Source organism: Euwallacea similis, chromosome 29 (genome assembly GCF_039881205.1).
Source record: "Euwallacea similis isolate ESF13 chromosome 29, ESF131.1, whole genome shotgun sequence".
NCBI lineage: Eukaryota > Metazoa > Arthropoda > Insecta > Coleoptera > Curculionidae > Euwallacea > Euwallacea similis.
The window spans coordinates 767,524-893,101 of NC_089637.1; the positions used below are offsets into that span (position 1 = coordinate 767,524).

General features: G+C 33.1%; 4 protein-coding genes and 1 non-coding gene across 9 annotated transcripts; 3 read left to right on the forward strand and 2 right to left on the reverse strand.

Annotated features, from left to right (window-relative positions):
• Positions 1–11,771: 11,771 nt before the first annotated feature.
• On the reverse strand, positions 11,772–12,590 carry LOC136417598 (spore coat protein YeeK-like). The gene is made up of 2 exons (XM_066403358.1): positions 12,312–12,590; positions 11,772–12,254 (listed from the first exon to the last, which is right to left on the reverse strand). The coding sequence occupies exons 1-2, from the start codon at positions 12,321–12,323 to the stop codon at positions 11,772–11,774; spliced, it is 495 nt and encodes a 164-aa protein (XP_066259455.1). The 5' UTR covers positions 12,324–12,590.
• A 1,264-nt stretch (positions 12,591–13,854) lies between these two features.
• LOC136417628 (probable G-protein coupled receptor frpr-1) lies at positions 13,855–18,543 on the forward strand. The gene is made up of 7 exons (XM_066403402.1): positions 13,855–14,251; positions 14,436–14,558; positions 14,998–15,165; positions 15,214–15,397; positions 17,600–17,759; positions 17,821–18,111; positions 18,167–18,543. Exons 1-7 carry the CDS (start codon positions 14,173–14,175, stop codon positions 18,503–18,505), a joined length of 1,344 nt encoding a protein of 447 aa, XP_066259499.1. The 5' UTR covers positions 13,855–14,172; the 3' UTR covers positions 18,506–18,543.
• Positions 16,954–17,027, forward strand: TRNAN-GUU (transfer RNA asparagine (anticodon GUU)). Its single transcript has one exon. It is a non-coding gene; the product is annotated as a tRNA-Asn (tRNA).
• A 2,319-nt stretch (positions 18,544–20,862) lies between the features above and the next one.
• Positions 20,863–79,582, forward strand: s-cup (stanley-cup). Of its 2 annotated transcripts, none has more exons than XM_066403450.1 (5): positions 20,863–21,028; positions 59,274–59,405; positions 69,996–70,127; positions 72,766–72,916; positions 79,168–79,582. In XM_066403450.1, the coding sequence occupies exons 3-5, from the start codon at positions 70,009–70,011 to the stop codon at positions 79,357–79,359; spliced, it is 462 nt and encodes a 153-aa protein (XP_066259547.1). In that variant the 5' UTR covers positions 20,863–21,028; positions 59,274–59,405; positions 69,996–70,008; the 3' UTR covers positions 79,360–79,582. The 2 variants fall into 2 exon arrangements, with proteins under 2 accessions (XP_066259547.1, XP_066259546.1); XM_066403449.1 differs by lacking the exon at positions 20,863–21,028 and adding an exon at positions 54,352–54,484.
• On the reverse strand, positions 27,367–119,142 carry fdl (fused lobes). Of its 4 annotated transcripts, none has more exons than XM_066403429.1 (10): positions 118,718–119,142; positions 50,635–50,789; positions 46,755–46,912; positions 45,854–46,190; positions 44,658–44,802; positions 43,298–43,544; positions 42,867–42,990; positions 39,808–40,066; positions 36,547–36,778; positions 27,367–28,569 (listed from the first exon to the last, which is right to left on the reverse strand). In XM_066403429.1, exons 2-10 carry the CDS (start codon positions 50,775–50,777, stop codon positions 28,322–28,324), a joined length of 1,893 nt encoding a protein of 630 aa, XP_066259526.1. In that variant the 5' UTR covers positions 50,778–50,789; positions 118,718–119,142; the 3' UTR covers positions 27,367–28,321. The 4 variants fall into 4 exon arrangements, with proteins under 4 accessions (XP_066259526.1, XP_066259529.1, XP_066259525.1 ...); XM_066403432.1 differs by lacking the exon at positions 118,718–119,142 and adding an exon at positions 104,044–104,052; XM_066403428.1 differs by lacking the exon at positions 118,718–119,142 and adding an exon at positions 92,075–92,222.
• Positions 119,143–125,578: the final 6,436 nt, after the last annotated feature.

The following is a 125,578-nucleotide window of genomic DNA, read 5'->3' on the forward strand; positions in this document are numbered from 1 at the left end:
ACCGGCTAAATCTCAAATATTGTTAATCGAAAAATATAAAAAGAATCACAGGTAGTAAATCGATCATGGGTAATTACTTAAAAATATTTTCTAGTTGGTATAATGGTAATAAATGACCTTAATTAAAATTCAATAAAAATGATTGTAAGAGAAAATAATTAAAAAGAAAATTCTAAAAATAAATATATATATTTTTTGTTATTATTGAATAAAATACTCATTCTGGTGGGAAATTTCGGGAAATATTAGTTTTATCATTAAACAGGGTGTTTCATAATTAATGAGTATTCGAAGTCAGGTAAAATTTATATTTTTAGTAAATTTTAATTAACTTTACAAGAATTAATTTTATCATTCAAATAAACCGACCACTCAGAGACGTTAAGATTTGGAACATCGAAAGGCTCAGAATAAATAACTGAAACAGTAGCGAAAAAATGCGGACTTCAGAGTGCATAGGAAATGACGAGGTTTGGATAAGATCTGACACCAGATCATATCTTCTGGATTCAAGATGGAATCAGAAAATGGGATATTCAAGTCCACTAACGAAAAAAATACGCGTTGGTAAACGCTTAACTGCGGTCTAATATTTCTAAATTTATGGAATCATTCATATTTCCTTAACTGTCTGACAAACTCCAGTATATCGATGGAAATATTCATGAAATTAACTGTCATGTATCTCCAAGACATTATCTTGATTTTTGCTTTCGGTGAGCTGTTCGTATCCCATAAATATGAATGTATGGTTTAGTCTGTTAAGGCTTTAGGTAGACAGTAGATAATAAATAATAAATTAACGCTACTTTTATATTTTTGCGCAAACATTTTACTTCCTAACACTTTGCTGATTTGCTTGATTTGCTTTGCTTCTAGATAAACTTACAAGGAGGGTTAAGTTGTTCCACTCAGGGACATGGTAGATACTTCGCAGATGTGTAAAGGAGTATACAGGGTGTTTGATAACTCGATTCATTCCTTTAAGGGAATGATAGAGCATGAGGTAAGGCCTAAATTTAACCCAACTTACCTTAGTACCAAAGTCGATAATAACAAAGATACTGGGTGTCAAAGTTGAAAAAATAAATTATATTTTCTTTAATATCTTGCAATTTATTTCAGTTAATTTTATAAAATTAGGATTAATAATTAATCATTCTTTTTAAGGGCTATAATATTAACAGGCATAAAGAAATTCAATAAATGTTGTAAATTATTTTTACATCATTAGCTTTAGGTGCGTTTTTCTCGGAAACCGTTGCTTTTAGTGAGTTTAATAAAGTATATCCTTTTTTTTCCTTATTCCAAAAAAAAACCTAAATACACAATTTTACAAAATTAAATGGAGGAAATCGCAAGATACTAAAGAAAAAATTATTTATTTTTTCAACTTTCACAACCTGTATCTTTGTTATTATCGACTTTGGTACTAAGGTAAGTTGGGTTGAATTTAGTGCTTATCTCATGCTCTATCACTCCCTTAAAAGAATGTATTGAGTTACCAAACGCCCTGTATATGTATATTCCTGTAATATTAGTCGCTAACTCTCAAAGAATAAGGAGAAAAACGCATTTGAAATCTCGACGGTGACTCATATACCATGTAAATTCGATACTTTTGAAGTAGTGAGCGTAGTCCAGTGATAAATATCAATGGTTGTGAATAGTGCAGATATGAAATTGAACCTCGTGCTAGTTGTTTTTTTAAATTAATGTAATGATTTTTTTTCATTTTTGGGCAGGCCAAACGAATCCTGTAACTTACAATGAATTATTTTATGATAACTTATCGATTTGTATACTGAAGGTGATTCCACCAAAATGTACATCAATCTGTCAACCTCTAGACGTGCACTTCCATCAACAATTGAAAAATGTTATAAAAAAGCTACAAAATTGCTCTTATTTATTAGAAAATAACCGTGAAATAACATGACATGAAGATGCAATAAAAATCCTCTCCCTTCTTCACCATCAAATATCAACGCCTGGGTTCTCCAACATGATACAATATGCTTGGTTTGCTTCAAAGCTCTGTGAAGAAAGACAGATATTTTCTAATGTTAAAGAAATATGTTTTCCAATTGAAGAATTAAAAATTCCATGTATATTTATAAATTATTCGTTTATATGTTCTAGTAGGTGTTGAGTTATTTTATGTTTTGTATGTTTTTATGATAATTATCATCCTAAAGTTTGTAACATTTAAGAGTTGAACATTATTCTTATGTTTTTTTGTTGTTTAATAAAAATAAAATGTTTAATAAATTCCACAAAAAATGTAAAAGTTGAAATGTATAAAAATCGTATCATTTCATTTTTTAAATTTGAAATAGTTATAAATAATTTTTCTCCTTATTCTTTGCAAGTGAGCCGTTAATATTCAAGATATGTACTATGTACGTATATATTGCTTTACACATCTGCAAAGATTGGGCCGTATCCCTGAGTGGAACACCTTAGCATCTTCCTGTTAGTCGTAATAGACTAACTTGAGGAGAAATTCTTAATTTTATAGCCTAAAAGAATTCCTCCGTAGCCTACACAGTAACCACCATGGTCCCAATTTACGAAACAAAATTAATCACACTACATAATATAAAATATAAAATTACCTTATAGTGCAAAACCCGAAGATAATATATTTCAAATGTAGTTTACCTGTTTCAGTGCATTATTCTAAACAGGTGTGTCCCATTACGCAATTGTATTAGTCGTTGGAGTTTTTGCAGAGCGTCGAAGACCCTGATGGCCACAGCATTTCAGCAACATGTATGGATTTTTAATCGCCAGCAAAGTTTATTATTAGAAAATTTATGAATATTTAAATCGCTTAAAGATGGAAGATAAGGCAGATCTGACGTAAGACTACTTTGAGTAGTTGTTGCCAGATAGTATCCAAATAGGAAATTATGTCAAGCCATTATCCATTCAACCTTCTTGTGTTCGTTTTGCAGCAGAGAATTATCGCTTGGATATCACGATCTGGGTGTGGCCCCTAGACACTTAAATAACATCAAGATTATAGATAGCGAAAGTCAGGTGAACAATTAAAAATCCCACGATGCACACACAGAACATGATTTAATGCTTGCGAAGTTCTGCATATGCTGAAAAGTTGTTTGGCCGCTTAACTGTTGCCCGTTTGCACGTATTTCCGAGACAATAGATTTATCTGTATTGTGTAATTGGGGTTATGTTTCAATTTTCAGACATTTCAGACGTGATTAAATGATTGTTGGCTAACTAGTGACCCATAAAGGTACATTAAGTCGCTTCTTGATGCCTCCCAATTGGGGTTTTTCAAAAGATAGTTAACTCGTTACGAACTTCAAGTACCTTGGAAGGAAATTTTTTTTCTGTTCGCGCAATACCATAAAAACCCGTCTATGCTAGCTAGGAACCCCTCTATTTAACAAATCTGGGACGACGCCGTTATGGCATTCGATATTGTGCAAAAATATGCATGTATCATACCGAAATTTCGACATTTCTCGAAACCCACAGACGCGACTTTAAAGGGAAGTCGTCTTTTGCGGAATCGATCCTAATAGGGACTTTTTTCTCAACATTGCTCAAAACATTGCCAAACTGACTGAATTTAATCATTTCGGGGTCTGATCTAGTTCTGCGCCAACATAAAATGCCTAATGGATCTGCTGAGTTATGTAAAGACACACGGCAAAGATGCATAAAAATTCTTGGTAGGTTACAACAGTGCCGTTTCTGGTACAAACATGATGACATTATCATTTTCTTAAGTAGTTGTCTACAGTGTTCTCGGCATTATCCCTGACCTGGTAAAGATAGCGTGTATTTTCCTCCGCTTTCGTTAAGCGAGAAGGCAACTTAGAAAATTAGCTGTGTAATCATGTCTATACAATTTTCTCTCGTAAGTGTATAAATTACAGTAAGAAAAAAAAATGTTTGCTCTAAACAGATCGTATGTAAGTTCCGTATGTTCCATATGTTTCTCCTTAAGGTCCAGCTGTTTAGCCCAGTTTTAAACCCAAATTAATGTTCTAATTAACGAACATACCGCTTCAAATTTGATATACAGGGTATTTGATAAACATACCGACAAACTTTCAGGGGACGTAGAGCTCACAAAAATAAATATTTAGATCGAATAAAGTTAGGTCCGAAATCGCTTCGTTTTCAAGATACAGAGTGTTTCATTCCTTTTTTTAAATATTTTTAAAATATTTCAGAAACGATTTGAGATACGGACATGAAACTAGAGACACGCTATGGCGGGATAAATAGGCATGTTTTGAAGTAGGCAGAATATTTCCATGTTCGCCAATGGCATCTGTGCGGCCATTCAATGGGATATTTTCAATTAAAAAAATGGTATGCTATTAACTTTTTTTAATATAAATATTTTTTTTAATATTCCATCTATTTCTAATAAAAAAAGGCCTCTTAGTGTTTTGTTGCTCAAGTAACTCTTTTTAAGATAAAAAATAATTTCTCATTCCTATGCCTACCAAAAAAACCAATATATGTTTCCATTTTTTCAATTCTTTAGGGAACATTAATTTAATTTTCTTTTAGTAGAAGTTAATAATCCTTTAATTTAGCAGGTTTGTTACGATACCAATTATTTTCGAAAATTCTAAAAAATATAACTAATTACTAAACAATATATCTAAATAATTACTATACAAATCATGAGAAATTGTCCCAATTTCTCAATCGCGAAATAAAATATTTACAAAATATAATTGATTTTGAAAAATTGATTGGACTTTAACACAAAACAAGTTCCTTCTTTAGGACAAAGTTAATAAATGGGAATTGAGGCAAAGGGTAAAAATTGGGTAAAATCTTAACAGGGTATAAATTGGGTACAAACTGAATAAAACCAGATACTCAAACCTATCTAATATCTTGGAAGCGAACTTTTGTATTCAGGTATTCAATTTTGCGATTGAATCAGTTTTATACACGTTCAGTTGTCTAAAAAAAAATTCAAATGCGCTATATTTTCAGATACAGTGAGTATGTCAACTTGATATTCGTTTATAGATAATATTTTTGAGTATCGAATTACAATGTATTTTAAGTTATTTTTATTATTTCGACCTTCTAAACACATGTTTAAAACATTTCCCTTATCCTCTAAGACATTTTGTATCTATAAATCCGTTTTTTTTTTAAGTTTATCTAATGAATATGGAAAATATATTGGAGTTCAAAGATTTGTACATGATTCAGGGAAAAGATATTTTTGGAGGATACTATTGACGTTTATGAGATATTTTTTGAATATTTAGGATTTTGTACGATTTTGATTTTTTATGAACTACAGAGTTATGTTTCTTGAGTGATTATTGGAAGTTTACCCAATTTCCCTATTTTGAGATTTTTGATGGTTTTTATGGATTTAAACGAAATTATTAGCTCTTGGAAATCTAGAAAGACTTGTTGAGGCAATGTCTTTGATTTTCGACTTACTTTTATTACACTTTTATTACAGAACTATTTACTTATTTATTTAATATTACATATTGCCCCCATTATTAGCATACATACAGGATATATTTGATTATCAGTTTCTTCTTCTATTTGTAGAATCCTGTTTTGCAACCTATGAATAGCTGTATGTCTTTTGACTTTATTAAACTGTATTTTCATAATTAACTGTGCAGTGCTTATTTGTATTTTAGCAGATTATTTCAATTTTACTTTCCACAAATTCGCATTCAACAGAATTAACCATCGGCCTACAGCCTTGAAAGTAGTTAATAACTTATGAAACTATACAAAAGTTAACAGTACAATATCGATATTGGAAGTGTCACTCTTTCAGTTTTTTGAGATTAAGAAAAAGATAAGAAGCAATGAAGTGGATATTTACTTACAAGAGTCTTAGCAACGTATTAATCATTCTCAAGGGCTCTCGATTATTTCTTTAAAAAAGAAGAATAAAGCTCTTCTCTTTCGTTTAACCTATTGTTGGTTGATAAAACAAGGATATGTCTGCACGTAAACAATGTGATGGTGTCATGTAATTTACACTTACATTTTGGACCTTGGTTATTAAAAAAAAATCAAATGCAATCACTATATGTTACTCCTACTCAGGCATTACTAAGAATCCTTTTATGAGTGCAACAGGATTCTTAAAACGTGTAAACAGTACATTTAGAACCTTGAGATAATTTGTTCAAATATATTATTATTACATTAGTATTGTGTATAAGAAACGCCAGTGACTAAGATTAGTGAAATCTTAATAACTGATTGAAACAAACTTGTGATTCGACTTTCATAACATCTGAGTAGGAATCGACCAGGAAAGGACCTGACCCATCGGATGCTATAATGAATAGTCTGGACCATTTGTTGGGTTTTAGCAGATAGTTTGTTCCTAAAGAAAAAAAATAAGAATATTATTTTTAGTAAGCGCAAAATCGACTGACGAGCTAATAATGAATATATTAAGTGCTTGAGACTTCATCTGGACCTGGTTCATAATGGACACATAATATACATTTTTTTTATCTCTCTAAAAGTATATTTGTTACGAGAAATCTTAGTAAACGTTTCTTCGTGTTATCGGTTTTGATAATTTAAAAATAACGTATTACTCCCTATTTTTCTCACCCTGCAGTTACAGTATTTTACGTCGGTTAGTTCAGATTATGGTTATGGTAAATAAATCACACATAACGATTCAACTGCTCTTATTAGAACTCCAAATGAAAGATGACATTAGAATAGCTAGGTGAAACTCTTGCTCTCTACTATTTGCTTGTGATGGTGGAGTTAAGCCCTCCAAAAATCGAAGTCCAATCAAATTTCGATCTCATTGAATGATGAGTGTATGAACAGTCGGATCATATTTTCGAACTAACTGATTCTCCATCCGATAGACAAGTAATACTCACGATCATCCACTGAAACTGAGGGGATGATGACCAATCTGGCATTTTCACAATATTTGCGTGATCGATCAGAGACATTTATCTAAAGTGAATATTAATTTGCAATGACCTCAAAAAACGCGTTGAAACAAATAGCCTTTGCACAACACCTCGACACGCGTAAAAATGATTCACATTTAAACATTGCTGTTTCCCATAAATTTAATCATCGCAACCAGTGCCTACATGCCAATTATTTACATACCGTAACGTAATGGCAGATAATGTATTCCATTTTTTTACTTCCTTTTAAATGTGTATTCTAAAAATCCAATTAACGGTAGGTAATAATTTATACGGTTGATCTTGATCTACATTGCGACTATAACAACATTCATTTTTTACTGGAATCTTTAAATTTAAATGTTATGTCGTAGTGAAGGGATTGTGAAATAAGTATAGGACAGCTCGAAGGATATAATGCTAGAGGGCTAATGATTAAATTTAATTATGAAATTAAATCTTCTATTTAAAAGTGTCAGATTAGCTTAAGGTAATGAATCATTTCTTATTTTATGGCCTCGTTGCATTTCAATATGTGGCGGATACATTAATTAATGAGAATGAATCAAAACTGGGGAAATTCTGTTTCAGCAAATTTAATAGGGTTTTGTATATTGCATTATAATGACGGTGAGTGGATTGGGTGGACCTATACTGCGACACGTACAGAGTGATCCGTTTTATTTTGCATCATCCTTAAATCCTTTCCTTTTACTTTGAGAATAAAATGCAAACTACAAAAGTTGTAAGGATTCATCCAAAGGGTTAAAGCATTTTATTTGGGTAGCTACAGGGTGTCCCATAAAAACGTGGCATACCAAAGTTTTCTTTCTTTAAACGCGATACTCTGTATATTATTTCACAGTTTTCTCGGTCTTTTTGAGTTGATTTCAACGGTATATAAGTTCAATGGATTTGGTTTACTATTTATCTCAAAAAATTCGTTTTGATGTAAATCGTTACTGCTCGCCTCAAATCTCGCAAATGGTAATTTCTGTTTGTCTAATAATTTTAAATTTAAAAATTTAACGAAAAAATAACAAAAATAGCCATAAAGCTTTCCAAGAATATTGTAATTTATATCCCGACAGACGTGCACCCACATATTTAAAAATATACAGTGTCCACAAAGTAAGGACTAAGTTCCATTAAAATTCAGGGAATTTTCTTTCAGAAAAATTCCCGGACACGTATTTCATTGTTTCTAAGTGCGCATTTTTTGAGAAAAAAATTTGATTATACAGGGTGTTCCAAAATTGAAATACGACGCTCAAGTGGAAATTTTCAAATGAGAACTCCCGTTTTTTATTGCATTTATGGATTCTACGTAAAATTCCGAGTATTTTTTATTAACGTACCCTATGTTGATACCCACCTGTTTGCGAGAAAATGGCGGTTGAAAAAAATTATGATAAAGGATAACAAGATTGTATTAGAAACATTGTATTTAATAATAAGAAGCAATAATTATTTATTTAATTGCTAATAACACGATGATACACGAAAATGTATGTAATTAATTGCTCCTTATTATTAAATACAATGTTTCTAATACAATCTTGTTATCTTTTATCATAAATATATTTGTTTGAACTGCCCTTTTTTCGCAAACAGGTGAATATTGAGTATGTTAATGAAATAAAGTATGTTAATGAATAATACTCGGAATTTTACGTAGAATCCATAAATGCAATAAAAAACAGGGGTTCTCATTTAAAAATTTCCACTTGAGGGTCGTATTTCAATTTTGGAACACCCTGTATAATCAAATTTTGTTCTCAAAAAATGCGCACTTAGAAACAATAAAATACGTATCCGGGCATTTTTCTGAAAGAAAATTCTATGAATTTTAATAGAACTTATTCCTTACTTTATGGACACACTGTATACCAATTACTTAAAAAGTCAAAGTCTTTGCAGAGGAAAAAGAGAACTAAACATATTAATGAAGAAGAAGACGTAAATGTTTTATTTTATTATACAAGTTTGTGTCGCAATCATATCCATTATCTACTGATTTGTATTACCTTTAGGTTTATTTTTTAACATTTAGAGCGTTCAAACAAATCGATAAAACAGACTTACAAACATGTTATGCCAAAATTCAAGATACCCTAAATAGATATAAATATCATCCGTTTAAGTACAAGAAAGTTTAACATCGAACCGACAAGATAAGGTACGAAGAGCTGAATATTGCAGGAACATGTTAGAACTTTTGGATGACAACCATTTTATTTGAAAACATTCTCTGGACGGATGAATCAACGTTGGTATGAAATTGTAATGTTGCCAATTTTAAATCAATCTAAGCATTTTCGGTGATTTTATGCAGTTTGGAAAGGTTTATTAAAAGATAAAAGTGTTCTCAAATATCTAGAGAGATGAAATTTTGTAATGAAAACTGTTTTTTTTAATAGAGGGTTAGAAAAACTAACGCATAACGTTGGGTCGGTATGTCCATTCAGGGTTACCGACCGACTAAACCCCTCGATTATTTCATCTTGAACCGCAGAAGTATTACTGCGGGACGGGGGTGAAAAAAGACCATTCGATTTTCTTACTATTCTTATAATTTTTTTCTTCTTTGTCCTCGTTCTCCGTGTTTTGCATTATTCCTTCTAGCATTTTCATTATTGTTATTTAGCATTTTTTTATCATTAGTTAAAAATGTCGCTATAATGTTCTTTGTTAGTTGGGCGTTCTACAGGTTTTGCTCATATTTTGACAACTTCTGTACGTATTTTTAATTTAAAACCATTTTCTCAACGGCACAAAAATTCGCATCTTTTTTCTAATTTGAGTCACCGTGTATCTTTTACTGCTTTCATTATTCCCATGGAACTCACTTTATTTGGCACACCGTATAGGTAGTGCAGACCTTCATTACATTTTTGCTTCAATCTTCATCACAAAACGCCTAACACGAAATTTTTCTTTCTTGAAATCAAAATGTCACGAAATCATTACGCGAATCAACATCAAATTTCATAATAATCATTGAGACCAATATTCAAATCTAAATTTTGTTGAAACCTTCAATCGAATAGACTCCTAGGATCTACAATACATGTGCCATATGAAAGAATTCTTAACTTTATATTAAATGAATTTTATGGGATCTGTAATATTCAATTATTATTGTAATAAGGATAGTACCAGAAGTACCCAACCTAACATATACATATAGATAGCGATTTTTTCGTTAAAAATTTGCTTATATTACAAAGACCTAACCTTATGTTTAGGTATTTGTAATATATGCTTATGTCTAAAGTTTGAGGGTCCTACGTTGATTTGTGTTTCTTTTGGAGTCGTTTTTAGCGAATGCTTTTAGAGAATTTGTGACCATGGAAAAAATTGGTCATCCATACGTGATTTAGTACTTTCCTTTGAAAGGCCTTAGTGCGACTAACATCAAAGCGGAGTTAGATTCTACTCTGGAGGACTGTGGTCTGAAGTGACCACTCTAAAAATTGTGGTGAAAATCTACAAAACTGTACCGGAAGATCGTCAACTAAAATTGAACGAATTAGCAGACATGATAGATATTTCAAAAAGTACTATACAAATTTTTTTTGCAGCAATAAAGCCGAGTTTTGGGTTGATTCATAATCATGGATGAAACATTGGTCTATTGTTTCACACCTGATATGACACAGCGGTCAAAACAATGGGCTCAAAGGGGAGAATCGGCTCCAAGGAATGCGAAAATAGTTCTATCTGCAGGAAAGTTTTTTGGAATGCACGTAGAATAATTTTATTGACTCTCTCCCTAAAGGAAAAACAATAAACGAAGAATATTATACAAATTGATTTCAGCGTTTGAACGAAGAAATTAGGAAAAAGCGACAGCATTTTGGTGAAAAAGAAATGTTTGCTTCATCAAGACATCGCACCAGTCCACAATCCGTCATCGCGATGGCCAATATCAATCAACTTGGATTTGAATTTTTTTTCCGTCCACTGTATTCGCCAGATTTAGCCCCATTAGATTATTTTCTATTTCCAAACTCGAAAAAATGGCAAAAGAGATTTGCCAATAATGAAGAGTTGGAATCCGAGGTTGATGCCTATTTTGAGACATTCGAAGCTTCTTACTATAAACAGTGCATAAAAGCCATGGAACATCGCTGCGAAGTGTGTCAATCTCAAAGGAGACTATAGAAATAATGTAATATTTTTCAATTTTTTTCTTTAAGTGTTACGTAGGGTACTTCTCGGACTATCCTCGTAATTATGTGATTCAACCACATAATTGAATAGTTTGTTTGCATTTTTAATTAACATTAACCCTAATTATCCAAAAAAATACCATATGGGTAGCGTATCTGAGCTTTAAAGGTCATCTTGCAAATAAATTACACATGAAGAGTGCGTGCGTGCAGCTTCACGTTTCTTAGGCAATTACGAGTTATATATTTATACTCGGATATTTAATATTTGTACAGTACCTACCGCTGCAATATGAATGTGCTTGTATATCATATAGCTGTTTGATTATATAATTTTATGAACTCGATTTATTATATTTAGGAAGAGGATATGTACTTACCATTACATATATCAATAATTTCTCCTTTTCTCCAGTTTTTAGAAATATTGTACGTTCTGAGATTATTATACCTCGATTAAAGTAATCTGGTACGTGTTAATAAAATGCATAAGGGATTTTTAAATGATTAATTAAAATGCGGACATACTAATAAAATGTAGGACTAAACTGAACAAGAAAATCATCCGCCTTGATAAATTGACTTTTGAACACACATATTCACATTTTGTCCAAAGTATCTAAACATAACTGTATCTAACGAATTCTTCACCTAAAATTTAATAGTGATGGTAATGATTAAAATGTTCCTCAGCACCATGATGAATGTCACCATAATGAAAACCTCCAGCATAAGGAACGGAACCATAATATCCGACATGGCCATAAAGGCCCTCAGGAGTATAGTACCCAGCAGAATCATAATGGCCTCTATGGTGATGGCGATGGTCATAACCTCCGTGAGACCCACAATGATGCACATGATAGATTGTTGGAGGTTCCCCATGGTGCAAATACAATTCGTGCTCGTTATGGTAGTACGGATCACCATAATAATGGTGCTCGTGATCGTTATGATGCTTCTTCTTGTGATGTTTATATTTTCCTCCAGTTAAGAAGTGTCCTATTGGGTCCAGAACGCCTCTAGTAAAAAACCCTTGCAAGGCTCCATCAACTAGGGGTTCTACTAAGGTCTTGTATAGCTTGTTGGGTTTAAGGTTGTTGAAGGTGGCTGCTGAGGTGGTGATGATTAGTAGGATAATCTAGAATAGGATGCAGAACTTCTTGCATAAAACTAGTAAATAACTGAAAAAACTTACAAATATCTTCATGTTCACTTAATAATACAACTACAGGTCCTACTTCGACTTACTAGTCACAAAATCCAAAACCAACTAAGCCAAAAATCCATTCATACTAAAGATTTCCTTAACAATTTAATATGTATCCATTGTGCATGTACTAACCTATTAATTTTGTTTAATAAGTGAAATTTGTTAACGTTTCATCGCTTATATGTAAAAGTATATTTTCGTCTAATTATTGAAATAATCATCGTGTGTCTTTTATGTAAAAGAGACATAATACTTCAGGTAAGTTGTCACTTCCTTGAAGAAAATTATAAGGTTGGTGCGTCCACCCTAGCGAAGTTATGGCTTTTACCATGGTGCATATCGAATTGGTATGATGTTGCGGTAGAGTGATTTAGTTCCTAAAATGAAAGCCAGAGACTTATGGGTAGAAATCAGTACCAATCAGATTTATTGAGCACTTAATTTCATTTTTATTTTTGTATATTTTTTTAAATCCCTATTTCATCTCCACTGCTTTTTTGGAGGTCACTACGAAATCTTTATGAAAATCCCATGGAAGTGCCTCATATATGGTACGATACAAATTGTGACCTTGACACACTTTGAAACATAACTTTTTTTCAGATTAGAGAAGTGGGCTTCTGATAAGCGATCCCTCTATGGTATTCGTAGAAGACTGAAAACATATGGACATTTTTAAAATTTTCAAGAACTTTCACCCATAAAGGTTTTGCATAGGTTGTCTTTTTGATGTAAAAAATTCAAAGGATCAGTATCCATAGATTTAAACTGTCTAAAATTTATCTACAGCTTAAAATATGGATAATGCTTTTGGAACACTCTGTGCAATTTTTGAGTAAAAAATCGAAAAAAACAATTTCTTACCAACAAATAAGTTTTTTCATTGTTTACGTAATATTTAACTGAATTTGTATTACACTTTTTACTAAATTTATAGCTCTTTTTCTTAAAAATTCATTGATACATTTTGAATCGGAATGCACCGTTGAATGTACAATAATTTCGAAGGACCTTTAACTTGAAGGATCACTTGACTCATGTTTTGATTAAAAAAATGAACCATTTTACGCTACTGGTGACGTAAGCGATATTAAAAAAATAAATGTTAATGATAGTGCTTTTCGTCCTATTTAATGCTGCTTTGGAATTTTTAGAAAATAGTCATTTGTTCGCAAATTAATGGAAGGGGGGGGGGGGGGGGTAAATTTATAGCCGCACAGTAGATCGTTTCCAGATCTCGAATTAAACTGAAGCAAATCTCTGGAATGGAAGAGATTGGAGGGTTGAACCAACAGGACGATAGAAATCAAGATCAGTAAAGAGGAAACCCGGTTGTGATAAAGAAGAAACTAAGTTGATGGCTTTGCTAAGCCGAGGTGTCGCTCAAACACGCTCTCAGCATTATTGATTGGTATTTGATGGTGTTAGTTTTTAAATTATTTGAATTATATCTGCCTCTATCTGTATGACAAAACGCACCTACACGTCATAAAATACCACATTATCTCCCTTATTATCAGAAGAATAAACATATTTGACGATATTCTGACTTATTGGAACGATGTAATCCCCTTATGTTATTAAACCACAAACACGTACTAATACTTGTCATTGGCATATCTCTACACAAATAGTAATATACATCGGTGTGTCATTAGCATAAATGAACTAAAAGCCAATCAATTTGGGACGAGGTTTAATTAATCAAACAAATAACTTTGACAAACATTGTGCATTGATTTTTTGATACGTTTTATTGTCGCTAGAAACATCCACTTTTCGACTTGCATTGATGTCATGACACCCAAGTTTCATAGATTCCGCGTTTACCGTACATTTATGTAATATGAGCTTCTACTTCTTAACTTCGTCGATACCTTTTAATGGAGAAGCTGATATTTGCAGCCAAGAACCTACAACTGCCGGTAAGTCATCGAGTTAAGTTATTTTCAACTTACTCTGCATCAAAACCGCAGTGAAAGTTCCATTGGGCATTTTTTTCATTGTTTAGTTAAATTTAGTAAAAGCTCATTTAAGCTTTTATAAAATTTTTTATGTTATGTATTTATAATTATTTCTATTATTTAACATGTAATTGGGAATTTTTAGGGATTATTCTATATTCAGTGGTGACGCCTGTGCTCTGCTGTTGTGGGATTATCGGAAACACTATATCGTTATTGGTGCTAAAGCGCAAAGAGCTTAAAGGCTCTGTATATACTTATCTAGCGGGTAAGACAGTTTAAAAATCGTCCCTTAGAATAAGTCAGATTGTCAAAGTTTTGTCAAATTTAGCAGGGACCTAAAGTTCTGATTAACCTGGAAATAGGTGCTTCCGTTGATGTACTGCTCCGATTCCATATAAAATATCCTCCAAAGTTACAAGTACTTCAATAATTCGACTCTAAGACCCAGCTGAATGAAAGTCTTTACAGCTGAACCAAGACTGGTTCCTGAGTCGTCCCTTAAGAATAACATTGCTATCGCAAAGCTTTGCAAAGAAAATTAACTGGGCAACAATATTATTCTTATGAGATGGTTCAAGTACCAGTTCTGGTTCAGCTATATCGACTTTCATACAAATAGCCTTAAGGGGATTTTTTGTTTAATCCTCATCTATCATCGAACTAAATATTCAGTTTATTGCATTTCTGCTGTCTTATTAATTCAGTTTTGGCCTGTGTGGATTTGGGTACATCCATAGTACTCCTGCTTGGAGGCATCAGTCGGGGAATAATGTGGAAGTATGGATGGATCACCTACGACTCCTTAATTGGACTCCCTATCAGCGGTGTCTTAGCGACCCTTGGAGTATTTGCTATTGTTGGTCTTACCTCTGGTAAGTCAGTATATTTGCGAATTCATTTCCTAGTTTATGCTTTTATAGACAGAGTAATATACTTGTGGAATCCAATTCAGTGTACAAAACCAAAGTTCTGTAATTCCTGGGTGGCGAGAAGAGTTATGATTGCCAGTTTTATACTTGCTATACTCTCAAATCTGCCTTATTGCTTCATTTATGAGTGGCAAGATGACGGAAGTTTGACTACGACATCTTTTTTTGCATCCAGGTAAACGTTTCCCTGATTGATTATACTTTTTCTTTTATTAAAATACTTCGTTGCATTAAGGTATAATCTTTCTCCAAAAGTTCTCCTGAATTAATATGTAAACTAAATTCTGAATTTGTCGTAACAGGCATTCTAAGCTTAACGATGCACCTGGTAAAAGCTCAAGAAGCAACAGAATCACTGGACGCTAAAATTCGTAATATTCTTTTAATGAGATGTGTGAACAATCACATGAATTTCTAATGATTTTCCAAAGGATTTGGAGAGAAACGTCGCCAATAGTTAAAAACTGAAAATCTAGTTATTGATACATTCCAGTTAGGCATAGGTAGATATCTCGGGATCATATGGACGATAAAATGAGATACAGATTGATCGATTTAAGTTTTTGCTACTTTTTGACCCGTGTCTTTGAAGATGATGGAGGTTCATTAGTAAGATGGTAGTAGTAGTACACACACTCTTTTTTGAAACTACAAAACTTTTTAGTATTTTCCTACGTTTAAATTGTCCTTAGCGATAAAAAAATGCCCTTAGCAAGCAGAATTTGACAATAGTTGTTTCAATTCTTCAAAAATATGTGTTTTTTTAAGACTTTCTGTGCAATTTTCGCGTACTTCTTTCTCGTCGTACCATTTTTTGAAATTCACACATTGTTTCTCGAATATCAATTATGAGCTTTTTGGTGCTGCGGAAACTTCTTCCGCAGCATCGTTAATGCTGAAATTCATGACTTTGAACTTAATTCAGTACTTGTACTTTGTAGTATTTGTAAAGTAAAAGGTAAACGAAGGTAAATGAAGGTCGAATTTAGCTAAGCCGAGATTGAGCCCTTATTCAACTACTCGGTTGTAAAGTTTTAAGAGTTACGTTAAGCAAGTTTAAAATCATACAGCCCTTGAAACTTAAAAGGATATAATAAAACTTTTACAAAGTCAAATAATTTTTAAATCCACAGAAGCCTAAAAGGCTTTCTTTAGGAGTATTTACTATAGTGAGTCGACAAGCTTAAAGTGTCAACAGTATTAATGAAAGAAACTTTAAAGCTTGTATATATTTATTTACCATTTTAAACTGCGATAAAACTTAATTGACATCTAATACACTTAAAATTGTTCCTTGAACATATATTTGCGGTGACTTAGAGCACCTACATACATATGTGTTTATTACTAATGAACCGTGACACAGTAAATATTATATTACGCTTGATAGCATTTGCTGTACGGTAGGTAGTAATAGGCCTTATCATATGTTTACATGTGGGTGCAAAATGACTATATTATTCTTCTAGAGCCGTGGATAACATCGTATTTTATCCGAGTTGTCTTACAAAAGCTTCACACAGGAGCATTCGCCAAAGTATCACCATATTGATCCAAGAAATTTTATTTGAGACTACATTTATAAAATTAAAAATTAACTTATTTTGTGGATGGTGTTTTAATTGAATTATTTGTTAAATTAAATTTCAACTTATCATTAAATATATAATTAAGAATTTTGAAATGCCTACCTTCTATTGATGAAGAGTTCAGTTAACTTACTGACACATTGCCTCCGTGGCGCAATTGGCTAGCGCGTTCGGCTGTTAACCGAAAGGTTGGTGGTTCGAGCCCACCCGGGGGCGGGACTTTTTTTCTACTTTGCTTTTTTTTTATTTATTAAAGAGTCACACGGCTGTTAATAATTAAAGGTGCGCAATTAATAAAAATTCAACTACGTTATTTACATATTGCCGTTATCGTTGGGAACTTGGAAGTTCCTGAGAAAATACTAGAAAAGGCACTCTAGAATCAACTTGTATGTATTTATACTATTATACAATAAAGGAAATAAATGTTGCTTAGCAGTGAATCTTCTAGTAAATATGCATATTTCTGTGGGTGTTTTCAGCCTTAACGACGGGCGATTGTTAATAACCTTTTGTTGTATTTTTTAGGCACGTTAAATGTCAATAACAGTATGCTCAAACCAAAAAGCGGTTGAAATGCTTTATTGAAACCTATAATATTTAATATTTGTTTAATAATATTTAATACTAATACATAATACTTTTGACTGAACTAACCTGAACTAACCTGAAAGCCTTAGAATTCGACATTTTACGTAGTCTTCCTTATTTAAAATTTTAAAACTATTTGAATATTTGGTTTAAAAGTATTTCTAAATATAAAAAAAATATGCCTTTTGCAATTTTAGGTTGTATAGAGCATTTAACTGGTTCACCCTATTTGTATTTGCAATAATCCCAGCTATAATCTTACTAATGGGTAACGGTTTCCTCATACTGTCCCTACGAAAAGCTAGAAAAATTAACAATAAAACCATAGTCCGTCGCACAAATAGGCGCAAGAGACGAGTAAGTCTTCAAAAACGTAAAGTTTTTAAACTTCCGTAGCGTCTACTTTGCCAATTTGTAGGATTCGACAAGTCTAACCATTACTCTGGTAATGATAATCGTCGATTTTCTAATCACCAATATTCCTGAAAGCTTAGTGTCCAGAACTGCCGCTATTAACCTGCTGTTCCAGGGGGACCGTCACAAAGCCAATTCGGAAACTCTGGAGAAATGGCGACAAATTTGCACGATTTTAGCTGCAATTGATGTTAACACAAATTTCGTGTTTTACTACACATTTTGCCCGGCATTTTGCAAGGCTTTAAAAGGAATTTGTCGGTGTAAAAAGAGAAGGCAATCAAATAATTTACAAGCAAGTGATCCGTTTTTTTTAGAAAATTTAGTTGCTTTAGTATTGATAATTTTAGGTTAACGTGTTTGTGCTAAATGGAGCGAAACCGAACGAAATATCAAACATAGAAGAGCAGCACCAACTTAACAAGCAAATGCAGAAAGTGCTGGAGATTTCCAGGAAAAGCTTTGAATCAGCGTTTACGTTAAATTTAGGAGAGATCGATACTGAAAAGCCCAAAAATGAACGTTCATTGAACTATGATTACGAATTTTTAGCTGATCGACCATCGAAATATGATACTACTATTGAGAATGTATACACTCCACCTTTCAGCACTATAATCGAGGAATCATCTACAAGCAGTGTCAATTCGGATAGTGCTACCTACAACAAGAATATTCGAAGAAACTGAGTTATTTCTTTAATATCTATTATTTATTAATAAAAATTTGTTTGTTTTTAGTCTATTGAAATATAACTGGTTTGTGAGTGATCCAAGACTCACTTTCCCATTGGTATGGATAAGCACTGTTCCCACGTGTCTTCTGATTTGAGTTCGAAAAGCTTAACTTCACATTGATCATAATTTTTTGTTATGGCTAAAAACAATATGTAGTATTTAGATTAGTCTTACATTTTCTCTCGGCTTGAGGCGTTTTTCATATTGTCTTAAGTGTTAGTGCTTTAAATTTTCTTCCCGAATTCATATCAGTTTTGATTATTCCTCTTTTCAATGGTTTCATTTCTTGGAATACTTTTTCCTTTCCCCTGGATTATTTTTCGTTGTTAGTAGCACGTGAAAATATACCCTCCTACTATCAAATATTGATTAGAGTTTTAGACTTTGGTAATCCACATAAATCATGTTCTCATGTACTATCCCGATTAATTTTATATTTTCTCTTCGATTCGTGGTGTTTTCCGTAAGAATCAGTGTCTTAAATTTCTTTCAAATTGTACTATTTGTTTTGTTTACTCCTGTTTCCAATCTTAATGATTCATTTTTCTGTTAGTCCCTAACAGATTTTAAAAAAACTTTTCTTATATGAGTTGCAGAGTTTTTCTCCTCTAACGACTGTTCTTAATGAAATTACCTTTGATGTCACTTATAGTTTCAAGTTCTGGATTTTATTAACACAAGTAAGTCGTGTTTCCACGTATTCTCTGAGAGTTAATCCTCTAAAATTTTCCTTAGCTTTCTCGGGACAGAACCAAGAATCACTATCTCATTGGTACAGATACGCTGTCTTTTCATATATTTCTGGATTGTCCACTTTCACACCCAGCATCTGGCTGTAATTACAATTTTCTTAAACAGTCGGAAACGATATGTAGATTAGTCTTATATTGTCTCTTTTCTTCTCTAGTGTCAGATGTTATAAATTCCCTTGGAAGATTAATGTTTCTTATGATTAATGTTATGTCCAGTATTAATGTTTTTTTGTGTAGGTCATTTTGTTCATTATGCTAGCGTATCAGACCTCTGTAATACAATAATAATAACTGCTAATACAATGATATGAAAAAATGGGTTAACATATCGCTAGCTCCGCTTCGTTGTATTTCGCGCTAATACACCTATCGCAACAGAAGTTTCGACTCTCTCGAAGGGGATCCACGGCTCCCTCCTGCATTGGTACTGATAAGCCGTGTTCCCACGTGCATTCCAATCTTTTACTTTCAAAGAGCGAGTTTTTTCCTCCAAAGATTAATTTGTGTTTTGCGTTCTTCTGTTTCGAAATGTTTTTTTTTCTCAGCCATTGGCAAATATTCGAGTGCTTTTTTGATATCATAGGTGTTTCTTCGCTATCCCATTTCGCGTAAGATTTTCTAAACTTTTAATACAGATAGCTCCTGTTACCTGAACACTAAACCCCAAATTATAAGCTTTTCGGGTGTAATTCAAACCGATTTTTTCAACCATTGCCGCGATTTTTGCTTGTTAATATGTATGTATGTATAAGTCGTATTCCCACGTACTCGCAGATCATCCATCTGCAGACACTAAGAAACACTTAAATTATAATTAAAATCATAATAAACCCTAAAACTGAATATCTTGAATACCTCACCCAGAAGTACTAAAGAAGAGAGTGAAATTTTAACAATTGTTGAAATACTCTACATACTGTTTGCTTTATTCTACATTGTTATGTAGATTAAGTAGGGTGCCCAGTGGTACTCAAATGAGAACCCAATGTATTGTGAGTAATTTATTGCGAAATATCTGAAGGTATAATATCTTTAATATTACGAGATGGAGAGTAACTTGGTAACTACATACCTATTAAATTGACTTAGTCTACTTAGCTTAAGTCATTTCCATTCTTGATTTGGAAGGAATTCGTCCCTTTCCATTGCAACAGTAACAAGTTTACACAATACGACTATCGCTGCTGCTATTTTGCCGATGTGTTCTAATCTCTATTAAGATTCTCTGCCCGATTTGATTGTTTCTGCTTTTCCACAATCTTAAATTCTGTGACCTTATCTTAGAACGACAACACAATAAAACCACAACCATCAACATAGCTCTATTAATAAACACAAAACTCACCAACAGACCTTCCACACGAATCCCAATTTATTTCTGTCCTTAACACCATCCATTAGTCTTAAACACGTGTTTTGGAAAATGTCTCTCCATGGGTCCATATGCGCAAACACGTGTCCTAATGGGCAACAGGTGGTGGAATTGGGGCTTTATTATTTGGAAACTCAGCTGTGAAACTTTTCACGGAGTTTAGTTTTCCGCGAACTTCGCACGAGGCGATCGAACTCTGGAACAGGAGCGCCACGTGGTCGAAGGGGATTCGGAAAAGTTTTCTCGGAAAGTTTTCGTGATAGTTATTTTTTCTCGTAGAGTTTCAAGAAGTGATTTTCAGTGAGAATTTGAAAGATAAAGCCTGAATTGCTGATATTGTGATACCCGAAAGTAAGTTATGGGGAAAATTTTAGCTTTATGGATATATGTTTTGGTAAGGCTGCTGAGTTTAGAGATCTTTATTTTTTCTAAGTGAATAGTTTTCGAGGTTTTAGAACAATGAGGCATTTTTATTACTCATTCCTCCTTATTATTAATCTAGAGAGCTTTAATTGGCGTTCTAATTGGGTATCCAATTTTTTTCTAATTTTCAGGTGAACATAAATTTGCGCTCGATTTAAATTAATTTAAGCGGGACAAACAAGGAATAAATCAAACCCAATTTTAATATTCCTTTATTGACTCTGTGAGGTAATTAAGCTTGGTTTGTGTTCCCCACCGTAGGGCTACTTAAGAAAATCATGTTCTAGGAAGATTTATTGGATGTCGAGCAATTATCTGTACTGTTTGTACTTTTGAAAATTGAAGTCAGCCAAGTGATCCCTTTGTGTACCAACACAATCCAAACACAAACATTTTTTTTAATTTGAAATTTTTAGGGTTTACGCAGAAGTAGATACCATGAATATAATATACAGAGTGCTCCGGAATGATGGTCAAATTTTTTAACAGGGTATTCTACCAGCCATTTTTTGGGGGGATCTTCGTATGAACTTTTTCAATTTGGTCCTTTGCTGTCGAGATATTTGAATCTCAAAATGCCGAAAAATAATCGTTTTTTGTTTTTTTTTTTGTTAAAAACGGTTACGGAAACTTTAATTTCGGTATATATTATCCGCTAGTCGAACGTTGTTTTGTGGTGGTCTTTATTCTTTGACTCATGTTTCAGGAGGGCAGGAATTACCAACCCCTAACTATATTTCTTTCAGAACTTTTTCCTGCAATAAGCGAATTCAACAAAACTTTTTTTTAAATACTACACATAATTAATTTTAAAGCTTTTTTCATTCTTGCTATTTATTTATACAACCAACAGTTTGCGTGAAAAAAATAAAAATATTTTTTTTGCCCGATTATCTTTCCGTCATCGGTTACTGATAAACGCAATAAACGATCGCTCTGTTGATGTTTTTTGTTGTCAAAAAATCGCCAATAGGTTTATTATTATAAAATATTTGTTAACAATTGACTTTACCATACGAATATTAGCAAATAAATTGATAGAATATGTATACAGCAGGATTAGCTCTAGTTACCAGAATAGGCACTAAAATTGAGTATTCCTTTCTGAAGGTTAGCAATGTTTAAATATCGGTTGGACCTCTTAGACCTAGACTAAAGAAAGCTAAGAGAGGTGTAATCCGGAAGGTTTTGTTGACAACACTAACACTCTCGACATAACAATCGTTTACTGCGTCTATCAGTAATCGGTGACGAAAAGGTGCTTAATAGGGTAAGGAAAACTATTGTAACTTTTTTCACGCACAGTATTAGTTGTATGAAAAAATAAAAAGAGTGAAAAAAATTTTAATATTATGTGTATTATTGAAAACAAATTTTTGTTGAAATCGGCTATTGCAGGAAAAAGTGTTGAAATAAATAAAATTAGGGGTTGCTGAGTCCCACCCCCAGAAACATGAGTTAAAGAATAGATACTACCACAAAATAACATTCGACTAGCTTATAATGTGTACCAAAATTGAAATTTTTTAGTGTAACCGCATTTAAGAAAAAAGTTTATTTTCCGCCATTTTGAGGTTTGAACATCTCGATAGGAAGGACCTAAATGAAAAATTTTATGTGAAGATTCCCCCTTAAAAATTGCTGGTAGAATACCCTGTTAAAAGATTTGACGATCATTTCGGAACACCTTGTGTATATAAAAAATTATTTTTTTAAATTATATACTCGTATTTCTAAACCAAATATATTTTGTTTCTTAATTTATTCAATTCTCTATAAATGCGCTATTTTGTAGTTATTTATGCTAAATTCAATTTTCTATCTATCTGTAATAATCAGTTGCCAGACCGCACAGCACATTTGCTTGTACATTTCCGTTTTGTAATTTTCACTTCATATTCATTGTACCTATTACTACGTACACGCTAAAAATTTCAAAGTATTTCTCGCAGAAATTTAATTTTGTGTTCAACAAAAATTTTCGCCCGCAACTTTTCGTTCGATTTTTGCTCAGGCATGTTTGCATTCATAATACAATGGAGGTAACAGCAGTTACTTGTGCCACAACGGGAAAAAAATGCAAATTTACTGCCAGAGCGACATTCAGAATCAAGTCGAAGATGAGCCTCTGCAGTAAGCCATGGCGGTAAATTAGCTTTTTAGTCGAGTAAAACACGTTATTTTCTTGTCCGATTAGTACTGATCATGTACAATTTGATTTTCGCATTTTTTTATATGAATTTGGAATACTTTTCTTTAACTGCTTAGGCAGTAAAAACGTTTTTTACCGCTTATATATAATATAAAATTTGCAGAAATAAAGCAGTTACTTTAAAGTTTAGGGATAAAAAATGACATTTTTAGTCTGTTTCGTAAATTTTACCTCAAATATTGTAATTTGATGTGAAAGAAAGCGATTAATTGTTTGTTATCTATTTTCAGCATTTTACAAGGTGCGCATATTTGGCCTGCAGATCTAATTTAAGAACAAAAATACAAAAATATCTGTAAATGTTACAATTTTATTATTTTATTACTAAGTGCTGCAGGTGTAAAAGTGTATATGTATCAGCGGGAGCTCAATAAATTTTTACTCTCAATATATTTTTAAAGGGAAAGATTTTATTGTAAAATTAAATTAAATTATTTGAGACAAATAACCAATCTTTTTGTGAAAAAATCAGTCCTAATGTTCAATCAATTACTTGCCACACATAATGATTTATTGTTAACCGTAAAATTTTTATTATAATTTAAAATTATGAAATTCTGATATTTAACATGTCTTTTGGAATTTTTATTATCGTGCCAAGTCTGAAGGTCAAGGTTTCGTTCTATTTGGCACTCATCAGAAGGCTATTGGCAAGTAGTCTCGTGTAAGGCATCGTTAAGATCGGGACAAACAGTATCCTATTCTATGTAGGTACCTTATTCGAATTTAATTTCTTTTCACGATAACGTTTCAATGGCAGATCTTGCACGCTCTATTGCTACGACTTCCAAACGATTAGAGTTAGAGCGAGAGTTTTCAGATTCTCGTCTTACATTTTTAAGGTAATTTGAAAACGAACTGCTTGTTCTGGATCGCTGATACGTAGGCCAGTAGCGACAATTTCCCAATGGTATGTTGTACAACTTAAGCAAATTGCTTGTCGATTGGGAAACCGTATTAGAACTGAAAAATTTTAAAGTGTTCTATTCAACTGGAATAGTTTATGTCAATGGTTCCATTGTCTTGAAAGACCTATTTACATATTAGAAATAAAGGACTATTCTATTTGCTAGCCTCTTGGAAATAGAACATAAGATATAAGCCTTAAATTTTTATTGCTATTCACTGTCTGCGAAAAAGCATTTCAGTATATTCTGTCGGCGAATCAAATGTATTTCGTTACTCTTGAAATCCTTATTTTCCCACGGCTATCACTTCGAAACACATCATAAAACGGATTGTTAGGGCTACAAAATGAAGACTATGCGGTGCGTTAGAGAATCATAACATGTTGTGTTTCGACCAACCGTAAAGCAACGAATTTAATGACGTGCCACCTCTGAAAGTAAACACGAAATTTTATTGAATTTGCATGAAAAATATATACTCATTTGGGCAAAATATATCCCTAGTAATAACTAATTTAATCTTATGTGTCTCTAAAATAGCAGAAAAATGTTAATTTGGAAAAAAGTAGCGGTGGGTTATTAAGAAAGTAACAGGTGGCAACGTTAGTTCATTGGCTGTTAGTTTTCCGATATGATAACAGCGGGTTTGATTTTCAATAGAGTAATTCTTTTCATGTTTTTTCTTTTATTTCTTTTTTTTTTGGTTGTGGAAAAATAGTGTACACAACTTGATAGAAAGTCTTTCAAGACACTCGCGTGATTGGCGCCCTCGCCTGTAGCTCGAGTATTAAGAATGACTTTGTTCGCATTTGCTGAGAAAACGTTAAATACTTCAATGTCAACTTTTCAATGGTGAGATCTATTTAATTAGTGGACTACTTGACGTTGACTTAGGAAAAATTACTGATAAGATTTTGGTTCCTGTGGGTTCCTTCGTGACGGTGATTTGAGAATGTTAGGAACTACGCTATGTAGAAAAACTCAAAGAATTCGCAATTGCAATAGGTTACAGTAAAATAGATTAATACCAAAATAAAACTGATTTCTACTCGAATAATCCAAAGTTTTACATTGAAAGAGCTTACTGCCGACTCTGGTTTCTTTATCGTTCTCGATTTGCGGTAATATACCGTCGATAATGAATTTTGAATATCGCGCCTGGGTTACTGAACCGATAACAAGAGTTGGTTGTGTTTCCACGTACCTCTCGGATGTATAAGTTTAAGCGTTCGAGATTCTGATCGTTTCAGCTAAGACCCAAATTTCAAGTGTTTTAAGAAATATCCGAAATTCACTTATGCGTTGATATACAGACAAACTCTTTCTGATACTTAAATCGATTTCTCACAAAATTATACTTTTTTTATTGTACTTAAAGTTTGTTGTTGCTGGTAAATTTTACTTAGTTGCGAAATTTGTGCATTATGTTGATTAGTTGCCTTCAAGTGATGATGAGTATATTGCCTATTGAAAAATTACTGCAAAAGGTAAGATGTATATTGGCCAACATCGTCCAGCTGCAGTGGTAAAATGCTGAAGGTTTTAAATCCTTCAATAGAGAAACAAAGTGGCTTTTTTTACTAGTGGCTTTCTATTAGAAAGTGTTGAGCTATTGACGATTATGGTTATTATCATAATAAAACCACTCTCAATATCAAAAAACTTGCTAGACTCTTTACGAAATGGTGATTAAGATCTGCAGATATCTGAGGCTCCGAAGAGGTTTTAAGGTAAAAAAAAAAGGGAGGATAGATGGAGTTCATTTAAACTGCTGCTGTCTAATCTCGATGTTACTATTTATCCACAACTAGGGAAATATCTGAGAGTGAAACAAACAAAGTTATGAACATTTTTCTTTTCATTCTAGAAGAGGTGCAGATATTAAAGCTTACTGAAATAGAAGAAAAATGTCATCAAGGTTCTGCAAATTCAGTTTAAAATTTCAAAAGCAGGCTGAGATCAAGCAAAAGAACAGTAATTGATAAAAAATTGAGCCAGAAAATTATCTTATAAGTAGAAATGAAAATTGGTTGACATGAAGACATTTTTGCTAAGGTACTGTATTGGTACTAGGGTACCTGGGAGTAGAATACCTTGTTCAGATTATGAGTAGGTACTGGAAATGTTGTTTTAAAAATAATTAATTTATCGTTTTCAGTATGTCTGACATATATAAAATCTGAACTGCTCGGAAATTTCACTTTTTCTCGTATTAGAAAAGAGTTTTTTTTATCAATTGGTATGCCGTGGTTGAGTCTTAATGTTGATCTCCAAAATGGACTCACTATTTTTGTAAATTTTAAATGAATGGTAGAGTGAATATGAAGAATTTTTATTTGTTTTTGCTCTGCGGTTATTCCATTGATTGTAACTGATATTTACAGATAAATTGAGAATAAAATTGTGTAGACATTGCCATAAGGTAAAGCAGACAATTAAATAAATTTAGCAAAAATGAGATTTGGTGTTGAATTATTAGTCAAAGTATACAAAGTAAATTCATAAAAAAACTTACCTATTTTTGGGCAGCGTGACCGTAAATTCAGTATGTAGCTTTTGAAAAGTTCGTGAACTTTGGAGTATCTCATGCTACAAAAAAATAACTATCACTTTCTCACACGTTTTCGTTGCTAGATAAGCCATAATTCCCCCATAATATCCATTTTACATTTTTAGTCACTTAAAAAATTTATCTTGCAGATCACGTCTTCTTTCCCCGCATTACTAGCTCTAAAGAGCACGATTCATAGGTGTACACATCAAACATCCATTCCCAGAATAGCTTTTATGACTGCCATTTTGCCTTAGAAAACTCTAAGAATTATTACGTTCAAAGTCGTTAACTCTCGTCCTATTTCCGATATCTTAAGCCACCATAGCGTGTAAAGCTTAATTGGGTATTTAGGATCATGTATTAACTCGAATTGTGCTATAAAGTTGCTGACGCTAAGAAAGTATGAAGCAAGGAACAGTGTCGTTGGAATAAGGCTTTTAATACCTCAGTAAATTTGTCAGACAAAGAAGTGTTTGCCAATGCGATCAATCCAGGATGATAATATTGTTTGTGTTGTTGGTAATAACAACGCTCAATCCACGAGTCTACATAAGGGATTATAAAGATGTTGAGGCCTGAGAAAATGCAATAATTGGTATATTACAAAACTTTATTTATAAAAGTGACACAAAACAGTTTCAACTTAACAATTATAACTTGGTCGATTATTAAGGTCTGGTTTTTCAATGTCCAGTTAGGGAGCGACAGCTGTCAGTTAACAACCAACCTGCAGATCGTCGATTTTTCAATACGAAGTTAAACTTAACCAACAGGCGAAGAAAGAACGAACAGCTAAACAAAACACCTCTATAATTGAGACACTTTGGCTGTTGATCAGTGTTGACTGGAAGTTACTTCACGGGGAGTTTAGCGGGATATTGAAAAACGGGCACTAATAAACATTTCATTGTCTAAAGCTAATGTGAACTACAGTGGCATGTTCCTCACCAGGTTAATATTTACAATTCTCTAAAAATTAATTGCCTAAATATGTACAAAGTATAATTTCCTAGTTCACATACATATAACAATAACTTTATAACTGACGCTTAAATGGGCTTCAGACACTTTATGTTTGTAAATAGCAACACAAACAATGAAACTATTTAATTAAAGAACTTGATTTCTTAACGAAATTATAGTAAATATTTACAAGAAAGTAATATGTCAATCTTGGGTTTTAAGCTCAGTGATATATTTTGATATGTTGTACCCTAAAAACCATTCTACAGATGCCGAAAAATGAATAAATTAGCCTGTGTTAACTTTAAAAGAACAACAAATTATTAATAATACTCTTAATTCCTAACATCGCAGTCAATACAAAATGAAAATAAATAACAGACAGAATCCACAAAATTCAAATCATTTACGCTAAACCTCAAGGTCTCACCTCTTTGTCAATATGACACATACGATTCATTCTGTTAATTTCACAGCCTCACTTGGAAATCTGGATCTACTAATTTGAATACCCTGCAGAGAAGGCACGTTTGCTATACTCTACCAGTCACCAGTTTCCAAATATGTTTAAAAAACTAGAGGTTCTAAAGACACATTCCGGGATTTTGTGAGCACCACGTGGGCCACATGGCCTCAGGCTTCAAGCCTCTAGCGATTAGTCTTTCTCTGTGAGTGGTGAGTCTCGTGTAGACATCCTCCTGTATCATGTAAGTCGTGGTGTCCAGTTGCGGATCCGTCCAGAGCCGTTCTGCTAGAGCAGCTGCTCGAGGCCAGAGTCTGGAGTCCAGATTCCATTCGTCCACCTGTTCGGTCCAGAGGCAACCTTCACCACCTGAAGCAAAGCATTGATGTTTATATTAACTTTTAAAAGACGGCTGGAAGTATTTTGTTGAAGTAAGAACCAGAATAGCCCCAGTAATACCCGACCTGACCTTATGCTTGGATCTTCGCAATATAAGCTTATGTCTAGAGCTTGAGGGTGTACGTTGATTTATGTTTGTTTTGAAGCTGTTTTTAGTAAACGCTTTTTAAGATTTTGCGAACATGGGAAAAATTGGTCGTCGATACGTGATTCCATGTTTTCATTTGACCGGTCTTAGTCCACTCAACAACAAAGCGAAGTTAAACTTTACTCTGGGGGAATCTGGCCTTTCGTTAACAACTGTAAAATATTGAGTGGAGTTTCGTACGAGCTGCCAAGACGAACTCCGTAGTGATTGACCCAATGAAGTGACCACTCGAGAAGTTGTGGTGAAAATCCACAAAATTGTACTAGAAAACCTTCGGCTAAAATTGCGCGAGTTAGCAGACGTGAAAGACATTTAGTACTGTAAATTATATTAAGTACTGTAAAAAAAGTTGTGCAGCAATAAAACCGAGTTTTTTCGTCGATTCACAACCATGAATGAAACATGGGTCTATTATTTCACACCTGAGATGAAAGAGCAATCAAAACAATGGACTCTAAGGAGAGAATCGGTTTCATCTGCAGGAAAGGTGATGGCATCATTTTTTTGGGATGCACGTGGGATAATTTTTATTGACTAACCCCCTAAAGGAAAAACAACAAACCGAGAATGTTATAAAAATTTATTGCAGTGTTTGAGCGAAAAAATTAGGAAAAAGCGATCGTAGTTGGCGAAACAGAAAGTCTTGTTTCATCAAGGCAACACACAAGTCCACACTTCCGTTATCACAATGGCCAAAATCAATTAACTTGGTTTCGAACTTTTTTCTCGTCCACCCTATTCGCCAGATTTAGCCCTCTCAGATTATTTTCTATTTCCAAACTTGAAAAAGTAGCTCGGTGGAAAGAGATTTGCCAATAATGAAGAGATGAACTTCGAAATTGATGCCTATTTTGAAGCATTCCAAGTTTCTTACTATAAATAGGATACAAAGGCCATAGAATATAGCTGGAAAAAGTGTATCAATCTCAAAGGACATTGTGTTGAGAAATGATGTAATATTTTCCAATTTTTTTTATTTCAGTGTTAGATCGGGTACTTCTGGGACTATCCTCGTGTCAGCAGCAACTTAATTTCACTAACATTGAAAATGGTTTCCAACCTTCTTTTTAGAGCTTTTAGAGTTTATAAGATATTTAGATAAAACTTGAGGTGTGCAATACTTTTAAGGATGTACACGATATGAGATCTCAGTTGGAGCTGAAACCAATGGAGGGCCGGCCAAAACCCAACTACTGCTCTAGAGGTTGTCCCTGAATTTATTAACTTTAATTAAGATGTCACGTCACCATCTTTGAAAGTAGTACTTATCACAAATTATAACTAAATATTTTACTATAAACTGTAGATGTTGTAAAGAAAAAAATGATTGAAAATAATTTTATGATTTTAACACCCTGTACGTATTTCAGAAATGAACCATTTCCGGATCTATGCTTATAGGATTTTTTTTTCATATTTATGGACGCAGAATTCGCTGACCAATACTTTATAGCACCCTGTATGAGCCAATAGATTTTATTGCTCCCCGCTGCCCCGCACGTATCTTTCTGTGTCACGACAAACCTTTCGCAGTTATCAGTATCGACAAAATTTTATTTTAAAGCAACAAAATGAAAACCAAACGTAATCTAATATCAAAAATACTGTGTCAAAAACACTTTCATATTTACGTGTTCATTGAAATTAACGCTGCAATGCAATTGTAATTTATATAAACTATCGAAGTGCTTTAAAAAAACATTTAGAAAATTTCAAATTAAATGAGGGATAATTTATTTAATTGTAAACTGTAAATGTGGGAATGTTTAAAAAGGTATTTGGCACTGTCAACATTTTAAAATCCTTTACATTTGTTTTAATTTGCATTAATCAGAATGAAAGAAATATTTTTTCTCTAAATGGATTGCGACGTCATCGTCCTATTGCAAAGCATTTAGGTAAAATTTTTATCACAAGAAAAAATCCTTTTTTGACGATTTCCATGTTTTCAAAAAACCTCGCCTTGTTAGAGTCTTTTTGTATAATCTAGGAGGTATTTTCCATGTTTTCAAAAATTACGAATTTCCCTTTAATCCATTTCTGCGATCGGCTTATTTCCAGTGTTCTTGTTCAATTCATGCCTCACCGATTCATCGACCACCGAATTTACTCCATCGAAACAAAAACCTTCTTGAGTTCAATAAAATCAACAATTTTTAATTCAAACACCTTTACACCAATTGGACAGATCTTTTATGAATATTCATAATTCTCTTAAAGCTAAAGCTTTACCTAAAATGATTAACTACACATGTTTTTCAAATCATTTATCACGACACTATTTAATTTTTTATTCTTAACTGCATTATATGTTCTCAAAGATTGTCGGGTATGAAATTCACGTTATGAGTGCCCTGAGAGTCACTTGATAAAACAGTTATTATTGATTATCGCTAATAAATAGTAACAAAAAAAAGAAATTCCGAGGGGTTAACTGACTCCTGGTGTCTAATTTAATAAAACTCAATTAGTGTTGAATGCTTTTCCTTATGATGAAAATCAATTTTAATTAAGTCCAGTAATGTGATATTAAAGCCTAATGAAAGATGAAAAGATTAAACTCGAGAGCTGAAAGAAAATATCATATTTTTAGGCACTTAAGTATAATTCTATATAATTTTATTACGGAAATTTGATTTGAGGTATTAGACCGTCTTTACAAACTGGAAATGTGTGAATGTTTAAAAAGATGTTTAAAGTTTTCTAAATTTTAAAGCATTGTCTGGGTTTTTCTTAACTTAAATATTTGCTAAATATTGGGTTGTTCGTTAATTAACGTCGTTTTATTCTCATAGATGGCTTAATTCATACATACCGAGTAATAGTGATCTCGTTGCTTATATTATTATATGCCATTTTAAAGGTTATGTTTTAGACTTTTTTCGATTAAAAATTGAACGTGATTAGTAAACAAGAAGTTGTTTAAAATTTAAGTTGAAGATGGACAATCAAAGTGAGCATTATCGACACATTTTATTATTTTATTTTCGAAAGGGCAAAAATGCAGTACAAGCTCAGAAGAAATTGTGTGAAGTTTATGGTGAGAACTGCCTTACTGAACGCCAGTGCCAGCGTTGATTTTCTCGCTTTCGTTCCGGAAATTTTAATGTCCAAGATGAACCACACACTGGACGCCCAATCACCATTGATAACGATAAAATAAAGGCCTTAATCGAAGCTAATCGACGTATGACAACTCGAGAGATAGCAGAAAAGTTGAACATATCGAATTCAACCGTTTCTCTGCATTTAAAAAAGTTTGGGTACTTTAGCAAATTGGATGTTTGGGTTCCTCATGAATTGAAGGAAATTCACCTCACCAAACGCATTAACATATGCGATTCTTTGCTGAATCGTAACCAAAACGACCCACTTCTAAAAAGAATCATAACGGGTGATGAAAAATGGATTGTCTACGATAACGTAGTCCGAAAACGATCATGGACCAAACAAGATGAACCTGCACAATCCATGTCCAAAGCCAATATTCATCAAAAGAAAATTTTGCTATCTGTGTGGTGGGACTACAAGGGTATTCTTTATTTTGAACTGCTTCCGAAAAACCAAACTATTGATTCGAATGTTTACTGTCGTCAGCTATCGAAATTGAACGAAGAAATCAAAAGAAAACGTCCTGAACTCGCCAATCGCAAAGGGGTATTATTCCATCATGATAACGCTAGACCCCATACGTCTTTAATAACACGTCAAAAATTATTGGAACTAAATTGGGAAATGATACCTCATCCACCATATAGCCCTGACTTGGCGCCATCAGATTATTTTTTGTTTCGTTCTCTTCAAAATCATTTGAATGTTAAAAATTTCGATTCTGATTAAGCTGTTAAAAATGATTTAAATCAATTTTTTACTTTTAAAAATCAAGACTTTTTCGAACGCGGAATTTTCCAACTTGCCAAAAGATGGCAAAAGGTCATCCACCAAGATGGCCACTACATCATTGATTAATATTTATTATTAATATAAGTATATTCACGTTGAAAAAACATAAAAAATACGACATTAATTATCGAACAACCCAATATATGAAAGTGACAATTACTGCAATGAAACTGTCGCCATAATAGTGGTTTATGGTGACTTTTAACTTTTGGTGACTTAACTTTTATGGTGACAGTTTCATTGCAGTGATTGTCACTTTCATATTTTTAACAAATATTTGATATTTCATATTCATATTTACGCTTAGCAAAAGCATGATGGTTCGTGATTGAAAAAAAATCGAATGTAATGCAAAGTCGAGCAGAAATATCACAATTAAGGAACTAAAGAAACGTAAGAATTTATTATAAATAATAGCACAAGAAAGTGACAATCACTACAGTAAAAACCGCGAAAGATGCCTACTATCTGAAAATGTTTAAAAAATGTTACTGTTCTGAGCCATACATTGTTCAAAAAATAATTATTTCTGACTAAACCACGCGGAATTCGAAGAAAAAATAGAGACATTTCTTCTTCATAAAAATCTAATTCATTGAAAAATAATATTATTTGCTTTATAATTCAAAGGAGTAAAAAAAAATCGAAAATTTCTGTCAGGAGTAGTTAGAAAACTACCCATATTTATAATCGATTTTGATGAAACTTATGATAGTTCAAGACCCTCATGGCATGATTATTATCTAAAATTTTTATTCTATTATCTTAATCAGAGAAAAAGTTATTTCAATAAACATTCAAATGATAGAACTCGTTAGGAGGACCGTATCTCAGTAAGGATGCTCCGTCGGACCAATAGGAACTTTTTTACTATTTTTGGCTCTATATTCACCTCCTTAAATTTTGTACCAATTTTTCCAAACACCCTGTATAAGTAAGGTTTTTATCACAATCAAGAAACAAATTTTCTTTTGATGAGCTTTCTCTTTACAAGAATGCTCCGCTTTGTTAGTTTTTTTTTAATGTAATTTAGTCGGTTTTTAACCCTTCTAGTATAACGAATTTTACCTTATTTCATTCCTATGATCGGCTTATATGTAATGTTTTTGTTAAATTCATGGTTCTTCAATTCTTTTACCGCCGACTTTAGCCCAATAAAATGAAAACTAAGGACTTTTCAAAAGCAATATTAATTAATTCCAGTAACGAAATATTAAAGCTTAATGAAAAATGGAAAGATTAAACTCGACAACTGAAGAAATAAAATAATATTTTTAGGTGTTCAAGTATAATTCTGTTACAGATAATAATATAATAATTGACTATATTATATCGCGTCAATCAATGCCGAAAGCAATCTATAAGCTCAAACCTCAAACTACAATACCAGAAGGCATGCGGTCTACTCACCCTCTATTATGACGTTTTAAATGAATCCAATATCTCTTCTCTAATATTAATCGAGGGTAAATATACTATGACGTATTGGTCCTGTATCTACGTCGGTGGAATGAATTATTTATAATTTCCCTTATTTAAGGGTAGGTAACACTCATCAATAGTTAAATAGGGAATTTTCCAATTTCGGATTCAAAATTTATGGATGTAGTGGCGGATTGCTTTCGCAGTTGTAACTTTAGATGGAGTTGGCACATTTCTTTTTATTTACCTTTAATTAATATTTGCTAACTTATTATAACTTATACGCTATCATAAAAGATCAATCTTCTTTTTCACGTTAAAATAACTATTATTGTTGAGGTTCCTTCGATAAACGAAACCACGAAAACAACAATTTGGTTTACGAAAGTGGACTGTATTAATTTTCACTTATATAAATAATGATAAAGTATTGGTCTAAGTATGAAGTGGGAGTTTGCTTAGTTGGGAAGATTACGAACTACGTTTACGATCACATGTCTAGAGCGAGCACTAGTCAAAGGGAGCGAAATTACTGCGATCATCCCTTAAGTACTAAACCTGAGGAAATCCAACCAGGGGCGCGCCAATACCAGAAGCCCTTAAGGGCAATGGTCGCGCCTAAGGTCATGAATCACCGCCATCTGGCAAATACCTATACAAGTCGCTTTCATTGAAGTATTGCAGATCCGCCGAACTGCGGATCGCAGCAATGGTCCAATTTAGAAAGCTTCCTTTGACGAGTAGCGTATTTCCCAGCCATAAAGAGCCCTTCAATATGGCCTGATGGGTACGAAGGTCTGGCGCCCAGATGGAATCCTCCAAATAAGTATCGATACACATGGGCGTAACTTAAGGGATGAAGGTACAAATAAATTAACTAAACAAACTACACCAAGAAACAATAACCTAAAGTCCTTAACAATTATCAAACATCGGCTTGACATTACGTGGGGACATGTTTTTCACATCCATCCAGAGTTTCCGGGAAACTCTACATGGCATGAGAAGTCTATTAACCCACAAATACACGGGAGACTAAATACCTTCAATAATGATTATTCCTAAATCCATTCTCAGGGTATTTTCCCATTTACAGAGTTTTATTTACTTTTTTTTTAACGGATTTATATGGGATAAGGAAACAAGAGGTGTTAATGTTTGTTAATAAAAGGATTGGCCCTAGTTGCGCAAAAAATTGCTAAAAAAATGCCTAATGACGTCGCTTTGTATTTCTAATGATTGTTTGTATTTCAATGAAGTTCGCATGTTTAATTGATTTCAAATATCAGATGTTCTCAATGTTTGATACAAATTTATGCACGTTTAGAGATGTGTTGCCGGTGACGACAACTATGCGAAGCAGAGCGAAGTGTTAAGTACCAAAGCTTTATATTATAGTTTGTTACAAGCTAATGACCCAAAAACTGTGAAGTATTGTGTAATGGTTTATCCTCAACAGGGTTATCCATGTAAGATGGTTCACCACCGTATCTCAAAAACCGTAAGGTTTTAAAAAAAAGTTTAATATGAAAGTTATTTACTTGTTCATGAATTTTCATTTTTTTATATTTTTTAAGTTACAGAAAGATGCAGAAAACTACGGCCTGACAAAAATATATATATTTTTTTAATTGAATACCCTGTATTTTATTATGGATGCTAATTCTGCTTGTAACTATAAGTATTTTTGTTATTACATAGTATGAAAAATGTTTAGCAGTTTTTGAATTAATTCAATTTAAAGTAAAAATCGGAAAAAAATGAGCTTAAAAATGAAGAAATCTTACATGGTACTAATTAGATACAAATAATACTTTTAGCATTATTTGTATCTAATTAGGAAATGGATCAATCTAAAATGTAATAGGCTTTGGAGGTATCCAAGCAACCAAAAAATTAATGCAAATTTTCGTGTAGTTATTGGAAGATATTGAATGGCCTCCGAGAAATTCCGATTTGACACTGCTAAACTATTACTTTTAGAGACATCTGAAAGAACTGACTTATCAACAACAAATTAATAATGTCGAGGACTTAAAAATAGAATATGACAATCAATAATATTTATAAATCAAAGCGATGCAGTATTAAGGTCGACAAGGAAACTAGAGGAAATATATACCATTTGCACGCAAATAGAGGTAACATTAAAAAAAATAAAGTTTGAAGCACTTAAAATGTTGAAAGTTTGAATATTTTTTTCGCAGAACGACCTTCTTGTTTTTAACTCGATAAGTTTTCAAACGATGCAATTAATACTATGTGAATTTATTAAGAATTTGAAAAAAACTATTTTTTTCTTATATTTTTACTTTAAATTGAATTAACTCAAAGTCTGCTAAAAAATGTGCTAAAAATCTTTACGGTTTTTGAGATAAGGTAGTGGATTATCTTACGTGGACCACCCTGTACACTTTCCTGTTGGCTCAATTTTTTTGCGTATAAGGTGTCATAAACTAAGTGTTTATTCTTACCTAATATTTGCTTTTTGTTGAGTCGAAATTGCTGCCACGGTCTGTGATTGTATACGGTTTGCCAAGGCCTATAAGGATCACAGGCTGCTTCTCCAGTTTCTCTCCACCTTCCAAATCCACAGTCCAGGTACCAGGCATCCACATGGGAGATTAATACTTTGTAGCCATCGGATATGAGGTCAGGAGTGTCGGTCCATTGGCTGGCACCCCAACTCTGGACTGTTACTTGGCTCTAGAACAAAATATCTTTTATGAATTTTAACATATTAGGATAGTGGTTTGCAGAAAAATTTGCAAAGAATCGCAAATAATATCTTAAATCAGAAATTAACTTTTTAGGTCAAGTAATATGGGGCACATTTTGCATTTAACATAACAGCTGGAACTTAACACTATCTAGAGGTACGACAAGATATCTTTCAGTATTGGCAGTTGTCTTGGATTATTGGATTATACAGTGTGTCCGTTTCTGGGCTTCACTTTTGAGACAAACATAAAATATGTAAGTAAGTCTTTTACATTGGGGCAATGATATGCAATTTGAAGTTCAGAATATGCCGTTTCATAGTTTCTAAGGTTACTTAGGATAAATGTTCTTCCACCTACTTTTATGTTTCACTTTGATTTCTATAGAAAAGACTAAGGAATAGAAGGATGTACGAGATCTCAAAAGTAGCAGAATCTTTCCATCGGAAGGTGAGGGGCTCTTCAGAAGGTCAATGTGTTCTTCCCTTTGATTTTACATAGATGAACGTATTCTTTTAGCTTTTTCTTGATAAGAATCCAATATTAATCATGAAATAATGAAATGTTCAAGTTAACATGTTGAAGTATTATCTAAGACTGAAGAACGGTTATTTCATCATCATTAACCATTTCTATTTCAGCACTGACCATATTCGTAAGTACCTTGACGGTAATTACCCGATTCTAACTCACTTTGTATTCTCAGTTTTCTTTCTTCAATAGTTTTAATAATTTGGTTTATTTAAAAAAATATTCGTCAGTCCTTGAAAGTCTTTATGAGGATCCGAATCTGCGAATTCTGTGCCAATTCGTGACATACAAGGTGAATCTAAAAGGCCTGTACAAAATTGTACCACAGATTTCTGAGGCGAAAACGTAACGATTTAATCCAATTTATTTTAATACAAAAGTGGACGGTTTTCCAAATACAGGACGTCAAAGTGAAGATTAAAAAAAGGAAAAAAATTAATTACTTCGTTTGTAACGTTATTATTTGAACAAAATGTCGCATCCCGGGGGTTTTTAGGGGTGAGATATCAGAATCCGTTTATATTTTCGATGCACATTCTAGAGGGAGTTGTCTGCGCTAGGTGAATTCTTTTTAAAGGGCCATAACTTTTTTATTCCCCGATATAAAATTTATTTATGATTAAATTTGTATTTTTCTATATGTTACATGAAAAAAAAGTATGTTGGTACCAGTTCCTACGGGCATTCCTTCTCGAGATATTTTAAGTTTAAAGTTCGCTGCATGTCTTAAAAAATAACTTTAAAGTACATATTTATTCGCACAGTTGAAGCGAAAAAATTTAAAACATTCAATTAATTTTCAATTCTTATAATTATTTTAAGTTTTCCTGTTTTTATTTGGCTATTCCAATTTTTTATTATCTCTTTTGTTGTACTGTACGATAAATATGTACTTTAAAGTTATTTTCCAAGGCATGCAGCGAACTTTAAACTTGAAATATCTTAAGAAAGAATGAGTATGAGGATTAATACCAAGTTACCATTTTTTTATAAAACATATAGAAAAACATAAATTTAGTAATAAATACATTTTATATCGGGTGATAAAAATGTTATGGCCCTTTAAAGAGAATTCACCTAGCGCAGACAGCGCCCTCTAGAATGTGCATCGAAAATGTAAACGAATTCTGATATCTCACGCCTAAAAACCCCCGGGATGCGACATTTTGTTCAGGCTAGTTCAGGTTAGCATTACAAACTAAGTAATTAATTTTTCCCTTTTATTTTAAATCTTCACTTTGACGTTGTGTATTTTGAAAATCGTCCACTTTTGAATCAAGGTAATTGGGCTAAGTCGTCACGTTTTCGCCTCAGAAATTTGTGGTAGAATTTTGTACAGATCTTTTAGAGACACCCTTGTATATTCTTCATTCAAATCAGGTAAAGAGATGAAGCGATGTATATGGCAGGAACATGTGGCACATTTCCATGAATTAATGTGATGGAAACATCTACTTTCTTGGTAAATTATAACAAAGTGTTTGATACGTTTTTTCCATTCCACTCTCCGTTACCGTACATTTCGTTATTCATTCTTGACAACTTCTAGATTTTCTTTACCAATGTTTACTGGACCTGGCTACCTCTGATGATTGGATCTCATTTTCAGTTTCTTTTTCTCAATCCCACTCTAGGACAGTGTCCAGGTTAAATAACTCATTATTCTCTTTTTAAGTGACTCAATGCCTTGATCATGTTGTACATTTATAGTTTCTCACTCATCGTTCCATCTTCTTCTTCCGAACCTTCAACTTTCTCCTGGCAACTTTCATTATAAACGTTTCGAGAAAATGTATAGTTCTTCTTAGTTGAACTTTCTTGAAGAACTTTTCCGAAAGCGTCGCTGCACTATGGATCATTTCACACGGAATACAAACAGAACGGCGTAATCATATATTCAATTTCCTTGTGATTCCTCTCCCTGACGATCTACATCTAAATTCAACAAAATTAGCTTTTTATATTGCAAAACGGTGAGTCTAAATTTGTAAATTTGAATAAAACGTTGAAAATTTCCTGTTCGATTTAGGAACCTTTTTAAGATTCGCATTTACTGTTGATTCCACCTCATTTCTGCCCTACTGTTTGTGAATATTTGATAATATTAAAATATGCGATTTATTGTTGGGACCAAAATTGTATGAGGGAGAGATCTTGGTGTGTTACAACCTTAAATACCTCGGTTGCATAACACTTACGCATCTGCTAAATTTAAAATTTCCCAATTTGTTAGGAACAACATTTCTTAATTATAATCCTCGCTAACTGTCTAGGCCAGTGCCGTGGACTAATTTTAATTTATGGTCTTTAAATTAGGTTTCCAATTGTAAGTCTCTTTAAATGATATTTATAGTCCTAAGAATGCGGCTAATAGAAAGGTAAGTATACAAAGGAAACCCTTTCATTAAGCAGGCAAAAAGAGGTCATAAAACTGACAAAGCGTACATATTACAGTATATGTAAGAACTCTTCGAATCTACTTACCCTATCGAGATACTTAGTTATGTAGGGTCGTTTGCTAAGTTTGCTAGACCACACGATAACATGAGGCATTTTTTCTCCCCCATTAGCTTGTTGTAATCGAAGTAATGCCTTGGTAGTGAATTCTCCCCAGAGATCATGCAAATCTGTGTAGTTGTTAGGGGTGTTACCCTTTTGCAGGTGTTGGGCCCAACATTCCAGGTTCACTTCGTCTCCTCCTAGGTGGAAGATTTCCGTTTCGCCACTAAGTTCTATTAAATCCCTGGAAAAGGATGAAAGAAAGCGTTAGTGAAATATCAAAATTCGTGGATAAAGGCACGCTGTTTTGGTTGAATTCCGGAGATTTGTTATCTTTTAAGATCCTTTAATTTGCATGAAAAGAATCAGCTGGAGATGGCGTGCTGATAATGTGGAAGAATTAGAAAAAACTTGCATATCTGCAGTTATTTAGCTTAGCAAAAAGGAAAGATTGGATAAGACTTGAGAGACATTTTGGAATAACAATTAAGTAGGAGAAATTAAAAGTCTGACTGGAATGGAAACAATTTTATCTTTCGCCTTTCAATTCTCCTCTGGGGAATATTAATGCGAGACTGCATTTGATTTGGTTTTGAAGCGATAAATACAAACGATGTTAGTAGTTAAAGCGCAAATTTTAGGTTTCGACCTTTTTTCTCATACTTTTTTCCTCATATATTTGAAGCATTATATAAAAGCATTAGAATTTCGTCGCTGAAGTTGATTGTTCAGATAGGCATAACGTACACAGGGTGTTTTTAAAATAGCGACCAAGCCCTTCAGTATGCTGTTGGATCCAGATTCTAATCCTAACAAAATTGATTAATATAAGATCTGTTGGTTTTTAATATTTTTTTTACTCTGCTGCTATATAACGTTATTGCTAAGTTGATTTTATTAATGTATATATTTATAAAACCTAGGAATTTGAATAAATTTATTTATGCCCTATTATAACGTTAACATGCCATTTGATTATTTAGAACAATATAAGGGACTTACCCATTTATGGAAAATTGCACTGTCTGGAAAAAACGAGGTGGAATAAAGAAGCTGAATTTTCAATTTTAGACATCTAAATATTAAAAAAATAGTCGAACTAGCTTTTGTCACTTATTTATGTAGAGCTTACAGAAGGATATTCAACTAGGATAAAGAGCTTTAGCGTCACTTTAAATACACCCTGTAACTAGGTACGTGAGTAAATTTTATAAAAATCTTTGGAATGCTATTATAATTGAACAGCTTTTGTGTTTTGTTTTGGCAATTATTTAGATTTTGAGAGTTCTTCAAATTCAGTTTTATTGTCTTTTCAACATGTAAATTTTTTCGTTTCGTGCGTTATTTTTCCAGTTAAATCTTATTTCTTCGATTTTGATCACGTTAATTTTCTACTTTGCCTTTTTCTCTTTCTGGTGTTATTTCTTAATTTTAAGTAGACTTAGTTGTACTTATTTTTCATTTTTTGCTTTTCAGTTGTTGTCTCTTTTGGGTGTAATTTTGCATTCAAATGTACTCGTATATATTTTCTATTCATTAATTAATTTCCTTTTGAGGTGACACAACTTACTTATTCATGGAGAAAAGACTCAAGTCTCCTTTTCACCTGTGGTTTTTGTTCCATTTTAAGCAAACCAAAAGCCGTTTCTTCTTGATAATTGTATTGATCCATGTTTCAAACTGCATTTAAATTGCAATGTAATTATTTTATTCCACAAAAATGTGGAGTTTTGAGAACGACATATTGAATTCATAGCTCGCATCAATTTTGTCCTTATTCAGTTTAAACACATGTTCTGGATGCTTTTGAAACCAAATTAAAAGCATCGACGTGATACGCGATGTCAGCAGCTAACATAAAAATAAAATATTTATAAACTGTGACTCTTAACATGTAATCTATCAGTGTTATTAAAAAAAAATCTGAATTCAACAATGTCAAAATTCAAGATGGCGTCCATAAGAAAAACAAAGTTGAGGATGGTTGCCGATAGTCGAAACGTAGGATTTCAAATACAATATTGCCAAATTATAGAAAAGGAAAAGTTGCAATGATGAAGTGTTAATAATTTTGAATTACTACGTCAAATAAGCTGAGGAAAACATAAAAATATTTTTCTAAATTTCGCTTTTTTTCAAATACTTCTAAAAATCATCGGAATTTTTTAAATTTCGAAATCGCATATGTTTGAACTTCAAATTGCGCAACTTTGCTCCGATTTAACCAACCTTGCATCTTTCGTGATTAGGAAGAACCTCGTGGTTGAGTTCCAGAATTAGGCAATATATACTGGGCGATACGCGGCAAGGGCAATTTTCATGCCTCCCGTTTCTTTCAATCAATCATCAACCAACAAGAAACCATCCAAGGTGCAAGATGTATAATTTTCTAAAATAAACTTTTTGGTTTTATTTTGGGAAGCATGTGGATTAGTTTATACATGGAATAGCAGATTCGCGTTGTCACAAGTGATAGTTTCTCACATCGGCTTCATTATTATAGGACATTAGCAACTAAGAAACTAGTCTCATCGAAGCTATTGTGGACCCAGTAATGTTGGAATTAAAAATAATAATCATGAGGTAATGCATTTTGCATGTAACCCATTAATTTGCATATTTTTCAAAGGAGATATTACCAAGATGTCACTTAAAGTATGATTCATTACTCCAAGCGTTATTCGTCTTGTGTTGTCATTCACCTAAATGTGAAAAAACGTGAAGAAAATTGAATACTGGGAGATTGATAATACGGGAAATTTTAGACCATTAAATTAAGTACCTTCTTAAGCAATGTTACTTCTCGATTACAGTTCCTCAACTTTTCGATATTTTATCGTAAAGCCATTGCAACCTTTTGCTTTAAATCATGACTCCGTGAGTCATTAAAATGAAGAAAAACCTTTGTATCTGTAACATAATATGAAATATAATGATCTTTCCCCCAATTTGTTTACCTACCGACGCCGAGGACGATTGAAAATCTTCAGGAAACATCTCAAGATATTTTATCGCGCTAAAGTGGTGTTGAATATAATTCTTACTTGTATATTTTCTCCAAAACATCGTACACATGGGGATTTTCTGGATTGAGCTGACCACATGGCGGCTCTCCGCAATACAAACTCCATGGTCTTTCGTTTATGCATACAGCCAGCTCTCCCAGACCTGAAAAGAAAATACAAGAATTAGGTTATTTATTTTTAGGAAACAGGAAGGGTTTTGCTTAGTGCCTAAATGAGATATATGAAAAAAATTGGGCGAATACATAAAATATGAATATTTCGATTCCAGCTGAAATAGGTCATGCATTTTCGCTACACGTTTCAGAAAAGATGGAAGAGCTGTGCAAAACAAAATGAGGGGGAATATCCATTGCTGTCATTGCAATATTTATCAAATAAAATTGGCTGAAATGCAAACGATAATCTTTTGGACATAAAATATCTTTTTTTCGGTTAAAGTTATATTTTACCTTCTAGCGGCCCCCAAGTCCATCCGTTGCCCGCATGAGCAGGCACATCGACTTCTAAAAGAGTCCTAATTCCTCTAACTCTAGCAAATTCCACTAAAGCTTTGACCTCCTCCGGAGAGTAAGTTTCCTGAGTGCTATAAGAACCAGTCTTGGCTAATTGAGGTAAGTTTGGCAGTATTAAGGGAAAACTCTGCGAATCACTTATATGCCAGTGAAAGACGTTCAGTTTGCTTGATGCCATGCCCACCTGGAACAAAATGTACCTCTGATCCATTATTTCAACCAATCAATCTCCATTCGATAAGGCATATCAAATGTTCGAGCATAAATTAGGTCACACATTTATTTTCCAAACTAAAAGCGAGGAAGTTTACCTACCAAACGAGAAAATAGGTTTAATGGGTTTGTTCCACATCTGAGACAATCAATTCAAATTGTCTATTGTAATGAATGTGTTTTCACCAAATTAAGTCTAAAACTAATGTCTAAGACCCGGAATGTAAATTACATTGTTTGTTCCTTAATTGGGAAATAGTTTAATAAATTGGTAATACTTGAGGATAGAAGTTTTTCCCGTTGACTCGTTGAACTTTAGCTTGAATGAAATTAATCTGTTTACTTTTTCACACGTTTTCCTAATTTTTTTCTATTTTCTATTTTTCTTAAGAGTAAAATAATTCACATCATTTGTAGCGACTTTTAAACTCAAACTTTTTAAAAAGAAAAATTGCGATCCACGCTTAATAAACCTCAACTGGCTTCCCGGAGACACCAACAGACCAGTAGATGGGCCATTTGCATTCATTTAAATGGTTTGGGTGCAGTTGACTAAACATGCGGTATAAATTATAATTCCATGAATATTCTCCAGACACCGAGGCTCAAACACAATTTCGAAGTTTTTGGGAATAACGAAGTTGATCATCAATTCGGACCAGTTTAGTAAAATTGACCATCGCACTGAGCGAGCTTTTTATGAATGCGAATTTTTGGGAACAGCAAGAACTTTACATTGCAAGACAAAGAAACTTTTCGATGTTCCTTCGGTAATTTCCATTCTCGGGCGCCTGAACCCGAGCCTGGAAAGTTGTCACTCCTACGGGGATTGCAGAAAATACTCATTTTCTTATCAATAGAAGCATTAAAAACAACACCTTTATAGCATAATACTCGGATTTAATTGCGTGGTACAGTAATATGGTAGCGGTGTTGAATTAAATGTACAGGGTGTCTCAAATTCGATGGTTTTACGAATTTATTTGCTTTGTGCGTAAAAATGATGGGATTCTTCTCAACACTTCATTGTCGATTATTTTCGATTTATTGTGGAACCAAAACACTCTAAAATTTGTTGACTCACCAAGACTCGTTTCAAGCTCTCGATTGACATAAAATTCCTAGCAGTGTCTACCATAAGGCCCCTATAGGAAAAGGCTGGAGCATCTTGTATTGTAGCTCCTTTAAGTACTTTCAGTGTTCCTGTACTACCTTCATACTCATCCCACCTAGAAAAGACATGGAAGTTGGCAAATATGTATATTCTTACCAAAAATTGCATTATAATAAGTTAATTAAGTATTGTGAGCAATTTTACAGAATCATTATTTAGTTCGTTATAATGCAAAAATTTCGTACAGTGTGCGGCAAAAGTCGCATTACTCTCAAGATCTTGCGTGACATTGTGATAATTAGTTAACATCCTTTATATGTAGATGGTGATTTAGAGTTTGAGTAAAGAAGAGCGTAACGGAACTGAGAAAAAAGTTTATATGTACACGAATTCGTAATTGCTTAGTTTTTAAGTTACGAAGTATTAAAAGTTTCAAATATTTTGATATTTTTTTCCCACAGCTCTTACAGTTTTTGAGATAATTAAAAAAATTTGAATGGATGTGAACCCTTAGGGTTTACACAATCAGACGCCTCAATAAATTGTTGTGAATATTAACGTGATGCTATTCTTTCGCTCATACTGTATTTTACTCCTGCAATATTTTTTGAATCATTAATAAAAATTATGATGAATTATCAGTGATGACTTTATGAACTCTGAGGAAGGATTCATTTCGTTCATTCGATATTTTCAAAGTTTAACACTTTGCAGCTTGAAAACTAAGTATTTCTGCACCCATATGTTGATATGAACTGTTTTGTCATATCCAGAAAAATTACCAGGATAATCAGGATTTGGATTTAATTCTGGTTGTGATTATGCCCAGCATGAGAGATATACTTATGCTTTAAATATCTTAAAAAGGTTTATAAAGTGTCTTATGCCCAAAAATTTTCTTTTCAATTTTTTTTATAGCTTAAAACAATATTAAAATTTTGTGTTATTATTATTTTCTATGATATGAATTTATCTAAAGCCAAAATTTTAATGTTAACTGATGTTTCATTTGGGATGTTGTAAATGGAATATTGGTAAGTTTCTTTGGTTTTACGGCAACTAGCTTGATGTTAAAGTTAATAGATGATTGATAATTTGACCTTAAAAACATAATTTGGGCAATACAGGTTTTCTTAGATGTTCTTACAAATTAAAAAAAAAATTACCAAATCAATTGAGATAAAGTTTCCAATCCGTGTCTGGCACCAAAAAACGTCTTGGCAGTAACATTGGCTAACAGCTCAGTACCTCTAGATTTAAGCACAATATTATAACTTTCGTCAGTGTTCAGTTTCAAACGCACAATGTCACTGCGCACAACAGATACACGCACTACAAACTTATTGAGATCAGTCTTTTCTTTTAAGTAGTCCTTATCACGTACTAAACTAAAAACACTGTCGTTGAAAGATGCCACAGCTTCTAGAAGAAGGTCTTTTACTGGATCTGAGGCTATGGCTTCGAATTGAAGGTGTTGGGTGGTAAATGATAGAGTTTTACTACCTGAAAGTAAAGGAAAAAAAATAAAAATTGGGATAAAAATCTCACTATGTAGGGAAACTTTTTTTTTTAATTGGGAAGGAATTTCCGAAAGCAACAGAGCTTCGAAGTCGGTCAAATGGGAAAATAATTGTAATTTATCGCAGTGCCCTTAAACCGAAATGAAAATATCTCGAAAACAGTTAGAGGCACAAGTTTTTTTGCAAAACACCTTTTGAAGGGATCGAAGTCTCAGAGCTCGTAAAAGTATTGAAGTTATTGACGCTCATAAAAAATGTATGTTATAGCAAGTAGGAGCAATTTCAGAATTTAAAAAATGCGCTCTAGAATGAAAACTTTTGTATAAGACAAGTTTAGCCGAATCGCTTTATTTTTCTATCCTCTAGCACTCAAAAGTCATTTGCACCAACGTCTTTGGGACACGGTGTACAGTAGTATATCCTTGACTATCATAATTACGTACAATGCTTCACGTAATCATTATATTACTTTTAACACATGATATGAAGAGATGTAGACAAAATGCTTAGTTTCCCTTATGAACTTCTTTAGCAAAATTCGACTCACCCAGTGTTACAGGGCCAGTAGGCTGAGGCCATAGCTGGGTGGAACCACACAGCATGCTGCAAGTACTTAGGGACATGAGTTTTATATTTTCTGTCACATGATGACGTTCGCATCTCTGATTTACACATTGCCATGTCCACTGCGGTGACCTTGATTTCCTGAAACAAACTTTCCATGAATCTTCAGTATCGCAGATGTTTATGCCAGCAACACAGGCTCATACACGTATAAATCTCCCATCACATATCGACCCTTTATCAATCTCGTACAGATGTCCCGACTAATAAATTTGAATTAATCTATCTTAGATAGCGATCTGGTTTCCAAAGCTCAGTTATTATTCATTATTCAGTCGTGTTAAGGGCACGTTGCTATTGTAGCAAATGGATGGATGTCCGCAAAAGTTTTACCGGACATAATGCAAATTGCGGATAGAATTGTTAATAAACGGCTGTTAAGGCTGAATAGTCTATTATTGATAAGTTGGACGTTCAGGATAATTTGCAAATTGTGTTGTATACTCAAGTGATTAAAATATAAAATACATAAGGCGGGAAGTCCTGAAGAAGATGCACAAAAACTAGACCGATTGAATTTGAAATTACCGAATTTAATTCTGTATGAACTACGCGCAAATCTTCCTTGAAATGTAATTGACTTTTACAGTAATTTCCGTTCTTGCTAGGCCAAGATTGGGATTTCTAATAGCGATTTAGAAATGTCGCGAAAAACTTGAAGTTTTGGAGTGCTGCCACTCAGAAAGGTCACATAATTTCATTAGACCGAATCGTTAGAAGGCGAAAATGTCAGTACATTATGTTTTGATGGATAATATTATGTTAACAGGCAACTGTAGGGAATAAAATAAGTGTTATTATGAGAAATGCGAGAGAGATCGAGGTAGTAATTTTTGTAAAATATTATTAAATTTCTAGAGTTCACTCATTTATCAGTTCGCATGATTTGCTGAATGGATAAAGAAGGAAAATCCCGTTGAATTGCGAATTACATCAAACAAGCAGGCACGAGGTTTAGAGTTTTGTCGTAACTAAGAGACTGATCTGGGGCATGAATTTTAAAAATCCAAACGGCAAATAGCATTAAAATTCCCGAGTTATTGCCTTATGTCTGAAAGGACTTATTCCAGCACTTAATTTCGTTACACGCTGTAACCTTTTAACGCTGGATGGATGCGTTTTTGGCACTGAAATTTGTTGTTTTGCGGACAAAGATTGTAGGGCAGAATCTCTTGTGGGGTTAATGTGGTGGAGGAGCCACAGTGCTTGTTGGGGAATTTTTAGATCAGGAAGAAGGTTTACTCCAAAGTTCATTGTTCTAAATGTTAGAAACTCACCATAATTTTACAATTTATTTTCATATAGGGTAATCCAACGAAAATTTTATCCCCCCGCCACAATATTGAAAAATAAAGGATTTTTGAGAAAATTTCCGAAATACGTCAAAACTGTTTTTGAGGAGGACGAATTTTCACATAAAAATTAAACCTCCAAACTTCATCGTTATGCGCGTCACAGCAATCCTCTCAAAAATTTTAAATGGCACGAGGGTTCACATAACGTCTCAAATTCAAGGTTTTTCAAAGCTACATTCAATGGTATAATGCGATTTAAAATTTTTCGGTTAGTTTTTGAGAAAAAAAGCTATAAATTTCCTGAAAAATGTAATATAAACTCAGTTCAGCAGTATCTAGACAATGAAAACGCTTGTTTCTTTGATAGGAATTTTATTTCTTTTTGAGTTTGTGTTTACAGTCTGATAATTTTTATTTCTTTATTTATTCTTTTATTTTTTAAATACATTTTTATATATTGTATTTTAAAAAGCGCCATAAATTCTCATAATATTTAGAATTAAAAAACCAGCCAATGGTATTTATTATAAGTCTTTCAGACCGATCTAGGACACGAGTTATCTATTGATTACATGAAATAGTTATTTCCCTACACCCACATCTTTATATATCCGCATTTCTGGCTCTATGATGTGTAAACGAGTTCCTGAAAATTTCCTTGTGAAAAGCCCATGTTTCTACTTCGCCTACAAATGAGACATCTTAAGAATGCCCTAATTAACTCTCTTCATTTCACAGAACTTCAGTAGAATGAGTTTTAGTCGTCTTATTACGATTTCAAGTCGTTCAAAATAGATTTGAAAGCTATGATTAATTACACGCATTAGATAGCATTAATTATATGCATATAATCAATAATTGAATTTAAAATTGTATCAAAGAATAAGGTGATATTTCCCCAAATATATACATATCAATATTAGAACTACGTGGGGTATGTAAAGAAAATTTTTTTATTTATGGCCATAATGTAGGCGTAGAAATGCTGTTTTAGGATAAGATGGCCTTTATGGCCTTACGTGTTTAAACCGAATGCCAATATGCCATACGACAGAAATAGCAAATAAACTTCAAGAGGAGATATTTTGTGTTATCATGAGGGTTTCGTTTTAAATAAATTGGGGAGGTATATATTTGAAAATTTTTACATGTTGCTTAAAATGAGAAAATATAACATGGCAACGATAGTAATAGTAAGTGAATGTGGCATTTATGGATTTAGTGCTAAAATTGTGTGTTTTCCTAACATGGTGATAATATCACTGTTTCCAGTTTTTTACGCTCGATAATTATAACAAAGTTGTTCAAGGTAAGATATGATTTACCTATATGAAAGTGAGTTCAGTTTAATAATCTCTTAATAATGTCATAAAGACGTCATGAGAAAGGCTATCACCATACGACTCATAGAAAAATTATACAAATTACTTCGTATCAAAATTTCATTCTTCGTATGGGACCTTGAAAATGTTCTATTTGTTTTTAGAATTTCTAAATGTTTAAATATAGGCCAGATATTGTTTTAAATTTTGAAATAAAAAAAAACAATTATTATTGTTCTCCGATGAGTTTCCAAGAATTCCTATACATAAGATAATTATCTAGGTGTATTGCAGAACTTCTTCAGAACATAGGAAAACATTGAATATTTCTTGGGATTTTCAGAATTTCCAAAAACTGTTGCACATTTTAAATCCCCTTTTTGACTTCCAAAATTTCAAAATTTATCTATTTGTCTGAAATCGACTAAAATATCACGTCTTTGCCGCATTTTCTATAACCTTTTGAGAATTTTGTAAAAGTTTAACGACCTTCATTTCCAAATTTTCATTTTCATATAATTTTCAAATCAGATATTAATTAGGAAGAACTTTATGAGGGCTCCGGAATATGTGATAATTATAAAGGTCTTTCGCTATTAATCGAAACAAACATGTCATGTAAAAACTCATCTAATTTTCCCACAGTCTGAAAAAGTTTTCTATAAATCCTGATTTCATAAAACTGAAAGATTTATTTAAATTTTTTAAGGATTTTCTCAAATGCCCAATTTGTCCTAAATTACTCAGAATTTCTACTAAGAAATGTAAGATTTTTGTAAATTTTCTTTGAAACATTCGAAACTTCAGAACTTTGCCAGAATTTACCAGGATTCAGGACAATTTAGGAAACTTTTATAAGTTGGATTGAATTGACGAGACCTTCCTTGGATTTCATGCCGTTTAAAGAGTCCCTCCTCCACGAGCTTTTCATAATATAAAAAACTTACTAAAACTTGTTCAAAAATTTCAAAACGTAAACCGTGGTCTGCATGAGCCAGGATTGCTAGGAAGAATTGTAGGATTTTCAGAGACTTCTCAGAAAAATTTTCAACGATTAACTGCAAAAAATACATACTAAGGCATACATATTATAATTGACCAGTCATGGATAGAGCCTTAATAACTTAATGCTGGCGATTTTTTATCAACTTCAAACGGAAGTTTTTAAAACTTAAATGGTACTTACCTATTTGAACTGTAGACGTGCTTATAAGTAAGAACAAGGGTGTTGAGTGGCTTAGAGGATTGTTGCCAATATAAGTAGATGAAAAGAAACAGGCAAAGCAAAGTGGCGACCATCAAAGCACGACGTAACTCTCCCTGCTTCATACTTTCGTAGCCCTGGAATAAGAAGATTACCTTTTTCAGCATTTTTACCGTACACTAAATCAAATTTATCGTAAGCACAGCTTTGCCTTTTGCATAAAATAACCCATGAGTTAAATTTAACGGCTATATATTCTTTTTAGTAGATGATTTGAAGTTGAACTACGTGCTGTAAATAGTTTATTATTTATGGATATATTGACGCAATAATTGGCTATAAATACAATAATAGAACTTATCCTTCAAAACTTGTGAATTTTTTAAATTTGTTTAAGTAACTGGTCATAATGGCTGATTATCAAATTTATAATAATAAGCATCTATATTTTCCGATAAAAAATTTCCTAGGAATTGATATTTCAACTGCTGCTCTTAAGACGCATTCGACGTGTGAAATCACGATGTTTGCATATTTACACAAAAAGTGAAATTTATGACTATTCTCTTCTAAAACAAGTCTCAGAAAATATCCCCTAAACAACCCACGATCCATAGCCAAACAAAAACAACTTTAATGATATAGCTCCGTGTTTACACGTAACTGAATCCAAGCATTATAAATCTGTTTGCACTGATGGAATAACCGCACAAACCCTATTATTTCTAAGGGATGGGCCCTTTATTATTTTAGCAATTCCTGGTTTAGGGTGCTAATTAAATGTCCCTTGATGAGGTATATCGGGCAAGGCGTTAGATCGACTAGTGGTGAGAGTTCGTCGGGACTTATAGGGAAGTTTGTTAATTATTATCTGATAGAGTAAGATTAGTTTGATTGGAAATGAGAGAAATTGGGTCAAATTTCATAACTAACCTGGACGTTGAAGGGCTGAATAGAGGAGACATGAGAAATTCTAAGGTAACATCTCAAAGTCGAGTGTTTTGTAGAGATTATTTTCTGTTTGCTCACATATAACATTCTGGGGAGCACTGGAGGGCCCTAGAAGTCTGAATACTTCGAAAACTTTTACATAAAAGTAGTTTAGATGTAAAGTTACATCGAAGTGCAACCTTTAGGTACACAAACACAACTCATCACTTACTGTTAAATCATCGGTTACCTAAGACGAATCAATTATGGTACCTTTTAGGAATAGTTACAACATGGGAACGGGACCAAATAGATACCTGGCGAAGTAGAAGCTTTCAAATTAATGTGGTTTAACAATTTTACTGGATCAATACTGAAATACTCCCGGACTAAGACATTGATTGACGGTTTAAATTGGCCGGACTATAAATGTCAAGCTACGTAAATCCACTTGAAATCCATAGATAGCGCCGAGGACGCTGCTTACATCCTACCGCTACTATTAACCTGAACGGATATAAAGACGCATCATAATAAGGATGGAGATACTTACTGTGATGGCGTAGGGGCAAAATATGAGTTTTCACAATATAAAGACGTAATTCCATAGTCTTAATTGTTCTTGTTAATTCCGTTTGGTTCAGATTCCATTTGGTGCAATCCAGATCCAGGCTATAGTTACAATTTTAATTCATCAAGTCATTAAAGTAATTTTCTCAGTTGCAGCTGGCTGAATTGGAATACATACTATAGAGGACTTCAGTCGACAAAGGCAGGAACTGAGCATGAGCTGGCCAAGCAATAATAATCAGTCTGGTTTAGGTTAGTGTTTGATGCACATAGTAAATCAAAGCTTATTTACGCCAAGTACCTATAATTTTAGTTCATATATCATGAAGGTAATCATATAAGAGGATTAGGTTTACCCATAGTTAAAGCGATTTACCTGGCATTAATATTTAAATGAGGATAATAGGTTGTGATGACAATTAATTCTTCTCTAACTATTAATGTATGCTCTGTTAGAAGTTTGGTCTATCTAGCCAATACAATAATATTAATGTCTGATATTAGCACTGATTTCTATACATCTTCGCATATTTATTTATTTTATTCACATTTTCTTAAATTTTATTCACAATGAGTGCAATGTCTCTGTGGTGATGCGATACACAGTACGTTCTATAACCGTTTTCAAGTTTTAACAGTTTCAAGCTTAAAACAGGATGTATGTGAAAGTAGAAATATCTGCTTAACACATACGTTTAATCTTCCTATTATTTTTCTGTTATTCAGGACTTTACTTAATTTTGGGTTATTTTGGGCACAGCCCCTAGAATAATTGAATAAAAGAACTATTTTCTGGGAAAAATAGTTTAAATAAATAATAATATAATAAATAATATATATATATATATATATATATAAATAATAAATAAATAATTTAAAAAAATAAATGAATATAAAAATAGTTTAAATTCATTTTTAGGTTAGAATTAGCAGGAATAAAATGAAAAAATGTGGCGAATGAGCGAGGGTTTCATATATAAGTGTGATTTTTTCAGATTTTTCGAAAAACCAGTTTTCAAGTTAAAAATTATAATTGAGAAGATGGCGGTTTAAGGGTTTTTTTGATTAAGGAGGAGGGGGTAAGGGTATTTTGCACAACTGATTGGCATTAAAGGGTTGCAACTTATGTACTTTTTTGCCCATTCAGTTAGATTTTCAATTTAGATCAAAGGGCATTTTGACTATCTTAATGAGGGGTACCCTTTCAGCTTGTAATTTCATTTCTTATTGCATATTTGTCGTACCTGCTTCTGTGTAAGGGCAGCAAATCCCAAATTTAAACCTGGAAACATTTCTAACTTCTTGGCGTTTCGGTTAGTTTATTTTGCCATTAAAAAGAGGGAAGCTTTAAATATGTTGAAACCTTGATACATTTGGTGACTACTTTTCTTTACTGTAAACTGTTCAACCGACGTTAAACAGACATCCGGGGAAGTAAGCCCTGCGTTTCCTTTTCTTTTATGTCTTCCGAAACTGTCGCAAATAACAGTTTTTCGCTGTCCCACAAAACACAGAGTTACTTCCCGCGGCTCAGTAGCCATCACAAGCAAAAACCCATAAATTTATTAAATTTGAGTGACTTATTCATACACATACCACATATCTAACCGGACTTTCGGAGAAAACTTCACTTAAATAGGTCACCTGAGTCACAGGTTACCGTAGACTTATTCATGCATGTAGGGAAGTTTATTTTCTAAACTTAAAAGTCCGAAATTGGAGTCGGACAAGTTGCTGGACTAGAAAGAATAACTCTTTTATCGGATTTGCCAATGCTGTATTGGGAAATACATCAGGTCGGGAAAGATCTCTGCAAGTTGTATGTTTTTGTGTGGGGAAATTTATTTTGCCTTCTCCCCCCTCGGGGGTTGTAGTTTTAATATTTTTAAGTATTCCAGTTTATCTTTAATTTGTTTTTCATTTAGTTTCGATTCAATTTTGTAATCCTAGTTTAATCTCTTACATCTAATTATTAGTTCGTCACTCGATGACTTAGATATATTGCAAATAATAATTGTGAATATATTACTACATATAGACCGATTTATTACTAAAATGTATATCGTTGTTGCTTCTGTTGTTCCCTTTTTACTATCTTACCGTCAATCTATTTTTGACGTCATGCAATTAGCTATAGTTGTAGGTAGTGTAGTATTCCTGCGATGGGCGCCATGGTATTGATTATTTCTGGAAAAGTTGGTCACCAGTGTCAGTATAGCAAGAACAAAGCTAACAATCGGTTAAGTTTGCGGGTTTGATTGATAAAATCCCCGTAGAGTGATTTTATCTTTTCCAGATTTAGGATAACTTTCCTGTATACACGCTGGAAAAGGTTAGGGAAGTTTTACGGTTTAATTGTTTGTGGTTGCACCTTGCATCTGTTGATTTTTAGACAAGATATTGTAGTTGCACCTGAACATTTTGTGTTGAGCATTTTGTTTGTAGTTCTTTTAAAAGCTTAAAACAGCTTTTAAAATTAGCCAGATTTGGAATACAGAGAATGTATTAGTGTTTTATTCGATATCGAAGGATGAGGCTGTACATTGAGGAGTTTTACGTCCAGCTTTCTAGTACCCTTTACGAGGTCTGCTGCAAGTGCGGTTTTTTTAGTTTTACACTATGTGGGTAAACAGTTTACTCTCAAACATAATAATTTAAATATAATAATAAAAATAATAATTTATGTAATTATAAAAATGATTGTCTCAAGAACTTTTGTTATTTTCTTCTACAATGAATATTATTAGACGTAATAATAATTTTTGGCCGGAGGTTTCAATAATTTTAAAAGTTTCCTTAAATCTGAAAGTGGCAATTAATTCTTAACAAAACTCTATCCAAATTTGCCTATTTAACCGAAAATGTATCTTTATTAATAAAAAAAGAAACTCAAGCAACGAAGTAGATAGTGACCACCCTGTATGTATAGTATCACTTTAGATTTTGGAATTCTAAAACTCTAAACCCTTACATTTTCTAATTATACTGAGTATAATTTCCGAATTCAATATTTTTCGGTTTTACAGCTTTTTCAAAAATAATTTCATTTATAATTTTTGTCATTCTTGAATTTTCGATCTTGAAATTCCTCAATTCTACATCTGTCTATTTTTAAATATCTGTAAATATTCCCTTTATTTTCGATTTCACAATAGAATAATCAAGTTTTTGATTTCCCAATTTTCAAAATAATTTCTCACATCTATATTTTTAATTTTTTGGATCCTAATTCTTCTTCTTATGGATTTCAAATATATTGATCCCTCAGTTTTAGAATATCACATGGAAATGACATTTTTCAAGCAATTACTCTTGTAAATTCTAAGTTCGAAAACACTAATATAAAATACATGACAATTCGGGAATATTGTATGTTAAAATTCCAGAAATATGGATTATTCTCAAGATCCTTATCCATGAATCTCAAAAACAATTTTAAAAAACTTAGTACTATTTGGTGATTTCTTTAAATTCTTTTATGTTATCCACTCAACATAGATTATTATCAAATAATTCCTCTGCATCTCAGAAATTAGTTATTTGTTTTACAGGGTGAAAAAGTAGCAAATTTGCTGCCTTACATTACTTCAAAGCCTCGTCTTCGACGCTGTTATGAATATCGTTGTTGCAGTAAATTTGCTACTTTTTCATATTGTAAAACACATAATTTTTTCTCCGTTTGGTGGTGATGATTTTTTTTTCATTTGACAATTTCCGTTCCTTATATCTATTTGATTATTTCTTATAAATCTTTACTTTTATTTCTTAGGCAGTAAAAAACTTTTGCTGCCGTTCATTTATAAAATTTATAGTGATTGCAAATCTTTTAAACTTTTTAATGCCTATACTATAAAAGGGTTAGTTTATAGCCTAGGCATTAAAAATTGTACTTTGCCGCCTATTTTCCGTCATTAAAAAGTCATCATTCTTGTCAATCAATAAAATCACTATCAAACTTATTGATCGATTATATTATAGTATATAACTTGCTTTCTATCTATTTTGTTCAAACTGATTCAATAATTTAGTAATTTTAAAGCAGTTCGAGAATCAATAGTGATTTCTTCGCATTTCCTTATATTATTCAAATAAAATTGTATCAGAATATTTTCAAATTTGGTAACAATCTTTGGTCAATATTTAAGAAAACGTTTTCTATTTTAATGAATAAATTAACAGTTTTCTTCATCGACAAACCGGTAGCCAAATAGGTTTCATTTCCTAACTAATTACGAAATGAAAGCAACTACCTTCACTTTGCAACTGGATTAATAAATTACTGATTTCGCCTAGCAGCAATGGTTGCTGTAATTAAACAGATATAGGCATAGTTTGGGAAGATTGAAGAGGAAAACATACCCTTATGTGAGTACGTCTTGGGTCATGTACAGGTTGATGTATATACAGTGTGACCCACTTAAGAGCGGGACACCCCTGTAAAATTTTTATTTGTGGTTCGATTTTGATCATTTTTTTATATGTTGTAGGGCATCAAAAACTCTATTTTGTGACAAGTTCTTGTTACGCTCGCTTAAAATCTAAGGTCTACTTTGCCCCTTTCTTATGACGAAATTTTAAGAAAAGACATTAGGGAATTTTTTATTTTAAATTTAGCTTCAGTAATAACTTTAGAATTATTCAAAATGGCTGTATTTCAAATTTCGTTAAAAAATGTTTATCCATAAAAAAGTTGTAGAGCAATCCAATTTTAAATTTATTGAACCATCTGGATGTAATAATTTTTGGTCAAGTTGGCTGAGTACGGATCCAATAAACATAGTTAAGTCACTTGTTTTATCCTTGTCATTAAATACAATGCAATTGTCTTTTTGTAAATAAATAAACCAGTTCTTGGTGGTTTAGAAGAAAATTTAACTGTTTTTGATTGAAGAAAAAGTTCAGATATGAATAATCAATTAACTTTAAGGGAAAAAATTGAAATAGTGCGTCTTTCTGGTGACAATGACAGAAGTGTAAGGGAAGTGACTAGAATATTTAACACAAGATATCCTAATCGACGTCCGATTACTAAAAGTACAGTGAATCGAATAAATCGTACATTTAATGAAACTGGAGCCGTTGATAGATATTTGTTAAAAAACAACCGTCCTGGAAATAGAAATGAAGGTGATACAGAAATCGCAATTTTAAATTATTTTACTAATAACCCACATGCTACATTAAGAATAGCAAGTTTAGATTTAAATGTACCGAGGGAAAAGATTCGTCGATGCCTGAAAAAGAATAAAATTAAGCCATTTAAAGCAAAATTTCTGCATACTTTGGAGGAAGGAGACAAGAACAGAAGATTGGAATTTTGTTTGTGGGCGCAAGGGGAGTATCAAGATAACAACAATTTTCTAAAATGTATTCTATTTAGTGACGAAGCTACATTTACTACTAACGGGATAGTTTCTTCACAGAATTTTAGTAATCGGACGTCGATTAGGATATCTTGTGTTAAATATTCTAGTCACTTCCCTTACACTTCTGTCATTGTCACCAGAAAGACGCACTATTTCAATTTTTTCCCTTAAAGTTAATTGATTATTCATATCTGAACTTTTTCTTCAATCAAAAACAGTTAAATTTTCTTCTAAACCACCAAGAACTGGTTTATTTATTTACAAAAAGACAATTGCATTGTATTTAATGACAAGGATAAAACAAGTGACTTAACTATGTTTATTGGATCCGTACTCAGCCAACTTGACCAAAAATTATTACATCCAGATGGTTCAATAAATTTAAAATTGGATTGCTCTACAACTTTTTTATGGATAAACATTTTTTAACGAAATTTGAAATACAGCCATTTTGAATAATTCTAAAGTTATTACTGAAGCTAAATTTAAAATAAAAAATTCCCTAATGTCTTTTCTTAAAATTTCGTCATAAGAAAGGGGCAAAGTAGACCTTAGATTTTAAGCGAGCGTAACAAGAACTTGTCACAAAATAGAGTTTTTGATGCCCTACAACATATAAAAAAATGATCAAAATCGAACCACAAATAAAAATTTTACAGGGGTGTCCCGCTCTTAAGTGGGTCACACTGTATGTATGTAGGATCGCGTTTCTTGTAGATAGGTGCTACTTCAAACTTTTGTAGATAGGTGTTACTTTTAAGTTGGATACATGTTAGATACTAGGAATTAACTGTAAGATTGTCATACCCCTGGGGTACGACCCTGGTGGGCATTAGTTGGGGCATGAGAATTTCCCATGCTATGCCTTATCGGTATTGGAAATCCCCGGAATAAACCTGGTCAACATTGGAACTATCTGTAATATACTTTGTCGGCATTTGAATTGCCCTTGATAGATTCCGTTGGCCCTATAGTTGCAGTTCCAATTCCCAGCTTAAGACGTAACGGTTTGATGCGGCGGGTGGTGCAGATGGCACCCTAGCCAGGGCACGCCCATGGTTTATCACCATGGGTTTTAGTATTTACGATTTTGCAGGGCATGCACAAGCTCTCTTTTCTTCTGGGTTCGGTTGTCGTTGGTAACTCAGGAGTCGCGTCCGCGCTCGCTAAACTCACAAGTTACTTTATACTCTCTTTTGTTCACTTTACATTAATAAACGCATACTTATAGTCCTTTCCTATCTGTGATTTCATTATAAGATATAAACACCATCCTATATCTACAGTAGTATCAAACCCGATGCTACATATATACCATTTTTTACGCACATTTGTGTACCTGATGAAGTTAAGAAGTGAAAATACATGTCATCGAGTTCCCCAATATCTTCTTTTCATGTCTGCTGCAACGCTAGGTTCTTTTTACGAACCTGTCACTAACTTTTTCTACGTTCAAATTTACCCCATTTTCTTATAACTTCTTCATTGTACGGTAAAATTACAAAAAAATCATGTAGGAGGCTCATTAGGAAATTCGATTTTGTGCTACTAGGGCCATATGGCGCGAGCTCGCTTTGCTCGTCCGGCAGAATCCAACTCGTTACGTAAAACTGTACATATCCTAACTGGTTACATAAAAAGCTGTTAAGAAACTCTTCTGTTTATGGGACAGTTAGTTTGACGATTCTGACTAATAACGGTTGTTAGATGCACCAAGTGGAAAAGCTTTTCTTAACAGCAATCATTTTGTTTCAGATAAACAACCTTATCAAATCTGATGCTGATCAGCTGACAGGTTTTGACCTTTGCGCATTTTGACCTTAGAAAATATCACAGAATGAGATGCTAAATCACCCGCAGGACTGACACAACGGCTCTAGTAACAAGGTAGGATTGTTATGTTAAAGCAGATTATAGTAGTAACTTTGAAAAAAGAACATTAATCCGATTGTAGCCAATAAAATTAACACAAAAAAGAGTACAGTTTACTCAATTAATTTTTTCCTTCATTTTATTTGAGATAATATGTGCCACACACAAGGAAGAGTTGTTCGAGCGGTGGAATTGACCACTATTCTCAGTTAAAATTGACATTATTCTGAGAATAGTGTGCAATCCTATCTCTCTAACAACTTCTACTTCTGTTTGAGGCGACAGTCCCAATCAAAATAAAAGAAAAAACGAACAATCCATATCAAACGTATACAACATTTTTTCAATTCATTTTCACTCAAATAAGTTTTTCCCCCTTTTCCCCATTTGTACAGAGTTTTTCCAAACAGGTTTTTTCCAGTCTTCTACTGGGTTCCAAAAAGACCAATTTTATAAGTCAGATCGGGAGTTAACTTTAAACATGTTTAGCTACTTGATCTCCTGTTTTGCGTGGATTATTCCTGAATTTTATTTGAGAACCTGAAACCGGAGATGGAAATTTCTTTAAATTTACCCGCCAATGTCTCAATTTTCTTTTTTCCTCTTCATGTCATTTTGCCGCATTTTTTTAGCATTCCGCTCCATTTTTGTGCAACAAATTTCTTTTCCGCATTGCTCCCACACCACATTCATCAGGTTTGACCCCATTTTCTCTACTTTTTATCTAGAATAGAGTAGTTATAATATATAGTGAATAATAGAGTTCGTAATGAGTTCTTTTCAGATTCACTCATTGTGAGGGTTTCATTGTATCTAGCGGCAATTTCCTTATTATTTTTCCCAGTATTTTGGAAGTTCTGAGAATAAGTGTTCGGGAACTTTTCTTGAACCTACATACTTCTATTAGATTGACCAAATTATACTTGCCACAATAAGAATAGTAAATAACTAGACGGTTTTAATCACCGAGCAGACATCGGTATGATAGGTATAATAGGTTAAAAGATTTTTTTGCTCCGGTCACGCTATTTCGGTTATTGCGTCATATTTAGGGGATTAAAATTATCGGAAAAGTGAAATCAATATTGACACGTGGCCCTGTCGTCATAGCTTCGTCACAAAGGGACGGCCCACGTGGACGTCTGAACAGATAATATCTTTTAAAAAATTTACATTCGACTTAATTTACGTGTTTCTTAAATACCGAGGCCTGCTCTGTGTTGTAATTTGTGGTTTTAGATCAAAATAATGAACGTGATGGTTTTTGGTATAGATTAATGCTTCCAACTGCTACTAAGCCTCGCGCATGTTTCGAAAATACTATTAGGGATGATCCCAGTTTAAGTTAGGGAAGTACGTATATACGATCTCCGTTATGGGAGATTAAGCGCTATACATATAACAGTATTGGATATTAAGATCCAGTTTAAATTGCAATGCGTTTCTGAAGAGACAAGGCGACTTTGGAATTCCAACACCCGTCCTCATTAAGTGTCCGATGCCGATGGTGAATTTTAACTAAGAGTCAGTCCAAATGAATACAAATATTAATAATTTTAGAAATTTTAAATTGTGTGACAATTGAACGTTCAATTAAAGTGAGTTAAAAAAAATTATCAAATTCTTTCCCAAAAACAAATTCTTAAATTTAACTTATTACTCAAAGATAAAGAGGAATTAGAAAGAATATGTCATTATGGGTCTAGCATAATAACTGTAATATCTAAGACGTGGGTTTGATTTGAAGTGATAAATTGTGTGATAATTGAATATTCGACTAAGGGAGTTTGAGAAAATTACTGGATAAATCCTTTCCCAAGTGTTTATTTTGACAAACTGTCAAATTAGATTTGGGAAAGATTATGATCTCTTTCAGGTGTAAAAAGGAATAGTAATCGTGTTTTTTATAATTTGAGTAAAATATCAAATTAGTCAATTGATGATCTTTTAGCAATTAAAGAAGAATCAGAAAGGTCACATTAGCATTTTTAAAACCGATTTAACCATTAAGCTATAGCCAGCTCTATCCATTTCTGGTTCTTCATCGGTTGAAACAGCAGCTGTGCATGACATAGGACAGGTTATCGTCTCTTTAGCATATTACAGACATATACATATAAGTTATTAGTCATATTTTGAGTGTGCGTTTGATTTGAAGTGATTGTGCTTATTAAGGGCGTGAAATCAACGTTCTAAAATTCATTTTCAGATTTTGGAAGGTACGTCCTAAAATTGATGTCTATTGATCCGTTTCCCGAATTTAAACAAAAAGTTGGACACCTACTTCCTATTTCAAAGTCCTACAACCAATTACAATAGTTTCCAAAGTGTTATTCTGTTACTCAAGTTAATTAACACATTTAATGAACATTTCATGTAATACCCTTGCTTCATTATAAATATTGGAAACTGCTTTTGAGAACAATGTGCCAGTGTCCGAGATTATAATAGGAAAGATATTAGATACTCTTCGTACGACGACAGGAAATTTGTGTTCATCTTTTTTAGTTTTGTTATTTTTAAAATTTCTTCTGTCTCAAATTTTTTAACGATTTATTGCAGGTAATTTTTAAAATTTATCCCCCTAACCAATTTACTGGTTAGGTCCAAAATTGCCCTTTCGATTATTTCGATCTCCACAAACTCAGAAGAATTTGTAAAATATGCCGCTGCTTACGTTACTTGTCCAACCATGCATGGTGAACTTTTAGAAGATTTATCAAATATCTTCTGAGCTGTCAAAATAGGTATTTCTTTGTAACTTATTATATAATATTTTTTATTAAAATTTGAATTATTTTATTTATTTATTTATTTTTGTTGGATTAAGGTTAAAACTTACTTCCGTGTAATCTATTAAGTCATGTTGAAATTTCCAGGGTAAAAATGTTGAAAAACTGGACGTTTTGCAATTTAAAATGTTTCACAATTGGCTCCTTTTCTATAGGTTTGATAAAAATCTAAAGAAATTGCTGCCTAGTGTTTCTTTCTACCACTTGTCTGATCATTTTCAAGGGTTCATAAAGCGTATTCTAGGACGAGACGAATGCTGAGAAAGTTGCTAAGATTATTAATATCTTGACAGATTTTTTAAAATTTTGATTTCATTCTGTAGCTTTGATCAATCAAATACTTAGATCATACTAGTCTTTTTGTTCTTAAATTTTCACAGTCTATGAAATATTTTCTCAGCTCTCCAACGCTAGAAAAAGTCGCAGAGTAAATACAGTGGTTGAACATATTACATTTGTCGAATTTTGTCCATTTCTTTATTCTCCATAGGTTTAATTAGAAGTTGCATGAAAGCTGAGAAACTCGAAGTAACTAGGGCAGCTGGACAGTTACGATTTTTCAAATTTGGCTCCTTTCTCTAGGTTTGATAAAGATTTACAAGTCACTCTATCTAGTACTTCCCTGAGACTTTTTCCCTTTTTCTGAATTTTTTGCAGCTAATAAGAAACATTATCAGCTATTGAATACCAGAAAAGTCACTGAGGTAACTGACGTAGTTGAACATTAAATGTTGAAAATTCGGATTCTTTTTCTAAGGTTGATCAAGATTAAAACGTGTTGTTGTTCAATACTTGGTTGATAGACGTGAAATATTTTTCATGGTTTACAAAGCACTTTTTCAGCTCTCCAATACTGAAAATAGCGCTGAAGTGAATTAAAGTGTAATTGAAAAATTCATATTTTTCAGATTAGTAATTTTTCTAGGTTCAGACCAGGATGTAATGGTATTTAGTAAGTACTTATTTGATCATAAATTGTCTTCTCATCCCGAATTTTCTCTTATGCGGAAATTGTCAGGGTGCGTAAATCACTTTTTAAACTAGCAAATGCTAAAAAGAATAAAATAAACAGGTTTCTGTCTATTTATAAACCTACTTAAGTTTAATGTATACCTGAACTAACCCTTCATAATTGATTTGATTTTGAAAATAGATATTTAACGAAGTATCGTTTCTGAAATATCCTGATGGTGTGAGACTTTTCTTGATGAAAATTATATCTTTGTTTTAAAATGCTGACATCATTATCATCATATTTCTTCAGTGGAGAAATGAACTGCGATCAAAGTCTCGAGACTAAAGAATAGATTCTCTTCTGGGAACGACGTTAAAATGATCTGTTCAGTCACCTATGCCCTCTAAGTTGCCGATAAATATACAGGGTGATTCAAGAAGATTTGGCCTTGGAGCAATTTTTGTCCAAAAACATAATGTTATCTCGTTGATACCGAAAGACTTCCATGATTAGATGTGATTACGAATAAAATCAATTTTTAACAACATCGTGTGAAGGAAATGCAGTTAATAAATACTTAACAAAGGACAAAAAAGTGTTTATTTTCAATGAAATAAATTGTCTTCAATAAAAACTAGTGAAACATTGAAGTTTTTTGGTATGAATGAGATAACATTGTGTCTGAACACAAATTGCCCTAAGGCCAAAATGGCTCATTTCCGACTAGAAGTTTATATGCAAAAATTCGTTACCGCAATGTTCCCTATAACCTCCTCAAGTCTGACACCACCTTTTTGAATCACTTTGGATATCATTTGAACGTTACTTTCAGGGGACATTCTACTTCCTAAATTCAAGAATCTGGCCCCTGTTGAGAATAAAAAAGGATATATTTTCTGAGCTGTTGAAGACGTCCATATTTGAGTAGTATTTGAATTATTTAATTTTAAAAAAAGTTATAGAAAGAGAATAGAAATAGACGGCTTAAATATGAGGAACAACAGAGTTGAAAACTTTAATTTCAAAATTTTTAAATTTTGCAATATTTGCAAATTTAACCAACGTGCAAACAAATTTCTTCATGAATCGATCCAAAAATGTCGTGCTTTTGCATAGTATCAAACTGATTTCATGCGACTTAATTGCAAATTGTTAAACCAATATTATTTTCACTCGATGAGCGGAAAGAGACCTAATAAAAGAAGATCAAAATATGAGTATAACTAAGATTGTAAGTCATTGAAAAAGAGACAATAACAGAGTTGATTTGAATCGTGGCAAGTGAATACTGTGAACCTTTTTCAAAAATAAAAAAATCCCAAATAATTGTTGACTCTCTTAAGTATTTATAGAAAAACAAGGCAAATATTGCTGGGACAGTTTAAAATTCCAACTTGAATAAACAGGGGGGAAATCCAATAATCTGGCATGATCACGTAATGCCATAAGCGGGGAAAGCCACACTGGATGCGAAGTTTGCCAACCGCTCCCGGTCTGCACTGTCAGGCGATTTTTCTAAAGGCTAATTAAAACTTTGGACAAATAGCTGAAACACTCTGAATACTGAAGGGATAAAACAGGCGATTAGGCGGCTTTTTTGCAAATGAGAATGAAATATTACGCCTTTCAACTGTGTATTAAAAAAAGGGCAAAACGGAAAGTAAAGCGAACGTATTTTTACCAAAAGAAAATTATACTATAATGAATAGGAAAATTATACAATTAGGTGCATTCTGCACCTCAAATGATCCGTAGTAAAAATATCTATGAAATTTATAAGCGATTGTTTGACCCAAACACATGTTATTTGGTAATTAAAATGCCTTTTCAATGTTATATTTTTCTCGGCAAGTAACTGAAAAGAATACAGGGTGGGGCACCAGGAGCGCCTCGGAGGATTACGTCCTTATTAATTATTTTGATCGAAAATTGTTTTTAGTGTTTTTAGAGGTGTATGTAGGACCTTACAAGGTACATTTTAAGAATATTCCCATTTATACAGGGAATACAAAAAAAAAAGATACACTTCAAACATATGTTGTTTTTTAATGGAACACCCTCTATTTTATTACATATTTAGAATTAGAAGAAGAAAATCGTAGAAGTTTGTATAAGACACATTAGGTCTAAAACAAACATTTCTCAAGAAATTTTAGAAAATATAAAAATGCAGGGGTCAAGATAATATAATATAAGTAAACCAATACACTAGTATAGTGAAAAAGGGTAAAATACTACGATCTCCGAGAAAATTTATACAGAGTGAATTTTTCATGTGCAATAGAGCGTTTTCTCGAAGTGGTAATTTAAAAACTTTAACAAACTTATTTGATTCTAAGAAGAGTACATTTTCACATTTTATTTATTTTTTACAAGTCCTTTGTTGTTTTCTTTTAATTCTTTTAGTAAAAAGTTAAGTTACATATTTTTCATTTTGAACAATTTTGTTACAATATATAGGGTGTCTCAAAAATAATGGTTTAAATGAATATTGGGTACTAAAGGAAAAAAGATATCTCTAAAATCGTTAGATTTTTTTGCAGAATCTCTTTTGATGAAAAATAGTTTCAGAACTCGTAAACATAAGTTATCGGATGTGATAAAAAAGTAAGTTCTGGTTACTTCTGTGTTGATTGACGCTACTTATCAGTTAACTTGAAACAGATATTATAAATTTGTAGTTACTAAAAATCCCCTAGGAGCAATTTCAAGTAAGTAAATCAAAAACTGTATGAGACAGCGTGTGACTTCTGGAGTACCAAAGGGTTCCATACTTAGGCCTATTTGTTCCTGTTGTACCTGCATATATGTATATAGAGGATCGAAGGTAACAAGGCTGTTCTAGTCAGGAGACAGGATTTGCACCTCGTGAGTGACGATGGGCTGGAGAAAGCACGTGGAGCCACTAATAGCTGATTTATGGATGAAGGAGACCGAGGCCGAACTTTTCAAAATCCAAAATATTGACACGTGGTTATGTCGAATCATACAAAAACCAGGAACCAGACAAATTTATTTGATTCTAATTGGATCCTATACCGCATTGGCAAAACCATGTTGATTGCTTGGTGGCAAAGCTACACAAATAAAAATATTTTTTACATACGATCTTTAATGTCAGCTATTTAGAGACACCACTCCCGTGGCCCATCAGCCTTTATTTTTAACGATAAATGCAATAGCCGAAGGAAAGTGGAAACAATTTGAGAAGATTAAAACCTATGAAGACTTTATGCCTCGTTCTTGCTCTGTGCTCGCGTTTAATTAACCACCAAAGACCGGTTTCGAGTTTCGGCCTTATTAGATTTCATCAGGTCGGTTCATCTCGGCCTCGAATCAATTAAACGCAGGCAGAAATTGGAAATGCCAACGGCAAGTATGTTGGGCCTGTAGAAAAAAAACCTACCATTGCCATCTGCTGGTCCTGCGGCCCTGTGCACAATGTCCTGCTCCTTACGTTTGAAGATTCAGTCGAGTTGCAGTAAATAGGAGTCGGCAGATGGCGCTGATAAAACAATTTCCTGCACGTCTAACACACTTGCCTCTGCCGACTTCTGCCTGCGTTTACTTGACTTAAATCGAACTCAACTTACGACATCTAATAGGGCTGAAGCCGGCCCAAAAGGTGTTTCAGATAATTAATCACGGAGCTAGTATGAGGAGGCATAAAGTAATAATAGGCCTGAATCTTTAACATGTCAGATGTTTAGGGACCCTTATTGCGTGTCATTTTTTATTTTTGAAAATGAAAAGTAGAATAAATTTTACTTTTCATCTCAATCTATTATGCCTTTATGGTCCATTCTAACTTTATGTTCTGAGTTCAATTAATCCCTGAAGCACCTCGACAACTGGTTTCGAGTTTCGGTCCTATTAGATCTTTTCATCTCGGTCGGAGCCAATTAAACGCGAGCAAAAATCGTCAATGTAAATAGCAAGTGTGTTGAGCCTCTAGAAAAAAGGTTTATCAACGCCATCTGTCTCCTCTGTGCTTTACAATATCCTGCTCTTTACACTCGAAGGGTTAGTCGAGCTCCAGGAAAAAGGACACGGCAGATGGTGTGGGCAGGACACTTTCCTGCTCGCTCAACATACTTGACTGATTTCTGTCTGTGTTTACTCGACTCCAGACGAACTCAACGAACAAGATCTAATGGGACTGAAACTATCTAAATTTAAAGTATTTTGAAAAAAAAACATCGTAATAGGCTTAAATCACTTCAGAATTTTTGCGCTTATCTTTATTGCTCTTAGATATAGTCCGGCCCTGCGTATAAGGCTCAGCCATTTATACTCGAAAATTTAGTTGGTTACAATAGGTGTTGCATATAGTGTTTTACAAAATGGGCAAAGAAATTCTATTCTATTCTGTTCTTTGTTCAGCACAATTTCGCAGGGTAATAAAAAGAAAATTTACATTATTCAAGGAATAATTTTCACACTATTAATAATAACCATAGAAATAATTATTTAAATGCCTTAACTGCAAATTAAATTGGATTATGTTTGAAAACAGGTCCGTATTCAAAAAAATACTGGTAGTATTCAGACTTCAACAATTATTATTATGAAAAGTAACACGTTTCTCTTATAACTAATTAAAGCTAGCATAGAACATAAATATTGTATCAAATTCCAATAGATGCATTAGATGCACAGATATTTATGTTATTAATTAAATCGGTAAATGTTTGATTAGTATTAAAAAAAGTGTCCATTCCAAAACTGACAATGATTCCTTACAGCAGAGAAAATTTTGCCAATAAATCCATTTCAACTTTTTTAAATGAAAAAGTAGCGAAGCTAATTAAGCAAAAATAATTAAGTTCAGAGAATAAAATATTGCATAAAAAGATTAGGGACTGATTATAATAAAGGCGCTTCATAATTCATAATTTAAAGGTTGAAAACATAAAAATATACACTTCTATGTAAAGGGTCGAAAGTTCGAAAAGTTGCTTTCATTAATTAGCAATGCCCTAAAAACTTTTCGAGCAAGTCAGTTTGAACTAGTTACCTTTCCCGGATAATGGAAAATCAATTTTAGGATAAAACAAGAAGGAAATAATCTAAATCTAGATCCTTAAAATTTTGAAACTGACATTTGCTTACTTATATTAAGAATTTCGCTGATATCAAATCTTACCAAGAAGTTCTAAATTTAAATAATCAAATTAAAGCAGTACCTTCAACGTTAATAGCAGATCACAAAATTAAACCAAAAAAGATATGAAATTCTTAGGAGTAACAATCGACGAAATACTAAAATTTATTATTATATAGGGTGTTTCAGGTTTTAATATACAAACTTTAATCGTATATTTTACGTTCGAAAATAATCCTTGATTGCTAGATAAATTATATTTCAGAAACGGTTCGTTTAGGAAATACAGGGTGTTGAATTCTAATGTCAAACTGACAATAATCAGATTTGCACTCTCAACTCTTTAGAGCCAAAACAGTGCGTTCTATCAAAATGAGGTAAAAATAATTTAATTTAATATTAATTTGAATAGTATTTTTAAGTTTTATGAGATGAGCACAAATTAAAGATTTCACACAATAAGTTAGTCATATTTTACTCGAAAATGAAACGTCATAGGAAAAAAACTCAAAACACTTTTTTTTCAGAATTGAATGAGGAATCAAAAGTAAATTTTATTTTTCCAAAACGCAGTGGCGTACCATTTTTTCTTTAAAAATAGCCAGTGACGTGCCGCTACGCGCGCTACTGGTAAAACTAAAAAACCATTTTGAGTTGCAAAATATGCATCTTCCATAGCTAGGGCCACCCCTAAAATTTTATTGAAATAGCTCAAAGGATTATGCAAAACAATAGTGTTTTAGGATTATTTTAATTAAACTTCAACACCCCGTATTTCATAAACCAATCGTTTCTGGAATATAGTTTATCTGGCAAACTGGGGTTATTTTCAAACATAGAACACACGATTAAAGTTTGTGTATTGAAACCTGAAACACTCTGTAAACACGTTCGAAGTGTGAGAATAGGAGTCTCTAAGCGGAAAAAATATTTTCTATTGCTAACGTGTAGAGATAAAAGGATCGATGCAAAAACTGCACCAAAAATATAGAAGTCCATCTGCAGACCTCTGTTAGACCATGCACAGATGCTGAGAGCGAACATGACGGAAAAAATAAACAATAGACATAAACAACAGAACATATTGCACTGAGACTAATTACAAAGAAATAAGGCTCCCAACCGATTACTATGAAAAGACACACACATGACTGACTGAAAGACTGCAACAAATTCAGGCAGATGGAAAGACAATCATCACAACTGGACCATTCTAAACCCTCTTTGTCTTACAAGACAAACAGAACAATCCCGCTTCGTTTTCCCTGCAACCACTCTATTGGAGCATTTCCAAATGCATTTTTTTCTTTTCTTTGCATTTTATGAATGATTATTTATGTATAGATGTAAGTGTTTTTATCACAAGGGCAGAAAGACCCGAACAGTTTCTGGAAATGAGGATTGTGTATATAAGAATTTCGTTGGAACAGTCTAATAAAAACAAATTATGCTAGCGCCTCAATAAATATTTCATATTCCGTTTCAGCCTTTCGAATGTGTTCATCCTATGTGATTATTGTTCCACGTTTTATACGCCTAAGTACATTAACATTTAATCGATGTTAATATGGAATCGATGCTTGCGGTAGCAACAAAATAGAAATAGTGTGATGGGGATTAAATTGCCACTTAGGGTTATTGAAAGTTCGCCCACGATTTTTGATGAGTTCCTCTACATTACGTACAATCAATAGAACCTTTTTACATACTCGCACATTTCAGTGTATCAAACGGCCGTTTTTGTCGAATTTCAGGTGTAAGATCTACATGAAGAAGTTCGCAATATCATCCCGAAGCAATGAGGACAATTTAAATCAAACCCACATGAACCCCCCACCTGGGTCTCCCCCCGCCCCGGTGCATGGGGTAAACATTATTTTGGGAGGGTAAGTTTGACACCAGACTTGGAGCGTTGGTTCAATTAAGCTGGGTAGTGTTCTGACCTTTCCGAAACAAAATGTAATTTTCATCTATCCGTAACACCAGCAAAGCAGGCCTGGATACAATTATGCGCTATTATGCATATACGAAATTCACTTTGTGCTCTAAATTTGCTTTTGCAGCTCAACTGAAAGAAGGAATAGGTCAGAAGTTGGAAGTGGAGTTTATTTTGCATTCTTGCGATCCTTTCATTTTTTCAACGAATTTAAGTGGTTTCCTTACAGATGCAAAAATTAATACAGAGCAAATCGTAATTAGTAGACCAAACTTTAGAAGTGGATTCTGTATTTGAAAATAGAGTTATTTCGTTATTGAAACTACAGCCCGGAAATGCCTCGTTATGAAAATACAAGGTGTTAAAGATTCATTTAAAAAACTCAAATTTATTAATATCTCTAAAAATAATTGAAATATTTAGATGATATTTTGCACTTTTTAACAAACTATGACGATTTTTTTAATGTGTAATCAATCATTTTAGTTTTACCAGTGGCGTGCGTATGAGTACGTCTTAACAGAATTTTATCGAAAAAAATGGTACGCCGTAGGTTTTTTTCAACACAAAAATTATTTTTAGAGTTCCTATTTAATTTAAAAGAAAAACGCTCTCTTGATATTTTTTTGTCAAACGCACAGTTTTCGAGTGAAAAACTAAAAACTATAGTATACCTGCATTTTGCTAATTTATTTCACAAATATCACAGTAGGTTTATAGCAATTCTATGGCAACAGATTGTCAATTAAACTTCAACCTTCAACAACAAATAAACAACTTCAAAGAACAAATAATAAATTGAACACTAAAGTAAATGTTCAAAATGCTCACCTTCTATCTTAATACGCATTCAGCACCGTCGTGTTAATAACGCAGATAATTGTTGAACATTATAGTTCACACGAATCTGATTTGCTGCTGCTATCAATTCGTCCCTAGTATTGACTTCTTCACGATAGACTGATTGTTTCAAAAATCCTCATAAAAAGAAGTCCAGTGGATTCAAATCAGGATTTATTGCCGGCCACCTTACAGAACCAACACGGCCAATCCATTTATCATTAAAGTGATTATTTAACTAGTCGGTAACTACTCTGCCACTGTGAGGAGCTGCACCATCTTTTTGAAAAAACATCTGTCTTCTGATCTTTAATGGGAAATTTTCAAGTAAAACAAATAACCGATTTTCGAGAAAATTTCGATAAGTATTCGTATTAATACAGTTTTGTTGCAACTCGAGTATTGAACCGTTGTAGATTCTGCCCCAAATGTTTATTGAGAACCGTTGCTGGAATATTCTGTTTCTCGTTATGTTATTATTGTTTAATGAATAATAATGGTAATTTTGAAAAGTTGTAATTTCATCTTTAGTAAAAATGGGTTCGTCGATCCATAAAATTGGCGAAGTAAAAGTTGGATCGGTATCAGTCCTTTGAAGAAACCACTGACAAAAAACTAACTGTTTTTTATTATCTCCAGGATGAAGGATTGCACAGCTTTGTAATGGTAAGGATGTAATTGTTCCCTACGTAGAGTTTGCGTGACAAAACTTTGGGATAATCTTAATTGCAGGGCAATTTGACGAGTACTACAAGTAGGATTGTCTAAAATTGATTCGACTACGGAAACCTCGTCCTGGATTGCATTTTTTCTATATGTATGGTGCTCCAGCTCTTTGGGTCCATGGAAGACCAATTTCACAGCCTTTGGAAGGTTCTACTAAATACTTGACAGCTCGGAATTCTTCTTTCAGGAAATCTTCTCTGATATTCCCTTCTAGCTGCTTGGGTATTTCCATTGCAAAGTCCATACACGAAAACTATGTCTCTAGTTTCTCTTGGAGTAAAGTTAACCATACTTATAAATTTATTATTATCTATTTTATTATCTATTTATTATTATTACTATTCTATTATTTCTTAAATTAAATTCATAAAACACCAAACAGAAACTTTTAAAAAGCAACGTAGTTCGTAGTAACAAATATTAATTTAGAAAATTACCAATTATCTAATTTTTAATATTAACAGTTTGTTGCCACAGAGTTGGTATAACTTTACCATTATATTTGAAAAATAAATTAGCGAAATGCTGGTATACTATAGTTTTTATTTTTTTGCTCGAAAACTGTGCGTTTGACAAAAAACTATGAAGAGAGCGTTTTTTTTTTAATTAAAAGAGAACTCTAAAAATAAATTGTTGTGTTGAAAAAAACCAATGATGTACTATTTTTTTCGATAAAATTCTGCTTAGATGTACCCGTACGTACGCCACTGGTAAAACTAAAATGATTGGTTATACATTAAAAAAATCGTCATAGTCAACTGTTAAAAAGTGCAAAATGTCATTTAAATATCTCAATTATTTTTGGAGATACTATATTAATACATTTGAATTTTTTAAATGAATTTTTAACACCTTGAATTTTCATAGTGGGGCATTTCCAGACTATGGTTTCAATAACGAACAAACACTATTTTCGGATAAAGAATCAACTTCTGAAGTTTGGTCCACTAATTATGACTCACTCTGTATTTAGAATTATCGTTGATTTTTTCTGAAAGATGTTATTGGTTCCCAATTTTTAGGGCCATGCTGAGTGGAATCATTCTAGCAATATTCATCCTCTGCTACTGCTGTCATAAAACAAATAGGAAGGCCAGTCCGAGTCTGTCGTCCATGATTTGGAGAGATCCAGGACTGTCTTTGCAAATTTACACTGTAGAAGCCGCACAAAGTGTAAGTAAAAAAAATAAATTTTTATTTAAAGTGCACATTAGATTATTGAATTTTTTCTATACGACTTATAAATTTCCTTTTGGTACGTCCGAGCTTAAAGTATAATTTCTGATCGTTTTAACTTCTAGCTGCGGACGTAATAATTGAGATTTACGTCCTTGATACAAAAACAACTATTATCACACTGAAAATTGCGGCAATTATATACAGAGTGGTATATTGTGCATTATAGTGACCAAAAAATTAAAATTAACACAGCGAATCTAAATTGAACTGCTTTATATTCAATTTTGCCTTAAGGCGGCAATTTTCATGTTCACTGCGCGTATTAGCCCATGTTTAGTAATACATTTAAGGGAGTTATTGCGATTAATATAGGGCCGGAATCTAATAATTCATGACGATTCGAAGAATTACGATTCCAAATTCCCTTTGTAAACATATCGATTCAGTTTCATAATTCTTGGTTTATTGTGCTATGATTTATTCAGCGGGGGAATGTACTTTACTCCCTAGAGACTAATCGTAAATGGGTCAGGTCAAAGAAATCTGCATATTTCAGACTGGACTTTGGTGTTAAACTAGAGTTTTATAAAAAGTCTTTATTTACTTTCTTCTTGCCAACAAAAAACTTTTCTCTAGTACTGTTTTGTAAAATTGCTCTTGAGCTTCCCCAATCGGAAAACGAGGATATTCGCAATTTGCAGAGAGCAGGTATCTACACAAGATTCATGTACCTACATAAGGGCAATACTTTGAATAAGGATTTTACGAAAATTTCCCTTCTCAAAAAATAGATTTCTAAAGCTATGAGAAATACGCCTAATGTTAATAGAACTTCCCCAGAAATTTAGTCTAATCAAAGTTGTACGAAACGGGATAGATTTGAATCATTAAGGCTGCAAATCAGATAAAATGTTTACAAGAAAATCTATGAAAATCAGGTGCCAAAACGATTTATGGAAGGATGAAGAAGAATAGTTACACGGATGAATAAAAAATTTCTTATATATGAGATATCCTTTTCAAAGTCAAACGCCGATGCCTTGAACACATGGTAAGAGGGCCGAAAGGGAATGAAGAATACTAACCATAAAATTTAAGAGAATAGGAGGACCTTAAGTCCCTTTCCATTATGCATTTACGAGATATTGACGTTCTCAAAGAATCATCTTACCTTTATCTCAAATTATTAGATCTCAAAATTCATCGATATCACCGAACACTGCCAAGGTATTCGATGAGTTGCCTGAAATCATTCTTCCTGCGATGACCCTGCCCACAACTTTTGGGAGCAATAATTTCACGTAATGGAGCTATAATAGTATTCAAAATCATATCTTGAACCTGATAGTTACTTTCGTAAACCTCTCTATGAGGCATCTCGCGTTTTCACTAAATAAAATTGTCATTGTCGATTAACTCTTAAGGTTTCCATAGTTCGGCATCTCAAATAGTTGCGGAAACTACCAGCGTGACATATTTTCAATGGTCATTTTCCTTTGACCAATAGCTACACCTTTTTTGTTTTACATCATTGAATATTAACATACTGCAATACGAAAACGAAGCATTTTCGAACTCCTAACTAACTTAACTTTCCTGAGCTTTTGTCACTTTCACTCTGAGTCATTCTGTTTAGTTAGAGCCAGGATCTTGAATGTAGCAGGATATAGAGAGTTGGTTAAATGAAAAATCTTGTGCCACTTAAAGGTCAATAAATAGATGTGTTGGGACGCCTACGCGACCCTCCTCCACTGTGACCTTATAAAAACGGGCTCATGGCTCCCTCCTTTTTCTTCCTTATCACCTCATTTGCGCTCAAATGTGGGAGTACCCATTGCTATAGACCATACTCTTTTGCCACTTTCAATATGGCGTTGTAAAAGTCTTTTATTGAAATTTGTGTGTACGCTTGTTGGTATCTAGTGAAAACTAGGCTAACCTAATATTATTTGATCTCCATCCCCAAATATGATACGACCTGCCTAAGGCCCCATACGTAATGTAATTTGTATACCCAAAGATGGTAGCGCTTTCCTCTGCCGGGTGTTTACCTACCCCATTCAGAAATATGGGATACGATATTAATTTTGGAGTTATACAGGGCGTCCCAGAAACATTAGCACAAATAAGTATAAAATCTGTCCAACGGAAAAATGCAGTTTGTTTGTCAGGGCCGTACTCTAATTTAAGTCGTTAAAAATTAATTAAAGTTTTATTTATATTATGTATGTATATTATGTATAATTTGCAGTGCGATAATGCTCATAATACTAAGTTATTTACAAGTAAGGATACAATAGGCCTATAACAAAATTAAATAAGTGAATTTATTAATAATTTAAAAAAATAAGCGCCTTTACAAACTTTCATGTTCTGAACTGCTGCTATCATCATTGAGATTGATACCGAGTCGTTCTACTGTTGTTTCAATTATACTATCCAAGTCTCACATTTTTTCCTCTTTTTCTTACACATGCTGGACGCATCTCCGTTATTTTTCATTTGTTATTTGACTCACTGCTTCTTTTAAAACCTCTCTACCATCACTTATTTTAAATGTAACATTTTTTTATGTCGGAGTAAATAAGTTCAATGGGACTAAATTCGCAATGATATGGTGGAACAGTCATATTGCGACATTTTGCCATTTCATCAATAATATACTTAGTAAATTTTTTCTTATCTTATTTAACAGTAGATTATAATTCAACTTTTAACATCGCTTCTTCAAAAGCTATTTCTTGGGAGCGTAACCATTTTTGAATATCTGCTTTCTTCATTGCAGAGGAAGGAATTTTCTCAACTCATCTCGAGTGATATGGTGCATTATCCATCACAATCACAGAGTTCGAGGCAGCACATTTGAAAACTAGTTTTCGAATGATGGTTCATTCATTTCTTCATGGTAATCGCCAGTTTTCTTTGACTGAAACACCCAAAGGCTATCAGACACACAATCTTCTTCTCTACCAATGTGGCAAATAATGAGCCTTTGTCCTTTGCTTAATGGATTTTTTTAAACCAGTTGACAGTCCGCTTAGAAAGGCCTGTCTGGACGAACTAATCAACTCGTCCACCAACATTTTTGGGTGTATGTGTCCAACATTTACCCAAGTTTCATTCAAGTAATATATCTTCTTACTTCCACGTCTGTAACATCTAATTTGCTTGAAGAAGTCTCTGAGTCAAATAACTATTTTATCTTTGTCCATCAGCATACTATTTCTACCACGCTTTTTGAATTTAAAATTTAATGCCTTCAACAACAAATGGAGTGATGACCTTTTAAATGTTGGCAGATCATCATCATCATTGACTTCTTTCAGAACCTTATTGATGGTAGGGGGTTTCCTTACGGACGAAAAATTGGTGCACTTTTCTTCGTATTGCACTCCTATCAAAATCATAAACTGACTCAATAATGGGTGGTTTCTTCAGCTTTTTCCGTGGTTAATGGAAAATGTGAAATTTTTTCTATTCATTGCAAACTTCGCAAATACTACGCTTGCAAACCCCAGATGTTCCAGCCACTTGAAGCACCACTTCGTCTATAATCAGTTGAAGATGTTCACTCAGGCTGTTGGTATAAATATTCAATATGACATTCTTCATTTCCACAGTTAAATATGATCTTTTTGACCTCTTCTTCAATGGAGAATCAATTTGTATACTTGGAATTTTTGAGGGAGCTTCCTCATCTGCAGTATCGGTTGAGGACATCTTCGGATGGTCACTTTTTCTGAGACAGAGACAGTCAGTGCCAGAGACATTTTTGATCAATTCCGATCCTGCAAACAATTTGTAACCAAAGAAATACGCTACCGTGGGTCACATGATGTTTACATTTTCTGCATCTTTCCGCTGGATAGGGTATAATATGCTAGCGGATAAAAGAATAAAGGGATTTAACTATTATAAATATGCGTTATAATAAATAATAAATCTCATGATTTCTGTTTCAGAGACTTATCAATTACTTATATTACTGACCCAAAACGGTACATTTTTGAACTCCCAATTGGGCAACTTTGCCCCGATATAACCGACCTCGTAGATTTTATGGTTACAAAGATCCTCTTGGTTGAGTTCTGGAAACGGACACTCTGTATAAACGGATTTCTATAAACGGACCCCGGAGAATATTTCCAATAATAGTATCCTAAGTGACCACGAAAGCCTTCATCCTATACAGGGTGTCCCTGAACTAGTTAGTCACACTTCAGGAGGTGGTTCTACATATCATACAGTCCCGATTTAACACCTCTCGACTTTTACATTTGGGTACTGTAAAAACACTTCTGTGTAAAGATAATGTGGATACAGTTGAAGAACTTGGACAAAGAATACGTGCAGGTTGTGTCCATATATAATAGGTGAAAGGAGAGGAGAGATCGGTCGCGCATTTCGGACCATTTTTCGGAGGTGTAGGTTATGTTTGCACCAACAAGGAGGGCATTTTAAACAATATTTATAACTTACAGTGTTTTGTTTAAAATATTTTTCAATTTTTGCAAATACAGTTTTTCTCTGTGCAAATGGTTTTAAATAATTAACTTTTTAAAACACTGTTTTAAAAGTAACGTAAACTCAAGAAACGGTACCACGGTAGAAAGATACATAATTGTAGATGTTTTTCATTGAGTGTGAAATGGTACAAGATTGGGAATTTTTTGGAGCAATGGACAGTAGAAAATTTAACAAAAAGAAAGAAATAAAAAAGTTTTACGATCAGGCCTCTGAAAAGTGAGCAAAGTGTAAATAAGATGAACTCACAATGGTTGTTTAAAATAGGAAACTTAAGGGGCTTTTCAACGGTACCTTTGGAATTTCTGTAGCGGCACTGCAAAGAAAAATACGGGGGTATTTAGTTTACAAAACACGATAAGGTCTCAGAAATCAAAAAATTAAATTTCCTCAAAATGGCCTGAGTTTTCCAAAATTTTCTACCATATATTTTTGGTAGCATTTGATACATAGAACCACCTCTTGAAGTTTGACCAAGTAGTTCGAGACACCCTGTATAGTATACGAGTAGATGGGTTATAAATAAAGAGCGGTTGTAAGGTGAAGGAAAGCTTATCACCAACGAAATTAACAAAGAGCTGAATCTAAAGTGCATGGGACCAGACAATTTCTATATCCATACGTTACTTCAAAATAGGATCTCAAGAAGGGAACCTCTAGAATGACTCTGGATGATTTGTGGAATGATATGATTTATTTCGGAAATAAATAATTTGGTGATAAGTGAGTTGCCAAACCTCAAATTTAGGCTGCTCCGGTAATCATTTTTTAGCACAAAAATTCAGGTAACCTGTTTGGAAAACTTCGATGTGAAAGGCTCTAATTTAAAGTACAACTTGTCAGCCCTACTCGCCTCTATAATTTTCTAGTCCCCATGGAAATGAACAGCATGTAAATAGCAATCATTTCCAGGACCTAGGTCAGGAACTTTGCCAAGGTCCTACTTATTACCTCAAAACTATTGTTCGGAAATTTATCCCTGGCCTATAAGGTATCGATTTTATTTTGAGTTTCGTGTAGGCAACCTATTCTCAAGTGAATATCTCTTGTCACGTCCGCCAGATCCACACAAAAGGTTAAAATAAACTACATTTCAGAGTAGGGTTTTTTTTCGAGGTTGAGTTCTTTTGTTGCAGTATAATGGCCAACTTGAGGATTTTATATTTGAAACGTCCCACTGTTTACTGTTCCCGATTTGGGGTAAAGGAATTTCCGTGTATCACTTTTATTTTCCTGGAATTATATTGAGTCCAGAATTGGAATCTCCAATAATGGGATATCGGGTTTAGGTGGGCGAAGACATACAAGAATGGCATAAAATTGCCTGCTAACGTATAAGCTTCGATGTTTTTGGCCTCTGAGAGGATATAAATGTCTGCATAATGGTAATTATCCTAAAATGTTTTATTACTGCCTTGATAAATTGCGTTTTTCAAGTTTCTATAGAAGTAGAAGCAGACGTCGCGTCAGTTCTTTCATGAATTTCCAAGTTTGAGGAATGTTAACGAGCAAAAACACGCCTTAGAATTTTATGGAGCAAAACCTTTGATGGGGAAAATTAAGCCGAGTTGAATTTAAAACGGAGGAATATTATTTTGTTATAACAATTACTTTTCCTTCGAATGGCTTTGATAAACTATCTTAAAGGCAACATTCTTTTCAGCAATTTCTAAAACTTTTGCGTTTTCTGATTCGCCCTTGAAATGAGTGATTTTTTTCAGAGACTTGTAGAAATGGAGGATTACGAAAGAGAGATTCCTAGATGTCCCACTCCAGGCCCCCCACCACCCTACGACTCTGTCATCGTTTCAGATAAGAAGACCGAAGCAAACTCCTCGGAGTTACCCTCTTATGAGGCAGCTTTGCGTAGTTTACGTTCATCATCTCCTGTTCATTGGAGTCAATATGCGTGACTCTATCAGTCATTTTGTAAAGTAGTGTGTGCAGTAAATAGGGGTTGTTTTGTATTGCAAATATATAGGGTTAAATCATAATGATAATTAAGAATAATGCTTTATCGAGGAAGGTCTGTTAGAGAAGTGCGTTCAAGGACTGTTAAAACTTTAAATTTTCATTAGTAATTAATATTATGTAAACATGCATTTAATGTAAATATTTGTATGGTGTAGCGTTAAACAATACGTATTAAATGCTTTAAGTATTTACCTTTCGTGTTGTTATTTAAATTTACACCTTGATTTTAGGACGAGCGCAATACATGCATCAACACGAAGAGTGGTTAAGATGTCAAATATCCAGAGTGATTCATTAACGATGGGATTACCGAAAACTACACGTCAAATAGTGACGATTGAAGAAAATATGCTTTATCCGAAAGTTGATAGTTTCGGATTTATACAGGGTATTGAAAGTTCAAATTTTAATTCATTTTTTGCCATTATTCTCAAAATATCTAGGGTGGAGACTTCAAAATTTGTAAAGTTAAGTTTTTGAGATGACCAATAAGATAAGTTTTGCAATTTCCGCGTTGCAAATAGAGAGCGCCACGGTCAATTAAAGTTAATAACTTTTTACCCTGTATGTCTAACATGAAATTTCACTCAAAATCTGGAAAAGCAATCATTTTTCCATTAATTATGTATTCTTGTTTCATTTCGATACCTCAACCCATTTTCAAAAAAAATCTATTTAATTTTTTTTATTTCATAATACGAGAAAGTAAAAGCAAAACAAACTAAATGTATTTTCATTTCCTAGAATACTCAATTCGTCACCTAAAAAATGTAGCTTTAAAAATTTTCAAATGTCTAACTTAGATATTTTCAGAATAACGGCAAAAAGATTAATTAAAATTTTAACTTCCAATACCCTGTATAAATCCGAAATAATCAACATTCGAATAAGGCATATTTTCTCCAAATGTCACCATTTTACGTGTAGTATCTCCAGCTTTCAGTTGTCTCCTTGTTAATGAATCAACTTGTAATCACTTTTAAAGAGCTGTACTTTCGAAATATATTCAGTAAATTTTTCTTAAGTTGATGAAAAGTCCCCAATAACCTTAAAAAAATTCGAACCACTCAATGTCAGAAGACCGACCACAGAACTCGAACTTTGAACCCGAAGTAGAAATCCGAACTCGAATCCCGACCACAGAACTCGAACTTTGAACCCGAAGTAGAAATCCGAACTCGAATCCCGAACTCCGAGGTCGGAACCCGAAGTCGAAACTCGAACTTCGAACTCAAGGATAAACTGGTGAGTGAAGAACAATCCAAGATAAGTTTAAGACTATACTAGTACATAAAATATTATAATATTATATATGGAAAATATAAGTAAAACTAAAAAGTTTTTCCGTTCCTCCTTCTTACCTTTTACAATATTCATTCATCAGGACACTGACTGGCAATTTCAAGGGACATCGATCTCTGGACTCGTTTTCTGAATAGTAAAATGAACAAAGGTTGTCACTCCCATATTGGGAGTTTTTGTTGTAATTTGTTAAATCCACCGTAACAACTAGTTTAACTAAAAAATTCCCATTATAGTTCCTTTTTAGTGGAAACCCCATTTTTAAGAGTCGATTTAAAGTAGTCAAGAGTTACTCTTTTTGAAAATAACGAATATTGATTGGTTCAATTATATTTGGTCTAAATTCCTAAACGATTCTCTAAAATAAATTTAGAACTTTGATCACGACTTCATCCACTTTTATATACGGTAAATACTTCTTTGAAATTTAAATACTAGAGAATTCCTGAAAGATTTCATAATATCAAACATCAAATAATCAAACCCTAAACGACTCTTAAGCTCTATTTTTTTCAAAGTTTACTAGGATTAATTTAACATCAGCTTTAGGGGTTTTAATGCAACATTTTGTTGATTATTGATGTTGTTTTGAAATAAACTATTGGCAAAATTATCTAAAAGGTCGTTATTTATAAATATGGTTTGAGTGTTTCACAGCTGAATTTATATATGGGACTTTAACCCAAAGTTTCAGTTTTTATTTTTTGGGATCGAGTAGCCGGAAAGTTTGTAGTATGACTTTAATGGAATTTTTATTAAAAATTTCTGACACAACCCAATAGGCAATCTCAGCTGAAAAACTCCAGCTGAACCACCTTCATAAATAATGACATATTAAATCATTTGACTAAGACTCACTTAAAAAAGAACAACGACATGCATTAAAATCCTCATGATTAATATTTAAAAAACACCCTGTAGAGAGGGACGTTTTAATTTACGGAATAATTCTCCATTCAGGTGGTTAACGAAGGACAATCAATACCCTTAAAACCCTCCAGTTTCACTCTAATTCCGTCTATAAAACCGCATACTGGCATGAAAATATCGAAAAGTAGTATGTGAAAATGTTGCTATTCGTTCATAGTGAGTTATCCAGAAAATAGTTATACTATAGTATATTGAGGAGAATATTTTTTATTCTGATGATACAAGGATAGTCTCAGACGTATCCGGCCTAGCACTTAAAGAAAGGAAAATTGGAAAATATTACATTATTTCTCAACACAATGTCCTTTGAGATTGTTATACTTTTTTCAGTGATGTTCCATGGTTTCTATATCCTGTTTATACTAAAAAGCTCCAAATGTTTCAAAATAGGCGTCAACCTCGTACTACACCTCTTCATTATTGGTACACATCCAGCCATATTTTTTAGTTTGGAAATAGAAAATAATCTAAGGGGGCTAAATCTGGCGAATAGGGTGGACAAAGAAAAGTTCGAAACCAAGTTGACTAATTTTGGTCATCGTGATGACGGAAGTGTGGAGTAATGCGTTGTCTTGATGAATTGAGACTTTCTTTTTCGCCAAATGCAGTCGCTTTTGTTTCATTTTTTCGCTCAAACGCTGAAATATTTTTTTATAATATTCTCCATTTATTCTTCTTTCTTTACAAAGATAGTCAATAAAAATTATCCCACGTGCATCCCAAAAAAGTGACTCCATCACCTTTCTCTTCGTCTCAGGTGTGAAATGATGGATCCATGTTTCATGTATGTTTATAAATTAACGCAAAAACTCGGTTTTATAGCTGCGAAACTTTGTCCTTGAAACATACTCACACTACTGTTTTTGTTTAATTGTGAGTAATTGTAGCACCCATCTTGCGCATAGCTTCCTCACATCCAATTTTCGATCAAAACGCGATATACAGTACAGGTTTGTGAATTTTCACCACAATTTTTGGAGTGATCACATCATTGGATCGACCACTGCAGAGTTCGTTTTAGAAGCTTAAACTCTGCCACCCAATATTTTACAGTTGTTAACGAAGGACCAGATTCCCCCAGAATGGAATTTAACTTCGCTTTGATGCTGGATGGACTAAGACCTTTCAAATGAAAGTATTGAATCAGGTGTCGATTTTTTCCATGAGCACGAAATCTCTAAAAGCATTCATTAAAAGTAGCTCCAAAACAAACACAGATCCACGTAGCACCCTCAAGCTTTAGACATTTTGACTTTTTCAGGTTAGGTCTTTGTAATAAACTCAAATTTTTAACAAAAAAATTGCCATCTATATGTTAGGTCGGGCACTTCTGGGACTATCCTCGTATGTGAGCCTACGCAAACGCTCATTCCGAAATGAAGTGCGTCAACATGAGCGAAGGAATGTTGAATGCCATAGAACATGAGTTAGCTATAGTTGAAATGGGAGAACTGAATAATCAGCAGTTAGTACTGTCAGGGCAGATGAAGGGTGACCACAAAGACGGGCTTTAAAGGTGAGTTAAAAGACGCAAAACAAACATCTCACAGAGCTTCACAATTAACGATATAACTCAAGGAAAAGTAAATCAATAGTCTTGGGCAGGTAGGAACAGTAGTCGAACATTTCAGGAGTTTCAAAATGTTCTCTGGCATGTCACACGATAGCTTTGTTTACTGGAATTTGAATTCATGCAGTTATGAGGTTACGTCAAAGCATACAATTTGTTATTACGGATTCCGGCTTCATGATGCGCATTTCGACAAGACTGCAAATCCATAATTAAATACTGAAGGTTTTAAAAGGGTGACGATTTTGTTAAATAAAAATTTTTCTCTCCTGAATTTACTTCCTTAATTTCTAGTGAAATTTTAGAATTCATTTATAAACGTGATTACACACATCAAAGCAAAACATTTAAAATTTTCAGGAGTTTTGATAATTTTTGTTGAAAATTGAAAACGTTTTTATGTTCTGACAATTTCGGATTCCCCAAAATTCGAAGAATATCTGAGGATTTTTCAAAAGTTTTTACTGAAAATAAGTAATGGACGAAAGAAACGAAATATTTTCTATTTATATCGAAATTACTACCAGAAACTGGAAAAAAAGTAGATGGCTTGCAATTTGGTGTAGTACAGATTCTGATGTAGACTTATGATTATTGTAGAGGCATGAATTCATTAAACGACATTGAGAGTTCAATTTTTAAAGAAAAAGTGTCTCGCTTTAGATACAATTTTATTCTATATTAATACAATATGTGAATAAACTATGCGAGTTATTGTTAGTTCTTGAGGAGTAACTTCTTACCTATTGTTGCCGCTGGCTGAAGAATCGTGTTAAGTAGAGCTGAAACGAAACAATTACCTTTATTAGCAGGAATTAGACCGATAAATATGTTTATATACAGATTATGATAAAGTTAATAAACCTACACTATTGTGTTCTGCATTAACAAACGCATATACTTGGTTTTTGGTTTTGCAACTTTCTTGCCTCAATTAAGTGCTTCGGATAGTGGATATATGTATGTATATATTTTTTTATTTTAAAACTTACTATAAGCGCCAAAAAGTAGTATGTTACGTCATATAATAGTTCTCTAAATTTCCAAAAAGTCCATATTTTCATATATTTTTAAGTGACAAAGTGGGAACTTGATTCCAGGTACACACTGTATATGAAAAAATTTCAATACCATATTTAATATAGTATAGTGTTAGCCTTAAACTTCGCCTTTAATACAGAGCATTGCAAAAAGTAGAGTAATCTGTTAACAACTGCGGATTCTTAAAAAAAATAATACAACTTTTATAACACCATTTTCATAGTTTTCATTTTGGAGCTACTCATACGATATACGCAGCGTCAAAATTGTAAGTTTCTAAAAGTATTTTTTATAAATCTGTTAAAATTTTAAACATTCTTAATATCTGTCAAATTGCGTGTTTATAGCGAATTCGGGCATTCAAAAAGTGCGCACTTGGTGCGGAAATTTCGCCGTCAGGAAGTACCTTGGAGGTACCCTTGGAGGTACCTGCCTCAGCCTGACATTTTATATAAGACAAAGGAACAACTCGACCATTTTATTGCGCTCAGTGCGCACTTTTTTGAAGCCCAAATTCATTATTAGCTTCGTTTTAAAAAGTCAAGTTATCATATTTAAAAAATATGCAATTTTTTAAATTTAGATTTGTAAAATTTTAATACAATTTTAAATTCATGACAACTGTGACTTAAACTATGAGCGAATTTGGCAAGTGAATGAGGTTAGAATCTCAGTACCAGCCTAGTATTACTTAAAAATGAAAATTAAATAAATAGAAATTCAATTTATCGCAATTTACTAGAAATATACATATATTCAAATTATTAGGTCCAAAAATATATAAGAACATGACAATACCGGCTTGAGCAAGAGATTTTTTCTTTTCTTAGTCTGTCTGAAGTAACTAGCCGAATATTGTCCAGGACACAATGATGTTAACTGCTGTTATTTCCATTCTAATTTTGCAAAATTACCCCATAATTAGAGATAAATGGAAAATTAGGCAATAAAATTAACTTGGCTGGGATTGCCTATTGTAAAGAAAATTTGGCGAATCATGAACCAGCTCATTTGCTGTTTTCGATTTTGATCAGCTTATTTGTTAATTTCAAAGATGAACTTGTTGACTCAAAAAATTTTCATTTTTACGTTACAAGGCAGGCTTCCTAATAAATAGATACAGGTTAGTTACACAAAGTTTATCCCAATTAAAATATTTCAAGATGTAGATATGATACTCAAACATGTATGATAATATTAATAATTATAGAGCATTCAATATTACGTCCGTGTACACCACTTTTGAAATAGTATTGAAACCATTACAATTTCAGTGAATTAACATATGTAATAAAGTTTCGTTTATTATACATGCATCATAATCGATAATTATCGCACAGCCACATGCAAAAACAATATCAGAAACATCAGGTTTAGCATGCCTAAACACTTTGACAAATTCATGAGACTTCTTGATGAATAATAGCTTCAATAGTTGTAATATGTATTGATACACTTGTAGTAAAAAATATTCTATAACTTTGGATTGCCTATAATTCTGAAAATTGAAATTTTTTATAAAACATTCAAAAACCGTTTCGGCAGAATGGAGGAAGAACCAGTTTAACAGTGGTAGCAAGTTTCTACGTATATCTCTAAGGGGGGTAGCTACCCCAGTTCTCAAATTTTAAATTTCAACACTTAACATTGGGTACATCATTTTAAAAATCTTTGTAACCTGCATATAAAAAAATTCAACTTTTAAGAAATTACAGCATTTTTAATACAGAAATACCATTTTTTTAAAAATATCCACAAAAACAGTTCAAAATGTTCACTGTTTTTTCTGTAGTCAGAACTCAACTTCTCTCACTTTTTCAAATGTTTCAGGGGTAATGGATTGCCACACTTGGCTAATTCGAAACTGTAAATCTTTTGGCTTGCTTAGTTTTGTAAACGACTGATTTGATATGGCCTCAAATAAAATCAAGAGGTGTTAAATCCGGTGATCGTGATGGTCACTCTATTTCTTCCCTGCGATCAATCCATCTTCCTGGATAATCGATTTTGTTTGTAGAGCGTAATGCGGTGGAACACCGTCCAATTGAAGATGTAAAAGATTTTCATTTAATTGCAGGTCGTTATCAATGGAGTTGGTCTACCTACTCCTCTTACGAGTACATGTAGAAACTTGTAACTCCTACTAAATTGATTCCCCCTCCATTCAGCCGAAGCGGTTTTTCAACATTCTAAAAAATTTCAATCTTCGAAGTTATAAGCAATCTAAAGTTTTTTTACACACTGTATAGCGATTCATAGCATAATACATTTCGCTTGAATTGGATGGTGGGAATCTGTCCAAGTGAAACAAACTAAACAACATTCATTGGTTCCGAGATAGAATTTTTCCTCGTAAGATAACACGAGGTGACTTAGTAGCAAATTGATGATTACGGCTTTGTTGGGAAATTATGAGAAAATAATCAAGGGAGCCATTACCTTCCTGCGTAACCCAAGTTAAGTATAATTTAATCTGTACACCGATAACATTTTCATGTAATTAGATAACATAAAACGTGTTTCCCACAATACAAAAAAAAATGATAATAAACGCTGAAATTATTTATAGGAATTCCAGATCTTAGAGCGCACCAGATTTCCTAAAATAATGATGGATTGCAAAAGAACTTATAAACAACATGTGATATAATTAACTTGTTGATACAAAAAACCTAATTATATAGAAGCGCCGACTGTTGACCTTGGAATTTAACCAGTTAAGGAGACGTAATAGCATTAAAGTTAGTACAACCCAGTACTATGTACATTGTTTGAGTACCATAATACCATAAAAAGGTGTAACTACTTATTAGATAGGTAAGCAGTTTAGGTCAAACCGTTAGAATTTTTTGTTTAGGAAAAATTTAAGGTAAAATGTGGAAATTGAATAGAAGGTAAAGAGGTTTTATTGATGGAAGAGTATAGGAGGAGCGCAGTGAAAAGAATTGTTGAAGTAGTATTATTACCATGTGGACAAATGGAATAATCTGCTTCAACATCAATTTCTCTAATTTTCATAAAACATGCTTTTAGTGAAGAGGAGAGGCTTACAAATCTTGAAAAGAAATCAATACATTATCGAAGGTCCAATAGAATATTCATAATTTTATGGGAAATTCATCTTTTTTTGCAGTGAATTTGGGAGATATTTACGTTGGTGCAGTAATTTTATTATTGAGACAATATTAAACGCATTTATGTATTTTGCTCAATATAGTGACAGAGAGAACAATTTTATTACAACGTGTATCAAAAAATATAATAAGAAGGATATCACCAATTTCTCAGGTGAAAAATTGCGTCTCACCCTGTATATGAAGATGGTTCGTTTTCGAGCTTGAAAGATCGAAAGTTGATGAAAAACGTGTTTTTTTAGATAGCCTTGAAATATTTTGTAGCTGTTTAATTAAAGGTAGTACCCCAGCCAATCTATTGATTTTTTATATTTTTTTCAGTGAGTTTTTTTCATGTTTTTTGTCATTAAAACCTCATAGCATTACATCAAAACGCAATTTAAAATGCAAATAATGTTTTTTATTGTGGTAGTATTGCTTCGTTGCATCCAAAATCCCCAAAAATGAAAGCCTGACATTAAAACAACATAATATAAAGGGGAATTACGTATTTATTATGAGCACAGTTTGACAATCCACTCTATTCTGCATTGAGTCCCAAATTTGTACAAAATAGTTTTACCGATAAAAACCTCATAAGCATCATGGTGCCAATTGAAATCGAAAACGCTTACAAGTTCACTCCTTGAAACTATTATAGACGTGATAAAAAAATATCAAATCTCAACCTTTTTAGCAATTACATGTTGTTATGAATTGCAATTGTGATAATGGTGTATTTTACATCGAAGAATAATGCGGAGGGTGCGTTGAAACCACTCTGCAAATATTTTCCCCCACTTTTGAGAAGGTATCTTAGAGCTACTATCATTTCATCTGCATTTGGAAAACGTCGACCTTCTAATTGTTTTTTTATATAGGGGAAAAGTGCGAAGTCACAGATAGCAAGATCTGGGCTGTAAGGAGGATGTTCTGATAGCTGCAACCCAGAATTTTCCAAAAATGTTGTAGTTAGTTAAGCACTATGTGCCGGTGCATTGTCGTGATGGAGAAACCAAGTGTCGAATCGTGAATTTAGTCAAAAGTTTTTAAGGGACTGAACAACTTGAGGCAGGAAATGTTCGGTATACTATTTTGCAGTAACAATTTTTTGAGTATCTAATACAACACGATTAATTATTCCACGTTTTGCTACGAAAATAGCGATCATTTGTTTGCGAACAGATCTAGCTAGATTTATCATTATTAGAGTTTCCTCATCTTGAGGTTCCCATATTTTCGACTGGGACTTAGTTGGAGCATCAAAGTAATATAGCCACATTTCCTCACCAGTAACTATAGAATTAACACTGGGTAACTTCCCTGATTCACATTTCTTTAGCATGTTTCTGCACCATGTTACTCGATGTTGCATTTAATCGTTAGTTAGCAGATGAAGGAACAAACTTTTTTTAAACGAAGCCTTTTTCGAATATTATCGACAACAATCTAGTGTTACTTTTCAGTGTATAACACGTGATTAAATTGTTGCAATTCAGTACCTTTGTATATCAAAGTCATGTCTTATAGAGAGGTTTATCCTCGGACTTATCACTCCGACACGATAGAGGAGAGCGAGATAACCCATCAATGGAATAGTCACGAGGTCAACATTATGCAACATGGTATCTAAGAATTCCTACTAACCCAGTGATTAGTGTAATGCATTACACTTCGGTATTGAGAACTGTTCCGCATTATTTCAATGGTCACGAAGTATCAAATCGGGTCGTTGCTGATTTCGTGCTTGTTGGCGATCATCAGACGGTCGTAGATAAATAGTCTCACGTAATGATTTCAAGTTTTATATCAAATTTTTTTCCCAAAAGAGTTCGGGAAAAACAGTTCAGTTCAAACCAGCATGAATTTTAGCTCTTAGAGTAGCTTTTTTTGGTTTTTTCCTTTTCAACTAAAGCCTTATTCGACGCTATTTGTTTATGGCTGTCTGATGAGCGCTAATAAGCACCAAACTGGTAGCAGTCTGGATGGGAATTTTTTATATAATGTGGAACGTTCCTCAACATGGAAGTATAATTTTTTATGCTAACTATTAGGATTAGTGGAATTTCTTTGAAGTCGAAAGTTCTTTGATGCCTAGAAATTTTGGATTAGTGATATTCCCAGTTCTTCCTCTTGAAAATTATAGAACAATTCTGCATTTTGGAAACCTTAAATAATTTCTAGACTATCCGGAAATTTTAATAAATTCTGGGTAGTAAAGCATTCATAAAAAGTTTTTAGATTTCAAGGAATTGAATAAATTTTAGACAAAGATCATTAAAATCTACATATTCAAATATATTATAAATAGTTCTTCAATTCGTAAATTCTGAAAAAGCTCGGGAAGATTGATAAATAATCGTTCAAAAATTCAGTAAAATTCAAACCACGTACGGAAATTTTGGAAACAAATAGGCTGTAAAAAAATCCTAGCTCAGTGATGTATAGGTACTAAGAAAAACTTCAAAAAAGTATTTGAATATTTTTAAATAGTAGGAAGAATGTAGAGTTCTCCGATGTGAAGTCTGGGAAGTTAGATCAAAACTTTAAAAACTCTTCCAAATTTATGAAATTCTAGGAAGTATGTAGAAAGTTCTTCCAAGTCAACAAATTCATAACTTTCTAAGTATTTCGTAAAAAAAACAAATTTAATTTTTTTGAAACGAGCTAAGTTGTAAAATGTACACACAGACTAATCACACTTATTCTGCCACTTCTTTTTTTCTAGTAAAACAGAAAATTATTTTTTACTTAAAAAGGCCTTTGGGCAGCAAGAACGGATCCCGGAAAATGTAATAGTTTCCGTGTTCACTTCACTAACCAGCAAATTAACTCTGCATATACAGGAGTGGAAAAAAGTATGAAAACTTTAAAAAATTTTAGTTGATTTAACTATATTAATATCCATATGATTTTTAAGTGTATTACCTGTTATTTGTTATAAATGCGAGGAATTTCTGGTTAAAAATGTTTTAAATCTTCGTTTATAAGAATTATTTACTTGATTTTAAATATTTGCCTAAAAAAAATATAGAAACTATTTTTTATTAAAATACAGAATTTATATTTTCAATAATGTCGTTCAGTATAGTGCATCACAGTAAGCAACAATAGCCACAATATGCCAAGAATCCGTTGTTTTTTCTCTGACTTAAAACAGAAAATATTAGACTTATTTGAGAATGGAAAAAAGCAAATTGAGATCACGAGATTATTACAAATTAGTAAAGGAGCTGTTTCAAAAATTGTATTAAAGCATTGGAGCCGTGGTAGTATAGAAGTTGCTCGTAAAACAGGACGTCCCCGAAAAACTTGCGCGCGTCTCAACAACTTAATTAAAAAGACATCTTAAGCCGATCCTCGGAAAACATCAAAACAAATCAATGCAGAAACGAAATAATTTGATATCTAAATAACATCGAGGATAATAAGGAACCACTTGATTAACGCCGAATTAAATGGTAGAATTGTCGTTAAAAAACCTGTCTACCAAGAAAAATCGGAAGGCGCGGATGGAATTTGCTATTTATCGTGGACAAGTCGATAATGGAATACCATTCTATGGAGTGACAAAAGTAAATTTAAACTTTTTGATTCGGAGGCAAAATGTTGTGTGCATCAACCAATAAACAAACGATACTATTTTAAATATTAAATTCCAACTGTCAAACATGGAGGTGGCAATAACATGGTCTGGGATTGCTTTTCAAGGTCTAGAATTGGACCAATAGTTCAAGTAGATGGAAAAATGGATTGATTCCAGTATAAGGACATTTTGGAAAACACAATGCTTCCATTTGCTGAAGAATAAATGCCGTTGCACTGGAAGTTTGCAGGACAACGATCTGAAGCATACCTCGAAGTTGGTAAAGGAGTGGTTCTCCGAAAACAATGTTACTCTACTTGAATGGCCCTCCCAATCTCCAGATCTCAACTCTATAGAGCATCTCTGGGAGATTCTAGATGGGCGTATTCGCGCAGTAAAAATATTTAAAACAAAGAAGAATTGTTTACTACACTAAAAAATGAATGGATCCAAATTCCTCTAGACGCACTGCAATCATTAGTGGATTCGATGATCGGAAGGTGTCAAGCTGTTTTCAATTCACGTGGATATGTCACTAAATATTAATATTTCAATTGATATTGTTTGTTTTAGATTTAGAAAATTAAATTTCCATACTTTTTTCCAGACATTTATTTAAAATTTGTTAATAAATATTCCTAAACGAAGATTAAGAAGGATTTAGTGCAGTAATTCTTTAGTTTTACATCTCATTTACCTTTATGTCCTTTAAAAAAAAGTACTTATTAATTTGACAAACTTACCTAAAATTATTGAAAATTTTAATTGTTTTTTCCATATGTAAATCCTGGGTGTACCATTTTTTTTTCAGAAAGCTCAGTGTATCAGGAAATTTTGTGATTAAATTTTATTTGATTGTGATTGATTAGGGCAATCTGAAGTTCTGTAGCGATACAGAAGAAATTTAAATATTTTTCCACCAATGATTAAGTAGAGGTTTATGGGATTGTGAGACGGCGAAAGTCTTACCGCTTATCGTAACTGCAAAGCTCTAAGTACCGCTATAAATTTGTTGTTATGAGTTGTTCTTGTTTAGACGTGTGCTCAAATCTTTCAAAGTCTGAAAACTTAACAACATTTACACTATTCACACATTCAGCCGCATATCTCACATTACTAAATTTCCGGCAACTACTCCAAGAATCCATCTAGATGAAGATTAAAGGTCAGGACAAAATCGCTTTCTGCATGAACCCGACAGACACATGTACAATAAAGTACGTAGCAGTAAATTAAAGGACACAATTTAAACAATAGAAACGAACTGCACAATGTCCAGCGAAATTGAACATAATTGAAATGCATGAGTGGGTTCGCGGAGGATGTAGGTAGTTTATATTTAGTTCCGTGAAAATACAGTCTTGATAAACTTGAAATACTAATAAAAAAAGTGATTTTGCGTCTTATAGGTTGTTTGTTGATTGCCCATGACGTACACATGAGCTAAGATGGACTGTGGTTGGAAAACAGATGAAGCGGAATGAGTAGTGGATATTTACCACTGAAAAATTCAATTAAAATCGTTTATATGAATCAGGATATAACTGAGAAACTCAATTGTAGCATTTTCAATTGGAAAAACTAATGCAAAAATAATGTATCATATCCTCCTTTAATGAGTGGCAATAAAGTAGTAGGAGGTCCATTAGTTCTGCCCTACACTTAGCAATAGGAAGTATTATTAGATTACATGTAGCAGGTCCTGAAGGAAATACAAGAAATAATGTTAAAGGAGAGACATTCGTAGAGTAATTCGGTAATTCGGAAGGAAAGCGAAATATTCTCAATACAGGGTGTCCCGAATAAGAATGCACTCTACTGGAATCTTGTAAACCATAAGAAATAGGCAGATGGTTAAATTACCAAAAAGTTGCGCCTTTCCATGTTTTGCAAAGTCATGTCTTCAGATTCGAAAATTTCGGAATGGATCCGAAGTTATTTAAGAAAAACCGATTTTTCGCGATTCCCTTTATACAGTTTTCTGATTTTGTTTCAAAAAATATTTAAAAATAAATTTAATATTTTCATTTCCACTTTTTCTCCTCTACGAAATGGTGTTCGTAGATTTTCGATCTGACGTTTCGTTTCTTCGAAATCATCATCAACTTTGTTTTTGTAAATAGTGAACAAATTTTATTTTACGCTCAGTAAATTCTACTTTTTTCTGAATCCAACGATATGTCACACTTATGATTTATCAAATGGTTTAGTTCAAAAGTCTCACTCTCTCGAGTGACATCTTAGAGTCTTCTTTTTCGACAAGTTCCACATGGTATAATTTTGAAAAACACGTTTCAATTACTTTACTTAACTTCGCAGGAAGAAGTTATCAGAGAAATATTAACATTATATCCTAGAGAAAACGATTAGATTTCACGTGTGTTCCTTTAAATTTGCCGGTGTTTGTATGCCTAGAAGGTCAAAATAAGGAAAATAGACCGATTGTATTTCAATTCTAATTTTTTAGACAAGCGGAATACAATATATTGGCTTATTTTTCTTATTTTGACCTTCTAAACACATATTTAAAATGTTCCCTTCTCCTACCGAAACATCCTGTATATCAGGTTCTCGAACTGAGATTTCTCCACGGTTGTCATTACTGCTATTTTTTAGTAGCTCCTAGTAGCTCGTAAAAGGGTGTAGATTTTTTAAAACCGATTTCAAACAGATTTTTTTAATATTTAAATCAAAGTGCGTTAGTTACATTTTTAATAATTCTTTGCTAATTTTTCAATAACTATCAATAGCCTATCAAGGACTCAATTTCCTGGAAGTAAGCTTATAGAAACTTGTGTCAAATTGAATACTTTCAGAAAAACCCCTGATTTTTTATGTCAAAATCAAATTGAATTTATGATGTTTAAAATCGTTCGGTCATTTTTGAGTTAGTCAGTACATATCCAAAGGATGTACAAGTTTTGATTTTTAAAACCTTACAAAGACGTATAGGTTCAGGAGCTGGTGCATGACTTTTAGTAGGTACTTCCTATTTACTATTTCAAATTAATTCTCTAAATATGGTTCTGGACATATGTAAGTCAAGAAAGATATACCGGCATAAAAGAATCTATAAAATATACTGAGTGATTCAAGAAGGCGGCTTGCCCTTATAATTTTTTTGTTTTTAAACTTACAAAGTTGAAATTTAGAGAAAAGCTATATGAGAATAAACTTTTTCCCATTTATCTTATAAACCGTTTTTCGGTATTTAAATTGCTTATAGAAGAAAAAGTACTTAATAAAATGACAAATTAGTGTTTTTTCCCATAATTCTAATCTAAAATTGTACCTAATACGTATACCTCAGTGGGGTAGCTCCACATGAAAAACCCACAAATAAATATTTTTTTTCAAATTACATATTTTTAGACTAAAAATGACCTCCAGATTTCAAAAAAGAAAAAATTTATAGGGCCTTACATCTAAAAATCGAAACCTGAAGTCATTTCCGGTTAAACCGGAAGTGCTAGATAAACGTCATTAGTGATAATCAATCGGCTCTATTATCAGATAGCTTCTTTCCAAATTTCAACTTTCTAAATTTTAGAACAAAAAAGTTATAAAGATGGGCCACCTTCTTGAATCACCCGGTATATTACTTGAACTTACATGTTTTTCATTAAAAAAAAAACAAAATTTAGCGCGGAGCAAGGACAGTAACTTCAATATTATCATATTACCAAGTATTATGGACCGAGGTTAACAGAGTAAAAAAAACTTACCTATGAGCTAGCAAATAACTGACGTTTCTAACCTTTCTATTTATATTTCAATTTTCCTCAGACATCGAAACCCATGACAACCCACCATACTAATTTATGCGTTTTTCCTTGATAATAAATGCTGGTTGCAGATTTATTTTTCAGTATTAAATTATCGCCCTGTATAATAATCACATATCAAAAATTTGCCTATCTCTGCATATTACCATGATGCTACGTGATACCGGCCATCATATTCATAATTTATCATCCAGGTCAACAAACTTCAAGGATGCGTATCAGAATAATTAGTCATGACAGTACCGATAAAGAATGGAACTTGTGACTATTAAAGAATCACTAAGTAGCTTTATTAAACAGCGCAGATATACTATATCGAGCATTTAAATAGTTGTCGGTCATGGATTAGTTTTTGTTAGTTTTTCACATGTTGTAAATTAAAATGGTGTTAATTTGAGGGAGAAAAACGGCACTTTTTCATCAGAAATGGAAAGTAAAATTTATTCCGGTATTTTGATTATTGAAGGAGTAACAACGAAGTTTTAAATGCAGAAGGTTTTCATGAAGTAATGATGCATGATTGTGATGAAGTAAGAAAAGTAGGTGCTAAAAATTGCCTCTGTTAGTGATTTTTGAAATGAATGAATTTTTATGATAATATCTGAGAAATGGATTTGATTAGGAATAAATTTAACTGATGGTATGACTCCCAAATTTTAGATTTTATGGACTTTAATATTTTGGTTATAACTCTAAAATCCAGTTTTCTACACACTATATCCAGTATGCAAGGAACCAGTATAAGGACCTCGGATATCCGAGATGCAGATTTGGTTAAGTGGGAAAAGTTGTAAAGCAATTTTCTTAAACCAACAAACGGACATCCAGAAATACATGGTTACATATTGTGCAGTGTTTATTATGCATGCAATACACCTTTTTGTTATTTTTAAATAAGCGAACTTTTTTATGTCCCTTTTCTAACGTTAATATTCAAAATAGAAAAAATATCAAGAAACTTCATTACAGTAGCTTTAAATTCCCTTAAAAACTCCGTCACCCAAACCTGTTAAACGTTTTCTCTTCGAGAATTTTTCATCATTTTTTTTTTACATCGTCCTGATGAAACCTCTAATCGAACAGAAAATTTATTTTTTGCGAGAAATATTATAGTTTAAGGTTGGAATGTTTAGCGCTTACGCAGAAATAGATAAAATGAATATAAAGTAAGTAATAAAACATAAAATGGAAATTTGCAAGCAAAAAAAATTGCTTGCAAATTTCCATTTTGTAATTTTACTTCTTATTTCATATTCATTGTATCTACTGACGCATATTTAAATGAACTTGGGTGACGGTGTGTGGGAAGCAAGATATGTATATAATATCGTAGGAGATATTTATCACCTTTCATATTTTTTTGGCTCTCTACAGAATGAAGGCCCATCAGAAAGAAAATATGGAATTAATCTTTTCAGCAACAACATCACACAAAAAGAAGCAAAAAGAACAAATAACTATTTCACAAGATGTACCCTAATTTTAAGGGTTTTAGTGGCATATGAAATATAATTTGTTGAATAACTGTCGAATTTATATCAATTTTGAATTTCTCCATTTTTATCTAAAATTCCTCATTGAAGTTCAAAAACAAAGTTATGGATATACAATACAGTATATTAGATAAACTCAACAACAAAAAAACCGACGCATTAGCTAATGTGGGAAAAATATGCATTAAAAATCTACTTCTGTTATATTAATAATTAAGAAAAATAATTCCACAATGTTTATTTCCTTTTTCTTCATAAAATAACGATAATAATTTTTAGGCATTTTGCAGCAATTTACTTCCAAATGCATTGTGAGACAGGTTTGATTTCTTTGGATAAACCTTCTTACTTTTCGTTTTTACTTGCATACATTAAGAAAAAAGAAAAAATTTATTCTGTTATTTTGTTAAAACACTACGTTTATTTGAATAAAATTAAATTTTTTTATAAGCACCTTAAATTTTTTATTTCGTATCATTTTTTAATTAAATAGCATAAAAACTTTCCGTTTGGCTCAAAAATTTAATTCTTCACAATACATAGCCGAAAAAGAATAAAATCTGTTGGTGCGCCTGTTTTTTTGCTGTTAAGTTAATATTTACATATGTACAGGGTTGGTCCATATTCTAGACAGCGCCTGTGATTTTTATTGCAAAAAAAACTGAAATACAAAAGTTATAGGGTTAATCCTAAATCTCCAGAAAGTGTCATGCAACAGAACAGATAAGTATTGCAAAGTTAAAAAAAGACACGAAACCGATAAATTTATAATGAAACACTCTGTATATTTTATAAAACTGAATAGACCTTTATTTTCAGATTTCAAAACATGTTGACATTTGGTTTAGCTATTTCTGCGGTATTTGCATTTAGAAACCGGGAAGGATCGGATGTCATTAGTAATTATTATTTATTCGACACATTTTGTTTATTCCATCCGTAAAATAAAAAAATTAAAAGTAAAAAGTGGACTTGGCAGGAACTAGCATGTGGGAACGAATGCATTGATACTTCATTTCCACTTGAGCAACATTATTGTTGTTTTTGTTATACAAGCGAATTGGTTTTAACTTTTATTCTTCTGTATATCCGTTTTACGGATGTACTGAAGAAAATGTGACAGCTGAATAAAGAATAATTACTAATGACCTTCAATCCCAAATTTTAAATGCAAATACCGCGACAACAGCTAAACTAAACGTCAACAAGTTATATATTTTAGCAATCAGAAAATAAAGCTCCACTCAGTTTTTACAAAATATACAGGGTGTTCCGTCATAAATTTACCGCCTTTATGTTTTTTGTATTCTTTTCAATATTCATCTCTTGTCTTATACAGGATGATTCCAAAGTTGGAGTTATCCTTGCACTAGTGAATAGGGTTTCAATTTTTTTTTTCCTTTGGCGCTTTTTCGAAATATGAATATCAACGCAGATACGGGGTGTCAAAGTTTTATTTAAAAAACTAAAATTTATTAATAGTTGCTAAATCACTTGAGATAATTAAACAAAATTTTGTAGGTGTTAGTGACAGTTAAATTGCATTGGAACTACCACTTCGATGATTTTTACCAGAAAACAATTTTAAATATTTTTTGAGTTTTGGCTAAATTTCTAAATAACAATTGAACTAACTTCTAAAAAATATGGAAATCAAAATTTAATTTAACTTAAATAACGTATTCAAAATGAACTCCATTTTATTCTACGCATAATTGAGGGCCTCTGATCAAAGGTTAAATAATTTGAAATTTTAAATTAAAACAGCACTTAATTTTAGGCGCGCATTAAAACGGTTCTGATTTTTTTACTCGAAAACGGAGCGTCGTACCAAAAATTAATAGAAGCGCTTATCTTTTTATAATTGAACAGGGAATTTAATAATAATTTTTATTTTTAGAAAAATCGGTGGCATACCTTTTTTTTAAATATTCAACATTTTTATACACGCGCCACTGGTAAACCCAGAAATAATTTTATTTATTGTGGAATTTCCGTCCCACGTAATTATTGACGCCTACAAAATTTTGTTTAAGTATCTCAAGTGGTTTGGCAATTATTAATAAATTTTAATTTTTTAAATAAAACTAACACACCATATCTCCGTTGTTGTTGATATTTCGAAAAAGCGCCAAAGGAAGGGAAAACATTTTTTCAAGCTCTATTTGCTGGTGAAAGGATAACTTCAACTTTGGAATTACTCTGTATAATATTTTCTGGCGATTTAAAATAAAAAGTGGAACTTTTATATCCACAGCTTTTCTTTTTTTTGTAATAAAAGTAGTAGGCTCTGTCTAAATATACGAGCCAACCCTGTACATAAACATCTACCCTGAGGACCTATGATATACCACAAGATTAGTTTATAGATATCTGCATAAGTATGCTCACGTCGAAGTCTGTTTCCACTGTTTACCAAAGGTGACCTTAACAGAAGAAGGTTTCGTGTTAATACTGATTTTCATAAACCTATTGGAACATTATCTGTTTACATAATCCCATTATCTGGTAATTGCCAAGATACTGATAGATATGAACTTTAGTTCAATCGAGAATAATGATGATTGAATAATTTGAAATATTTACAAAAGTTTCTCTGCTAGAATCAAAATTGAAATGGGGAAAAGTGAAACATGTTACATTTCATTATTTGCGCTACATCGACGTGAGTAACAATCTTCTGAAGCAGGGAAAAACCGTAATAGATGCATGTTCAAATAATCTACCTGACTGTAGCAGAAGTTTCTAAAAATAAGAACAGAGTTTTAATGTAATAATATTTACTTTGTTATTTTGAAATTTCTAGGATATTCCAAGGAGCTTGCTTCACTAGAGTGATTGTTAGTTTCGTATAGTTATTCGAAACAGCAGAAATCAGAAAAAATACTAATTCCATCAATACCAATCCAACATTCAACAGCTTTATAAAAACGAAGGTGGAAGCAATTTTTTAACGAGTTTACTTGTTCAAGGTAATGAGTTAATGTGGGATAACAATATTCCTCTGGTTTTTTTAAAATTTATTTACTTCAAAGAAGTTGAATTAGTTCGGCTAAGCCCATTACGCAGGATGTTCATTGAATAGTTACCTATAATAATTATTTCATCCCATTCACCACATAAAATCTATGATTCCTATTTTAAGCATACAAAAGCTAATTGTTATCATCAAATTCATTGGAAAGCTATTTTTCTCTGTCATTAAATTATTCATTACCCCAAGGTTGCATGGGCTATATTCAATACCGCGTTACGAGATCCCCTCATAATTTCCATGAAAATCTCATGGTTTACTACCACCCAGTAAAATATGTAAATCATTACAATCCCTTGTAATTTAAATGGAGCATTGTGTGATTTTAATTGGAACAATTTTATCCGCCATTTTTGGGAGTAACCTTTTGAAATTGTAAATTGGAAACTATAATTTAGTTCCTAGCAAATTGGAAAGTGTCGGTAACAGGAATCGAAAAGAGAAACTATTAATAAAAATTGGAAAAGTGGGAAAGGTCAGTATTTTTCAAAGGCCAAACCTGATTGATTCGTTGTGGTACAATTTATGCCTTAATTTGACTCAGTTTGCATCAGCTCTACCTATTGCTGCACAGTTCAATTTCTAGTACCTACTTACTTAATTTTCGAATGGAAAATTTCATAAAATTTGCGCTAGCACACAAATCACACTTGCATTATTTCTCGGCTTTATAAATATTATTGTCACAAATATAGGTCACACTGTTAACGCGATAAAGAAGCATCACCGTGATAAAGAAAACCCAAAATTCGCTTAAAGTCGGTAGTACCGCGATAAAACCAGGACTAATTTTATTTGAATTTCAGATATATACGTTAACTGGCTCATAAGTATTATTTATAACAGGATCAAGCCAGAGAGTTTTCGCATTCAGATTCATCGTGCCAAGAGAGACGTGTTTTACTTTAGATTCCACAAGCACATTCGCTCCAATTTTTTTAGATATTTCAATAAGGTCTATGACGCTTACTCGAAGACTTCAATATTTACTAAAATTCTCATATTAGACAAAGAATTTAAAATATTTTTTTTTGCAACGATTTGAGCCACATCCCATTTTTTGCTTCTGTTAATGGTTTTTTATGTTGAAAATAAAATTAACGTTACCTGCTCCTGCAAAAAGACGGAGTTATTAGTTAGTTATTGTATTCAAAGACTGATAAAGGTATTATACAGGGTGTAACAAATTTGAGTCCGTGTATGGGAATCTCGGAAACGGCAAGAGGTACTAAGTCGGTTAAATAGAGGCAAAGTTGCGTATTTTGATGCTTAATAGTAATTCATTCGCGAATTTTTTTAAATCCGAATACTTTCGAAAATACCCGATAAAAACCGAAAATTTTGATTTTCGTTTTTGTCAAAAAACTCGAAAACCATTATTGGAAAACAACTGATAATGAAACATTATTAGAGCTGCTTTTGTCTGGTTTTCTATTATTGTGATCAGTATTTTTACTCGATAACTGATTTTTGAGATATCATGAACTACTTTGGATTTTCTTATGGACGCCATCTTGGATTTTTACAAAATTGGAACCTACATGAAATTTCTTTTCCAGTGATGTATTACGTTTCAGTATTTTAGTGGATTTTATATGAATAAAAATAAAAAAAACCATTTCCATCTAAGGAGACTTGAATTGCGTTGTTAATAAACTTTTTTTTACATTTATTCATATAAAATCCACTAAAATACTGGAATATAATATATTACTGGAAAGTAAATTTCTTGTAGATTTCAATTTTATAAAAATCCAAGATAGCGCCCATAAGAAAATCCAAAGTAGTCCATGATATCTCAAAAACCAATCGTCGAGTAAAAATACCGATCACGCCAGCATTAAACTAGACATAAAATAATGTTTCATTATCAGCTTTCTCCGAACAATGGTTTTCGAGTTTTTTGACAAAAACGAAAATCCACATTTTCGATTTTTATCAAATATTTAAAAATTCGCAAATGAATTATTGTTGAGCGTCAAAGTACGCAACTTTGCCTCCATTTAACGAACTTAGTATCTCTTACCGTTTCCGAGATCCCCATACATAGAGTCGAATTTGTTACACCTTATACCTATACTTCTACAGTTTTTGAATGCGAAAGACGAAAAGAAGATGAGGCACACTTAAATAGCATCGTTACAAGATATGCAAAATGATTAAAGGATTCTAAGCGACACTATCCTTTTATCACAGCTAGCAAACTTGCTCTCTCTTCAGATGTGTCATAGTTTTAGTCGCAGGAGTTAGCAAGTAACTTTCTATACCTGAAGTAAAGACGTTTTCATTTGAATCTTGTACACCTTGAGATCTGAAATTTGATTTTGCAAGACTTCGCACAAATAGAGTTGGCAAAAAATTTGGAACACTTTCCTGGATATGAATGTGTCTGAACACGTACTTGACTTGAGGCTGAAGGAGCTCACAAAATTAATAATTTTATCTTCCTTAGGATAACCTTTATAACATCTCTGGAGTACAATCGTTACATCAAAAGTTAAAGTTTGCATTTAAAAAATGACTATTGTCCACATGTAGCTCTTGAATTTTTCAACGGTCATTTATATGAATTTAAACTGAACAACGAAAATAGATATCTGGGGAATTGGGAAAAGGTTGTTGGAAGTTTTCAATTTTTCATATATGCACGACGCTATCTTCATGTCAGATCTAAACTCCTAACTTATCGCATAAATCAGGATGAAGGAGTAGATACATGATGGTTAATGTCTTGGTCGAGAGAAAAGTTAATAGTTCTAAGACCATCAAAAAAGAATTATTCTCCAATTTCCGAAGCACATGAGAGAATCGAAAACTTCATGTTTAGACTTGAGCATATCTCCAAATTCCATTGAGCCTGAACTTTGAGATTCTTGTCGATTCACGTTTCTGCATCTATTTATCTGTTATTTTCTATACACAATCTACAGAAGCCAATTCACAGCAAATCAGCTCCACTTCTGAACGACAGATCTAGAATTAACATTAATTCAACAAATAAAGCTAGTGACATATTCATGATAATCACGTGATTAAATCTTGAACTGCTTTATTCTTAACGAACCCGTCGATACCGTGAAAGTGCTTCTAGTTGCAGTGATCATCATAGATTATTGAAAACCGCTTGCTTTTATCAATATGAGTTTGCAGAACACGGTCAGCACGCAAGTTTGTGGAATCGGTGGGTTCAGCTTTGTAAACAGGATAATTGAAAGAGAGCACGAAGGCCTGTTTGACATTCATCACCGTGAGTTTTAATAATAAGATTCCGAGATTTAATTGCTTCTGTTTAAGTAAAGAATGTCTCCAATCTATCATAAAACTGTTCGCTAAAATAGCTACATTTAACAGTTTTTGGCTGAAATTTCCCAGTTCTTCGCTTCATTGATCATTTTATGTCTCATTTTCAGACTTTTTTCAACTTTATCAGGAATAAATAATCTTTGATTTTAAATCCATTATTTTTAAGCTCTTTTCTTTATAAAATTACTCATTTGCTCAAAGAACGTCGCTCTCTTTATCATGCCATTCAGGCGAGTCTGGGTTATTCGGGTCTTCGATGGTCTTTTAATGGAAACTAAGGAGTCAACTTTTAAGAAAGAACTCTTGATCGCAGAGTTTTTGGACGAGGTTGTTCAGAGCATTATTTCCAACAGTTGTAATAACTTGTTTTGAAAGTGTTTCCAATTGAACCATATAGAAAATCCTTTTTCTGCAATTCTCTTCTTTTAGTCACCTTTCTAGTGAAGTTAAGGCCGTACTCATACTTCAAAAGTTCCGCTTCTCAGAAGGTTTTTGCCATTAAACGACATGTAACTAGCAATAGTGTCTGTTACATTTAAATTCACAAATGCACAAAGGCAAACGATTACCTGGACCAATGGGATTTTCAACATTTAAATTCATCAAGAATTTCCATCCAATCTAAATAATGGTGATTACGTTTCATCAAAACTACCGACTGGTCTAGCCAAGGGAACAGTTTTTTCGCCTTCATGACTTTATGAGATATTTTGGATCTATGGTGTGGAATCGATCAAAATTACCAATGATGGACACAACAGATGCATATGCATTTAGCTAAGGACATGTTGGACGAAAAATGGTTATGTTAAAGTTATTATTTTAGCATAATCATGTAGGTGGTAAAGAAAAGCACAAAAGTAAGATTTCATATGTTGGAAAGAAGTAGTGTTGTCATCAAAGTATCTGCAGATCACTGGAAGAAATATTCTTTAGTTGGGGAGGGCACATGGTCATACTCCACATCAAGAGGTTTCGAACTTGTGACTCAACAGAATCCATATGCAATATAATCATTGAGTTTTTTCTAAGTATGAGGATTATTTTCCATTCTCTTTTCAATTCCAGATGACGAATCCAAAGTTACTGTTCCGTGCAGACCCTGAATACTTTCTCAAAAATCATTGAAAACGATCAATTAAAAACGATTTCAACCGTTACAGGACAAATGCGGTGGACGTTGAACGAGGATATGGTAGGTGGCGAGAACTAATGGACCTAGTCCGGATTTTCAGCAACTTTTCCAACTTTAATTTCTCGAATACTTTGGAGTTCATAGGCCAGGGTTTCATTCCATGTTTGAAAATTAAAGGTAATGGGTAAATATTAGTGGACAGGATAATTCTCACGTAATGCCCCTGACGGTCGATTTAAGAGTTCCATGTCGTCAAAATTTATTAAAAACAAACTAATAAAATGCGAATTTAAAATCCGACTGCCTTCAGACTATTCCCGCAAATCTTTACCTTGTTTCCATATATATTCTATCTAAGTCTCCATGTTAAGAAATTCAGCATTCCCAAATCAGCACTAAATTGTGGACGTTGGGCTTCCAGGCATTGGACTAAATATATCTGGTGGCAAGCCTCCTTGCTTACGTTTTTTTATTTATGTAACACCATTACATTATTTACAAGTCAGCCGTAAACCATCAACTTGCGAAAACACTACCAATTTGCCCATACAACGTCACGTCGCGTCCACTGGTCTGGCCTAAAAACTGTATCAACATCACTCTTTAACACTTTAGTACGTTAAGTCGTACGGTACTACTCCGATTCATAACACTCCTCAGTTCTTATAAATCGTCTAACTATTTTTAACCGAAGCTGCGTAATTTCGCTCAGGTTCTTTGCGCCGTGTGACGCAGGTTTTAGATTATACACGTCGTAACTTAAGAAGCTTATAAAAGCTCTACATTGAGGTGTCGGTGGCTTGAGTCGACTAATAAACTAAATCGACTAACTAACCGGTCAAGCTTTCGAGGTGAAACCTCTTAAGTGGGCTTTTTATACATAAATAGAAAAGGAGGTGCTTCAATTCTGATGGTGTAAATCGTTAAAGAATTCTATCGATTTCCCGATACATATTAATTCAAAGTAAAGTTGTTAAAGCCAAACTGAGAATGTCTAAATAATTTTTTAGGATCAAGTTTACATAGGTGTAACGTACCCTTATGTTACGCCTATGTGTATCAGTATTTTTTAGCAATATATTCGGCTTGGCCAGATTTCAGTATCCATTATTCTCAAAAACGTGTAGCCCCAGTATAATAAAGCTTTCGCCCCTTTTCTTTCTTTCTTTTTCTTTTTTTAGTTTTTTTTTTTAGGTACAACTTCCAGTGTCAGTACTTCGCAACACCTGCAAACTCTCTCTTGATCGAATTCTTGCGTTCACATATATTTTGTTAACCGTGCTCTTCATATTTGTGAGTTTTGTTTCGTCCAAAATGAAGAATTAAAAATGATTTGGCTGATCCTGCTTGTTGGATCCACCCGTGGGCTCAAGATAATCGAGGACTGGATACTCACGCTCGGACCACCCTGAAGTCGCAGTCTCAGGGACACTGTTTTCTGGTCAAATTAATCAACAATCCGCTTAACGATAACAAGGTTTATTGATTACTTTACTAACTAACTTGAATCGTATCGATATACCGGGTGATTCAAGAAGGTGGGTCGCCCTTATAACTTTCTTGTTTTTAAACTTGTAAAGTTGAAATATGGAGGAAAGCTATATGAGAATAGAGCCGATTGATTGACATTAATGACGTTTATCTAGCACTTCCGGTTTAACCGGAAATGACCTCAACTTTAGATTTTTAAATGTAATGTCCTATAATTTTGTTTTCTTTTTTGGAATCTAGAGGTAATTTTTAGTCTAAAAATATGTAATTAAAAAAAAATATATGGTTTTTTCATGTCGAGCTACGCCACTGAGATATACGTATTGGGTACAATTTTAAGTCAGAATTATCTTAATTTAAATACCGAATTTTAATAAAAGAATTAATTTAAATACCGAAAAACAGTTTTCCCATTAACTAAAAAATAGTTATTTAAACTACTTATAAAAGAAAAAGTACTGAATAAAATGTGAAATTTGTATTTTTCTCCATAATTCTGACCTAAAATTGTGCCTAATACGTACACCTCAGTAGCGTAGCTCGACATGAAAAAACCACAATTTTTTTTTTTAAATGAAATATTCTTAGACTAAAAATGACCTCTAGATTCCAAAAAAGAAATAATTTATAGGATATTACATTTAAAAATGGAATATTGAGGTAATTTCCGGTTAAACTGGAAGTGCTAGATGAACGTCATTAATCGGCTCTATTCTCTGATAACTTTCCTCCAAATTTCAACTTTACAAGTTTAAAAATAAAAAAGTTATAAGAGCGAACCACCTTCTTGAATCCTCCGGTACACGAGTACAATTAAGACAAAGTTGACATCGAGCCACTACAGGATATTTATTAATGGTTCAACTAAGTCTTAGTGACAAAAATACGAGAAAAAATGATTTAAACAAAATGACAAAATCGGGAAATGCGATAGACCAGAATGCGATCGATTCACGAGTAATGAGAAAAAGATCCCCTGGCTGCTTCACTTAGTTCTTAAGTACCAAAAACTGACGGCCCCAGGCATAGGCGTAATCCTATTCGATCCACTGTTAGCTAACTTGCTACCTATCGTTTAAAAGCGTAATATTTAGGTCGAAAGTTAGATTGGCCCTTTATTGGTTCGTCGCAGTGCCACACCGACTTTATGAAACGTGCTTACACCCAAATTCCGTCAAAGGAAAGAGGCGAAAATTCCAGTGCCGAAGAACCCTCTTATGGGAGCAGAATGGTACTACAATCTAGTCATGCCGGGAATATTTCTAAAACAGATGGCGATATATGTACATGGGCGTAACACAGGGTTTAGACTTAAACCTATAAGCTAAACAACTAACAATTAATACATCGATCTAATAGGACCCGAGTCTTAACAAGCTTAAGGTGTATTATTTAACAGTGAAATAAATTACTTCGTAAGTTATTCCTGAGTTTGCTGTTCCAAGATCCATTACATGGGAAAGCTGATGAAACCAGGATTCGTAGTGGTTTCTTTCGGATTGCGTGAAAATTGAATTGCCTTTAAGGCAGTAGGTCTCAATTTTTATTTATTTATTTTTTTGGTTTGTTTAACAATTATGTCGTCTTTAAAGCAACGCCTTTCATTGAAAGAAATTCGCAAGTATTAATCAAATCGCAAAGATGAATTGAAAGAAGTAAATTAAGCTGTAGAAGTCAGCATTTTAACACAATGCGGGGATGATGATCAGCATGATTTGCGAAACGAAAAGGCATATACCAGTTGATGAAGTCTTAAAGCATGCTATATTGGACTTAATCTATCACTGGAATTGTTATAGGGATTAACCTTTAAGTATGTTTACATTCGTGTAATGCTTGCCCTTCAAAGGACAACCACAAACGCCTATCTCTGATTCAGTCTAGTTCAGGTTAGTGTTACTATCGTCATATTATACAGGGTGGTCTACTTAAGTGCTTCTTTAAAAGCTCTGCAGGATTAAGATCACTATTGCACATGGCCATATTGGATGAATTTTTAGAGAAGATATATTCAATAGTTTTCGAGATAATTTCGTTCAAAGTTTTGCGGTTTTTGCAACATCCAGGGACGTAATTTTCAAACCTCAATTTTGTCAAAATGGTTTTTACATTTTTGGATTAATTTCTTAAGTCGACTTTAATGACTTTTTCTGTTGAGAAAACTACAATAAAAACCATCTACTCAAGATTTAAAGAAGTATGATAATACACTAGTCCTGCACTAAATTTTCCGGTAAAAAGCGTTAAAATGCTATTAATAGTTATTTAGATATCTGTGAAAATCTCCAAAACAGTAGTTAGAAAGCGTAGCATGCTGTTAGACGAAGTATACAGTAATAACGGATCGATTTCATCAATGTCTAAGTTTATCGGGCGTATCATTTGAAATTTGAATATCGTTTCTGGTATCGGTTAGAATTAGCACATTAAACTTCTGAAACTATTTGCAAATATATGACATCTATGACGGTCCTGCACCCATAGATGAACCAAAATTTGATAAAGTTGTCTGTTTTTAATTTTCCATAACATTTAACGAGGCACTTAAATATCAACATTAAATTAATAAACTGTTTCTTTAGCTTTCGTCGATGAATGCATTTACGACTTTATTTTGCAGTCAAGCAAAAAAAATTAAGAAACCTTGTTTTTAATGGCCTAATTACTAATAGGCTGTGTACTTTAATATCAAGCTAGTTTTCATTGAAACGACAGAAACAAAGGGTCTATCAAATACTTACAACCTAACCATACAGGATGGTCCAATTGCTATGGACCACTAAAGGCCGTAAACGTTACCAGTTCGGTTAAATTAGACAAAAGTTGTCAAATTTTATGGCAAGTTAAGATGTCGAGGCACTGTTGCCAAAATTTGTTCAGTTTCGCAAGTATTGGGAAAAAACTAAATTTCGCCGAAAACATGTTTTTTTTCTTAAATTTTTAGATTTATCTTTTAGAAACTATAAATTTTATTTTGCTCTAATCCTAAAACTCTAATGTAGAACAAAATAAATCAGGTACTTTTGTTGAAATTAAAAATTAATGACGATTAATTAAATCGATATTATTTAATTAATAGAACATGGAGCTGAAATATCTCAATTAATTACAACAAAGACACACATACTACAAATAATTATAAACGTATATTATTATTATCCAGGTCATTGTTGAATTGAATCCAAGTCCATATTTAAAAAATTGAAGTTATTGACGATACACAAAAAACATTTTCGGCAAAATTTCGTTTTTTCCTAATACTTGCGAAACTGAATAAATTTTGGTAACTGTGCCTCGCAATTTTAACTTGTCATCAAATTTGATACCTTTTATCGAATTTTATCGAACTTGTAACGTTTACGGTTTAGAAAATGGCAAGAGTGGCCCTTTGCAATTGGACCACTCTGTATAATAATGGTTAGCCTACTATATTACTATGGCTCCATTCAGTAATAATCCAAGAAATTGGACTATTTGCTTAATTAGCTGATAAGCAGGAGCTATTAACCAAAAACTAAAAAGAGATAGAAAGTGTACCCGGAATTTCGAAGAAGAAACTTTAAAACATACAAGTTCATATGAACTTTTCTTCTTATTTTTCGAAGCTCTAACGTTGGCGAAATTCTGATTTCCCGATTAAAGCCTAAATATCCTTACAGATATACTTAATTTTGGAGCGAAGTCAAGAAATGAAAAGAAATATTCACATGACTTTATTCAAGCTGCGCCTCGTATTTGTAGAACGACTCGGACTCAGTTACGAAGGACACTTTGTTTCATTTTCTAACCAGTTGTGAAATGAAACCTGTTTAGTTCTTTGTCAAAATTCCAAAAATTACTTTGTTTTCAAGGGCGACCGCCTACATTTGAATACTACAAGTTCAAATCCGTTTTCTTTGAAATTGTGATTTCGGAGCAAAACATGTTTTGATTTAATAATCATGCTCCTTCGCTCTTTCGAAAGTTCTAATCAGAATTTTTATATAATAAAACAAGGATTCCCTGTCCCTTCACATCATTAAAAATGTTTGTTTTAGGGAGGCAAGAAAGGAAATTTTTATTCGTCTTTTTAGCCTACCAACGAAAACAATGTAATATGTAATGTAATGGTAAACCGCTTTGACTGATTCATAGGTTGAAATTACACCCCGCCCAGCAGGCACAAATTTCCGGCACTTTGAAGGTCCTTTACAATGAAATAAAGGGCCTACATTTGGCTGTAAAGGGCCTTTATAGTGCCGCCAGTTTGTATTTGTCGGAAAAAGTTTTTCATTTGCGTTATTACAATTACATCTGTAAGGCTATAAGAATGCAATAAAAAATCTCAGACATCTTTCCAATCTTATAAAGGAAGGATTTTGGAGTTTCAATAGGGAAAATAATAACTTACATTAAACTAATATCTTGGACTGTTTATTCAGGTCATAAATAATCAACTCATCATCATTTTTGTATGAAGCAGCTTTTCAGCGATATTTTGGCAATTGGATTATTACAGGATGTTTGGTGACTCCACGGCCATAGGCCAAGGATGAGTTCCTTAAGGAATTTTGAGTCGAATAAACTTATGTCCGGAAACACTTCGTTTCCAAAATATAGAATCTTCAATTACCTATTTTTTAATATCTCAAAAATGATTTTAGATATGCGCAGGAAATTTAGGACACGCTATGGCAGGATTAATGCGCATGTCTTGGAAGAATCAGAATATTTCCACTTATACCAGTGGCGTCCGCATGGCCATAAGGATAGGAATTGTTTCGACGTTTGTTGTCTTGAATATTACAATTAATGATTCAGTTTAAGTTTTATTTTTACTTACTTTTTTATTTTATATTTTTTTATCTTGGGAACGAAGCGTTTTCGAAAATTTTCAACTCGAAACTCTTTAAGGAACTCCCCTTTAGCCTATGGCCGTCGAGTCACCAGACACCCTGTACATACGAGAAAAAAATTAGGTTTAAAATTTAGATCTAAAACACAAATGAACCCATATAGGGAATTTGCAGTGTGTTTTCAAAATAAGCGCCTTAACTTTGCAAGCTGTCTTGTAGAGATGTGGATGGACGAAATTCGTAACTGTAACCTTTCGGCTAGTTGCACGATCTTAATAGGTCAGAAATACCATAGATATTTGAAAGCCTGGTTAGAACGTACGGCTGAAAACTAAAATACCAGAACTTGCAGAGAGTCCGAAAATTTCAACCGAATAGGAAATATCATAAATTCTTGCGTAGAGTCATGGACAAGAAAAACTAGGCTCAAATGAGATACCTAGAAGCATTTTCTTCACACACGCGAAAAGGAGCTATATGTCTTCATAATATTTACGATTGACGGTGGCAAAAAGAAGATTAAAGATATCATTCAAAGTCATTATCGACTTACAGAAAATTAAAATCAAAATTCAGCTTGTAAACTTTATTTCACCCGACAATTTTCTTTACTTAAATAGAACTCAGTTCGTTAATTGCCAAATTCTCTGGGTGGTCAATTTCTACTTAGATATGTAGCATCGGGTTTGATACTACTGTAGATATATTATAGGATGGTGTTTATATCTTATAATGAAATCACAGATAGGAAAGGACTATAAGTATGCGTTTATTAATGTAAAGTGAACAAAAGAGAGTATAAAGTAACTTGTGAGTTTAGCGAGCGCGGACGCGACTCCTGAGTTACCAACGACAACCGAACCCAGAAGAAAAGAGAGCTTGTGCATGCCCTGCAAAATCGTAAATACTAAAACCCATGGTGATAAACCATGGGCGTGCCCTGGCTAGGGTGCCATCTGCACCACCCGCCGCATCAAACCGTTACGTCTTAAGCTGGGAATTGGAACTGCAACTATAGGGCCAACGGAATCTATCAAGGGCAATTCAAATGCCGACAAAGTATATTACAGATAGTTCCAATGTTGACCAGGTTTATTCCGGGGATTTCCAATACCGATAAGGCATAGCATGGGAAATTCTCATGCCCCAACTAATGCCCACCAGGGTCGTACCCCAAGGGTATGACAATCTTAAAGTTAATTTCTACTATTTAACATGTATCCAACTTAAAAGTAACACCTATCTACAAGAGACGCGATCCTACAGATATATAGTCCTAAAAATCACATACCTCTGGCTTTAAGTTTTTCAAATCCTCAGACAATTTAAAAGAAGACGAGAAACAAAAAATGTATAGAATATGAAGACAACAAAATCAGCAAAATATGGTAATCCAGCATCATTTAAAGTGTCTCAATCGTTCCGTTAGGCTGATATAGACTGTTAAGACTTCAGAAAATTTAAGAATGTTTTTTCATAGTTCTTGTATATTTTGATATTTGAAGGTCAAATTTTGTCTATAAACCAATTTTTAGAATGTATACGAATCATATTTTAAATTTTCGAATACAATGAATACCGTCTATAATGTACTTTCGGTTATTAAGTACGTATTTTATTGGTCCCGCCGAAATATTCTTAATTTTTGCCGATTATAACTTATCATGTGTAATAGTAGCTCCTTTTATAGTGTCCTTTATTTTCTCTCTATTTTGTTGCCAACTCCGGGTGTAAAGTACATTTGTACGTTATAGCCACTTGGTGGTCCGGTGGTACCTCTAAGACACACCCGATGTGAATTCTGTGTACAAATGGCAAATAGACATGTAGAACATCTTCTTTAAGTAAAGAAAAAAAGTTAGAACTGTTTTTGATCGTGTTTTTTTTTAAATCTTTTTTTTGACACTCTGTATCTCGAAAACGGTGCGTTTGCGACCCCATGTTAATAGGAACTTTTTTCTTAGAAGGAAAGAAAGCTTTCTTAGAAGAAAGGGCGAAGGAACCACACCCTTCATTCGTGAATATTTTTTTTAAACACGCTGTATACATATGTACAAAATTTCGTTTTTTCCTAATACTTCCCAAACCGAACAGATTTTTGGAAACAGTGCCTCGAAATCTAAACATGTCATCAAATTTGACAACTTTTATCTAATTTAACCGAAGTTGTAACGTTTACGGCAATAGTGACCCATAGCAATTGGACCAACCATATGTTATTGCTATGGGCCATTGCTATTAGAATATGTACGTATGCATCAGTATTTTTTTGTATTCACGTACATATGAATTACATTCAAAAGTTTATATGTACCTAAGTTACTATGTGTCATTAGATTTGTTCGGACTTTTAGATAAATAAAGGCGTATGTGGGTAACATGCGTAACATATAAAAATATGATTTATTTTATAGCGTACCTCCAGTTATAGAGTATCCTGTTTTTGCTCCCTAGAGAGTACTGTATAAACGGAGTCCCCAGTATTTTTTTTTTTAATTTTAAAATATGCAAGATGTAATCTAAACCTGTATGCCATATACAGAATACTATAGTCGGCTCATCTATTTACATTTTTATATTTAACGTATTTATCAATCTGAAACCTAAAAATAAAACACAGTACCTACTCTCACAGATGAACTCTAGTTAATTCTATTGTCGCTTAGGTTACGTGACTATTGTAGGTCATCTATTTTTGTGCAGAAAACTGCTGTGTCTCAACAAAAAAATAACTTAAGGAACATTTCCAGAGAAATGTCATTGATCGATTAGATAATAATTATTGCATAAGATGTATCACATCATTAGGGGACAAAGAAGTAAATTGATAATGTTAATGGATGGCTTAAACATTCACTTGCAATGAATAATTTAAGCGGAAGTTGCTTCTTATTGAAGCGGTGCTTACATATAGTTCTAACCTAATTAATAATATGCATAGAAGTCGTCACAGTTTCCAAATATTGAGAATTTCAGCCGAATGCTTACATAAGTTAAGTTTGTCTATAATGAGAATTTTTTTTAATTATAATATGAAGCCTAGACTAGACGATTTAAGTCACCAAATGCATGATGCGAGAAAGATTTTTCGCCCAGCACAATATTTAGATAACTTTGCTAAGGATTTAAGTAAGTTTAGGTATCAGTGTGTAAAGGTTCCTTCCAGAAACGAAACCACGAAAACAACAATTTGGTTTACGAAAGTGGACTGTATTAATTTTTCACTTATCTCAATAATAAATTATAACATAGGGTGATTTCAAAGTTGGAGTTATCCTTTCACCAGCCAGAACTTCAAAAAAATAAATTTTTTCTCCTTTTGGCGCTTTTTCGAAATATCATCATCAACGGAGATACGGGGTGTCAAAGTTTTATTTAAAAAATTAAAATTTATTAATAGTTGCTAAACCACTTGAGATAATTAAACAAAATTTTGTAGGTATTAGTGATAGTCAAATTGCATTGGAACTATCACTTCGATGATTTTTACCAGAAAACAAGTTTAAACAATTTTTGAGTTTTGGCTAAACTAAATAACAACTGAACTTACTTTTAAAAAATATGCAAATCAAAATTTAATTTAACTTAAATAACGTGTTCAAAATGAACCCCATTTTGTTCTACGCATCAATGAGGGCCTTTGATCAAAGGTTAAATAATATGAAATTTTAAATTAAAACAGCATTTAATTTTAGGTGCTCATTAAAATGGTTCTGATTTTTTTTACTCGAAAACGGTGCGTCGTATCAAAAAATAATAAAAGAGCTTTTCTTTTTATAATTGAACAAGGAATTCAATCATCATTTTTATTTTTAGAAAAATCAGTGGCATACCATTTTTTTTCAAAAATATTAACCAACTTTTTTATACGCGCGCCACTGGTGAACCCAAAAATAATTTTATTTAATGAAGAATTTCCCTCCCACGTAGCTATTGACACCTACAAAATTTTGTTTAATTATCTCAAGTGGTTTGGCAATTATTAATACATTTTAATTTTTTAAATAAAACTTGGACACCCCGTATCTCCGTAGATGTTGATATTTCGAAAAAGTGCCAAAGGAAAAAATATCTTATTTTTTGAAGTCCTATTCGCTGGTGAAAGGATAACTCCAATTTTGGAGTCACCCTGTATAATGACCTAAGCATTAATCGGGATTTCCCTTAGATGGGCGGATTGCCACCTAAGCTTGCGTTTACATGCTTAGAGCGAGGACCGAAAAAAAGAGCCCCCAAACCACTTCGCTCGCCTCTTATGTACTAAAGCTGAAGAGTTCCAAGCAGAGGCGTATCACCACCAAGAGACGCTATAGGCTATGAGGGTGCCTAATATCACAAATCGCAACCATCGGGTGAACATCTATATCATTTTTATTGGAGTACTGCAGACAAGCTGAATTAGAGATCACGGCAATAGTCCAATTTAGAGAGCTTCTATTAAGAAGTAGCGTATTTCCCAGCCATAAAGAACCCTTCGCTTTGGCCTGATGGGTACGGTTGCCTGGCCCTCACATGGAATCCTCCAAGTAAACACCGATATACATGGGCGTAACTTAGGGGCTGGAAGTCGAATAAATTAACTAAGCAAACTGAACACAAAACAATAACCTAGAGTCCTTAACACACTGGTCCTACCATTTTTAATAAGGTCGATAATATAGACTTCTAATCGTATTTGAAAACCATGCAAAAAAAACTATTCTGACGCGTATTTTCAGCTATCAATCAACCGATAAGCTGTAACGAAATAAATGGCGAATTGAACCAATCTAAAACCATTAGTATAGCAGCTCCTCAGTGATAAATTGCTTTAGATGCAATTGATACTCAAGTCATACAGCATCTAATCTAACGGGTATCTGTTTCTGTTCTGTAACACTCAAACAAGAAATACCCGCCAACTTCTGAGTTATTATCATTGAACAGTTAAACAGTACTTATTATCCATTTCCTTGTGATTTTTCAAATGCCAGAATAAAATAGCTTTAGTTATGCGAGGTAAATTGTTGGTCTTAAATGGGCATGAATGAATGGAATGGGAATAAGTCTTGAATGAATAGACATGTAATTTTTCGAGTATAAATATGTGCCTAATTATGTGAGTAATTTTGCCGACATGGAAAACATCTTTTTTTGTTAAAATTATGCCACATCCTCCCCATTGCCTGACTATAATAAAGGGCTAGAAGGGGGGTTATTCACAGAATCGAAGTTTCACCATGATGTTTTGTCATTTGAACAACTAATAATCTAGCAATAAATATATTTTCTATTTAAAGGCGAAAATTAATCAATAGCCATAGCAAACTGAGGAAAATATGTTTGTTTTTATGTCCCATCTATTGTTATAATTGTGGAGTAATTTTTTATAGTACCCTACTGATTACTGGTAAATTTTCCATGAATAATAAAATTTAATAACTATGAACAATGCATACTGATTCGCTTATGCAATGCAAATTCTGATTGAATTAGTAGACAATTGAAAATTGTCCCGTAATGATTAATTAAAGACAATACACATACTTAATCCCTACTAAAATACTCATAATTCTACAGGGTATAGTACCTCTTCCCCACCTCTGCTTATGCCCACATCCCTTCTAAATCTCTCTATTAAATTACGAAAAAGTTTACGTTTTTGGAGTTCAATTGGGAAGCCTCTACCATGTTTGCACGGTTTCCAAAATTACGCTGTTTTAGTAAAAAAATCTTCTTTTCTGTAAAAGAATTTTAGATTTCTGCCCTTTCATCTTTTCGTTTTTGTCGTTTCTGTATTCAAAGGCGCGCGAGATTTCCTGATAGCTGCTCTTTTCCACAGTATCTGCAGAATGGTGAAAAACACACTTGTCAAACGCTAAAATTTAATGGGGAAATAGTAACCCTGTTAGCGAAAGAGCAACATGCATACAACTAGGGAAAGGCGACAGAAACAGCGCTCCAATCAAATCAATAAAACAGAATAATCTTATTCCCATGGAGAGGTAGCATCAGCACTCTTTCTGTCTTTTTTCACTTTTTTCTTTTTGTCTTTTTTCTTTCCGTTTCTCTTCTCCGTTGCGCTTCAGTCCTCACATCACTTCCTAGAAGTATGTATACTGCTTCCTAGGGTGGGACGTCACAGTGTTTTTGTAACTTCTTGGATTAACTTCCTAATATTGAATAGGGCAGGATACTTTCCTTCATCAAGAGGACGGGTTGCCTTGGCGAGGGGAAGGAGGGGTCAAAAAAGGGTCGATTGAAAAGTGAAAGGAAATTCGCAAAAAAGTTTTTTGACGGGACATGGAACTGGTGCAATGGATTGGAAATTGCCCAAATACGAATGTAATAGAGCATACATGTAATAGTGCATTGAAAGTAAACTTTGAAGTTAATATCGAATCAAAAATTCCACAAGTTTCATAATTCGAAGAAGAGAGAATCGGAGAATGGAAAGTTACTCTTTAAAAACTTGGCGAATAGCATCACGGGTGCTCACGGGTGCCCCCAAAATAGCAAACTTGCATGAGTGAATAATAAATCTTATAATTTGCAATTTTACGATCACAATGCCCAATTTTCACTCCAACCCTCCTATTCTAGTTTCTATGCCTTCCAATGAAAACGCGCATTATGTTGTTAATTCTGATATTATTTTCAGTGTTTGATTCTGTTTAATCGCCTATATTAATTAGCTATAGATACTAAATTAGATTTTGTACATCCTATATGATTTGTAGGAAATTCGGTAAAACATTGATATTATCGCAGACCGTTGCAATATGTATTTGTAATGAATGCGTTATAATAATGAGTTTATCATTATATTTGATTCCCAAAAAAAATTTACGTATTTTTTTTTACCCCTGTAGCTTTGTGCCTCATTCATCAGTGAAAAATATCTTTCCCCGTGTCTATTATACTTAATAAAAAAAAGCCAAAACGCAATTTTTGAATGTACAGAATGGACCCAATTTGAATTTTATTTTGCAGTTTAGTGGTAAAATCCTATTTTTGCAAATAATGCCTTGCAAATAACAAAAAATACATTTTTATCACACACATTCATACAATTAGGCAAGATCTGATGAACGCGCCGGCCAACGTACCTACAGGACGTTCATTTCAAAACGAACCACCCGAAATCTTTTGAGTGGGAGGAAAATTTAAAATAACACAAAAAACGTCTATTTGGATGTCTAGGGGAAGTTAAATTTGCCATTAGAGAGAATTGTATCAGTTGCCCCCTCATCCCCAGCTACCCGCACTTTGATATTCCAAATGGCACCCCCATAGTGTGGCACATCATTGCAAACGGAATTCAATTTTCTATGAAATTGTATCAAGAAAACTGAAATCGGTTAATGAAGCCGGGCGTTAGAGGGAAAAATGTGAACTCCTTTCTGTCCATTCTGTACCTCTTGGATATAAAATGTGAGTGATATGAGTTTTTAACGGGCGATATTCTTGTTATTCCAGGACTTTTCACACTGCCTGATGAAATACGTTAATTTCTTTTGCTATTACTCTTGTGGAAGTAGAAAGATTATCTTGAATCTAATGGAAAATTCAATTCTTTCATTCTATTCACCGTTCGTAAAATTTTCATTTCGTTCCCATTTGGTCTATGAACAGGTCTTTTAGGCTTAGAGAATGCATCAAATTTGGTTAAATCTTTTTGAAGAAATAGAAAATAATTTTGAACTGGTTGTTAACTTGCATATTTCGATGCGAAAAGTGATAAATTTCTAACACATCTTGTTTTTTTTTCACTTGAAAAAGCATTTTGTTAATACATTTATAATAATTTTGTAACTGTAGGTGACATTAAGTGAATTTAGTCAAACTGCCCAAAATGTCTCTATTAAACGAAAATATGGATGTTACAATATTTCCAAAATATTCTTTGCAAAAGTAGATTTTTTGATTTTTGCATTGAAGTGCAAAACGGAATCGTAACGTATGATATATCATTGAAATCAAGGAAAAGTTGAATTCAAAAATGTGAAAATCCAAGATGGTGCCTATAAGAAAAAACAAAGTTGGGGATGGTTACCGAAAATCGAAAAATAGGATATCAAACAGGACTTCGCTACGTTGTAGAAGGGAAAAAGATGCAAGTTGCAATGATGAAGTGTCAATTATTTTAAATTATCTCGTCAAATAAGCTAAGGAACTTTTTTCCAAAATTAAATTTTTTTTTAAATATCTCCGAAAATCATCGGAGTTTTTTAAACTTTAAAACTTCATATTCTTAAAGTTCGTAGTTAGCGCTGAGCAGCATTATTTTTATTTAATCGACCTCGTATCCCTTGTGGTTAACGAGATCTCCATGGTTGAGCTCCAGGAACGGAGACCCTGTGTTAGCACATATTTGTATTAGTCGTCTATGAATTCATTAATTTGCTTCATCGTTGTTTTAATTTTAAATTAAATTTCCAATTGTTTTAAACATTAATGGAGGGAACAAATTTAAAAAATCAAAGCAATTTCAAATTATTTAAGACAATAAGCCGTGGGTTGCGCGTATTGCAAATTACTATGTTAACATATTTAAATTAATCTCAGACTTAAGCTATTGTTATCGACTTTAAACCTTTTACATCTCGCCTACGAACCACCTAATCAACCCAACCTTCTAGTGAAAGTAAATGAAACGGTACCATTTTCCGTCGACCCAATTCGAAACCAACTTCTTACCTTTAAAAAATCTCAGTCACCATATGAATCCCTGTAAAGGTGTAATAAAGTATTAGAAGCACGCGAGAGTGAAATAACCCCATAAGCCGAGTCCAAGAGCAAGGCACTCCTGGTCAGTCTACAGTCAAATGAAGTTTCACTTCTTGTCCTTATTCAACAGTTGTTTATCCGATTGGTTTCCTTGTTTGAAAAAGACGACTGCGATCACATAATTAACAAACGAATGAGCTCGAATTTCGCACAAAATCACGTTCACTTTGACACGATATGGCTACGACATGGTTGAGAGCGTTTTACCATGGTTCGTTCGTATACCATCGACCAGGTAAAAACCTTGGCCGTCTAAATGACGATGGCCTCTCTTTGGATGTTCGACTAGTGGTTCGCCTTCTTTCTTTTTACCGCTGGGTCGCTTACATCGGACAATATATGAAAGTGAAATCGACGAACAGGTAAATCAGGGCAATGGTTTATGTATATCGACTTTTGCCGGTCTGTTCTACTTTTTTTTGGGTGGTGGGATGGTCCGTGTTGGTTTTGCGGTGGATTTCTCAAAAAGTCGCCCTGCCAGTTTCAAACATTTTTTTTTCCTTTGCAGAACCACTGGACTGCTGCAGTGGAGGCTCGAATGGAAGAAAAGCGGGCGGGGGGTGGGGGGGGGGGGGGGGGCGCGCTTTTTTGTAAATTTCAACGAGGCTGCGATATTTCCACTCATCCGCCTTCCGAGGTATAAAGGCCTCTTGATATACAGAGTGTTTCTGAATAGATGGTAAAAATTTTAATGGGTGAATCCTGAGCCAATTTTAAGACGAAAAGTTCATATAAAAACATGTCCAAAAATGCTTCGTCTTGGTTCTACAGGGTGTTAAAAAACACTTTTTTTTAATTACCTTTTTATTTTTTATCGAAACTTACTGAAAATTTATACGTGTCATATGCCGAGTGTTTCCTATAAACGGAAATTTTCGAACTTTGATTTCATATACGGGGTGATCCGGATTGAAGGGTCTTTGTTGGAATCCTATACTCAACCATAAGTCATCCAAATTAATAATAAACAGTTTTTATAGCGGCGTCTAAAGACAAGCGGATTGATTTCACATATAGGTACCAATAAACTATTAATTTGGGGAACTCGACAGAAATGCACACCTTGGCAGTTATGATCGTATATTTTTCTTCTTAGAGTTAGTTCTATACATAAGAGTAGTCTAAAGATTTGTCATCCACAAGACGTACACGATTCTTGGTCCTCTCTAATTTTTAGATAATAAAGTTATTTCATTCTAAGTTGCACCTCTTATTATCTCCCAAATCCAACAGTCTTGCTTTCTCATTTATCACATTTTTTTTCTGTTAATACTTTGATTCTTTTAGATACATTTCAGAAATACGCATTGTTTTCTCACTTTTCAATCTCTTGCAAAATTTCGCTTAAATCTATGGTTTAGGTAATATTCGCGATAATAACCGAGAGTATTCACATCAGTCAATTTGGAATAATAATGTAACACTTAGTGAAGTTGGCCAAAATTGGCGAAATTTCGCAAGAGATTGAAAAGTGAGAAAATTCAATGCGTATTTCAACAATTTGTCTAAAAGAACGAAAATATTAACAAAAAAAATGTGGTAAATGAAAGCTCAAGACCCATCAATCCGTATCACCCCGTATATGAAATCAAATCCGAAAATTTCCGTGTGTAGGAAACACTAGACGTATGATATGTACAGATTTTCAGCAAGTTTAGATAAAAAATAAACAAGTAATTGAAAACAGTGTTTTTTAACACACTTTAGATCGAAGATAAAGTATTTTTGGACATATCTTTATGTGACCTTTTCATCTTAAATTTGACTCAAGAATTACCCATTAAAATGTTTACCATCTATTCAGAAATACTCTATATAATTCGTCTTTTTATGTTAAATTTCCGACTGTAACTGCATTTTTAAGACCATGTACCCTCATGAATTTCAAAAATTGACCTTAAATGTCGAAATTTTAACGTTATGAAAACTGCTTTTACCACTATTTATTAAAAAAGGAAAATTCGTTTCAATTACAAACGACTCTGCGACTACTTTATGTAGCGAATTTCTCAAAAAGTCGCCCTGCTGGTTCCAAAAATTTCTTTGTTAACACCCAGAACCACTAGATAATAATATGTTTAAAAATTTTATTAACTTGCTAGTAAATTTCAAAACTTAGAGTGAACATTTCAAGCTGAGGTGGAGGGGAAGAGGTTGAGGTGAACATTTTTCCACAATACCCTGATATTTCTATTACTTTCTGAGACATGAGATTCCCTTGATTATATACTAAGTTTTGTAATTCGTAGTCGTGTTTTTAACTTACATTTACTTCAATAGCCTCAAAAATGGCCTAAAAATGTTGAAATTTTAAATTGTTTTCACAACATTTAATTCGAGAAAAAAAATAGTTCACTGGAATTAGAGACGACTTCTCAACTACTTGGAGTTGGAATAATACCGAACAAAGATGGTAACTGGACTTTCATTTTAGTTGCATCGCTATAAATGAGAGTTTGCAGTGATACTATTGATTTTACCTTTAAACTATAAAACTAGAAGATCAAATTTTTATTTGAATTCTATTTTTGTATTCGGGAAGTTGATATCTAAAATTTATAGTGATAAAAGAAGGTCTTAATCTTAAATGATGTCCTCATGTGTAAACTCGGTCTGAAGTTTCAGAGTGGACCTATTGGCCATCGGTCAAATTTTTAGTGTGAAATTTAAACTTGCTTTCTTAACCGCAGAGAGAAAGGGCTGATTTCTCAAGTATGTACTTGAATTATTGCACCAAAAAGTTCAGAAATATTTTATGCAAGAATTGTATCACGTATTTAGGACAAGAATGTGTGTTAATGGACAGAATATTGCCTGTTCAAGGGAATAGTTTTATGGAGCAAACAGACCTATATATTTATTTTTGATTTTTGAGCTAAGTATTTCGAAAAAAAACAAATTATTCGAATTAGTAAATGATTTGTAAACACTAAAACTGCTTTCCCATTGCATTTGTTACTAAGCTTCAACGGGATGATCTTGGCTCCATTTTATGAGATTTCGTTGGTCAAGAATATTTTCTTTTCTAAATATGGCTAGCCAGTTTTTTCATATTCGACCACCAATCAAAGATAAGATCGAGGTTCCTTTTGGGTTTGGCATTGTAAATGGTTCAGTGTTTATACCAACTTCAAGGATTTCTAGAACCTCTCGAATTCTTCTGTCTCTTGTGTCGCCATCCTTAACCTGTTCTAATGGGTTTGTTTGTCGCTCATTACCATTTGCAGCCGATTTTCTGGGGTCCGGCCAAACTTTTCTAGCACAACTTCAAATTTCAGTTCTCTTGATTTTCTGTATATTCATCAATTTGCGGATCCTCTGGAACACTTCAGACTTACTCAGACTTAGATTCACTCAAATAGTTGCCATCTTTGTCCGAATAGGATTCTTCGGGAATATTAAATCAGTGAAATTCTGTAAGAGTACTTCAATTAGAATTCAGGTTTCTTGAATATCAATAATCTAGAGTTTCTAACCAAGATTCAAATACATAAGTTCCTGCATAAGTACATAAATTACAACATAAGTTCCCTGCTACAAGCACATAGAGATTTGTATCAGTTTAGAGAAAATGACTGATCACTATAAATCTCTTAAAAGGGGAGCTAACTCTTTATTCGACAGTTGAACTTAGTTGTGGTTCCCTTTATGGTAGGGAAACCGTGTTAAAGATCTCTATCAATAACACGTGAGGTACCACCAAAAGTTCCATCAGGAAAGAATATCTTACGTTATTGATATTTGATTAGGATTGCTCAACCTTCCAAATGCACATCTTTCCAATATCTTCTTCAGCAGGTCTTCTTCACGTACCAGCATAAACCATTACAACTAGATGGTTCAAGTCAGAATCTTGATTCTGTATATTCAATTCATTCCCTGTTGCAGCCAGTTGCTGAAGAATCATCTGCATTATAATCTTGCAAAATCATTTGATTGATGGCGATGATTGATGATGAAATTATTTTTTCCAAGTTTGTTCTGTCCCAAAGTCATTGAACTTAACATGGAATCATTCTCAGGAATTCTAAAATTTCCCTCTTTCAATTCTCTTCTTAGTTTCGCTCATTGCTACAGAATTTCAAATTCCTTTTCCAGGACTTTAAGTTCTCCTCACTGATTTCGGTTGGGATTTCCAGGTTTTTTCCAGTTTTCAGTGCGTTATTTACAGTTATCGTAAGCTATTTTCACTCTCAAGAAAGATATGGAAATTTTATAAGATATGAAGGTCAGAATCTAAAGCAATGTGTACCTAACAAGAAAATTTCAGTAGGGTAAACAATTGACAAGAATGGCAAACTAGGAGATTCAGCAAAGGAGAAGCCGGAACGAAGAAAAATGAGCCAGAGGAGGTGAGAGAATGTGTAATATGAGAGATCGATAATGAAATCTACGTTCAGGTGCGGAAAATAAATAGAGGACGTGGGTATAGTTTTATGGATCCCAAATAATTGGAAATTACTAAGGTAGAAGGGGCAATTTTAAAACGTATGGAGCACCCTTTGGAATCCTGAGCGAGTTTTAATGAAACCGTTATAGAAGTCAGTAATAACGTCATTAAATAAATAAAGACACAACAAGTGCCACGATTTTGGACCACTTTGGACGAAATTTAAAACCAGACAGTTAACTTCTATTTCAGAGTGAAAACTGATTGTACAACTGATATTGATATAACAAATGAAGATTAAAACGATTTTTTCTGTTGAATTGCTCGTCAATTTATGGTCTAAAGTGTAAAAAAAAAAATTATTTTTGAGTGTTATGTTGATTAACTGGATATAGCATGGTAGTTTCAGTTTTGAGGACCATTTCTGCAAATGAGACATTAATGTATGGCAGCAAAATCAGTGGAAGTGGCGCCATTACGATCCTTTCTGTCTTATCCCTGACGACAAAATGACGCCATAGAGACACTAATACATGGTTGCTCGTGGGTCAAATTTATTAAATTGTTATTACGAATGAATAATTATTGGATGTATTTTTATGCTACATCCATTTCGCTTCTAGATCATTGATGTTAAGTGACTTTATTCGTTATCTACACAGGGCAAGGTAACAAACTGGAAGATCCGTGAAAAAAAGAACTATGAGGTTTCAAAGGAGGCGATAGAATGTTGATAAAAAAAAGTTTATACGAATATGAGTCAATTTTCGCTTCCTGTTTAAAATACAGGATGGCCAAAAATTATATTGTTTTTAGTTTTTTTCCTAATAAGTTCGTTCCGGCAATTTTTATGAAAATTGGAGGGTGTGAAATAGGTTCCCTATTTTTGAGCCTAGAATTTACAGAGAAATTATATCTATCGCCAAAGGTGCCGCGAAAGAATTTTTTACAGCTTTTCAAAGAATCTCAAATTTTTATGTTTTTGAGAGGTTTTTAGGGTTTGCTGAAAGATTATCAAGCTTGTCGTTTGTGGGTCGCTAATTTCTCAAAATATTCGATATCTCAAAAGACCCTCCGAGTTAAGTCCAACTTTACGAAATACGGCGAGCTTTATCAGGAATAGCTTCCATGAAAGCTGAACAACGACTAGGGGAAGTGGATAGAGCCAATCTTTATTACGTATCTAGGGAACAAGAATTTTATGTTCTCGAGAATCTGGGAGTAGCTTAAATAATTTGAATCTTATGAGTAAACTATGGGAGGGTAAATATTTGAGATCGATTTCTAATTTGATGATTTCAAGAGAAAGATTTTTCTTTCTGTACATATTGGTGAATAAAATTAAGTTGCAGGTAGTCAACTTTTAATGATGTTCCTTAATCAGCTTGAAGATATTTTAGATTACATCAGCAGTTTTCAGCACCCTTATTCATAGAGATATTAAAGATGCAGGGAACATTACTCTATTAGTTTTTTTTTCAATTTTTAATAAAATAAAATTAATATGAAAATTAATTCAGATCCGGAGTGCAATATCAGAAGCTTCGATCAGGGAAAGGGGCTACGCCTAAGAAATATAGGTCGGACATCCTTAGTATTCTTAATTCTTGGGTACAATTAAAATAAGTATTTGGAAATGGGATTTGAATTTAAAGCAAAAACTGGAATAACAATTTGAACCCCTCAAAAATTGAAAGGCGAGGCCGTGGAGTGAGAATACGCAAAGATTAGGAAATGTTTTGCCTTTAAGGATTTGTGTGATCCACAACATTTCTACAAGAGATGATGTTAAACATTGAGAATTTCCGATTTTTTTTCTTTTTTATATATGGTATAACATTTAGCTTGAGCCATAGTAATATTTCGAATAATAAGCGCTCTACGAAAAAAATGTCTATTATGAAAGTTTAATTATTTCACGAGGGAAATACATTGATGCTAAAAATAGTGTCCCTCGGTCCCTCCTTGTGGGGGATGGGGGGTAATTTCGATTTTTTAAGTGACATCTCCTTCTGTTTATTGCAGATTCGAGTTCTACGGCAAAAAACCGTAGAATTTGTCTAAAAACTTTTTTAATTCAAGATGGATGGCCCTGTAATCAACGAAATTTAATTTTCCTTTCGCTTATGATTTATCGGAATGTTTGGTAAAATCTACTTTTAAATCAATGCAAACAAAACCTTTTTGCAGTCAGTTTTTAAAGTAAGTGCTCCAAATAATAGCGTTCAACTTCAATGCACTTATTAATCCTTATCCCTATCAGTCCCCACATAATTGAAAGCAATTTGAATGGTGAAATGTACCGGGACATTTTAGAAAACAAACTGCCAACATTACTTGAAGATTTGAGCTTAGAAGTATGGCAGAACACGTGGTTTCAG

What these genes read in the sequence shown, in the direction of transcription:
- LOC136417628 (XM_066403402.1), top strand. Translation starts at nt 14,173, where the DNA reads ATGAGCTTCTACTTCTTAACTTCGTCGATACCTTTTAATGGAGAAGCT. An exon ending in CCAAGAACCTACAACTGCCG is followed by an intron (nt 14,252 to 14,435) that starts GTAAGTCATCGA and finishes GGGAATTTTTAG; the next exon opens with GGATTATTCTATATTCAGTG. An exon ending in GGCAATCAAATAATTTACAA is followed by an intron (nt 18,112 to 18,166) that starts GCAAGTGATCCG and finishes TGATAATTTTAG; the next exon opens with GTTAACGTGTTTGTGCTAAA.
- s-cup (XM_066403450.1), top strand. Translation starts at nt 70,009, where the DNA reads ATGAAGAAGTTCGCAATATCATCCCGAAGCAATGAGGACAATTTAAAT. An exon ending in GTAAACATTATTTTGGGAGG is followed by an intron (nt 70,128 to 72,765) that starts GTAAGTTTGACA and finishes CCCAATTTTTAG; the next exon opens with GGCCATGCTGAGTGGAATCA. An exon ending in CTGTAGAAGCCGCACAAAGT is followed by an intron (nt 72,917 to 79,167) that starts GTAAGTAAAAAA and finishes GATTTTTTTCAG; the next exon opens with AGACTTGTAGAAATGGAGGA.
- fdl (XM_066403428.1), bottom strand. Translation starts at nt 92,110, where the DNA reads ATGGATTCTTGGAGTAGTTGCCGGAAATTTAGTAAT. An exon ending in CACGTCTACAGTTCAAATAG is followed by an intron (nt 46,913 to 50,634) that starts GTAAGTACCATT and finishes AGTTTGTTTCAG; the next exon opens with GAAATCAAGGTCACCGCAGT. An exon ending in AGAGCTTGAAACGAGTCTTG is followed by an intron (nt 43,545 to 44,657) that starts GTGAGTCAACAA and finishes ATTTTGTTCCAG; the next exon opens with GTGGGCATGGCATCAAGCAA.